Source organism: Amblyomma mixtum, chromosome 10 (genome assembly GCF_055824585.1).
Source record: "Amblyomma mixtum isolate Tamu chromosome 10, ASM5582458v1, whole genome shotgun sequence".
Lineage (NCBI taxonomy): Eukaryota > Metazoa > Arthropoda > Arachnida > Ixodida > Ixodidae > Amblyomma > Amblyomma mixtum.
The window spans coordinates 121,723,276-121,867,454 of NC_143021.1; the positions used below are offsets into that span (position 1 = coordinate 121,723,276).

The 144,179-nt window shown below is 47.8% G+C and overlaps 1 protein-coding gene and 1 long non-coding RNA gene across 2 annotated transcripts; both read left to right on the top strand.

Moving 5' to 3' along the window:
* Positions 1 to 17,331: 17,331 nt before the first annotated feature.
* On the top strand, positions 17,332 to 106,923 carry LOC149326812 (iris-like). Its single transcript, XM_089563272.1, has 6 exons — positions 17,332 to 17,492; positions 34,395 to 34,617; positions 38,847 to 39,120; positions 50,379 to 50,658; positions 59,926 to 60,100; positions 104,247 to 106,923. Exons 1-6 carry the CDS (start codon positions 17,332 to 17,334, stop codon positions 104,565 to 104,567), a joined length of 1,434 nt encoding a protein of 477 aa, XP_089419398.1. The 3' UTR covers positions 104,568 to 106,923.
* LOC149326813 (uncharacterized) lies at positions 93,347 to 97,220 on the top strand. Its single transcript, XR_016286251.1, has 3 exons — positions 93,347 to 93,574; positions 94,381 to 94,561; positions 96,242 to 97,220. It is a non-coding gene; the product is annotated as an uncharacterized LOC149326813 (long non-coding RNA).
* Positions 106,924 to 144,179: the final 37,256 nt, after the last annotated feature.

Consider the following 144,179-nt stretch of genomic DNA (forward strand, 5'->3'; position numbering starts at 1 on the left):
GCTCGTAGGACGCCAACCAGTCGTCGACGTCCTGGTCGTCCGTACCGCTAAATGGGGAAGGGTCGCGCTGTCGTTGGACCCCGGAACAGAGGACGGTGGCAGGGGTGGCCGGCGACGACTGCGTCGAACTGTTTGGCATTGTTGGCGGTGCAAGTAGCGTTCCGCTCCTGAGTTCCAGGTTGAGCACCGGTACGGGGATCGAAGCACCTCCACCAAGTGTACAGGTGCGTCTTCGAAGCACAGGTCGGAGGCCATTGATCAAAGACGCGTCACGGCAGGCACACACCCAGGAGTCACACCGATGATGATGATGATGTCCTCGGGCTGAATGGCACATACCCACGGCGGGGGATTGGCCAAAACCACACCGAAACTTCGTTCTCCTCTTCGTCCCACCGCGTGAACGGCTGCCGGTCGTTCCCATTACAACTTTTAATATTAAGCAGTAATGATGCCTTAAACCCCACTCAGCACGGCTTTAGGAAGGGATTCTCTACCACTACACAACTGATAATAGCCATTCATAATTTCAGTGCAGCTTTAGACAAGTCAGGCCAAATTGATGTTCTATTTCTAGATTTCGCCAAAGCCTTTGACAAGGTGCCGCATAACAAGCTTCTTTTAAAACTGAAACTCATTGGTGTATCACCTCCGCTCATTGCTTGGATTGCAGCTTATCTACAAAACAGAACGCAGTTTGTGGAGATTGGCGGTAGTTGTTCTTCCCCACTACCTGTAACCTCTGCGGTCCCTCAGAGAAGTGTGCTCGGTCCCCTACTTTTTTTTAATTTCTGTAAATGATTTAGTTTCAGGTGTTAATCCAGCTGTCAAGATTGTTCTGTTTGCCGATGACTGCATGATATACATTCCCGTATCTTGCGTTTCTGACCAGGAACATTTAGATAATGCTCTTCTTAGTGTCGTTTCTTGGAGTGAAAAATGGGGCATGGAAATCAATACTCAAAAGACTGTGCTCTTGCGGATAACAAGGAAGAAAAATCCGTTTTCCTTCTACTGTCGCATTAATGGCGTTTCAGTTAAAGAAGTGCCAAGGTATAAGTATCTTCGTATTGTACTAAACTCCCAACTAAAATGGAATGACCATAAAGACCACATTAAATCCTCAGCTTTACGTAAACTTTGTTTTCTTCGCCATTAAATTCAGGACGCACCGACCAACTGCAAACTATTAGCCTACAATATGCTTATAAGACCAAAACTCGAATATGCTGCCATCGTTTGGGACCCCCATTAAAAAAAAAGACAAGAGAATTAGAAAAAATACAGAGGCGCGCAGTACGTTTTATATTTAATAAGTACAATAGATCTGATTCATGATGAAGTTAGCGCCAAAAACAAGGACCAAAATAGGAGAGAAGACACAACACAAAGCGCTCCTGTTGTGTCTTCTCTATTACTTTTGCCCTCGTTTTTGGCGATATTTTCACCATGAGTCAGATTCAACTCGCTTACAGCAATGTTAATGTTCTTGAATAATCCAAAAAGGTTCAAGGCAGGTCCCCGTTCATGGCAGCAAATGATATTATACCTCTACACGTCAGACGCAGGATAGCCCGCCTATCCTTCCTTCACCAACTAATTCATGGAAAACTACGCATCTCTCCAGCCCCAAATGTGCAGTTTTCCGAAACGCGCAGAATTCGTCGTCATCATAATCACACTTTAGCACCATGCTTCGCGCATATTAACGCTTTTAAATTTTCTTTTTTCCCCGAGAACTATTAACGAATAGAACGCCCTGCTTCTACACGTGATATCGGCTGTTAATTTTGACAACGCACTTTGTGAGCTATTTTAGGTTGTATATGTGCTGCAATAGACAATTTTAATATTCTATGTTTTACGATGCAGCAGTATTTAGTGAATGTATTTTTCTGCCCTCTCTGCCTGGACCAAAATCAGTGTCTGCAGTATTGTGAAAATAAAATAAAATAAATGTGTCTGATGTTCTGGGCCTTGTGGAGTGAAAAAAATAATTACGAACGGTTTAGTTTTCGCCTGATCACGAAATGTCCCGCGCTAGCATGGTTAACCCTGATTTTGTGTGGTACTATATGGTTGCTATGGTTTTCCTTCTTTTTTATTCTGGTTTGCTTTGATTTGCATCGCGTAAACCGAGGAAAAGCAAGCAAAACGTGGGTTTCGGGCTGCTCTTCCTGAACAATGAAAACATGGTCATTCACTAAAACACTAGAACACTGTATCCCACATATTAGGACCCAAATACATTGTGATGTTACAGAAAGAAAAAAACAGGAAATCATTACTGAAGAACTACATGGACCGCTAGGGCACACAACTCCTACTTGTGTCAAAATACAAATATAGCATATTGTTCTATACTTTCACAGCAAACAAACAGAAAAAAAAAACTTCGAACAGGTTGATGTGCGATACAAGCAAGGTAACAGGAGACCGCACTTCGAGAACAAGGAACTACATCGTGTGGAACCTTCATTTTTCTGTTATAAACACAGCAAGGCTCCTTGGACACGCTTTTTAAATCTTTCTGGGCCTATATTTTCTCGTAATAAACATTCAATGGGCGGAGAAGTCACAAGCAGATGCGGTATATGGTAATTTCGGGAATCCATAATTAGTTCGAGCTCTTCAAATTTCGGATTTTGTATGTCGAAAACAGTAGCCTACATTGTTCAGGTAAGTTTTCGCGAACTCCTATGTTTGTTTTCGCAAGCTTCTGAATCGGAATCGCTGACTTCTTTCTGTACAGTTGATCAACAGTGCTCAGGTTATGTTTACGACGTATTCAGCAGTGCTTACCGAAATGTTAATGTTTTTGAAAAACCCAAAAAGGTCTGTTTGGCACAAGCAGACCTTTGTTTTTTTAGTGTCAGTGGTAGAACACCATAAGAGTTAAGTGTAGTGCAAATGTAATTGAACAAATAAATAGTATATCGGCAGTTTTACGCTCATCGGGAGGACTTTTAGAAATTCAGTAATAATGCCAATAGAACGAACTATCTTGTTGTAGATGTAATATTTAATAATTTTCAACAGCGCATGCTACACACGGACGCAGGACGAGAAAAAACACACACACGAGCGCTAAACTGCAACTTTATTTGAGAAAGGCCCGAACCTGTACATATACATGTATACCCGCCAAGGAACCGCCCACCAGAGTAAAACTAGAATCACAGCACGTGTCAAGCCACAAGCAAAATAAAATGTTCAATAGTTAAGCATACAGTAGATAGGTAACGAAGACAGCAAAAAAGAAGAAAGATTACAAGAAGCAGCGAGAAGAACTTATTTCACCTGGCCTTTTTTCTGCGTAACAAACAGTGCGTAAAATTCGTTTTTAAAAGTGGTAAAAGCACAGTTCGCGATAATGAAGCATGAAGATGACCGATTTGATATACATGGGAGCCAACAACTAACACGGCTAAACAAGAAATAGTGGTGGCAAATGAGATGTAAAAGCGCTAATACGAAGACTAAAACGGAGACTAAAAGACAAAAAACAGAGGTGCAAAAAATAAGTTAATAAAAAGCAAAAGTAAAAACGAAGGAAGAACTATCGGAGAAAACCAGGTTAAAATCACATAAAACCAGACAGGAAATCTATCTCTTTGTTTGAAAGGGAAAGGAAAGGCGTAGTAACGCATTCTATCTTCAGGTTAGAAATCTTGGCTGCTTCTATTATTTCGCGAGTCAGGATGATTGTTCTTTCGAACACAGGGGTGCATTGTTCATTAGAACCTGGTTTGTTGCGTTTGCAATTCTTACAGTGCACTGGCAAGTTCCTGAGTGATGAACCAGATAGATCCCTTCGATGTTCCATTAATCTTTCATTAATACATCAGCCTGTTTGGCCGATGTACGCCTTCCTACACGAAAGTGGGATCGAGTAGACTACTCCCTCAGCACAGGTGACCAAGGGATCTCTGTGCCGCGTGGTACAACCGGTATTAATTTTTGTCGTTGCATTGATTCTCCGGCACAGTCTAGAAAGGCGCTGGGGGGCCCTGAAAACTACATCAGCACCCTACTTTTTTCTATTTTTTTAAGGTTATGCGATAATGTGTGCATATATGGAACAACGGCAACCTTTTTATTTCGCTGCCACACGTCAGCTGAAGCGTGGCGTTTTTGGACCAAACCACTATCATCGCCAAGTATAGAGATCACACCTCACGCCTGATATCGGAGGCCTTTCACATTCACGCATTAGGCAACTCATCTGTAAGCCAACCATCGGTGGCTCTATTCCCACAGAAGATCGCTTTTCTTAATCAGTGATGACATCCCGGACGTATACCTTGCCATGTTTGCACCGCATTTTTCTTCCCTTCTATGCTTTATATTGCCTCTTTCGCAATAAACCATTTGGTTGTTAGTTCAGCGCATGTGTCTGTCTCATCTTCCGTCCCGTCCGTCAGCGCTGTTTTGCCGTACCATTCAACATGATGGAAAGGTACTGCATGTCTGTAGCCTCGACCTTGGGCAGGGAATGGCTGGCGTATGCGATTTATTAATCCACTCCGTCAGTTTTCTGAACAAGGACAGCGCCTAGGGCAACGCTGCTTGCGTCGGTATGAATTTCAGTCTCGGAGTTCTCATAAAAGTGCGCGAGCATCGGTGGGGACTGTAAATGACGCTGAAGCTGATTGAAGGCTTCCACTTGCGGCGCTTCCCATTTAAATGGTACGTCTGCCTTTGTCAGGTGGGTCAGTGGCTCGGCGATGCGCGAAAAGTTCTTGACAAATTGTCGTTAATACGCGGACAGTCCGAGGAATCTGCGCACAGCTTTCTTATCGGCCGGCGGCGGAAACATTGCGATAGCAGCTGTTTTATGCGGGTCTGGGCGTACTCCCTCCTTGCTAACTATGAGGCCTAGAAACAGCAGCTCTTCGTAAGCAAAGAGGCATTTCTCTGCTTTGAAGGTTAGGCCGGACGACTTGATTGAGTCTAGTATACTGTTCGAAGCCTTTACAGGTGCTCTTCAAAGTTCGAGGCGAAGACAACGAAGTCATCTAAATATACTAGGGACATTTGCCACTTCAGGCTGCCAGTACTGTATCCATTACTCGATGAAATGTGGCTGGTGTGGAAAGAGACCAAATGGCATCACTTTGAACTCGAAGAGGCCATCTGGAGTGATGAATGCGGTCGTCTCGCGATCTATCTCGTCGACCTCTATTTGCCAGTAGCCGCTCTTGAGGTCCATCGATGAGAAATACTTAGCGTTGCAGAGCCGGTCCAGTGTGTCGTCGATCAGGGGGTAGACGTCCTTCTTTGTGACGTTGTTCAAGCTGCGGCAGTCGATGAAGAATCGTAGTGCACCGTCTTCCTTCCTCACTGGAACATCCGGGGCTCCCCAGGGACTCTCTGGCCTGCCACGAATGCCGCGAAACTTTGAAATGTTTGTTTTTTCAACCTTCAAAGCTTCCGGCACGCCGCACTATCGCTTTTTTTTGTGACGCAAGACGCGACGAGATTTATCTCGATTGATCGCATCCAGGTGGAGGCGATCCTACGTTGTTCCAGAATGTTCTAGTGACTTGCCAAGTTTTATCAAAATTCTGCTATCAGCTTTAAAAAGAGCATAAAGAGCATGGTCGAGAGCGGCGGGCATACTACCGCCGAGCACGTTTGTTGCTACGCCGCCGCCGAGTTATTCAGCTCTTTGCGGGCGCAAGTCAGCCCAAATAAAGAGTTTCGTTTAGAAGCCATTATCGCTGTTTTCCTGTTCGCCGAACTGCTGTCACCACTACGGGACATCTGGTGGAGGTGCTTACGTGCTGTTCTGCTATGCCCCCCCCCCCCCCCCCGATGGAACCTGGTGTACAGTCAACGCCCGTCGTGCTTTGCCAGCCCATTCATTTTTTATGGAGAACCACACGGAGATGTAGAAGACTGGCTAGACGTGTGCGACCATGGGGAAGCACTAAACGCCTGCGACGACAGCGCCAAGCACCGAAAGGTTATTTTGCACTGAACGGTCCTGCCAGAACGTAGTTTGAAAACTGCGAATCTTCCCTCACGACCTGGGCGACCTTCACAACCTGGGTACGTTCACAACGGTCGTACGGAAAGAAAGAGCGGAAGTCTTGCTGCAGTTACGAATTCAACACCCAAACAATGCCATGACTGCGTATGTGGAACAAATGACACGCCTTTTCAGGTACTCCAACCCTGACATGACTGAAGAAAAGAAGCTCAACTTTCTGATGTGTGGCGTAAAGCATCACCTGTTCGCCCGCCTGATTCGGAATTCTCCAAGAACCGTCGCCGAGTTTGTAGTCGAAGCTTCTACAGTAGAAAAGACTCTTGACATCCGGACCCGCCAGTTCAACAGATCCCTTCAAGTGCTGACGGCAAGGCTCCCTGATGATACCGCTGGAAGCGGGCATAAGCTGCGAGATCTAATACGCGAAATTGTTCCCAAAGAACTTCGCCGCCTCCTGCCATCCCCAACATAGCAGACGCAGCAGACTCAGGTGGCGTCGCTCAAAATCATCATCCGTCAAGACTGCACAAACAAACCCTATTGTTGTCGTTGTCGTCCTCAAAATTATGAGGCGGACCAACTGTGAGGAATTGGCCAAGACACAGGCGGCGACTGACAGATGCTCAAAATGTTAAAAAAATAAAGAAAAATACAAAGATTCAATGTAAATGTTTTGTTCTTCGTCATCTTGTCGCATTGTTCTTTGGATGCTGTCTTCTTCTTCAAGTTCTATGCATATGCACTAAAATCAGAAAACACCGCGATCACAATGACCTCTCAGTTTAACAGTGCCCTGTAATTTTTGTTTCCTGCTTTTGTTTTCATAGAGTTCAGAGCGTGGGGTCGATAATTTTTTCTCGTTTGTGAAGAAAGGAGTGACGGTAAGTAATTGTGTAAGGTACTGTTGAGCTTTTCAGTCGGTCTGTTTCCTTTCAGCCAGAAACTCCGTAGCCTTATTATCCTTACTAGGCGTGATAAATAACAAGTTAAATTCACGACGAGAGCGATTGGTTGTCGTGCTTTCGCGACAGGTCTAGTTTGTGGACGAATGAACAAATTAAGAGTATGTGCTGCCCATGTTTACAGCAGACTATAGTATCCTCGACTTAAAGCACTTCTTTTCTAGGAATTCCTTGTGAAACAGCGCAACGGCACAAGGCCAGAGGACAAGAAAGGACTATACACAGCGCTGACTAACAAAATGTTTATTCAGTAAGCCATGCTTATAAAGGCGCCAGCGACACTGAAATACAGAAAAATACAAAGAACTGTGAGATATATCCCTCCGACCAGGCACGTATTTATAGATAGATAGATAGATAGATCTTTATTTAGACAACAAGGTCTCGGATGCAGGGGCAAAAGGCAGATGCACTCTGCCTGACGGGGCCCAAGCACCCGACACAATGCTCACGACAAGCGGCAAAAGAAGCAAGAGCTTCATACACTCTCATTACAAAAAACAACACATAATTATACAAGGTAAAAGTAGGAGGAAGGTGCATACTTTTGCAATGACATAATTAAAGTAAATATTTACAAGACACATCACAACAAGAAAAACACGAGAATTCAAAGAGTTGACGGAAAAACAGGGACATCAAGAATTTTATTTATTCGGGCATTCGGGCGAGAAAGGAGGTAAGCTTTAGCTTTTCTATTGAATGACTTTTGGGAAACAGATTTCTGAATAATTTCTATGGCCTGTGTATGTTTATTTAGAAGACTGGGAATTAAATATGAAAGCATTTCGGTTCCATAGTTAGTCCTTACGAATGGTACTCTGTAACTGGCGTGCCTTAATTTATAAGGCGCGTCACTACTAGAGTTTAATTGAACATATTTAGTGGGATGATGTTTGAAATCGTTAAACACATAAGAAAGCAGTTTCAACTCAAATAATTCAATGACTTTTAGAATAGAATGCTTAGAGAAGTACAAACCTGTATGATCATTGTATGCAAGGTTTTCGACCTATCGTATTGCTTTTTTCTGTAATGTTATCAGCCTCGTGAGGTTAGTTCTCGTTGTAGATCCCCAAACAAGTAAACAATAATGAAGATGTGATTGAATTAGGGTATAATATAACTGCCACTTCAGCCATTTCGGAACAAGGTCTCGAAGTTTATATAATACACATAATGACCTTGATATGCTGGCATGAATCTTATTAATATGCAGGGTCCAACTCAAGTGTTCTTCAAAGATTATGCCTAAAAATTTGTAGGAAGAAACACGCTCAATTACGCTATTTTTGAATGTAAGATTTATTTCACTGTTATCAGGCTTGTTACGTGCCTTAAATACAATAAGCTTTGTTTTATTAACATTTAACTCTAGTTTATTTATATTCAACCATAAAGACAATTCTTGTAACCATGCATTTGCCTCAGCCTGAATATTACTAAGATGCATGCCAGAAAAAAAATACACTGGTATCATCTGCATATAAAATTATTGTGGGAGTTCGAGGGATGGCTATTATATCGTTGATATAAAGAATGAAAAATACTGGACCCAAAATAGACCCTTGTGGGACACCGCATATTAATTGACCAGGTTGTGATTGATGACCATTCAAACATGTATACTGAACGCGACCGGAAAGATAAGTACGGATCAAATTTAAGGCAACTCCTCGAATGCCGTAAAAAGGTAGCTTATAAAATAAAATATCATGTTTAACTGAATCAAATGCCTTCCTGAAATCTAAAAAAAGTCCAACTGTAAATTGTTTGTCATCCATATTAGAAAATATTTTTTCCTTTATACTAAGCAATGCCATTTCTGTTGATTTCTTCTCACGAAATCCGAACTGTTCGTTAACAAAAATTTGTCTGTCGTCAAAGAACTTACACAGTCTGATTTTGATCAAATATTCCAGCAGTTTAGAAAACAAAGGGAGTACAGATATAGGTCTGTAGTTGTTTATATTGTCATAAGGGCCACCTTTGTGTAAAACAACCACTCTGGCAATTTTCATACCATCTGGAAAAATACCTTGAACTAACGCGTTGTTACATATATGCTGCAAGGGCAAGCTAATTAGATCGGCAACAGCAATAATAGGCTCGGCCTTAATTTCATCTGCGCCTGCCGCAGTGGATTTATCTAGGCTTCTAAGAAATGTGAATACTTCATGTTCGCTGCAAGGATTCAAGAATATGGAACTGTAGCGCCCGGCGACGCTATAAAGCGCCGGCGCTGAGATCGGCGTTACAGCGCGCGCTAGAGGAAAATAAAGTCGGACAGCGCGTGCTCGTGGCGCACGCCCGGCACGGGCAGTCCGGAACTAGAAGCCTGCCACGCTGGTCGTCTCTCTCTTGTGTTCCGGTGTGACCCCGCTAATACCTCAACAGTGGTGACCCGGCGAACCGTGCCTTCTTTCCCAGCGGCGTTCCAGCATGGCGTACTGGCAGCACCCAAGTTTCGACCCGCCGCTCCAGGCGTTCCGGCCTGCAGGCGTCGGTGGGTGGTTCGCCCAACTGGAGGCTGCGATGTACCTGAACAGCATCACCATCCAGCCGTTCAAACACGAAGTCCTTTGCGACATCCTCCCACCCGACCTCCTGCGTCGGCTCACCTACTCTGCTTTCGGCGGCCGGCCATACGATGAGCTGCGTGCGGCCGTCTTGGCGTACTTCGGCGCCTACTACGTTCCGCCGCCGCTCTACGACGCAGCGGACCCGTTTTCGCCGCCGCCAGCCTCTGGCCCTGCACCGGCCTCGCTCGCGCCCACGCAGCCTTCATCAGAACCCGGCCCGCCTCAGCAGCCCCTCGCCGCCTCGCCGCCACTCCCGTCCAGCGTCTCCAGCCCGGCTGTCTCTCTCGACGCCACACCAGGTGGGATCCGCACGAGCTCCGCCTCGCGTCCTGCTCCCACTGCTATCCGACCCGCGTCTCTGGCTCTGCCTCCTTGCGCTTCAGTGGCCTTGTCGCCAGAGCCTCCTGCAGCCAAGGCCGACTCTGCGGCAGCAGCCGTGCCGAGGCTTCCGGCATCTCCATCTACCTCGTCACTACCGCCAACAGCTCTGCAGGCCTCTTCTGTGAGGTTGAAGCCGTCGCCCGCTGATGCTAACGAGCCCTCGACAACGACCAAGCCTGCTTGTCACACTCCCAGCCCCTCAGAAGGTCCGCAGAGCACTACTCGTCATCAGGAGCAGGATGAGAAAGCCAACCCGATGACAGCAGTAACAAGCACGGCGATCGCCTCCAGCCCCACTTTGCCTGAAACAGTTCCTGACCCAGTGTCAGCGCTTGCTCTCAAGCCCGACCATGCCCACACGCGCATCAGCACTGGCCAGTCGCTCCGGACGGCCACTCCCGCTTTACCCCAGCACCTGGAATTGAACCCACCAACTTCCTCCGTCATCACCACAGCTGTCACCGTTGTCTCGTCGGTCACGCCTGTGCCAACCCTAGTGGCCGGACCGCACTGCTCGCGCCCTACATCAGGGGCACCTGAGCCCTGTAAGCCAGCTATTTCCACCTATTTGGACGACTTGAAGCTGGCGTTACAGCAGCGCCACGACACCACGATAAAGACCACATCTGTCCACGGAGCCGTTTCGCCCACTCCAGCGCTTGTGACGACGTACGCGGCGCGCCAGATTCCCCCCGACACCAGCTCCAACGTCCCCACACCGCCGACACTTGTGTCCGCGGGCAGCACTACAGTCGGTGACGGCCCGACCATGGCCTCCCCTGCTCCCATGTCCGTTGTCAGCTCGGGACCCTGCATCCTTCGCCCCTTGCGCAGCAGCCAGGCTCGTCCACCTGAGCCGGCGCACTCCACCCGACTGCTCTTCCCGGCCCCTGACCTGAACTTACCGGACCTTGTAGCGACCCCGTGGGGACACTGTTACTCCAGCTGCCTGCTTGCCTGCCGTGGCTACTCCATCTCTGCCCCGTCGGCGCGTACATTTCGCCGTTCCGTCTAGGCGGGGGGCCCTGTAGCGCCCGGCGACGCTATAAAGCGCCGGCGCTGAGATCGGCGTTACAGCGCGCGCTAGAGGAAAATAAAGTCGGACAGCGCGTGCTCGTGGCGCACGCCCGGCACGGGCAGTCCGGAACTAGAAGCCTGCCACGCTGGTCGTCTCTCTCTTGTGCTCCGCTGCGACCCCCGCTAATACCTCAACAGAACTACCAATTGGAGAGGCAATATACTGAGCAATTTCATGATTTCTATCCTGCTTCTGAGATGATTCGCCAGAGGATAGGAAATGAGCATTAAACTTGTCTGCCAAAGCACCCAGGCAGCACAACAACATTGTCCGAACGTCGGGCAAGTGTTGGCAAAACTTGGCACGAACATCGGTCCTACACTGGCATTTGGGCCGAGCGCTACCACTTTACACATTGGCCCTACTTTCATCCCAGTTTTGGGCCAACGCTCGGCCGATCAAGCGGCCAACGTAGTCCCGATATTCGTTCTGCAGCATGGGCCAGCAAAGGTCTCATACTGGCATCCAACTTTCAAACATTGGTAGCCAACTTTCAAACATTGGTAGCCAGCTTTCGAATAATGGTTTCCAGCTTTCGAATAATGGTTTCCAGCTTTTGGAATAATGGCATTCAGCTTTCGAATAATGGTTTCCAGCTTTCGAATAATGGCATCCAGCTTTCAAACGCTGGCACATGCAGTTAACCCACTCGCCAATGACCGGCACTGTGGATGGATGTACATACACACCATTCTACCTAGCAAATATTCATAAATGAGGGTGCGAAAGAATTCCAGAAAAAAGACCCGTTTATTGCTTTGAGTTACAAGAATCACGCTTCTAGCGCACACAGGATGGTTTGCGCTACCACCAGCCACCGTGGGGAGTAAAGAAAGGGGGCCCAAGAGCATGGTGGCAGAGGCTGTGGGAAAACAATTTATTTTCAAGTTTGGTGCGTGCCGATCAGGTTGGACAAAGCATCTCGGCAAGCTGCTGCGGCACGGCTAAGGCATCCATAAAGCGCTCATCGGAGCTGTCCTCCAGTGAACTGATCAGTCATATCCGAAGTAATCGTTGCACTCCACTTGCAAGGGGGCTGCTGGACTGCATTCAAACAAATTCCTCGTCCAGTTCTTGCACGATGGCCTCACGAAGCGCCAAGCCTGCAAAGAGATGCATGATGTCATGGTAAGTTGAATTATGGCCATCACAGAACAAAAACAAAAATGATTAAATAACACCGAATTTTGTGAAACACAGTCATCGTGAAGACACTAGCAACATATTTTACAGGATAATTTTTAATTTATTCTTAAGAACCTGCACCACATTAGTTGCACAAAGTGGAATTTAATTTACTAAACTTCCCTTATACCAAATGGTTTAATTTAGTTTAATGCGTCGTGTCGCACTCCCAGTAAATATATTCAATGCGAGATAAGCAAATTAATGTGATATTGAAGAGATTAATGTATTACTTTGTTTTAATATCATAACTCGTATCTCTAAATTGCGAGCTAATTTTTTATTCCAGTAAATATGCACAGGTTGTAGCGTCTCTTCCACATGGACGTCAAAACAACATTTCTGATTAGTTTTATTTCATGGGGTTAAAAATGCGGCCTGCGATTTTTGACGAAATACGCTGAATGCAAGGAACTCCACCTTTGTTTTACCTTAGTTGCTTCGCATGCATGCTATAATTGGATTCGAAACTGCAACTTGAAAACCACACAAAAATACTAGTCTGATAGTCCAGAGTAATTCCCTTTTTCATTGCGAGAGAACTTGGGCAAAAGCTTTAACCAGTAATTGCGGATTTTCTATTGAGTCTGCAAGTGTAGAAGGCAAAAAGAAACACTACGGAAGTATTACACATATCCTTACCAACTAGTCTGCAGTGGAAAATTAATTAAGCGGTTCTGATTTCCGTCGTGCATAAGCGTTAAAGGACATATTCCCGAATGCATCCTATCTCAAGTCATATGAGTTCAAACCCGCTGTTAGCCAAAGTGGTGAATCTTTAGTGAGTTCATCTCACCAAGGAAGAAAAATTAAATTCTCACCATTCGGCCACAATTCCACTGCGCACGACGTCAAGCAAGCCATTTCGCAATGAGAGTGGGTACACAGAAGTCGTCCTCGTGCTTTTTGGCTCGCTCTCTTCTCCTGCCGAAAAAATAAAGGCGCATGTAGTCAAAGCAACATTTACTACAAAAACCACTTTAAATTCCAGACGTATATCAAGATAAAAGAGTTTTAGTACTTACAAATAAGATCTTGCAGGCGGTACGAACAGCGTCGGAGCTCTCCTAATATATGAGTGTGGCTTTTCGCGTGCACAGACTATGAACGGTGCTAGCTGGAGTGTGCATGCATTTTCGTCGCGTTGGTCGTGCACGTGGTTGAGCTCCGCCGTGCAGTCAAGAATGTCTTATTGTGATGAGTCGCGCGGTTCCAAGACGAGCTGTGGAGACGATGGTGTAGGGGGGGGGGGGGGGTTGGCTGGAGGGGAGAGAGTAATTTTCCTTTACACAGGTTTTGTGGTTCCGCGAAAAGTCTTCGAGCTGAAAGGTGGAGACAGGGAGGTGGAGGAACAGCGAAGCGCGTAGCTGCGCGCGAGGGAAAACAGCTTTGGGAAAGTGACAACCAAAAAGAAAAAAAGCGCTTCGCGGGGTGGGGTGTTAGCCCGCTACCTGGAAAAGGGCACGGCCGGGAGAACAGGTGGGGAGATATTGGACTTGAAGACTTGAGAGAGAGAGGGAGAGGCGAAAACACGTGAAAAGGGTTTGGAATTTTTGGAGAATGAGTCACATGGCCACAGGTAGTACAGAAAGCAATATCTACAAGAGAGAAGTGGATGGGAAACACGGAAGCGTCAAAGTATTGCTACAAAGCTGCAGCAAAAGCCTGAAAATTTGGAAGTGAAAAACTTGGAGCTTCAAGATGCATTTCGCCAAAACGACTTGAGACACTCGCGTATTTTGTGGGGCCGTATGATGTGGCTTTTGTTAGTTCAAGATAGCTTAAAATGTTACCACATAATAACAAAAATATCAAGCAAAAAAAATATCCAAGCGGAATGCGCGCTCTTTCATAGTTTCATGTACCGTACATGCGCCAAACAAGCTAGGTTAACATGCGCCTAACGCCAGTTGTCAGTGCATTTATTCAGTGGTCGTCGAAGAATCCTCAAATTGTTTGTTGGTGAGGAAGTTTCGCGCAAAAAAGCAAAAACAAACAAAGGCATGTTGAATTGTGGTTTGCAACTACTTTCGATGGTTTTCATCAATAAAGGTGATGTTCGAAAGAAAAAAAAACACGGGAGTAAATATGCAAAGACGTGAGCAAGAGCTATATAGCCCCCAATGCAAATTACGCAACAGAAGAATAAAATGGTCAAAAACAACAATTTCCAACATTACGATTTGCAGAAAAGGAAGGAAATAGCAAATCAGAAAACACGGGAAAGGCGCGATCACAGGGCACGACGTAGAGAAGCGTAGGAATCGCTTAGCACGTGTCCGCGTGCGTTTATGAAGCACCCGCCTAATATTTCACGAGCGCAACGCATAATTCGAAATTACGAGGCGACTGCTTCGTTTCTGGACGTTGCCAAAACTGAGCACAATTTCGGTTTAGCGAATGCACTTGCGCTAATCTATTACGTTTGTATCGCGATCTCCCTGAAGCAGACACCAGCTGCGCACTGCGGCAGTGAATTCCTAGAGCGAATAAAAAAAGTAATTTTTTTATTCCAAAAATTTAATCAAATGAAACTTATTTGATTTTTGTTGAAGGCACCTGTTGACAATTTTTGTTGAAGGTGTGTCGGGTGTAATCAGAACGTTAATTCTGATCAACAGGACTTCGCTCGCAATTCTCCTAAACGTATTATTGCTGCTCACTGCGCAACCAGAGTGCAGCTTTTCCAACGGAATCATGGGTAGCTTTGCTCACAAACTGCAAAAGTGTTCGGTTAAAATATAATAATAAATAAAACCAAATCTTTGAACTCGCATGTTTTAGCGCGTTCGAAAATTATGAACTGCCGATATGGTACTCGACAATAAAATTAATTTTGAACCCATTTTAATGGATGACACAATGTTTACCAACGTTTGCCAGTATACTTTGAACACTGGATAAGCGGTGGCAATCCTAGGCCAATATAGCCAGCTCCCGGAAATGGCATAGCTAATTCTGGCAGAGTGGAACAACACTGGCTAACATGGTCCATGATAGCCAGGATTCGATGATGGCACAGCCAGCAATGGCAAACAGTGGGGCAATCCTGGCTAACCTGGCCCATGATAGCCAGGATCAAATGACAGCTCAGCCAATACTGGTAAAGCGACGGACAACCAGGGCCATTGTTGGATGTGCTAAGGAGTGGCACAACCAATATCGGATGCTCACTGGCAACTCTGGGCCTAGTTAGGGCCACGCTTTGCCAGTGGATTTCCAATATTGGCCCGCCGTCGTGTGCTACCTGGGCAGCGCCACTGTATTCAACACCATTGAATGTTAATGTGCTGGGAATATGGGTTGTCGCCCTTCCCATGAGGTCGCTCAAACAATCCCATATTTTCTTAGGGCAATTGGAGACTGCTGAAAATTTATTCTGATAATACTGTTTCTTAGCTTTTTTAATATCAGAGCCTAACTTATTTCTAAGTTTTTTGTATTCCTTAAGTATGACTGGATCTTTTGATTGGATGAATTTGTCAAAAAGCCTGTCACGGGTTTGAATTCGTCGATATAACTCTCTCGTAACCCACGGCTTTCGAGACTTTTTGATAACACAAGGCTAACACGTGTGCAAAAATTCATGTTCTTTCTGCAAGATAGCAACAGAAGGGGTGCTCACACACCTCTCACCCAGCTTCAATATCTCAGACGCTTCGATAACTTCTCTTGTCAGCTGATCTTTGTGTCTATCAACAATCCTGCTTTTGTCATACAGAGGCTGGCACGAAGAATCACGACAGTGAACACCGATGTGGCGGGCAGCATTCTTGACATCATTTTTGTGCTCCCTCAGCATATCGTTCAAACAACGATCAGTTTGTCCAACATAGGAACCACCACAACTCAAAGGGATCGAATAAACCAGATTCTCTACGCACTTCACAAATTTAACCTCATGCTTTTTTGTGCAGACGGGTTCACCTTCATTTGACTTTTTGGGGCCATTTACACGCGCGCACAAACTTCTCAGTTTCACAGGAGCTGAATAAAATCATGTCTGGCCAACGTGCCCATCAGTTATTGTTGTACATTTTCTAGAAGTTTCTAGGAGGGACCTCACCGCACTTTTTGAAGAGAAAGCTTTACTACTCCCGTTCTTCAAGGCCATGTCGGTATGCAAAACTACCCTGGGAGGCAGCGAAGGCAAAATAGAAACAATAAAATAAAAATTAAAACATTGATACAATGAAATAAAAATTAAAATATATTATTTTTTTAGAAAACGAAAAATCAATATAGCAGGAAAGCACAAATGAAAAACAAACCAAATACAAAAGAAAAAGAAAAATAATGACCACAAAATAAAGAATATCATCATCAGCAGCAGCCTGACTGCGCCCACTGCAGTGTAACGCCTCACCCGTATCTCTCCACTCAACCCTGTCCTTTGCCAGCTGCGGCGAGCGTATCCCCTCGAAGTTCTTAATCTCATCCGCTCACCTAACTTTCTGCCGCCCCCTGCTACGCTTGCTTTCTCTTGGAATTCACTTCGATACCCTTAAGGACCAGCGGTTGTCTTGCCTTTACATTACATGCCCTGCCCAAGCTCAGTCATTTATCATTATTAGGACTAGGATATCATTAACCCGCGTTTGTTCCCTCACCAACTCTCTCCGCTTCCGCTCTCTTAACGTTGCACCTATCATTTTTCTTTCCATATCTCGCTGCATTGGCATTAACTATAGTACTTCAAAGGTTTTTTGACTCTGCATGAACTTAAGCTGAACCCTTTCTGTTTAGAATTGAAAAACCATGAAGTAAAACTAACAAAAATAAAACATAATTTAAAAAAAGTAAAGAATTGGGCTAAGGAATGTGTTTAAGAATTGTAGACAGAATTGCAGAAAGAATTGCAGAAATGCAGCCTTCGCTCTTAATTAAAGTTCCGTAGAATTGCGACGATCCTGCGTCAGTTTTGTCTTATGGGGCGATCGTTCGCGCGTAATCATGTTTCCGCATGTCTACGTGTCTGCCTGCCAGCCGGTAGTCGCCGTTTCGCGAAGGTATAAATATTAAATCTCTGTTGGAAGCAACATTGTAGCGCGCCTTAAAAGAAGGGCAAAGAAGAGGAGAAAGACGAACACAGCAGCCATCGAGCTCAGTGCAAGGCTCCCTGGAAGCAGCTTCTCGGTTGAAAGAAGCATGGGTCAGAACAAAAGCCGGCATAGCAGCGAGCGCAAACCGGCTGCCACACAGTCGGCGAGTCCCACACCGTCCGCCGCGGAGTCTAATGGTGGTTCCTCCGGCACAATGTCCTCGACCGCACAGGCCAAGGCAGACGCCAGCCAAACCGGCAGCGAACGGTGAGCAGCCGCATAGATACAAATGTCGCGCAGAAAATCTCTTACCGTCCGAGTAAGACGGAAACCAAAGCAGAAGCTGTACATGTCTAGCTGGTTGATGTTGAATATTGCCGCCAAGAATCTCTCATCGTGCTACTCTCTTTAACAGACTTCATGGTACCTGTTTACAAAGCGATAGGCGTGCGATAAGGGTCCGTAAAGGTGCTGTAAAGCAAGGACACAAAACAAAATAAGGCTTCATATACCTCCTGTTGAGGACTTCGTGCTAAACGCGCAGGGCTGATGCAATGCTCCATGTCTGCTTTCTGATTATGACAGTGCTTTGTCACTGGCATGCACGCGGCAGGCTGGCGGGCATTACGTCTTCCGCGGGGATGTTGTCTTTCAAGAGTTCACGCAAATCTCGCCGTCACTGTGCTTCCAGCAACGAAAAAGTTTCTCCATATTACGTATACTCCGTGTCACAAGATGTATGCAGCACTACGGAAGGCAGAGCTCTCTCGTCCAATTAGGGCTGTAAGAAAACAATAACAGTTCCTCACATAGCTGAGCAGTGTAGGACTAGAAATCAAACAATAAGAGCAGCAATTCAAAACGTAGTTTTGACTGGTAGTTTTAAACGGTAGAGTGTGTTTCAGTAACTGGTGAAATTAACCGACAAAGCCCGTATGGACGCAACTCTACGGAAGGTTACCACGAGGTAGTGATGCGTCGCCATTTTCCAACATGGCGTCGGCCGAGTCGGTTGCATCGACTGTGTGCCCGACACCGACAGTGCGCTGTTCCCGAAGCAGGCGAAGCAGTTGGCTTTAAATCTTCTTGAAGCATTTTGCGTTGAGTGCGGGGGAGTTCAATTACTAATGCACTCATTAAGGCGGCAAAACTCCCCCAGGTGAGAGATCTTTTGTCGCGTAGCGAAATTGGCAGATTTCGCACACCACTTCTTCACCAATAGCCGTGCACCGCAATGTTTTCTCCTCTCTGCCTTATGAGAGTTGCTGTTTCCTACAGTTCATTTTGCACGACGTTGTGCAGAAGCTCTATGAAGGGCCTCACAACCCGTCACGGTTAACAGAGCACTTTTTTGAAAGGCACATTAAAGAACCACAGGTGGTCGAAATTTCCGGAGCCCTGCACTACGGCGTCTCTCATAGCCTCAGTCGCTTTGGGACGTTAAACCCCATAAACCAAACCAAACCAGATTTTTTTTGCAAGAAATGTTGTGCAGCTCAAGCGTGGGTCGAATATTTTAACGCGATAGCGTTATGACTCCCTTTCTGCAGAAAATCCAGCGTCGTCGGCATTGTGAGGGAAAAATCCCCGGAGGAGCAACCAGGTGGGCAAGATAGGTCACGTGACCTTGTGGCATAATCACAACTTGTCCATCGGATTGTGAACAACCTGACCTCAGTGGCAGGTTGCAGTTAAATGAATGATTGGTCGCTTGCGAACAGCAACCAGGGTCGCACAAGCGCTACCGGTATCCGCAACTCAGAGCAGTGACGCATCGCTTAACCACTGCACCACTGCGCCAGGAGAGTTATGGTGACTGTCAGGGATCTATGAATGTGAAGTCGACAATGAACAATTCCACATATACGGGCATTAATTCATCCATTGCGCTATCATGTCCTACCTTTAAGGGGGGAGCTTGAGCATTCCGTCATATGCATAAACAAAGCACAGAAATCCGCAAGAAAGACCAAGCCGACACGTGGTATATGGGTTAGAGAGAGGTCGCTTAAGTTAACGCGTTCGACAGCACACCGCGTGCCAAAGGCCGATTGTCCGAGGGACAGACACCAAAGGGTGGCTGGCAGCGTGGAGGAGAGAGCGGAGCGCGTGGTGCCGACTGTGTTTTCGCCTTGGCCGGGGCATATTATTCTGAAGTCCTTTTCATAAGCCCCAACATATTTTTTGTGTGTTCCTCAAGCTAGCGACGGCGACGACTGCTGCTAGCCGTGAAGCACTGCTCGGCAGTCTGGTTCACACCGGCGTTTCCTGTTTATCGTATGCGTGCCCTGCGACGTAAGCAATGGTTGATCTCAGGTCACTGTTTTCAAAACTACGCTCTTTTACTATTTGCATTCGCTGAAACTTGTGAATTCCCTCTTCACACCCGTCCCGGCGCATTTGCAGACCGAACCCTGCGTACTCGCTAGGCCTAGTCATCGCGGAAGGTAATGTCATGATCGACAAAAATTAATTTCGGAAGCGGTTATCGCTGGTGAGTGTTCAAGTGTGCAGATGTGAAATATATGTTTTGGTTATTTGTAGAAGCGCCATAATATACACGCGCCAATGTATTCACAACGTCTCCTCATATGCGTGTTTTCGCTTAGCCGCCGACGTGCCGAGGACATGAAGGCTTATTAGGATCTAGGTAGCGTGGTCGGGCCGGAGAAGGGACGAGGTATGCGGGAGACGGGGTGACGAAGATAAAACAAGGAAAAGGAGAACTTTATACAGGAATATTTGCATTATTTACAAAAGAGAGCAACTGAGACGGACAATTAGTGTAAGAGAGAACTTCTTCACCAACGGGAGTGCACTCGAGTCCACAAAATAACACCCGTTAAATAGCGCACGGATTCCCCAGATCCCTATCCGGGGAAATAGTTCGAAGAATGACGTCCAATCAGACGGACAGTTGTGGAGACTGTTCATACCACCCACGGCAAGGGCGGTGCTGGCTGTCCCGCTCCCTCGCAGCTCGGGCGATGGGAAAGGGTAGATGCTGTGTGATCTGGAAATGAACCTCCCGCAGTCTGCCAACAGGTGAACGACCTTCCTCGTGCACATGTTTGACGCCTCCCGGCCGGATGTCCAAAACACGAGACGTCGAGGACACAGGCGTCTTTCCCTTAGCACATCAGCACTTTGTCGGTCGACCCGCTGGTCGACTCGGCCACCTCACGCCGCCACCACGTCGCCGCTGTTTCTGCCGCTGCTGCCGTCTTTGCCAGCCCCCGCCGCATCTTCGGCCTTCGCCGGTCAGGGTCCGCTGCCTTAATCCGCTTAGGCAGGAGGGGAGCGCGAGCTGCCTTAATCCACCCGGGCAGGAAGGGGGGCGGGGGGCATCCCAAACACAACAGGCTGGCGGTCCGGCGATCGGATCCCTCGGTGTTGGTGGCCTAAAAACCTTGTCCCACTACAATCATATTATAGTGCATTAGATAGCTCACTATAATCAGATGCTGCTGTTGACCGTGATAGTGTCTTTGTCGGACTAGTTTGTCCGCGATGACCGCCGCCGTCGTCGTCGTTGACCACTGAAAACGAACCGAGGCTTTCGAATGTGTTGGGAAAGTGTCGTGTAGCACTGCGGGAGTCCGTCGAGCCCAAGTGCCATTCCATGTCTCGAATGCCTTTCGACTCAGTTGTCATTTGATCTTACCCGTGTAGCACAAGTATAACGCGCCATCGATTGTAACGCGCTCCCGTTTTTCAAGGTAAAAAAAAAGTTCAATGACTTGGTCTTCAACGCGCACTAAACTTTCGTGCTTCAGCAAAGAATCTTTTGTACTGAAAGCTCCGTTCTCCGAGCTGCAACTTTCAATTTCATGGACATTGCCGTTTAACCTTGAGCCAGGCTTCCCATGCGTGACGTCACACCACGTGAATAGCCACAGCTTTAGCCACGGAAGAAAGAAAAATAAGGAGAGTCCCTGCCCACACAACACCCTGGGAGAAAAGTGTGGAGGAAATCACGTGTTTTTTCTCTATCGGGAGGCCATGTCTGGGCACAGCTTAGCAGTAGAACACGTTCCGGGTCAAGTTGGTGAAAGCTTGAGTAGATGAAGCGCACAAAAAAAAGCACACAAATAAAGAATAACACGAGACAGACGCTACTTGCAACTGTTTATTGAGTTCAGGCCCTGCTTATATAGTATAGCCATGAGGAAGCCGTGGCTGTAGGGGAGACAAAAAACATTGCAACAAACAACAGGCAAATGCCATATGCGAGGGCAAGGATACTAAAATGGGGGTACAAAAGTGAATGAACTGTTTCTAAACTTATCTGAAAGCAAACTTTCATTCTTATCAATGACAAGCGATGGGGTGCTAACGCTGGAACTCCCAATTTTTCTAATCCGGTGCGCTTCTAGCAATTAACGGGCACTCGTACCTTTGCTTCTACATAATATCTTTGTGTCTTGGAGCTTTTCCCCACAAATTTTCTGCTCTTCTTTTCCACAGTCTTTGCAATGATGCTGCAAATGTGACTCGGTACCATTTCCTAGCGAACGCTTATGCTCGATTAGACGTTTGGTTTGGTTTGGTTTCTGGGGTTTAACGTCCCAAAGCGACTAAGGCTATGAGAGACGCCGTAGTGGAGGGCTCCGGAAATTTCGACCACCTGGGGTTCTTTAACGTGCACTGACATCGCACAGTACACGGGCCTTTAGAATTTCTCCTCCAAAGAAATTCAAGCCGGCGCGGCCGGGATCGAACCCGCGTCTTTCGGGACAGCAGCCGAGCACCGTAACCGCTGAGCCACCGCGGCGGCCGATTAGACGTTCATTGATATAGAAGAGTGCGGTGAGGGGCTAGTTAGTACGACATTACATTATGAGAACAAAGAATAACTGTGCATAAAGGACGAGACAAGAGAGAAGAGAACCACACGGGGCAAACGCAGACTAACAACTGATTTATTTCACCAGCGCCTCCTTCATTCAACAACAAAGCACATGCTCACCAACCACGCAGACAAAAGCCACACTCATCTCATGAAACCAAGAAACTTCAACTCATTGCGGTAGAGGTGTACTGAAACATCGCTAACACATTTGTCATGCCCTAATCCCGCGATGTCCAAGATTTCGATAATTTCATGTTCTTTCTTATCCCTCGCTCGTCCGATAACCTTAGTCCTGTCGAAAAGCGGATTACAATCATTGTCATCATACAGATTGCAAGTATGCTTTCGTCTACTAGGATCAGCCGCATTGAACCTCAGCCAATTTTTCACTGTTAACAACCAAATTTCAACCTCTCTAAAGTCGCGATGAAGCGTGCCTCGCTACCGCCTTAATCTCCTTTCTTGCGGACGCCTGTTCGCCTTGGAAATTAAAATCTATTTAGTTTCACAGTATTCTTAATCAAGCACCTGATGGCTTTAACTCCGTCCGCGTTGGGCCTTTCTGCCTTGCCTGCTGCATTCGCCAAGCACGCGCACAAGTTTCAGGAACGCCAAACGCACGTGAGACGTCCCTAATCGCCTCTTGTCTCCGTAGGCGAAGTCACTTTGTCTTTTCTCAGCTCATTCATTCGCGCCCTTGCCGGCATCCGCAGTGCAGACTTTGCCAGCGCGGCGAGGTGTTTGGCTGTGATAACATTACGGGAGCTACGGAGGCGACGCTTGTGCGGCGCGTCGGCCGCGTTTGAACTTATCGCGCGGGGCTGCCCGGCTGCGCCAAGAAAGCCTCTGCACACAGGGTGGCCTTCTTATTTTTTCCAGCCCGATTTTGGTGCATTTCTTTTCCAGTCCCGGAGTACTTGCTGACAGGTCTCGGCTTCCGCTCTGACAGGAAACAGCGTCATGGTCACATGACCTATTTGCCATAGGCTGCTTGCGAACTCGCCGCCAGAGCCGGCTGCCCCTCGGTTACCGTACCAGGACGCTGTCATCTGCTAGCAGACGACGCAAGCCATGGCCACCACGACGCCGAAGCAACGCCGAGCGCTCGATGATGATACTGAGCCGATCTGAAGGCCGTACTGTCAGCGTAGGTGCGTTACAGAACTCAGCTTTGGAGGTATGCTCGCCACTACTCCTTGCGGCAAAGTTCGCTCTTAGTAACGTAAGTCGTTGCGGATAGGCGCATGGACGAAAGCCTTCGCGAAAATTTTGACAACAAGCTGCTCCAGTAAACGAGTAGTTCACCTGCGAGGCTTTCAGGTAAGCGCGCAGACAGCATGTCGCAAAACAAGCGAACAAGAACCTCTTGACGACACGAGCAAACAATACGCGCTCGCAGCTCCGAACGCGCGTCCGTGTGGGGTAGATTTCAAGAAAATAGAATGAAGATGCAAGAATAAGAAGTCTGACGATGGCTCAGAGAGCAGCTTGGGAGCTCATGTGAAGGTTTAACGAACCATATCATCCACCAGGAACACGAAAAGTGCACAAAATGCACACAGAGTCTGACTCAATATGGCTGGCAGCGCGGCGCGCAGCTGTCGTCTGCTGCATTCCCCGTAGCCCCAAGTAGCCCGCGGACTGCCATATATGCGAAAAACGAACGCATTGCTATGGCGATGCAGGCAGCTTTCTGACTTGTGGGCGGAGCTTTCGGGCTGCCCGAGAAAAACGAATAACGGACTCGAGTCCGCAAGTAGTCCCGGACAGTCCGGGACTGAAAAACAAATGCGCCCATTTTCGGCGCGGCTTCGCAGCCCACGTTTCCATGTTGACTCAAGCCCAGGTCGGAGGCTTGCTGACGGGACACTTCAGATGCTTTCGAGGCCGACCGGTAGCAACGACTGCGGCGACCACGGTAGGCTATAATAATAATAAGAATTATAATAACAATAACAATAACCATAATAACTTTATTTGCCATCAAGACGTACATGATGTTGGGGGCCTGTAGTAAAAGCCGCTCTATGGCTGCTTTACAAAGCCTCAAGCCCCCACTCTGGCGATGGCATAGCAGCAGCAGTCAAATACAGCTCTAACATATACACCACTAAAATTATGCGACACTAACGTATACCATGCACGATTTTCAGCTCAGGAAACTCAGGAATACAGATAACCATGTGAGGGGAGACAAAGGTAGGCAGTAAAGTTGTGCCGGTGGTGTTGGTCCGGTGGTTTCCAGCAACTGGATGCACCGCTTGAAGGGCTTCTCGATGAAGTGACTTCCAGGCGAAGCGATTTAGAGAGAAACGATGAACTTTTATACAGGCTATTTACAGATTGGTACAAGATTCAGTACGGCCAAACTATCGCGGCCGGCCTAGCCGACCGCCTGCACAGAGGCGAGGGACACCACGTCCCAACAGTCGAACTGGCGCGCCTTGCACCAGCTCTCAACGGCCGCTACTACGCGCTCGGCCCGACCGAGCGCCTGACAGCTACGAGTAGCTAGAGCCAAAAGCCCTCGGGCGCGGGTCTCTTCACGAGTTCACCCCGATCCCGCGCCCCTTTCCACACGCAAAAATAAACAGTGCTACAGCTTCCCGCCTGACATCAGTTTTAACGAATAAGAAAGCTCAGAACTGATGTCAGGGTTTTTCCCTCACCCCGAAATTCCTCCCTACGTGGTTGCGCAATTCTCCGCCAAGTGGACCGGATGCGCGCTAGACGTGTGGGGCCAACGGACACTTTCAGTTCCTAACCGAACTGGCCTAGTATACCGCACGTCGCGTAACGCGACGAAACCGAGACCGTTCTCGCTTGTTTATGGCCTGCGGCTTCTCCCCCCGGGAGACAGGATTCCGGGAAGATGGGGGACAGGAGCCCAAGGTCGATGTCGGCAGAGAGCCCCGCCATCTGGAGTGGCAAGGGAAAACGCAAGAACGAACGGGGAGACCAACCGAAGAGCATGGGCGTTCGAGCCGCTCCTCCCCTTCCAACGGCACGCACTAAAACAAAACAAAACGAAACAAAACGGGACGCGCAGCCTATATAGCCACTGCCCTCTCGCGGAATGTTCGTAACACATGTACAAAAAGAGGCGGCAGCGTGCCGAACCCTACACCTTCCCCCCAAGACTCGGCTAATCTGTTAAGAGATAAGCCGAGGCAACAAACAACAAAAAGGGTTCGGCAAGTATAGCAGTTCAGTACATCGGCACGAGTAAGCTGCAGGAGCCTGTGGGCCAGCATGCCGCGGCCTTTCGTCACACACTTCACAGATACATGCTAGAGAGTCCACTAAACAAACACACACAGAAAACTACCACTTTCGCTGGGTTGGATCAGGGTGTGTCTCTTAAGTCCAACGGGTCAGTGTGCACTGTTCCCTGATCCAGTTTCCCAGCGGTCACTGCGGGACGTCAGCCAGTGTACTATTCCAACAAGCGTTGGGGATCCTAGACAAGGCATCCGCGTTACCGTGGTCGACTCCCCTGCGATGCTCAACGTTAACATCGTAGCGCTGGAGCGCCAGAGCCCAGCGCGTAAGCTTTGCACTCTGGGGCACGCTGCTTGTAAGAAATGAGAGCGGATTGTGGTCAGTGATGACAGTCACGGCGGCGGCAAACACCCACGTCTCAAACGTTTTTAGTGCCCAGATTACCCCGAATGCCTCCCTTTCGATTGCAGACCCTCGCATTTGCGAGGGTGTAAATTTGTGACTGGCGAAGGCTATCGGCGTCTCAGTGCCGTTGTCAGAAAGCTGCGCCAAACAGGCACCAGCTGCTACTGCCGACGCGTCTGTGAAAAGCAGATACGGCTTTCGTGGGTCCAGAATGGTCAGTGAAACCGCCTCGCACAGAGCTTTCCTTAGGGCATTCAAACATTTCGTAACAGGCAAAAGCAGTTAAGGATGGAGTGGCCCCGGCCAACGCGGTCGACGATTTCAGCGGTGTCCTCCCGGGTCGAACACCCGCACTTGCCGCCTACGACCGAACATCCCTGCGGCACAGGCAGTGCACGCAGAGACGATATTTTCCTTTCGCAGCGCTGTTTTTGCTTCAATTGTGACACCGGCCGTCAGCGCACTCAGGCCGCGGGTTGTCACTCTAGACGCACTTTTGTGCGCTGAGGGCCCTCTCACGCATGGCATTCTCAGCTTAAAGTGTGCCGGTGTTCCTTTGTTCTGGCCACTGTGACTGACGCATTCCCTGTAACCACTACTGCACTTCCTTTCACCTGGAAATCGCTCTGCCGCCTTATTGTCTTTACCTGCATTAGCTGTCTCAGAATCAGCTCTCAGCAGCTGCGACACGGGTTCCTCGTGCGCCCCCGCTGCTACTGAGGTCGTTGTTTGAACCACGTCATCGCTGCAACACACCTGATGCACTGTTTCTACGTCGGTGGGCAACAAGAGTTCCCACGGGACACCAGCGCTTATCCAGTCACCCGTGTCCTCATGCTCATGCGGTTCAGCGCAAATGTCTTCCACGCCCTCACGCGCGTCGGCTATCTGGCCACTTTCGAGGACATCTTGCATGTCACCCTGCACGCTCTCGGGGCTCATCTCAGTACAGGCAGGTCGGGATTGCTGTTTTCTTTCAACCTGAATGTCCGACTCAGCTACATCCGGCAACTCTGCGTCAACACTCTCTGAAGTACATGACGGGACGCGCCATTCCACTCGCACGCTCTCAATATCAACCGGCTTCATGCCGTCGCGTCCAGCCCGCTCATCTGCAGCATTGCTCTGCGCCTTACTGACATCTCTATCTAAAGGGGATGATCGGCTCCGAGTCCGCTCTAGCTCATCACTGGCAGCCATCCGCTGGGGTAGGCTTTCGCATTCGAACGCCAAGACTGGCTCGGCGCCTGCGTCTGGCCCTGATTCATCTGGCCTGTCTTCACCTGGCGGCGACAGAGTCCAAACCGCCTGCGCGAGACCCCCGCTGTCCGTTTTGCGCGAGTTGTGCAGCCGTTTCCATGCGTCTGCGGAGATTAGACAGTCGGCGTGCGTGAGCTTGTCGGTGAGCGCACACGTCACCGGTGTCGCATCGTCCACATTTTCGATTAAGGAAGCACCGCGATACAACATCAACGGAACAACTGCCAGTTTCGCCTCTACCTTTTTCTCCGAAAGCGGAGACGAGATCGATTGTTCCATGTGAGGATACAAACTCCTCAGGTACAAGACTTTCGCGCACTACGGTGATATCTGCGCCGGTGACCACGATGGCGCTGATAACTGCTTCCCGACAGCTGATTTTAACGTCCCTGAGCGTTGGACGCGTGGTTTCCAAGGCATGAGTAGACACGCGTGCCGTCAGCTTATCCTCGCGCGGCCGATTCTCTCGTTTGTGAGCTGGGTTCTCACGATCAAATGGGCAGTTCGCGACCACGTGCCTCCAGCTTCCGCACCGGAAACAGCCACCCGAACGCGATGCCTTTTTCCTTTCTGCTCCAGGCCTGTCTGCGGCTATTCTGTCTCCTCGTTCTGCCTCAGGCCTCTGAGCAGGTGGGGCCTCAGTCCTCAGTTTTGGGTGGTTGTCAAAACCCTTAAAGCTGTCGGCTTTCCGCTGTGCGCTTCCTTTCCCAGCGGCTTCCTCGTATGCCTGTAGTAATGCGGCTAACTCATCCGCGTTCAGCCATTTCTCACCCTCGCGGAGCTTGACATATTTGAGTGCTTCTCCTGATAGCCCCTCCTTGAGCTGATCGGCGACCAGTAGCTTAAGTAGTCCGTGAAAAGACGACACACCTCGAGACCTTAAATAAAAATTTAAGTAGCTCTGGACGCGTGTGACAAAACCCTTCCAAGTTTCTTCACGTCGCTTGGTGGCCCCAGAGAACCGCCTTCGGTACTCTGCGGCTGAAAGTTTTATCTCTTCTAGGACTACCGTCTTCAACTTATCGTAGTCCCTGTGCTGTTCTGCGGTGAACCGAGCCGATAAGTAGGTCACCCGTTCGGCCAGCACTGGGAACACAAGCTGCGCCCAGTGTTCCTTCGGAACGTTGTAAGCCCTGAGCGAGCATTCCACTGATTCGAACCAGACGGGCACTTCACCGTCTGCAGGCAATTTGGGGAACGCGCCGGCGAGTAGCTTAGCGTACTGTCTCAACCGTTCGTCTTCGGAAGGCGCAGCACTCTGGCTTCGAGCACGAATGATTTGCATTTCAAGCTCTAAGGCTTTTACCTTTTTTTCGTACAATTCCAGCTCTTTATCAATGATCTGGCTACGCCGTGGCCTCGACACCTCATTACTGCCCTTGTCACCACCGTCCCCACTGTCACCACTGTCACTATCGCTGTTCATTGTGGATGCCTTGTCGGGGTTAAGATGCCCAAATCGGGTTATCATTAACTACGCCCGCCGTAGTCAAACAGTGACCGCCAAGAAAAAGGAACCAGGGAAATCACTCAAAGCTGCTCGCAGTGTCCTATTTTCGGGCAAGAATGGAGTCGACCTCTTAAGGTGCCGATTGAAGCCGCTAGCTGCTGCCGTTGCTCGGGGATGCCACTTGGCGTCCGCTGGAGGTCGTGTCCGCTTTAATTTCCCAATTGCCGCCGTTGCTCAGGGATGCCACCCTGTGTCCGCTGAAGGCCTTGTCTTCGGCGTTTCACGCCCGATGCTCCTCGCACCTTCGTACCCTTAGCCTGTCGTCCACTCGGTATCTCGCCTTGGATACCGAACTTCGTCCTCTCCTGGGGGCCGCTGCAGTACACCAGTACTGTCGACTGCGCCAGTAAAGTTTGTGGGAATCCTGGCTTTCCGCCGTCGCCTTTGCGCGGCTCTGCCGGCCTCCCGCGTTGTTTCTTCTCTTTCCCTTGCTCCCGCCTCAGGCGGTGGAGAGGCGGCTGGGTGACTAATCACTGTCATTTAGCCACAGCTCCGCCCCGGCTCCCCAAGGGCCTTTGCCATTGGCGCCTTTTGGCGGGAATTTGGGACCCGCTTTGGGCGGCCGCGCGCTGCGCGACCGTCCGAGCGGGGCCCGGAGAGAGAGATCCCTCCGAGACAGCGTAAGGTGCGTACGTTACTCTTTGTCCGTGCCGGCTTTGCCGCTCGGACCAGTGCTTACTCGAGCTCGCCCGCACGTGTCCTCTGACCTGCAGCGGCTCGAGCCTGTCCAGTGGGGTCCAGCGACCTCTGACAGGCGTACCTTGCGTTGAATGCCCACTCTCTCTCGCAACCGGCCCAACGGTCGACACGAGAGAGAGATCACAGCACTGCCGCGGGGACATTCTCCTGCAGCGGCGTGCTAGCGGCGCACATTGCTCGAGTCGCTTCGTGCGCGCAGCGGAGCCTTGCTCCTCGCGCGCCCCTGGGACGGGGTGACTATTGAGTGCGTGTGTACCTGCTGAAGGACGACGTGAATAAACGTCTCCTTTGTGAACTTGGAGGCTTATTTCTTTGCGGCGAATCGCTCTCCTCCCAGCGGAGGTTGAGTGCACCGCATCGGTGTCCCAGTGTGTGTGTGGTGACGGCTGATCGGGGCCCTTGGCTCGCGCGAAGCTCGAACCCGCGGTGGGTGGTGGCCTGTGTCCACGTAGAAACCCACAAGTTGTGCCGGTGGTGTTGGTCCGGTGGTTTCCAGCAACTGGATGCACCGCTTGAAGGGCTTCTCGATGAAGTGACTTCCAGGCGAAGCGATTCAGAGAGAAACGATGAACTTTTATACAGGCTATTTACAGATGGGTACAAGATTCAGTACGGCCAAACTATCGCGGCCGGCCTAGCCGACCGACTGCACAGAGGCGAGGGACACCACGTCCCAACAGTCGAACTGGCGCGCCTTGCACCAGCTCTCAACGGCCGCTACTCCGCGCTCGGCCCGACCGAGCGCCTGACAGCTACGAGTAGCTAGAGCCAAAAGCCCTCGGGCGCGGGTCTCTTCACGAGTTCACCCCGATCCGCGCCCCTTTCCACACGCAAAAATAAACAGTGCTACAGCTTCCCGCCTGACATCAGTTTTAACGAATAAGAAAGCTCAGAACTGCCCTGCTGAAAAAAAGTTATATGATGCAATAACCTCATAGATCATTCATCATAGAATATCATACAATCTGTATGATATATCATACAATTCGTATGATATATCATACAGATTGTATGATATGTCATACATATTGTATGATATTCTTTGATGAATGATCTATGAGGTTATTGCATCATAGAACTTTTTTTCAGCAGGGTGATGTCAGGGTTTTTCCCTCACCCCGAAATTCCTCCCTACGTGGTTGCGCAATCCTCTGCCAAGTGGACCGGATGCGCGCTAGACGTGTGGGGCCAACGGACACTTTCAGCTCCTAACCGAGCTGGCCTAGTATACCGCACGTCGCGTAACGCGACGAAACCGAGACCGTTCTCGCTTGTTTATGGCCGGCGGCTTTTCCCCCCGGGAGACAGGATTCCGGGAAGATGGAGGACAGGAGCCCAAGGTCGATGTCGGCAGAGAGCCTCGCCATCTGGAGTGGCAAGGAAAAACGCAAGAACGAACGGGGAGACCAACCGAAGAGCATGGGCGTTCGAGCCGCTCCTCCCCTTCCAACGGCACGCACTAAAACAAAACAAAACGAAACAAAACGGGACGCGCAGCCTAAGCCACTGCCCTCTCGCGTAATGTTCGTAACACATGTACAAAAAGAGGCGGCAGCGTGCCGAACCCTACATAGGCGATATCGATATAATATCGGTGCGCAAGAACTGCTATCCTCTGATGCACATGGCGATAGGGTGTTGCTGGCGTTGTTACATTCTCATACTCTATCTAAAACGCTTTCAACTTTCAGGCGATATCTTTCCGGGAAAAAGGGGTGGTGAGAATCGACTAAATGCTCCAAGTTTCCTGGAGTCAGTGCCCATTCTGTCCTGTCTGCATGCGTGCTCGTCGGAAAATAAGTACTGCTGAGTTACTTCTCCAGCAATAATGCGACACCTACTAGCTCTTCAAGGTATTCTTGGATAAGATAGTCTTGGCACCATGACTGAAGGCTCTCACATTCCCATATCAAGCGCGTGGTGTCGGCTCGGACATCTGGTGAACAGGGAACACAGATTAGGATGTTAAGATTTTGAAGGTCGCTTTTTTCTTCGGTAGCGCTGAAGCACGCAAGTAGTCTTGGCAATACGGCTGTCCCTTTGCAAATCCACCGCACAGCGGCCGAACCAGAGCGGCTCTGCACTGCAGAATAGGGTAGGCCTCTTCCGGGAGCCTGCTACAGGAAAAGGCACGGCGCTGGGCTGTGCGATGGTCTGGGTTCATCGAAGTCTGTCTTGTCTGCGACATCGTCGTTGTATACACAGGTAAGTAGAAAACCAGCGGAAAGGACGTGTTCACAACGGGCAGAAGTACACAGGACAACGCTGTGTACTGTGTGTACTGTGTACTGTGTGTAGGCCAGCGTAGTCCTGTGTACTTCTCCTTGTGAACACGTCCTTTCCGCTGGTTTTCTACTTACCATGCACCAACTGGCCCAACAAGCTACGCTTCTTGAATGTATACATAGGCTTACAGCTTTGGTTCGAGTGAAGGGGACAGTAGAGAACAGGTGCCCCTGCGCTGCTTTATTTTTCATTTATTGGTACCTCACAGGCCCCGAAGAGCATTGGGTGATGGGGACGGGGGGCATATCAAAAAAGGGTTATGCAAATATAATAATCCGCAATAACAGTACTACCGACGTGGTACAAGGCAAATACACGAAAGGAACTCGAAGTTGATACAAAACGGAGTTAAAATAACGTTAAACAAAAAGATAGAAAATAAAAAGCTAAGCACGAATATGCGAAAATATATGCAATCCCGTTGGGGGGTTGTCGAAGGGTTCATCGGATAAGTGATCTCGTTTTATTGAATGGTTTTGCGGGAGATATGAATCGCTCGGCCATCCGTCTACGGCTGCAACGAACCGCGTTTTGGTACTCAGTGAAGCTGCGTGCGTCCCATTTCTGTGGTGAAACGTGTACAAGGGCATAGAGAATTGCTCTGAGCTCCGTTTCGTGTGTTGACGGGGTTCCTGGCAGAAAACAGTCGTTCGTGTGTGTGTCTCTGTGCAGTGCCATGCGAAAGGGTATTTCTTGTCGGTTGAGGCCGCGTCAGTGTACAAAATAAATACTCCGAAGGGTAACCTTCCAAAGGGTAAACTTGTGAAATTCTTGCTTCTTGTTTTCCACTGACATAAGCGCCAGATCAATGTCTGATCGACCATTATCGCCTCATCTGAGTGAGAGCATTAATCGAAAATCGAAATTGAGACTTTGCAGATGGGACCCAAGACGGTGGAGGAGGCTTCTTCTATGGAGGGTGCTGTCAAAATTTCGGTTTCGCTCTACCCGGCCGCGGCGGCCGCGTCTCGATGGAGGCGAAACACAAAGGCGCCCGTGTGCTGTGCGTTGTCAGTGCTATGCGGTACAAATTATTCTGGAGCCTTCGACTACGGCACCTATATTCCCCTTCCTTCCTTCCTTCCTTCCTTCCTTCCTTCCTTCCTTCCTTCTTTCCTTCCTTCCTTCCTTCCTTCCTTCCTTCCTTCCTTCCTTCCTTAATTCCTTCCTTCCTTCCTTTACGGCGCGGTACTTGTGTCCACCGAGATGTGAGACAATTACTGCGCCATTTCCTTACCTCAGAAACCGATTTTCAATTTCCATATATCTGGGCTAGCTTCGATAGCTTTATAGCTCCAAGCGGAATTTAAACCACCGCCAGCGCTAACAAAGGAGCTTCATTTCTAGATGCCTTAGACAGCTCCGCCATCACTACATCTCATACACCCAACATTACACTCCGACACCTGTCCCTGCTGCCAGGCCTGCCCTACACTCTTCCACATTTCGTGGGGATGTGGGGCCAAACCGAACACTCCACACATTGCAAACACGTTGTTTGAGCGTTGTGAGGCGCTGCTGAGCAGCGATAACCTCGCACAACTCGCCTTCATTTTAATTAAGTTTTCCTCCTCCTCCTCCTGTCCCACAGCGTCTCGTGCTAAGTGTTCTAACCCGTCGTAGTCTTCATCTTTCTTCGGTTAGCTTCACGCTTCGAAATCCCAGATTGCACCAGTGCTGAGCTGCTGACAGCAGCGCACCATCGTAGATTTATTTAAACCATTCGTACCGCGCTTTCAATTGTGTTTAGAACCGACCGTCAAGATGAAGAGGCAACAAAAATGGAGGCGTATTAGTTACACGGGCACAGCTCCTATCGTATTATTTAGATATATTAAGGTCCACCTGCACGCTGGGAAATTTCCAGTACCTTAATTACTAGAAGTTTGAGCCTTCTTAGGGCTACGAGAAAAAAGGGTAATGTTAATTCATCCCTGAACTGGCTGGCCTACGCGAAGCATCCTTAATTTCCCAATAAACACACTGCAATGCAGCAGAAGGCGAAGACACAGAAATTGATACGAACACCTCGAGCGCTAACTTATTTCGGTCTTCTCAAGAAGTATATTTACACGCCAGAACATGACATGTTACGAGAAGTGTGAGCAGGTTCAATGTCTTAGAAACGCGAGCTCCTTTGGGCCATAATTATGGCATTAATTTTGCTGATGTCAAACTTCGTGAAGTCTGCCGGCCTAATTATGTTTTTAGACAATGGACAAAAATCGTCCAAGTTGATCGAGTGAAGAAACTGCAACAATATTTAAGTTGCGTTGCACTGCAAGCGCCAAAAATTTAAATTGGGGCAATTTTATGTGAAAGTCGTGAACACGTTCCGAGCATGAAACAAGTATTGTTGCAACACTACGCCAGGTTTTCGCCTCGTCGCGTAGCCGGTGGCCAGTAGGCACGAAGGGTCAGCAGCCGTTGCCTAGCAATCGTTTCAGCTGAACTCCGCCGCAGGGGCCGCACCGCTGCCGCGCGCGTTGTCGCTCGCTCCCACCAGATGCGTGCTCTCCGCAGAGGTAGAGGGTGAGGGGGTGGCTCTTCGCGGGGGTACATGCGCGCTTCGCCTCGGTGGAATCTTGTCGTTATGGAGAGCGCTAACGAGAAGCAACGGCGACAGGATCACGCTAGAAAGAGACCACGCGCTCGAGAGACATCAGAAGAACGCGCTGCACGACTCGAAAAGCGTCGCAGCTAGCGCAACTGACCAGGCTTATCCAGACCTAAACCACGTTTTCCTTTCTTCTTCTTTGCTTCCACATAACTGCTTCGTAAAAAATGACGAGCACAAAGGAAGAAACACCTACGACATGGACAATCGCTGCTTTGACCGTGTCGTCTGTCCTTTGCAGCGTTTGTCCTTTCTTCTTCACTGTACATCAGCATGCAGATTCACTGCAATCGCACTGAAGGCCAACTGTCGTTGCAGGGGTTCTCCGGACGCGGATTCGGAGTTACACGTGGCCATATCTCGCGGCCTGCTCCAGCTGGGCATCGACCTGATGCGCGAGCTGCGGCGCTCGGCATCCGACTCCAACGTGGTGCTCTCTCCGTACGCCGTGGCAAGCGACCTTGAAGAGCTCCTTGTGGGCGCCCGGGGGGACACGGCCGCCCAAATCGGCGCCGCCCTGCGCCTGCCCCCCGGACAAAGGGTAAGCGGCGCTTGCTCCACAGGGGCCTCGCTCGGGGATATCACTTCGGCTAACTCTTAACGCGACAGCGTTAAGGCTCCCGCTCGGTGGAAAATCCGGCGTCGTCGCCGGCGTCGGTGGCATTTTTGTCGTCGTCGTTGTGAGCAAAAAGCCCCAGTCAAGCAACCTATGTGGGTCACATTGGTCACCTAACCTTGCCATTGCGTTTGATAGCTCCTTTCCCATGTTTTGCTGAATAGGCTGTCTGATTTGAACGGCGGTGTTTGAAAGGGAATGTAGCACATGCGGCAGCACGTCGGACTACATGAGAAGCCTGATTTGCGGATACGCCCAGTGTGTAAGAGCGCCTTTCGGGTGAACACACATCAATTTAAAACGATAGGTTAGAAGTGATGTAGCATAATTTCATGTAGTCCAAGTTTCCGCCTTAATGAATATAATTTGTCGCACTCTTCTTTAAGGCACTTGCAAGATTTAAACGAATGTGCACCTCCATAGCAAAGTGGAGTTCTGGGCCGGTTGGTTATTCATGACTTGCAGGTGGGCTAAGACCACCTGCAAATCATGAACGCGCATGAGTGCTCGGGAGACCCTCGACCCGCGGAGAGGACTCCCATAGGCACTTGTCCTGCTGTTTTAAAAATCCGCTGCTTTGAAAGACGATGCGTATTTTCAGTCTTTTCTAGAACGTACTTGCTTATCCTTCACGGCGGAATGACATCGTAAAGCAACTGTGAAATCACAAAATTGCTTTGAGAACTTTGCTTATATGTATTATTATGGATGCTAACCTCACTTTGCACCCCAAGTCGACTCATTTGGGGACAGCAACCCCATCGCATCCTGCTTGCTGAATACTACATCAGTGTTAGTCTATTGATATTTTATTATCCCTCAAGCCAACGTTTTTGTTCAGACTCAACCATCATCAATAGACTAAACACTCTGTGACAAATGGCCTGTCCTACTCTTCCTTTAATAAACTATCTCCTGTGGCCGCTACCGGCTCCTTATCGTCGCAAACTTTCTAACCTACACAGCACATGTGTTTGCATCACTACATTTATATCTTGCGTGTCTTACAGCACTGTGGTGTAGATTATGGAAAATCTAGTAAGCAGCCATTACGAAATTAGGCATGTTCAATCTCATCTCCCCAGCTGACTTCAAGGTGGCGACTCCTCCTGCGCCTGCCATCGTTTGGAATCAAACCTGTTAGCGTAAGCGACCACCGGTTATCTTCCATTTCCGACTCCCCGCGGGATCTACGCCGACCTTTCTTAGGAATACACTCCGTTGCCCCCATGGACCGCCGGTTATCTTCCATTCCTGACTCACACCTGAATACCGCTACGCCGGCCTTTCTTTAGAATTTACTCCATTACACTGAGAGAATACCGGTTACCTTGCTTTTCAGACTAACAGCCGGCCGGTGCTTACTTTCGAATCCCCTCCCATTACGCTCAGGGACCATCGGTTATCTTACTTTCCTCACTCCTAGCCGGCCGCTGCTACGCCAGCCATCCTTTCGAACCGCCTCCGTTGCCGTGGGGGACCACCGGGTATCTTGCATTCCAGACCCCTAGCCGGGTACTGAAATGCCGGCCTCCCTTTATAACCCACTCCATTACACTTAGGGACAACTGACTGTCTTGCATTTCTGACTCATTGCCGGCCGCTGCTACACCGGCCTTCCTTTGGAATCCCCTCCGTTGCCGTGATTGACCATCGGTTATCTTCCATTCCTGACTCCCAGCTCGATACCACTACGCTGGCCTCCCTTTAGAATCCACTGCGTTATACCGAGGGACCACCGGTTATCTTGCATTTCTCACTCCCAGTCAGCCACTCCTATGCTAGTCTTCCTTTGGAATTCATTCAGTTGCCCTGAGAGGCCACCGAATCCCTTTCATTCCTGACTCCCACCTGGATACTGCTACGCCGGCATTCCTTAATAATCCGCTCGGTTACACTGATGGTCCTCCGGTTATATTGCTTTTCTGGCTCACAGCCGGCCTCTGCTACAGCGGCCTTTCTTTGGATTCCCCCCGTTGCCCTGAGGGACCACCAGTTATCTTCCATTCGTGACTCCCACCCCGATACTGCTACGCCAGACTTCCTTTGGAATCCTCTTTTACACTGAGGGACCACCGGTTATCTTGCTTTTCTCACTCCCAGCCAGCCGCTACTACGCTGGTCTTTCTTTGGAATACACTCCGTTAGACTGAGGGACCACCGCTGTTATCTTGCTTTTCTGACTCCGCCGCGGGCGCTGTTACCATGGCCTTTCTTTGGAATGCACTCCGTTTTTGAAAACGCTTGTCTGAATACCGACCTGGATGGCAGACCCATGCATCAGTGCCTTTGACTTGTACGTAAAAAAGGATCAGCAGAAACGGCCACCACCATGAAAGGTTAGTGGAGGTTCTCTGGGATTCTTACTACTACAGCTAACATTCAATGACGATGGCCATTTTTGAGTAGTGTTTAGCTGAAAGAAAGAAAAGAACACTGAGCCTCACCGGTGCGCACGAAGAATGAGAAGAGGAATTTCAGTCAATGTTTTAGAAATGCAGTGCGAAATTTTCGTTGAAAAACAGCTCTTTCATTAGTTCGAATCTTCGGAATCCGCAAAGTTTCCTAGAGCCTTTTTCAAAGGTGTGGTTCAATTGCTGTTTTAGATAATAAAAAAGCATCATACCAAGCTGTTTTGCGCTATAGCTGCTCACCGGAGTAAATTCGCTCTTAGCCGCTAAGCTCAGGTCTAATATATTTTTCTTTATCTCCGCCTGTCGTATAGTTTGAATGATATTCGTTGCGCTGTGCCTGATATGTTAGCATTTAGTAAGGCATGAAGTTAGGCTAGTTGCCTCTTGGAACACTTTGTGTCTTCCTGTTCGTGCCTCTTTTTGTTGTCCTGTCTTTGCGCAGTTTTATTATGACTGATGTTAGCCTTACTCGGGGTCATCTTTGCTTCATTGAAGCACCGGTGACAGTCCAGTTGTCGTATGAGCGCCTTGTTCTTCCTCGTCTTTCCTCTTTCTGAGTGTTTTGAATTTCTTTGGAGGAGAAATTCTAGAGGCCCGTGTGCTGTGCGATGTCAGTGCACGTCAAAGAACCCCAGGTGGTGGAAATTTCCGGAGCCCTCCACTACGGCGTCTCTCATAGCCTTACTCGCTTTGGGACGTTAAACCCCATAAACCAACCAACCAACCAACCTATCAAGTTAAATGTCGGGGGGTTTCATTGTTGTTTTATCCTCCGCCCTCAAATTTTTTTTTCGAAATCACCAGCGCAGTCGACAATACATCCCCTATCAGCAAATTACTGTCACAAATATTTTGAAAAATGGCCCTGAAATAAAAATGGGGCTTAAAATTGACGCTGTGGAGGCCGAACTATTAGCGTTGTAGTTACATACACTCCGCCCCAAAGATTTCGTTTCATTGTCAATATATCTCTCCAATTGCGGTGTTCAACAGTCATTGGCTTTTTTATTCTTTGCCTTCCCGAAGTTTCAGCTCTAAGCATGTGGTCATTGTTTTTGCAGCAGTATAATTTTCAGATAATTCTTGTGTGTTATTTTGTCCTGCCTGTCACGTGCTGTAGCTTGTCTCATTTTTTCGCTGCTGCGCCAAGAGCTTCTTGTAGAAAAAGCAGAAGAACAGCGACATTCAAGTAGACGGTACTTACATCTTGGGGCCTTCTTTGTTATTTCACGCAGGTAACTAGAGTTAAGGGTCAAACTCGCGGTAATGAATAGTGACAGGTGGGGTGATTCCAATTCAAGTGTTTTGAAACATGGGTAGGGTGCGGTGTGGGACGGGTTGTAGTGCAGGCGTGCGCCACGCACTGCCTCCTTCTGTTGCCCATCCATCCATGTGAGGCGGGCGTCGAACGTGACAGGCGCAGTGAAGGAAACGGGCGAGTCGAGCCTGGTACCCTGCACCTCGCTTTCCCTCTCTCTATGACGTGTGTGATCCCAGAGGCCCCATTTCCTCATAGAACTCCTTAGTGTTAGGCCGCCCAGCCTGGAAACGTGGCCTTTGCACCTTTAGCTCTAATTTACAAGCAGCGCAGCCCTAACTGCTTGTCGCTGCGAAATCAATAGCTTATGAGATGACGTGCTGAGGCCTCAAATGTATGGCGTTGCGGATACCTAGGTTTTGCAGATCTGCGAAGTCAGCGTTGGCCAGAGGAAAACAACTTCGCACGAAAATGCGCCGCAGGTGACCGTCTACTTCGCTGACCGAGATCGCGACATCCCCAACCGGCGGCGCAGCGACCCGCAGCAGCGCTTCGACATGGGCTACGTGAACAACGTGCACCACGACCACAGACTGGACGCCATGGACGCCCAGTACCGTGGCGTGGAGGAGAGCCTGCGTCTGGAGCGCTTCGGCTGGGACTTCGCCAACGCCGCCGACAAGAGCTGCGAGGAGATCGACCAGTACGCGTGCCTCTACACCCGCGCTTTCGAGCCCGGCGAGATCATGCCTAAAGGTGAGCGGGAACGAGCCCGGGGAGAAACTGCAGTTAAGACCGCAACAGATGATAAGTGTTAGCTGGGTACGTTTGCGCAACTTGATTGCAAAGGAGTGTCCTGAAAGGACGAACCATGTTGCCACGTCTCATTGCAGTGTCCGTTCGTTCGCGCTCAAGGCCGCAGGAAAGGGTTATTACTTTTGTTCGTGACGCGGGAAGCGACCGGAGTAATCTCGATTGATCACAGCCATGAAGAGCTGCATCTACGTTTTTCCAGATTATTGTAGATGATCTAGACCTGTTATCTCGAAGTTTCCTTGAGGGCTTTAAATTGAGCGATGCCGCAAGCGGCGGGCATTCGTAGTTCGACGACTGACGAGCACGGTTTCTGCTTGCGCCGCCGCCGCGTGATTCAGTTCTTTTGCGGGCAAAAGTCAGACCAAATAAAGAGCTTCGTTTGCAAGTCTTGTTGCTGTCTGCCTGACCGCGTCACTTCAACGTGCAATATGAACCAGGGTGTACAAGACGAGCGCTGCACTATTCGTCCTCTTCACCCCCGCAGCTGTCGTTCGTACCATCATGTCGGTTCTGTACGATGGACGGGAAGATACCCTGTCATTTACGTGGCCTTGCGTGCGTCTAATATTTTTTACCGCGTGAGCAGTATACGCGGGCTGTGCGATTACTCCACCTCCCAGAGCCACACACAGCGGTCCAGAGTGGATCGCAGTGAATTTGGACAACACCCTCCAGACCTACAGACATCTTCTGCCTGCCAGTTTCCATTCACCAGACGCACACGCGCCAGCGGAGCCAGAAATCAACGGGGAAATCTAATTCAAAGACGCCGCAGGAAGGCACATGTCCAACTTGATCCAGTAGAGTTAATTGCTGGGCTAGTTGGTATTCTCGAATTAAGCTCATAGCATTCAGCGTAAAGGCACAACTCAGAAGAAAGGAAGGGAGAAGAAGGACGGGAAGGAAGACAAACACAGCACTGCGTTCGCTTCCTTCCTGTCCTTCTCTTTTTCTTTCTTTGGCGTTTGTGCCCTTGCTCTGAATGTTATGACCTTAAAGGGACCCTTGAATGGTTTCTGCAATCATATTCTATTGCAACAGCTCTTTACTGCGAGTATTCTAGTCCGATTCAAAAATCTGTGCGTGGAACAAATAAGTTACAAAGAATTTTTAAAACTTGCCACTCAAATCCGATTCAGGCGACACCAAAATGCGCTTTTTAGGCGCCCCTGTCCAGTGACGTAAACTGGGCAGCCTGGGCCATGGACTGGGCGACCCTTATCATTGGCTCTGCCCACTGACGTCATGCGCAATTTTTGCAATAATTCATCCGCAACTTAGCACTGATGTTCCTTGAAATACTGTTTTATTGATTGGTTATTTTTTAAAACACACGTATACAGAGGTAAAAATCCAGCGCATTTGATGAAAGTAACGTAGTACATCCGGTGGAGAAAGAAATCCGTCTGCTCACAAAAGCACGTGTTCTTGCCAAATCTTTGCGCCCGCCTTTGCGAGCTTCCTAGCTGCGCCGACGAGTCGCTGCTGTCGTCACTGTCGTCGTCCTGTGGGTCTTGGTATGGCGCGTACTGATAGGGCTCGAAGCCCATCTCAGCGGTGGCTGCACGCAGCCGCGCTTCGAGCTCCGGATCCATGCCGTTCGAGCAGCTAGGCTAAAGCAGGGGACACATATGCGAAAACTTGGCCGGCGCGCCGCGGCGATCGTCGCTTGCAAACTGCCGCCCCACTGTAAGCAGGGACACATGGAGAGGTAAGCATCGCTGCGCCGCTGAACCCAAGCTCCGCCCACAAAAGGTGTCGCACTTCGCCGCCGTGCAGCAGTGCCTGAGCGCTGCTTGGGATGATGTACAAATATTACAAGAAAAGACAAAATCACCTTGCTATCAGAAAGTCTGGCAGCTATACTCGAGCAGCGACAAAGCATGCCTGCTTATGTTGCGAGCTTTCGGCAACGGCACCGCTCGCGGGCTCTGCGAGCGACGAGCTCTGCGGCGGTCGCTAGGCCTATAGCCTGTTTGGCAGAGAAGCCGCAGCGGCCGGCACTTCGGAAGTCGCCTGTGCTATAATAAAAGACCTACACTTCACATCGCTTTGCTGTCAACAGCACCATCTCATAATAAAATAATAATACAGTCCATTTCCGCGAAGCTTTCAGCAGCGGAGCTAGCGGGCGCCAGGCGAGCCGGACTCCAAACCCCGGGCCAGCGGCAGCTGGGAGGCAGTTGTGGCACGAAGTTTGCTCGTATCATAGTTGTTACCTCTACCAGCAGCTCAGTATTGGTTAGCGATCCTCAAAAATGACACATTTTTCACATTTCTTATCCCAGGGTTTATTATTTATGTCAAGAACACTCTTTAGCACGTTTTTATGGCGCCGGCAGACGGGATCCAGGCTGGCCGGCTGGCCGGCATGCTCGGCGTACATGACGTTCGCACAAGAAAGCACAAAGCAGCCATGGTACCAGACAGGATCCTTCCTAAATTCGAGCAAAGACAAAATGCCTGCGCAAAAGTGGATATTTCGGCAACGACACCGCCTGCGGCAACGCCGGGCGATGAACTGCGCGCTGGTCCCAGGCTGCCTTAGTCGTCTCTAGGCCTAACTGGTTTCGCATCGAAACTGCAGCTGACGGCGCTTCGGAAGTCGCCTGCGGTATAGTAAAAGTCCTACTCTTCACATCGCTTTACTGCGAACTCGTCCCATAATAGAAGATATGTTAGATTTTCACGACGCCTTCAGCAACGGAGCTAGTAGACGGCAGGCGAACCGCACCAAGTAGCAGCAGCAGCAAAGCGGCTATGGGTTGAAATTTGCTTGCATCGCAGTCATCACTTTTACCAGCAACCTAGGTATTGGCCAAAGATCGTAAGAAATTATGCATTTTTGACATGCATGTATCCCTGTGGTTGCTATGAACGTGAACAAACAGTACTAGCGCGTTTATCAGTCGCTGGCGGCCGGCATCAAGGCTGGCAGGCCGGCCCTGCGTGGCTTGGTCCCGAGCGCCCTGAGGAGCGCGCTGTACGCCATCATGACGCTTCCGCTCTCCGCACTCGCATTGGCTCTCGCTTTCCGTCATTGCGTTTGCCGCTCGCGGCTCGTTGTTGTTGGACGCAGGCGACGAGCTGCGATCGGACGTTGCGACGCCGTACGCAACGGCGCGCCGCAGTGAATCACACTCATTTTTCGCACATGTGTCCCCGCTTTTAAGGACAGGAGGCTACGCGATAGCAGCTGAACGACAAACTCACGCGCAGGAAAATGGCTGCCACCACCAGAATTAAACAAGACGAGCGCCATTGCTTGATGTATTCATGGGCGGAGCATCACCCTGTCTTTTTTTTTTCGTAGCGATTGATTGTAAAACATTTATTGCGTCGATAGCAGGTTGCAGCAGACACGCGCTAGATGGCCGCTAGCCCATGGCTAGCGGCGACCTCGTTGGCCCGCTCGATTGCCCGCACTTGGATCTTGGGGTCCGAGCTGACCAGCACGGCCTCCCACCGCTCGGGAGAAGGGAGCTGTATCAACTCCGCCGGAGGCGGATCATCTGCGCAATTCCACAGAATGTGGTCGTAGGTGGCCCTTTCACCACATTTATGGCAGTTTGGATCGTACTGGCCAGGGTACATGAGGGCAAGCAATGCCGGATTCAGAAGGGAGCATGTTTGCAGTCGGCGCCAGGTAACTTCCTGCGCTTTTGTTAACAATTTGTGGGGAGGGGGATATGCGCGCCTCGCCAGCCTCAAGTGATGGGTGATGTCATGAAATGAGATCAGCCCGTCCTTCGTGAAATTCGGCTCGTAGGCCGCGCTCACTGCCCGGTCGACGAAACATCGGGCTTGCGCGTGAGCCTCCTCGTCCCCCGGATTAGACGAGTGAGCCGCGACCCAGATCAATTCAACTTCTCTAATCGGAAAGGGATGTTTCGAAGGATGCGGAGTGAGGTAGATGTGATACGGCCCCTCGCGAAATTGCGAATGGCGAGCCTCGCGTGTATGAGTTGGTTGTAGTAGGTGGGGGAGAGGAGGAACATCATTTTTAATCGGCGAAATCTTTGATGTTGATGAAGTCCGCGTAACAGTTTTGTTGTGCAGAGACAAGTGATGGAATACCGGTCTCTCGTGCGCTTTTGCTAACCTTGGCAAATAGCTTTTCAGGGTCCCTTTAATCCATCTTTCTCGCACAAATGTTTTTAAAGTTGGGAAACTGCAAGATACTGGTACGGAAATATTGAACGGAATAATCGATATGTTTGATATTGTACCAAAACCTTTCGTTTAAAGTGTTTTCGTCGATCGCAGCGAACAGTTGACTGCCATAGAAAATCAATGGGGAACGCTCGATAGCAAAAACGTGTATACAAAAAATAATTCAAGACAGCCGACGGGTGATCTGTGGCTACAATGATTGTTAGAGTTAAATCTGCCATGATATTACCCATTGCGTTCATAAAAGGTCTCCCGCTAGAAACTGCTTTTGCCCAGAATTTTTGGGTATGAGTGAATGCAAAAGGAAAAATGGGCAGCCTATTTGTTTATTTATTTATCATACCCTCAGGGTAATGTGTACATTTCTGAATAGAAGGCAGTTAAAAAATTAAAGTAGAATGAAGCACATAAGATACTGGAATAGCAAACAATTGAGGCGGAGAACAAGAACTCCAACAATGAACAATAATGTTATTATTAATGACAATTGGTAGTGAACCAAAACAGCGCAATAAATCAATTAACGAAGAAAATGCAGAAGCAATAATTAGGTAATAAGAGTGTCACGACTTTTTAAATGGAAAGAAATCACTTACGATTGCTAATGATGCTGGTAGTGAATTCCATTCTTCGCAGCTGCGCGGAAAATACGACTCGAACAGGTTTCTGTCTTGAAGTGAGGCACTGCGACCTTTAATTGGGTTTTTAGGGCCATAAGAAACGGTGCTGCTTGAATCGATCGGGAGCGAAGTTGCGGATTATGATAGAACATCCAAAGGTGCAGGGAAACGCGGGTGTGCTTTAGGCTTGCAGCTACTAGCATGAAGTTTGAGATTTTTTTGGTTTGGGGGACGCTAGCTTAACGATAGCACAGAGCCTAAGTAAAACAAGCCACACGATCCTGCACAGTTTCCAGCATCTGCTCTAATGTGACCTATCCAGAGTCTTATACAGATGAAGGTTACTCCATTTGTGGTCACACGTAGGTGGTATACTAGGCGCTTTAGCGACCGCTTTCAAAAATTTTCAAAAATAGGCTTTTGGGGATAAAAATATGGCTTTTGCGGCATAGTATTACCAGTGTTCGCAGACACCAGAAAAACACTAAGTTGTCTTAAGTAGCAAGCAGGTTAACTAATTTTTAATAATTAACTTTTTGACTAGTAGAGTTAGGCGCCTAATTTCACCTGTAGTTCGTAATAGCGATATCAGTTTTATAATTTCGAAAACGCGATTAACCTCGCCGCTGTGGCTCGACAAAATTTGGCTACGTCGTGCAAAAATGCACGCACTTTCGAAAGTGTGCAGGCAAAGCAACCCGTCCAGCACACGTAACTGGTCGAAGAAGCCAAATTTTGCCAAGCCACAGCGCCAAGGATGGTCCCGTTTTCGAAATTCTGAAAACTGATATAGCTATTAGTAAGGACCGGCTGCAAGTCTGAAATTGCAACCAAGCGCCTAACTCTAACAGTTAAAAAGTTAATTATTAAAAATTAGTTAACGAGATTACTACTTAAGACGATACATCGTTTTTCTGGTGTCCGCCAACAGCCCAACACTGGTAACACTGTGCCGCAAAAGCCGTATTTTTTTCCCGAAAAAGCCTATGTATGAATTTTTTTGAACTTCTTCGTTGAAACACCCGGTATGCGTTAAAAATGTTTTCTGTTAAAATAGAGTTTCTTCGAAAGTAACCCAGTGTTTTCTTTGTTTGAGATTATTTACGTTCTTTATGTAATTCCGAGGACTGAGTGTTGGTTATACAAACGCTGAACTACCAGAACGATGTTGTGAAGGTGTAGGTTGCGCAACTACGGGACGAACCATGGATATACTGCCACTACAATCATTACTTGAATACAGGACTGTCTTGACAATACACACATGCCTTAAATACAATAATTACCTGTTGTACTCATCGCTTTTCTGTATCCCACCACTATGCACTCGCAACGCCACTCATAGAAATTTTCTTCTTCCGAAAACGAAAAATGTCTATGGAGAAAGAAGGATGGCCCATGTTGGTATTAATCTGTCGAACAAGCTTCCAATTGAACTCAAACATTGTAAAACTTTTCCTGAGTCATTGAAAAAATATTATAAACAATGACTGAAGCAAGCGTTTTTTCTTTTCATGTATTTTTGTGTGTTTGTATGTATTTGTAAAAGAGCCTTGGTGTTCTGAATATTGTTGCTCTATGTACCCATTTATGTATTTCTAATTTCATGAGCTTTTATATGTATGTAATTAATTTTTGTTATGCCTGCAATTTTCTACTTTGAAACTGAATTGCATGGATTCCAACTAGCTTTTAGCTAGGGATCCAGATGTCTCCACAAGCATGCCTTGTATGAATGTTGACAAATAAAATTGAATCAATCAATCAATCAATCAACCACGAAGAAAAGACATGGAGACACACACAAGCGCACTAACAACTGTACTTCTTCTTGGGAACGCATACTTATACACCTGGCCACGCATGCTCAAACGCAATCTTTAACAACAATAGTCATGCCAAGGACTGTTAACGCAGAACGATGTTACACTTTCAAAGGTGTGACTACGAAGAATATGTGATCACGGAGGGATGATGATGAAGGTATCGTCTCTGACGTGATATGTAGTACAAGGTAGCTGTAGCAGGTTACAGACTGAAAATTGGTATTAATAGGATAGTAAACAGCTGGACATGACCCAGTGGATGACAGACGCAGAAATATTTCACGCATAGAGTCATGGCTGAGAAACCAATCGCAGCAACAATAATAGCTTTAAAAGAACCTACAATATATTAAATTTCTGGTCATTAGGGATCTCCCTCTGTGCAACACAGTCATCTCCGAGCAGAAAAATTTAAGAAATACTGGAGTAAGTCATTATAATCTAGATTAAGGATAGAAGGTGGCCCAAAATCGAGCTATTAGGTACTTCTGAGTGGATTGAGCTCATACATAAAGTATAAATGTTTTGGGCTGCAGCCTGAGAATGACACTGTAAGCGCTGTAGTCACGTTGGAATTGGAAATTTATTTGTTTTATTTTCACTACTGCAGGCCGTAGCAGGTGGGCGTACACGGCTTGCACACTCAGTCTAAAGCTAAACACAATTTACATGGCGCCAAGAACATGATCAGAACAGAGTAATGAATAAGAAACTGCCAGTCCATGGCGAAGAGGCGTAAACATGCACTAAACTCAGTGCATGCAAAGAGGATAAGGCGAGTAACGATACTAACAATACAAAGAAATGGAGCCGCCCCGGTGGCTCAGTGGTTATGGTGCTCGGCTGCTGACCCGAAAGACGCGGATTCGATCCCGGCCGCGGCGGTTGAATTCCTTTGGAGAAGAAATTCTAGAGGCCCGTGTGCTGTGCGATGTCAGTGCACGTTAAAAAACCCCAGGTGGTCGAAATTTCCGGAGCCCTCCACTACGTCGTCTCCCATAGCCTGAGTCAATTTGGGACGTTAAACCCCGTAAACCAAACGAAACCAATACAAAGAAATCAGCTTTTGTACAGACGTACAGAAGGATGACGCGAAAGTCCGTGAACTGGTGGTAAATTTAATGTTAACCCTTCCAGAAAAGTTTTTTTACTGTTAATTTAAATACTGTGGGTCAATGTTGAGACATTTTTTTTGAAGTTTTGTCGTTATTTTATTACGGAAACGTAGAGGCCGCTTTGATATTTTCTGAAAATTAGCCCATATGCTTCATCATTGAAACTTAGTTGATTTTTGTTGAGTTGAGGTCTTTTTGTTCATATTTGATGCTGATTGATGCCCGAGATCATTATTTCATGGGAGACGTACAACAAAATCAGGCATTACAAGTGCCATAGACAGAAGATGGGGCTCCTCGAACACCACATGGAACAGCCATACACACAACAAAATCATGTTTACACTCGCGTACATTGAATTATGCAGTCTTTTGATAAAATCAATTTGCGAATAAATGCATGAAACGCTTCCAGTGATGTGCAGTGAACCATGTTTTTAGGTAGCTGGTTCCACAGAGGTATGACGTGCGGAAAGAAGGAATTTGCATCGGCATATGATTTCTTGTACGTTAAAAGTGTGATCACCATGTTCTGATACAAAATGTGGCAGGCGAATATAGAGATGTTTATCAATCCCAGTTTCGTCGAAATAGATGCGGTAGGACATTCCCCATTTATAGCGCAGGCCCCGAGTAGTAAGAAGTTCCAACCAATAGATTCCTTCATTGCTGGAAGGATGTGTTGAAAACTGTAGCCGTTGGCGACAAAGCGGACTGCGCGGTTCTCTGCGCCCGTTCTAAGAAATCTAATAATCCCACACCGGGCTGGAATATTAAAAAAAATGGGTCTGATGTGTGTGAGGTACTGCAGTTATTTTACATTTTCTGGGGCTTTGTGGAAATTCCGCCTGAAGAAATTTAGTTTGCCGAGATATATCTCACGTTGGCTGCCTGATCTAATAAATAACCGGCCAATACTCGCCAACGTATACCGACAAATATCGGCTGTCAATAGTCCTGCCTATGAGGGCATAATGTAGACATGCGCATAGCAGCTTACATCTGTGTTATTCAACATAGCATGCGACGCAGACAACCGCCGTGCTCGAGGTGCAGAGTAACAATGGTCTTTATTGGGCAGCAACCCAGCTGGCTGGCTTGCACAGCATGGTTTCCAATCTTGAGGACCCCGGTTGCCAGATCCGATACGCATTGTTAAGAGTGGACAACGTGGTCCTGGGAGCCGGGTGTGACTCATCGCAAAGCAAGGGATATGACGAGGCCTGGCGCCGGCGGCAGAAGCATAGACGACGACGGACGGGGTTGTTGCTCTCCAAATCACCGAACCTCCGAACCGATCGAAGGACGCTGTCTCCCACGGGCCTGGGAGAAATTACTGTCAGACGAGTGTCGTCGTTAGGCAAAGATGCGGCGAGAACTTGCGACAGCAGCAGCAACGCTGGAAGCAGAGATGCACATGAAGCACGGCGGAAGCAGCGGTATACGTTGGCCGAGTCGGCCTTCGGGTCACCGAACGGGATGATGCTACGCAAGGTCACGCTGAGCGAGGCTGCTAATTGAAAGACGCTGTGTCGAAGGGGTCTCGTGCTTCGGCCATCCGGCGGGGGAGTTCGAGAAGGTTCAACCACCTGCGAGAAGACTGCGGGATTCTGCTTTCCCACGGAGGCAACGCACAGAAAACTTGCGGCAGTGGTCAAGGTGACGCATCTGTGTTTGATGACTGTCTTCCCCTTCTCATCCCCCGAGCTGTGAGAGAGCGAGAGAGCTTCAGCACCGCCCCGTGCCGTGGGTGGTACCGCCAGCGTCATCAATGGCCCATCCGATTGGACAACGTTATTCGAACTAAGTTCCCCAAGTCAGGGATCTGGGGAACGCGAACCGTATTTAACGGGATGTTGTTGTGTGATCGGAGCATGCATTCGAGTCGATTCTCATCTGTAAATATGTAGAATAAACCCTTCTGTACAGTTTCCTCGATAACGCAGTCCGACATCGTCATTCGGAGCCGGTACCTGCGAGGCTAAACGAGTTAGTCATCTCCAGGACCCCTCCGTCTTCAACTCTGGTTCCAGCGGTGGGATAGAAGCCCCATCTTTAACACTGGTTCCAGCGGTGGGATAGAGGCCCGTTCCTAACAGCATTTAATATCGTTAAGCCATTAGAAATGACAGGTCCATATATACAACTGTTCGCCATACGTATAACGGAGTGCCTCTGAACGGAGTACCTCTGAGTACCTCTGAACGGAGTGGTTTACAGGGGGATAAAAGGGCAAGCAATACAAGAAAAACACAACTTTTGCTCTTGCTTCCGCTTATATTCTCGACCTACGGTTATATGCGTACTGCATTTCTCTTTTTTCTTTTAACATTCCATCTTGCACAAGGCGCCTCCACACTGCATTTCTGCATCGGTAGGCCTCAGCGGTACAAAAATTAGAATTTTTCTAGAATCCACACAGCACTCGTTTCGTATTCAATAGAAGCCTTTGCATTCTATTGCGGATCTTCATGATTCCGTCGCTGGCAAAACGCGAATTTTCCACTTGAGCATAAAGCTTGGATCATGCCATTGGGGGTAAAAGGGTGCACCATATCAGCCGGCATATCACGGAATCCACAATATTGTCTTATATTATGCAGAATGATGAGCAAATAACACTTCTATTAATGTCGCTTCTCCAAGTTGGCAGCACTACTCCCACTAGCGAATTCACAGATGCTCTGCCATTGGTTTTCAGACATTATAGCAATACTCCTGTCGCCTGTCTCTACGGTCTCCTAATGAAACCAGCAGAATTCGCGCTTGTTTCATTACGAGATCGTAGAGAGAGAGAGAGCTCGCGCTATGTTCCCTTGGCACTCCGCTCTGGAGTTCCTATAGGAGCGGAACGGAAATCCGCTCAGCTAAAAGTCTCTATTGTAAAGAAATAAATAAAGAAACAAACAACCATTGTTATTACGCGTAGTACCACGTGCCTTTTACGCATTTTACAGGAATAACCCCCCCCCCCCCCCCCGCTTCTTCCCAGACTATGGTGATCACAAGCCAAATTCTGTACTGAAACTAGCAGCCGTTACTAGCATTTGGAGCGTTGACGAAGTTCAGTTTCCTGTAGCATGATATGCGAGTCGGCCCTGCTGATTGCCAAGTGAGGTTTTTACGGCTTTGTTCTGCGGGGTTTTCTCATCAAGGGTCTTCATTTTGCAGCCTGCAACATCATGTCGATGTTGCTTACCTAGTGTTGGCAGTCCGACCTAAATGACAAGGCATTGTTGATCAACGTATACCGAGACATATCATGATGGCTGCCGAACAGAAATAACCAAACATTATTTGCTAATGGTTATTCTTCAGCACATATGAAATTTTATTTTCCCACTGCTGCAGGCTATATAGTAGCTTTTCGAGCCAGCCTATAGCTAAGCAACCGCAGGACACGTAATAAGGATGCATACCACTCGAAAATAATCAGGAATCGCTACCAATTGAGCCATTCGCAGGCTGCATCATGCCGTCGTGCCAGGTGTGCCTGGTGAGCGCGGTCGACTTCCGGGGCTCGTGGCGGTACACGTTCGACGAACAGACAGCCACCCTGAAGACCTTCCACGCGTCCGACGGCAGTGCCTCGGACGTGGTCATGCTCCACCAGACGGGCCACTTCCCCATGGCCAGCTGCGGACACCTAAGGGCCACCGCCCTGCAGCTGCCCTACCAGCAGCCGCACTGCTGCGGGTCTGCCACCGAGATCCCCACGCCTGCCGATGGCGCCTTGACTCCCGCGTACGATTCCGCTCTCTTTGAAACGCGTTTTTTTTGGCCCCGCGCAGTGGCTCAGTGGTTACGGCGCTGGCTGCTGACCTGAAAGACGCGGGTTCGATCCCGGCCGCGGCGGCCGAATTTCGATGGAGGCGAAATTGTAGAGGCCCGTGTGCTGTGCGATGTCAGTGCAAGTTAAAGAACCCCAGGTGCTCGAAATTTCCGGAGCCCTTCACTACGGCGTCCCTCATAGACTGAGTCGCTTTGGGACATTAAATCCCCACAAAACACAAAACGTGTTTTGTCTATAAATTGATTTATTTAATTTCACAATACTGCCCGCCTTTTTCTCGGCCCAAGGAAGAGCTGGATGCAAAGGTACAAAATTTCTGGCAGCGTGAAAAGAGCGAGAACGACTAAGAAACCAAGAGGTGACAGGACAAGGGAGCGCTGGTTCTTCAGTGTCTTTGTCCTGGCGGCTCTAAGTTTTTTTCGCGTTCCTCTTTTTTTTCGTGGTGCTTAAGGTTTCAAAAACGAATATCTCAATCGCCCATGCCAAGATATGACTCGGTAATGCCAAGATATGAATCAACACAGACTGTTTCGAATAAGGAAATATGTTGCAACGCGGTACGCGCACACAAAACTCTAAAAATAACCGCGTTAAGGCCATACGTGTATCTTGTTTTAAATTTCCTGGCGTCAAATATGTAATTACAGAGTGTATTTTGCGTTAAATAGTCCTCCAAGTCCATACTTAGCCACACTAGTCCCTCCAATATTTTTGGCATGAAATGTCGGTGAACATAGCCTTTTTACGCGTTTTCACTGGCTTAGATTATGAAAGAATTCTGCGGGAAAGATCTGCAAAAATACAGTATTTGTTAGGAAATTGTTGATTATGTAAAGTGACAAGCGGTCTTATCAGCGTGGTGTGAAATGAATGTTCATTTGTTTCATCTCTGGTCGGTTATTATCCTGGCATTTCGAAGAGCGCTATGAACGGCAGCGGAAAAGGATAACACGTGACGGAATAGTGAGAAAAAAGGGTCTATGGAAATGTCGCCAAGCTTGGGACACATTTCCTCTCTCGAATCTTCTTTTTTGGTGACAAGGTCTTGTCAAGAAACTATCGCTTGCAGTTGTCTAGCTTGAGGGACTGCCAAATCGGGATTATTGTCGGCGCGAAACCACATGCTCCAACATTAATGAACTGAATCTCTGCTGAATGCAGCAAGAAAGCATATGTTTATTGCGCATTAGCAATGTTGCCTATTAAATTCCCCTTCATTGCGGCAATGTGTACACAGGGCAAACTGGCCGTTTGTTAAACGAGTGCCTGCGCGAGCACCGCAAAAACATTTAAGGCGGGGGTTCCCACAGTTTAGCAGATAATTGCGTTTCGCACAGACGCCAAACACTGTAAACACTGTAGAAGTTTCCTAAATTACGAGGGTTGGAGGTGAAGAATGTCTCACCGTTCCATCCATAACTCTGCCAAGAAACGAAGTCTCCTGTAATTGGCGGCAGCGCGGCGTGCGGGAATATGGAATGCGTTTATGTCTTTTGCTTAAATTCTAAGTTGTTATTTTGGAAGGTTGCTCTCTTCCAAGCTTTTGCGACTGCTGTGGAAGCGCTTAGTAACACCCTTCCTAATTTCAGCAATGCTTTACTACCTTAAAGGACTCTGTGCGCACCAAATAAGGCGCTGAATTTAAGCTAGCGCTCGTGAAACCGTACAAGATAGCGCAAAAAGGCTTCTGAGAACATCGAAGAAACACAGTACGGGAGCTGTTTTTTGTTGTTTGTTTGCTTTTGTACCGAACTGCGAACATGGCAGGGTGAGCTCCGTCCAGGCATTTCAGGTTGTCACACAGATTGTGCCCGACGTGCAGGTGCCATGGGCCTTTCTCTGAAACTACGGTTCAGAGAGGGCATTCTGATTTTGTCTTACCTCTGAAAAATACTTCTAGCCACCAGGCTTCTTAGCCTCGTCACACTCGTCATTGAACGATTCAAGTGGCACTACGTTAGCAGGAGAAGTGCGGCCGACTTCTTTTTAGCTGCGCGAAACTGCACGGGTTTGAAAATCATGTTAAAAGCAGCCATTACCTTTTGATTAAGAGTGTCCATTGGAATTACAACAAACCCTCCTTCTTTGTCTCACTGCAAAATGATCAGATTGTTCTGTTTTATGCCCCTGTTCTGTGTTTTCCAGACTCCTTCGGCCCCGTATGTTCTTATAGGGGTGAGAATTAGGTTCTCAGCCGACAAAAGTTTCTTCCCCAGTTCTGCACGCTTTTAATGCTTTTTCACCCACGGGGACCACGGACTCAGAGGACGCGTCCGCAACACTGCATTCTTCGTTGCAACTGAGAGCAGCAGCCTCGTCCAATTCGAAAAAAAACGATTAGCTCTTTCAGTTCCCCGAGACATCGGGGAACTCAAAGGTGGGAATCGGCAATGACCAGAGTAAAATCACAGTACTGTACTGATGGGCGACTTCAATGCGAAGGTAGGCAAGAAGCAGGCTGGAGACCAGGCGGTAGGTGACTACGGCATAGGTTCTAGGAATAGCAGGAGAGAGTAATTAGTAGAGTTCGCAGATAGAAATCATGTACGAATAATGAATACCTTCTTCCGCAAACGAGCAAAGCAAACAGGATGTGGACGTGGAAGAGCCCCAGTGGGGAGACTACAAATGAAATAGACTTCATACTGTGCGCTCACCCAGGCATCGTAGAAGGTCCGTTGTAGCGACCTCAGAATGCTAAGGTCTCGTCTAAGCTTAGATTTGAAGGCAAACAGCGCAACGACGCAGACAGAGTAGAAGAAAACACAGGACAAGCGCTGACTCACAACTGAAATTTATTCAAGGAAAGCAGTACATTTTATAGAAAAAGTGGCCAACTTATCAGCTAGTGCACAGACAAAACCCATGTTTCTACGTGGCATCGGGGTATGCAACCTCACTGTCATATAATGAAATAGATGGCTTACTGACGCATAACCTTGTTTTTTTCTCTTCATGCGATATGCTTCCATAATCTCACGTGCTAAACGGGACGGGTGTTTGTAGAGGATATCACAGTAAGCTAGGCAATGAAGGAAAACAAGATTGGCAGTCTCTGACATGGTCAACTAGATTATTAGATTTGTTAGCTTCCAGATTATTTGCATGCTCTTTCAAAGGTGTATTGATGCAACGCCCTGTCTGCCCTATATATATTTGTCCGCATGGCATTGGGATTTTGTATACTACTTCTTCTGCGCATGGCGCATACATTGTTTCGTGCGTAACCCCACAAGTTGTTTCAGATTCTTTTCGTTGCTCAGCCTTTTTTTGCAAAACAGCAAAAACCATTTTAAGTTTCTGGGGTGCGGAAAAAACAACCCCTACGCCATACCTTTTTGCCGCATTTTTAAGATTATGTGACAGGCGATGTACATAAGGGAGAATGGCAAACTTTTTTCTTTCCTTCTCTTTTCCCGGACTAGGCACCAAATATGGATTCTTAAGCTTTTGGCTACCTTGTTACAGCCCAATAACATAACACCATCCGGGTATCCAGCTTCCTTTAACATTTTAACTTGTTCGTTGAAGATATTGGTCGCCATATGGATACAAGATTTTGATAATGATGACAAAAGAGATGAGACCACAATTCCTGTTTTAACTGTTTTGGAATGATGCGATTTATAATTTAACAGCGGTTTTCCCATCCTTCGACGATATTCCCAACAGACGTGTCCCGTCTCAATCTTCAAACTCATATCTAAAAATTATAGCTTGCTAACCACCGTGACCTCAGTGGTGAACTCTAGACCTAAAGTATTTTCTTTAAATACTTTTAGTACATCAGTCATGCGCCTAGAAAAGTTAGTTTTTTTACAAAAATTAGATTTGAAGAGGGAACGGAGGAAACTAATGAAGCGGAAGGCTATTAACAAGTTAGCGTTAAGAAGGAAAGTAGAGGAATTCAGGATTTTGGCTGCAGAACAGATTTTCCGCTTTAAGGGAAGAAGACGACCGTAATGTTCAAACAATGAACGATCGTCTCACAGATATCATTACGGAGAGCGCCTTTGAAGTAGGCGGTAGGATGGTTCGACAGGATACCGGGAAGCTATCTCAGTAGACTAAAGATCTGATTAAGAAACGCCAAAGCATTAGGACGTCTTACTCCATAGATCGAACAGAACTAGCAGAGCTATCAAAGTTAATAAACAAGCGCAAGGCAGCCGACATCAGGAAGTTCAACATGGAGAAAATCGAGCATGCTCTGAAGAGTGGATGTAGCCTCAAAACAGTAAAGAGAAAACGAGGCATAGGTAAAAACCAGATGTATGCGCTAAAAGACAAACAGGGCACTCTCATCAGCAATATGGATAAGACCAGCCGAAGAATTCTACACAAATATATGCAGTAGCAAATGTAATCAGAACGTTTTTGAGACAAGCAGCAGAGCACAGCAATGGGACATCCCGCCAGTAACGAAAGAGGAAGTAAGATAGCCTTAGGAGCAATGCAAAAGGGGAAAGCACCTGGTGAGGATCAGGTAAATGCAGATTTGTTGAAGGACGGAGGAGAGATTGTGTGAGGAAAACTAGCCACCCTGTATACGAAATGCCTTGTGACTACTAGCGTACCATGTGCTAAAACAATGTAAGATAATATTATAGAACGATAATATCATATTAATTTTTAAGGAAGGAGACGTCAAGGACTTGAAGAATTACAGACCGATCAGTTCACTTTCCGTTTCCTACAAGGTATTTATTAAGGTAATTGATAATATTGTCTGGACAACCTTAGACTTCTATCAACCAAATGATCGGGCAGGCTTTCGTAAAGGATGCTCGACAATAGACCATATTCACGCTATCAATCAGGTGGTAGAGAAATGCGCACGATTTCACCAACTCCTGTATACAGCCTTCATTGGCTACGAAAAAGCATTTAACTCACTGCAAATCTCAGCTGTCATGCAGGCATTGCGGAATCAGGGTGTAGAAGAGCGTTATGTGCAATTTTTTCAAGGTATTTATACCGATTGCACATCTACCATAGTCCTCCATAAATCCGCAATAAAATTCTATTAAGGAAATGTCTCAGGCAGAGAAACACGATCTCGCCAATGCTATTCACCGCCTGTTTACAGGAGGTATTCCGGGGCGTGAAATGGGAACAGTTGAGGATAGGAGTTAATGGAGGAAGTCTAACTAATCTCCGATTCGCTGATGACATTGCATTGCTAAGTCACTGAGGATATGAGCTGCAAAGCATGGCCAATGAGTTAGACAGCCAGGGCAGAACGGTGGGGCTAAAAATTAACATGAAGAAATCCAAAGCAATATTCAACAGTCTAGCAAGGGAACTGCAGTTTGCAATTGGTGGCGAGGGGCTGGAAGTAGTAAGAGAATACGTCTACTTAAGGCAGGTAGTGACCGCTGACCCGAATCATGAGAGGGAAATAACTTGAAGAATAAAAATGGGGTGGAGCACATATGGCAGGTTCTCTCATATCATTATTATGTCGTGCAGAGCCTGCGTATTAAATGTATGCCACGGAATCGTACTTTTTTTAGATGTTTTAAAGGAAGTGTTGTTGACCTGTCGGTAACCGCGGTGTATGAATGAACGTATATATGTATGGATTACTCTTGTTTCCCCTTTTTTTCTGTACTTCCGCCTACAATAATGCCCGTTGGGCGCTGTAGGTACTGCAAATAAATAAATAAATAAATGGCAGTTTAACAATATCCCTCAAGAGAAAAGTATACAACAACTGTATCTTACCGGTACTCACCTATGGGGCAGAAACGTGGAGGCTAACAAAGAGGGTTCAGCTTAAGTTGAGGACAACGTAGCGAGCTAGGAAAAGAAAAGTGATGGGTGTAACGTTAGGAGATCGGAAGTGGGCGGAGTGGGTGAGGGAACAAACGCGGGTAAATGACATCCTAGTCGGAATCAAGAGGAAGAACTGGGCTTGGGCAGGGCATGCAATTCGAAGGCAAGATAACCGCTGGTCCTTAAGAGTAACGGAGTGGATTCCAAGAGAAGGCAAGCGTAGCAGGGGGCGGCAAAAAGTTAGGTGGACGGATGAGATTAAGAGGTTTGCGTGGATATGGTGGCCGCAACTGGCAAATGACAGGGTTAATTGGAGAGGCATGGGAGAGGCCTTTCTTTGCCTTGCAGTGGGCGTAGTCAGGCTGATGATGGTGATGATGAGACACTGGGCCCTCTCCGGACTGAAGTAAGAATACGGGCCCCTCTTGGCATATCCGTTTAAACCAAGTATCTTCGAGTGTTGTTGCAGAGGTAAGTCAGCAGACGCGAACTTTTGTGACGGCAGTACACTCGCCAGTGAAAGGTTTTGAGGTCAACACACTTGCTCGCGCATCCGTAGCTCTGTAATGGTTTCCAAGTCGTGTTCGGGGCAACACAACTGCTCGTACAACAGGGCTCAGTGAGAACGAGGCAGCGTTATTGCAGGATAGTCTGAATTAAAGACTGATGGGCCCGGTGGTTTGTGCGGCCAGCTTTAATACGCCGGCTCATCACAAGGGCAAAGGGCACGCGGAGAGAGCGTGGACGAAGCGAGTGGTCGTGCTGCTTAATAACATGCGCGAAGAACATACCTCTTTAATTAACGTGGTTCGGAATGAAGTTTAGAACCAGGAAGATAGCAGTCACGTGCTCTGCCCTTTCGAGCCGAGTATCGATACTCTTGATGACGAGGCTCTGCATCCGGCTGAATGGCTTGAGCCATGGCACACTTACGTGAAGGCCGGAAGGCCTCCGGTTGTGCGTCTTGTTCCAGGCCCGGCTCTAGTAAAGCACGACTGCCGTCTTTCGTTTGGTTTGGTTTTATGGGGTTTAACGTCCCAAAGCGACTAAGACTATGAGAGACGCCGTGTGGAGGGCTCCGGAAATTTCCACCACCTGGGGTTCTTTAACGTGCACTGACACCGCATAGTACACGGGCCTCTTGAATTTCTCCTCCAAAGAAATTCAACCGCCGCGACCGGGATCGAACCCGCGTCTTTCGGGTCAGCAGCCGAGCACCATAACCACTGAGCCACCGCGGCGGCTGACTGCCGTCTTCGACAGGTTTACGCATGAGCACTTCTGCACACGAGAAGCGGCACAGGAACGATGTGGTTCTTGTTACGAATCGAATTGTCACGATCTGCCTTTCGCCACCGCTTGAAACTTATCGCCAACTCATCCTTGGTCCCAGTGATTCTATCCACTGTTGCGGAAATAAACGCGCCCCGTAAAATGCTTCTTTCAGCTAAACGGGCTCATTGTTCGAGCTCAAATTTCGCATTGAAATGGCATTTGGTCGGCAGAATTGTTTAATACCACGTTTGCTTGGGGTACTTACCTGATTCGAACAGAATAAGTAGGATATTCACATCGTCTGTGGCGACGACGAAGGAAATTAAGCTGCTCTGTCAGCTATCGCACCGGTGGCGCCATCTCGTTTGTTGGTCGTGAACAATCAGCAAAAGAGGGGGTTTCGGGGGGTTTGAAGACGCTCTTTCAACTGGGTTTTTAATGCTCACAGAAAACTTAACTTGGCAAAACTATGTTTTCAGCAAGCTAAGTTTTCTGTGCGAGCTCGAAAGCGAGCGCATGCGCATGCAAGAGAGGTCTCGAGAACAGGCCTATTTTGCGCTAGATGGCGCTGACCCGCGTGTTTCGAGAAAACTCGCGCCAGTACAAAACTTAAAACGAAGACGTGTTGACTGACTGTTGCGCAAGAAAGGACTTCAAAACTAACGAGTAAGTACTCAGGAACCAAAGAAGGAGAAGAGTTTCGAACGACCCGTGAGAAATAAAGACGGTGTGAACTGGATAAATTCAAACAAAAAAGCAGGCTCTGGGCCTATGTAGAACATAAAAACCCGTATCGCGAAGGAATGCTACTTTCATAACCCTAGAGGAAGCGAGTGAAACAAATTTAACCAAGAAAATGCTATGTGTGTAGTGTGTGGTAAACCCGTAGAGACAATTCAAATGATTTTACTTAAAGTGGCCGGATCCATTCAGATATCGATACAAGCAGAGTTACTCTGAGGCGCCAGGGTTATTTCAATGGTTCGGGGCAGGCGTTAACCAAAAGCTATTGGAAGATTTGTGGCTCAAAAATCAGGACGGTGACGTGATGATAAAACATGAGGAATAAAAATTGGCCGAACGAAAAAGTCAGCAGGTTCTCGATTTAAAGAAAACGGCGAATTTAGGGATCATAATATAATGTTTGACAAATTGGTTTATAGAAATGTAGAGAAAACAATACCGAGCACGATGACATCTGCCGCCACACCGTTGCAAAGGATGTGCTGCTAATATCCAGCCGACCGGAGCTGTGGTCCATTTTATTTTGACCGCGACTGTACAAGCTGCGCAATGTGGACACTGGTGCGCCGGACGGGCATCTTGTGTCAGGGGCTGAGACAGCAGCAATATACTTCCCTGTCAAGTGTCTCGCTTCAGTGTAACTTCCTCTGATGCTGCATGCAAAGGTTCTCGGTCCCGTTTACTGTGCTCTTGGTAATCGTAGAACCGCCCTCTTTGGGAGTTCGTGCTCCATTTGACCACCACTGTGCACCTCGTGAGAGAGTAGCCAGGCTGGCTAGTTGGTATCATGCGCCACACACGATAAAAATGAGAAGAGGAACACGCGCGTCAACATAGACAATATCGTTACTCAGTTCAAAACGTTCGCGAACGACGCAGCGAACAAGAACGAACTCAAAGAGGAGAGGCTCGATGGCGCTGACTTAGAGCCGGTCTCATCTTTTGAAACGCGGCCTCCGGCTCGCTGATGTTCTTGTCCTCTTCCTGGTTCCGCTTTGTATCTCGCCGGGATACAAAACTGGTTCCACGCCGACTGGACCTGGTCGGGGAATACTATTCCGGACTTCTTCACTTCATTAAACAGGATAGTTTTGCCAGTTGGATGCACATTAAAGTGTGTCCCGTCTGTTTCTCTCTCTCTCTCTGTGGGCTGTTTTATTCACTCTAGCTAATATGTCGTAGCCAGTGTCCTTCACTTTATCGCCACTCTTGCACACAGCATTCACAACGAGCACTCTTTCGCCAAAGTTTTCGGCTGCGCCTTTCCAAATAACTATGGTTTGGGAGACAGCCGATTAGGGTAGGCTTCCATAGCCCAGAAAACATGTTGAAGTCGCCCTGGAAGGAGCCGAATGCGCCTACCTTCATTCGGACAGTGATAACACTGTCCTCCTTCCTCTCAATCTGTTCTGAATCTGCAGCTCAGCGACGCACCACGGCTCTGCATTCTCGCTGGTGATCCTGCTTCCCGACGAAATGGAGGGGCTGGCCGTCATGGAAGAGAAGCTGGACGCAGTGAGCGCGCTGCGCTGCTTCGGCCTACTCAAGCCCGTGGGCACGGTGCGGGTCAGTCTGCCTCTGTTTAAGGTGAAGCAGGTGTGTGTGTGTGTGTGCCCGCTCCTTTTTCCGATGCTCAAAGTGTGTTTCAAAGCGATAGCTGAAGGCCACCTATTTATTTCACGAGAAAAGCACATACATTTATAGCTTCAGGCTGCGCCCACGTTTTCACTCCACGTGCCTTATCGCAGCCGTGACTTGTCGCCTCGCCCTATCAATATTGCGCAGGAAATCGTACTCCGCCGCATACAGCGTAAGTGTCACTCACGAACAAGGCTGCCTTTTTCCTTGTGAAAGGCTTCCAATGAAAGCCTCGCCTGCTTGATCCCCGGTGAATCTGATGCCGCGAAAGCTTATAATTTATTTATTGATAAATTTGCAGTTTTACGTCACAACCACTTGATTAAAAAAACAGTACACATCATGAAAATATACGAACCTTTATTCTGCGGAGAATAAAGAAAAGGGGAACCATTCATTCAAACTTCGTAAAAGCTCATGAGCCCTCTGATCTAACACTATTTCGTCTATGGGGTTTAACGTCCCAAAGCGACTAAGGCTATGAGAGACGCCGTAGTGGAGGGCTCCGGAAATTTCGATCACCTGGGGTTCTTTAACGTGCACTGACATCGCACAGTACACGGGCCTCTAGAATTTCTCCTCCAAAGAAATTCAACCGCCGCGGCCGGGATCGAACCCGCGTCTTTCGGGTCAGCAGCCGAGCACCATAACCACTGAGACACCGCGGCGGCCTAACACTATTTATTTAGGGTTTCCCAAAACGAGTTGAATAAGAACTTTAAGAACACGAACATTTATTTTTCGCTTTTTTCCTCATGCACTGGAAACACTGATAACCTCTGGAATAGAATAAAGAAACTTGCTGCAAAAAATTCCTAAATCAGACCCAGTAGAAATATTGTGATTTTTTTGGTAGGGCTGGAGATGCTTGTTACATTAAATCATTATTTTCTTCACAGAGAACTGGAATTAACAACGCCGTGAGCAAGAAAGAAAAAAACGGTACCAATAGAAAAGATGTGCTTAAATGGCAGTTTTTTGAAAGGCTGCACATGCTGGATACATTTATTGAATCTTTTGCTCACAGAGAACATGAATTAACACTACCTGTAAGTGGCTACAAAAGAACACTGCCCCTCGCTTTACCTGTCACAAGAAAAAGCTGAATGCAGTAACCCTGAGAACCAATTAAGCAATGGAAAAATTATTATTTACGCTTCCTGAATTGTTAAATGATAACAATGAAACCGATACTGCCCTGCATGTAATTTTTTCATTTATTTCATTCATTGTACCCCTCAGGGCCAGAGGCATTGCAGAGGGGCAGTGGCAAAACACAAGAGTAAGGTTAAAAAATACAGCACCAAGACAGATTTGAATAACACCTGAGTATACGATGCTAGCTACAGCTTCGTGGAACATGTCTTAATTATTGATGTTGGCAATACCTATGGGAAGGTGATTCCAGTCACGCGAGTTACGCCGCAAGAATGACTGGGAAAAATATTTGGTATTAGAAGAAACTAAACCGACTTTATGATTATGGTCAGTATGATGGGATACATAAAATGGCTGTGGAATAAGGCGATCGCGCAGTACAGGATGATGGTACAACTTGTGAAATAAAGCGATACGAGAGACTTTTCGACGAAGTGACAGCGATGGAAGAGAAAGGCTAGACTTCATAGTAGTTATGCTTGCAGTGCGATTGTAATTAGTGAGGATGAAACGCCCAGAGTTACTCTGAACCGTCTCAACAGCAGTAATATGACTGCCATAAGAACAGTCCCAGACTGATGATGCATACTCCAGTTTGGAACGAATTAGTATTTTATACAACAAAAGTTTCGCAGAAGAAGGAACGTTGAAAAAATGGCGACGTAAGTAACCTAGCATGCGGTTAGCGTTGTTAATTATGTGCTCGAGATGAAGGGACCAGCATAGGTTTTAAGTGATATGAACGCCAAGGTATTTATATGATGTTACCGAGGGTATGAAAGTTAACAAGAGATGGAAGATTGTTGATGTAGATTAAGAATAAAAGAGGCCCAAGGACTGAGCCTTGGGGAACGCCTGATTGCACTCCTGTAAAACCGGAATTAAAACCATTGGTGGTTACTAACTGTGAGCTATTAAGAAAAAAGCATTCAATCCATTTCAGCAGATTAGGGTCAATATTAAGGTTGTTTAGTTTCAATAATAGCAGTCTGTGACATACCTTGTCGAAAGCTTTACTAAAATCTAAGAAATACAGTCAGATATTGGTGATTGGTCAAGGATAGAGTGTAATGCATGTGTAAAACATATTATTTGAGTCTCGCATGAATAAGATTTCCGAAAACTATGTTGTGCTGATGAGAAGAAGGCGTTCGATTCCAGAAAATTAACAAGATTTCTAAAAATTTTATGTTCGAACATTTTACAGCATGTACTAGTTAGGGAGATGGGACGATAGTTGAGGGGAGATGTTTTGTTGCCCGACATGTACTGTACACTGGGATCACCTTCCCAATTTTCGACTGTTTCGGTAGGATAGATTGGTCATAAGATTGTTGGAAAACTTTTGTTAGCATAACAGAAACATAGGCTGAAGTGTTTTTCAAACATTTGGCATTAATAAGATCACAACCTGGAGCAGAATGAAGACTGAGATTATCGATAAGTTTAATAACACCAAAAGTATCAAATAAAATGGGCGACAGGGGTTAATAGTGATGATTATATGTTTCAGGTATGTGTGCATCAGATGTAATAAAAAAGTTCTCAGCAAATGAACTGTTAAGAACAGTAGCAACAAGGTTTGAAGGAATGGGATCACCAGAAGAGTCGATTAGGACAATATTTTCATCAGTCGTGGGATTAATAACGCGCCAGAATTTTTTTATATTAGTTGTGAGCATGGACGGAAGGATCTGCGAATGAAAGTCTTTCTTTGCGTCTTTAATTGCCTGCACGTATGCTTCGGATGCAGCCGAGTACGAAGCCCAACGTTCTGTTGTGGGGAAAAACTTAGCGATGCGATAAAGTCGCTTCTTTTTATTAGATAAGCGCTTGATATGATTGCTATACCAGGGAGCGTTAGTGTGGTTGACGATGGTGCGTTGAGGAATGAACTGTTCAGTGAGCTGATTCACTTTGGCCGAAAACGTTTTCCAGTTGGTTTCAACAGTACGATTGCCAAAGCTATCAAGAAAAATGTCAATAAAAAAACATAGTTCAGTGTTTATTGCCTGAAAATTCGCTCGCTGATAATCGCGTATCACTGTTACCTTTTTGTGAGATATTGGACAGGTTAAGTTAATGGAAAAGTTGAGAAGAGCGTGATTGCTAAGGCCAGGCAGATAGGTTATAGGTGAAACTATTTCGCGTCGACTAGTATGGATTAAGTCTAATGTATTGGCAACATTAGCTGTTAGTCTTGTTGCTTGCGTGCACATTTGCTGTAATGAGAAAACTGAGCATACATCCAAAAATTCACTGGCTAGAGGCGAGTATTGTGACAAAATGGGAATGTCGGAGCTCCATGTGATGTTGGGAAAATTAAAATCACCGAGTAGAAATATCGGAGATGCGGGAAAACGTGTAGTAATAGAATTAATCACATCGTGAAGCTCATTGCAGAAGGTAGGGGAGGAAGATGGTGGGCGATAGCAAGCTCCTATTGTGGCTTTCTGGTGATTAAGTGTTATTGCTGCTCATACGATTTCTAAGTCAGTCTGAACATGTACACATGATGAAGTGATATCGTTTGAAATCGCCAACAGCACGCCTCCACCTCTCTGTTTTCCATGATCACAACGAAAGAATGAAAAACGATGAGCGTTAAGAAAGATATCAGAATCACGGACATGCGCGGTTAGCCAGGTTTCTGTTAAAACAATAACTTTTTGCAGAACACATGTCGATAGCAGACGATAGCGAGTGATATTTGTTAAGGACACTTCTGATGTTAGTGAAAAGAAGCGATACAAAGGCTTTACGTACCCGACCACTACCCCTCACCTGTGCCTAGGATGTGCTGGGTTCGCAGTCAGCTGCGGTGGAAACAGAGCCTGCCCTGCGTGTCGGAATGTTAACGATAGCGTCCGTGGCCGAGTCGTTCATGTAGCAGTTATCGCTAATATGCAACTTGTTGTAGCGCAGTTTGTGTTTTGGGGCTCCAGGTTGGCTTTTAGCGAATTCAAGAAGCTTTTTACGAGCAACTCTTGTTGCAGCTGAAAAGTCTTCAGTAAGTGTGATTTTCGAGTCCTTCAAACTATTACGCGTGGCGAGAATGGCCTCTTTTGTTTCCCAATTTAAAAATTTACCAATGACGGGACGACATTTATTCGGCCTGAAAACTCCCAGGCGATGTCCAGACATGAAATACGGCGGCTTCACTCCTAAACCTCTATCGTAATGTATTTGACTTGTAGTCTTGTCATGTGCATATTATATTGTTTACCTGCACTCTATATCTACTGTATGATTTCTTTTGTTGTATACTCTTGCAGTTCATTTTGTTTTTATTTTTTGTTTGTAAATATTGCTGCGTGTGTTGAAATGTTTAGGGGAAGTTTATCAGTTTGCTCTCGCCCCATATTTTAGCCGTCCCGGTTAGCTAAGCTGGTGGAGCGACTGCTCCGGTGAAGCGTTAGTCCCGCTTTTGATTCCCGGACCAGGCCTGATTTTCTTTCACTGTGAAGTTTCTAAGAAAGCTTAATGGCTTTCCCATGTAGTCGTAAAGCTGCGCTTGGGTGCGCGCCAATAAATAATTACTCCCTTACTACATTACTGTGTGTTAGAAAACGAAGTAATGTATACATGCATGTGTTTTCCTTTCGTGCTGTTTCCACCTTGAAGAGGGGGCTATGGGCGTTTCTAACGTTTCTCGAAAGAAGCTTTTACCCACAGCCTTATTTTGATTCTAATGGCAATAGAAGATTATTATGACAAAGCATCTGGTTTGCCCTACATCTAAGCAGAGTATTCTTACAGCCGTGTACTACCTTTGCGTTCTGCGAGGCTTTCTTACCTTTTAGAAACTCTAGCATTTGCGGTGCACATGGCCTACCGATCTGAGCAGTACACATATGGTACGTGACATTTCTCTAGTTTCAGCCTCCTTTTATAACGTGCTGATTCATGAGGACTCTTCCCGCATTGCATGCAAACTGCGAGAGATACGCCTTCACAGGCAAAGACGACAAGCTAGACTTCATAAATCATCGTCCAATCACTTTTCTCCCCCTATTCCCAAAACGGCTAGAAAAAATTATTAAAATAGAATTATTCCCATTTTCACAATACTTTGAGCTTATACTGAAAGACAAATACGGTTTTTTGAAAAAAAAGTAAGTTTACAGAGCTGGCGCTTCTTCATCAAGACGAGAACCTGTTACAAAATATTGAACAGTCAGGAGGCATACACCGTCATTTATGTCCATTGAAGTGCGCATAAAGCTGTCACGACTGAGCACTCCCTTTAAAACTTATCATAGAAAAGAAGATCGAAAGAGAGCGCTGCTCATCCCACCTACCGCACTGATCATTCGCATAAAGTCGGCGTCCCAATTTCGCGCACTCCTGCTCAATTGCCTTATTTCTTCTCTTAGGCGTCATCAGAGTGGAACCGCCTGCTGGTAGCTTCACTTCCTAATAACAGCTTTGAAGAATTCGAAAGGTGTGGTTTGGTTTGGTTTATGGGGTTGGCTCATGGGGTTTAACGTCCCAAAGCGACTCACGCTATGAGAGACAACGTAGTGAAAGGCTCCGGAAATTTCGACCACCTGGGGTTCTTTAACGTCTAGAACACTCTTCATTCTGTATTCTTTTTGTTTTCTTCATTGTTATTCAACATTTATTTTCTCATAGAACCCTGAGTTGGACATTATACAAGAGGGGAGAAGCTAGAAAGTATATTTGCGGTCATATTCACGGTGATAATTTTATACAATGAAAAGAAAAAAAAAGGCATGGGAACTTTATACATTTCTGTGGAACCGTGCGTCATAAAGAATGCGAAAACCAAACAGACGTCAAGAACGCCAATGCGATTCATGCCCGCAAACGTTTACAGAATATTCAAAACCGAGCTTACACAAACAATACACGCAAGATAGTATGAAGCACAGAGCACAAAGGTAATACATGAATGACATGTAAGAGAGTAACATAGGAAAATTTGTTTCAGACTGGAGTCAAGCAGGAAAAGAAATTGAAAAACTTAGTACTGTTCTTCAGTTTAATTGAGTAAAATTAATTTATATTAACTGCCTAAAGTTCTAGTTGCCGCGTTTATGGACAGTGGATTCGGGAATCGAATTCTATTACCGCCAAGGGCAAGAATGACTAATGGAATTCCATTCATAGCCAATGGGAAGAATTACTAATTGAATGTGTTTTTGAAGCCAGTTGTACGCTGTGGGGATACACATGAATCCCCTGCCCCATTGTAACGGCCGCGCGTAATTATCACGCGATGCTATGCGCGCGCCGTTCGGAAGGTTTGCGAGGGAGGGCACTCACGCCGCCCCCGCTTCCTTTCTCGCCCCGCCGCGACGCCGCTGCAGGGACTTTCCCTCTTTCTCCTTTCACAACGGAGAGACCTCCTCTCCACAGCCCGGGAAGAAGGCGCGATTCTCCCGAGGCTCGCTCGTCTTCTGGCGGGAGCCGTGCACACGCACGGATCGGAGATCTGCCACGGAGACCGCTGCCCTTATCGCCCGGCCACCGTGTGTGACTTGACCGCCGCGGGCCGTGAGCGAGGAACCACGCGAGGTGAGCGGAACCTGCTTCCCCCACATTTTTGCGTGCGTTCTGCCCTTTGTGTTTTCCACCCCCGTACGCGAGCGGAACATCCTCGCTCGTTACGGCGGTTGTATTGTTGCTGCTGCATTGTATTGCTCGGGAGCAATAAACGCTCCTCCGAGTAGCATACTCGTGTTTGTCCCCTCTGGCCCGAACCCGCCGTGGTTGCGACTCACCGCACCGCGGGTTGGGGGTCACAGCTCTGACTGCTAGGGCTGGCACGCTGGTGCTAGAGAGCGACAACTGCTTCTAGCCCTTTGAGCGTTACTACAAGAATAGACCCCCATATTCTTGGCGCCCAACGTGGGGCCAGTGGTGTGACAAACCGAGTGTCTTTGTGAGCGACTGCCGACACACAGACTAGCCATGGCGGCGAGCGGGATTGACATCCAGTCCCTGCTGTGGTTGTCCAATACGGCTTCTCAGCAGCAACATCCTGGTCACGGCACTCACTTGGCTGAGACGCCTAGGCGAGCCGTCCGGACGCCTAGCGCGATGGGCGCTACTCCTCCAGCGTTACGACTTTACCGTGCGCTACAGGAGGGGCAAGAACAACGTGGTGGCGGACGCACTTTCGCGCGCGCCCGTTGACGGCTTGGGAAGTAACAACACTGCCCATTCCGCCGCGCCCGACAGCCAGAGCAGCGCGACTGCCGCGCAGCTCACACAACGCCCCGAGGGAAGGGACACCCCGCCTTCCCAGGGCGAAAGCGTAAACCACTTTGAAGGCATCAGTTCAGTGGTGAGCGTTTTCAGCAGAAGGGAGCTATTGGAGGCACAGCGGGAGGGTCCATTTTGTCGAAAAGTGTTCGACGGGCTCAGGGAGCCGGGCGGCGCGGCCGCGGCGCACATGGAGGCAACTGGTATTGTTGTCCGTGCGGGGCGCTCTAACACAGCTGGTAATGCTGTGAGCGCGATGGATTCCTATCTGCTCGACTCCGATGGCATCCTGCTGAGATATATCCCCTCCGAGAAGGATACACACGAGTCCTTCAAGGTGGTGATTCCACGCGCGCTGAGAGGAGCACTTTTACGCTACTTTCATGACACGTGCATCGCTGGGCATGCGAGTGGCCCTAAGACTTACCTCAAGTTGTGCCGCCTCGCTACCTGGCCTGGCATGAAGCGGGATGCGATACGCTACGCCCGCTCGTGCGACGTGTGCCAGAGGGAACGAGTGGCCTGTGGAGAACACCCTCCCCCGCCAGCAGGCAGCCGCACCGAGACGCAAGGCTCGACAACATAGCCCGGCACCTCGTTACAACTTGCGCTCACGGCAGAAACAACTCTGACCAACGCGCAGGGAGTAATTTCTCCTGCTTAATATGGACGGAACACCCCTTCCATATTTCGCACCACGGCTTCCGGAGCAAGCACACGCTTTCTCGTCGGAAAAGACCGAGAGGGGTTAGACTAGCTCAAAGGAAAAAAAAAGTGTAAATCGTTAAAGTAACTAGAAAGAAAAGATAGCCTTGCAGCCGCAGGCCAGCCTTCACAGCGTGCCCGTAGGAGAGCCAGCGGACGCCGCAACGACCGGTGCAGCTTCGAACACCGAGAGCCAGGCCGTTTGGAAGGCGGCCGCATTCCGGAGCCAAGAGCCCGCTGTCGCCACCAAGTTGCGCAGAAGACGAACAGCTTCCGGTCGGCCGCGGGACGAGCGAACGAGAATTCGGGGAAGCCGGGGCCTGTGTCTACCATGGCGAAAACTGCAGCAGAGAGGCCGCCTTGGAGTCCCCCTGTCCCCGCGGCAGCGGCTTCGCCCGCAAGAGAAGCTTGGTGCCCCGCTGGGCCCGCCTCGCAAGTCCTCTGCGGCAGAGGGAAAATGGGTTGGCGCGCCTTTGTCACCCCCCAACGAGAGGAAAAGAGGGCGAGCCAAGAGCGAGCGGTTCAACCATCTGCGTGGAGGCCTGCCGTACGCTGTGCAACGGGACGACACGGTGCGTAATTGCCCTGAGCCTGCCTGCCGCCCGCGCGTCCTGGCAAAGCTGCCCTGGCCGACTCACGGGACCTGCGGTCATCGACCCCCTTCAATCCTGGGCTCCACGGTCGTCCATGGCGGCCGTCTACACTGCCTTCCTGCCCTGGCGTCCACGGCCTTCGGCGACGGCACTGATGGGGGTCTATTCTTGTAGTAACGCTCAAAGGGCTAGAAGCAGTTGTCGCTCTCTAGCACCAGCGTGCCAGCCCTAGTAGTCAGAGCTGTGACCCCCAACCCGCGGTGCGGTGAGTCGCAACCACGGCGGGTTCGGGCCAGAGGGGACAAACACGAGTATGCTACTCGGAGGAGCGTTTATTGCTCCCGAGCAATACAATGCAGCAGCAACAATACAACCGCCGTAACGAGCGAGGATGTTCCGCTCGCGTACGGGGGTGGAAAACACAAAGGGCAGAACGAACGCAAAAATGTGGGGGAAGTAGGTTCCGCTCACCTCGCGTGGTTCCTCACTCACGGCCCGCGGCGGTCAAGTCACACACGGTGGCCGGGCGATAAGGGCAGCGGTCTCCGTGGCAGATCTCCGATCCGTGCGTGTGCACGGCTCCCGCCAGAAGACGAGCGAGCCTCGGGAGAATCGCGCCTTCTTCCCGGGCTGTGGAGAGGAGGTCTCTCCGTTGTGAAAGGAGAAAGAGGGAAAGTCCCTGCAGCGGCGTCGCGGCGGGGCGAGAAAGGAAGCGGGGGCGGCGTGAGTGCCCTCCCTCGCAAACCTTCCGAACGGCGCGCGCATAGCATCGCGTGATAATTACGCGCGGCCGTTACAATGGGGCAGGGGATTCATGTGTATCCCCACATCCCCCCCTCCTTAAAACTGCCCTACGGCCAAGAAGAGACCGCGTTCACAAAAAGGATATACCGAGTGGGGCCGGCGAAACGCCGTTTAACTTTAACAAAAAAACCAATTAACAAAAGTCGGCTCACAGCCACTGGCGCCGTCGTCGAAGGCCATGGTCACTGGCGCCGAGAGGGGCTCCCTAGTCCGCCATCAAATGTTCGAAATCCATTAAAGGGTCTGCCGACGACGCGGTCGATGCCGAAGAAGGTGTCCAGGCCGGCGCAGTCGGGGACAGCTGGGACGGGCTTGGCCCCGAAGACGAGGGTTGAATGGGAACGCCGCAGCCGGTAGCCTCCTCCGTAACCCCGCCGCCGTCCAAATTAACGAGCAGCGACGCCGACGGCTCCGGACCGGCGCGCGCCACGGTCAGCAGCCACTGTGCATAGGCCGGGTCCTGGCGGACTCGCCGGATTACTTCCTTCACGGCCGCAGTCAATTGCGGCGCCGGTGCCGTTACCTGCGCAGCGGATTCCCTCTGGTGCCGGTCGATACGACCTCTGTGCAGCTTGGACTTGGAATGGGAGTCCGCCAGCAGCAGACCACCGCATACGCAAAACACGGAGCCGGGCGCCGGAGGCAGTGAGGCACCGTTGGCACGAAGGTCCTCGTCATCCACGGTGCGTCCCTGAAAACGGGCCAGCAGACGATCAGTTTTCTTTCCCTTGTGGGTCCGCTCCTGCCGCTTCCATGGTGCCGCAGAAAAGTATGAAACCGGCTCCTCAGTGCCGCTGTGGTACGTCCAGGTTGCCACCGAACGCTTCTCCGGAGACTTCACCACCTCCGCCGTGCCCGGTTGTGCGGTGGGCCCCGAACCCGTAGATGTAGTGGCCCCGGGGCGTGCGGGTTGGTGCTTGAAATAATTGCCGTGCTGCTTCTTGCCTGCTGGTCCACTGGTATTAGGGCTCGGATGCCGTGGGTGCGGCCGCCTCTTTTGGCTCTCTGAGTCTGCATGACCTTTTTCCTTTCGATGATGCGGAACCAGGGAAATTGACTGCGAATAGTTCGGTGTTCCGATCACGAGTGCAGATCCCCCAGGCTTGCAGGCCGCGCCCTTTCCCCTTGTCGGACCCGTACTCTCTCTCTTCTGACACTTGATTTACTAGAGCAGACTGTCGCGATGGCCCACTGGACCCTCTCACTTGGTCGAACCGCCTGGGGTAGGCTCACCTCCTTTCCATCCCTGCGACCTTCGGCCCAGAACTCCCGCGCAACAGAGGCCATGTTCCGCTGCCGCCTCCCCCTGTCTCCAGGACCCGCGATGGCCCGCGCAGCGGGGTGTCGGAGCGCTCTTGCGGGTGAAGCCGTAGCCGGGGAGTCCGGGGCTCTCAGGCGGCCTCTCCGCCGCCGTTTTCGCTGTGTTAGACAAAGGCGCCGGTTTCCCCGAATTCCCGCTCGCTCGTCCCGCGGCCGACCGGAAGCTGTTTTTCTTCTGCGCAACTTGGTGGCGACAGCGGGCTCTTGGCTCCGGAATGCGGCCGCCTTCCAAACGGCCTGGCTCTCGGTGTTAGAAGCAGCAACGGTCGTTGCGGCGTCCGCTGGCTCTCCTCCGGGCACGCTGTGAAGGCTGGCCTGCGGCTGCAAAGCTGTCTTTTCTTTTTAGTTACTTTTAACGCTTTACACACATTTTTTTTTTCAGTTAGTCTAACCCCGCTCGGTCTTTTCCGAAGAGAAAGCGTGTGCTTGCTCCGGAATCCACGGTGCGAAATATGGAAGGGGTGTTCCGTCCATATTAAGCAGGAGAAATTACTCCCTGCGCGTTGGTCAGAGTTGTTTCTGCCGTGGGCGCAAGTTGTAACGAGGCGCCGGGCTCTGTTGTCGAGCCTCGCGTCTCGGTGCGGCTGCCTGCTGGCGGGGGAGGGTGTTCTCCACAGGCCACTCGTTCCCTCTGTCAAAGTAGGGTTTGAGATCACAGACATGCACTGGCCCGCCGGTCGGTCTTAGCGTCAAGTCCGCCAGCCTGTAGACGAGAGAGGAAAGTTTCTCCCGAACTACATATGGTCCCGTCCATTTCGGCGCCAGAGAAGCAGAAAACCGCTTACTGGCATCGCTCAGAACGTGACTGCGCCTCAACACCAGGTCACCCGGTTTGTAGTGAACTTCCCGGTGAGAGCGGTCATACTGCGCTTTCTGCTGGGCCCGAGCAGTGCTCAGATTCCGGCGTGCTTTGTCCAAAGCCTCCGTCATCCTCGCGCGCAGCCCGGTCGCATAGTCGGCGCGTGCCGACCAAGCATTCGGGGTGTTGCTGCGAACCTGTAGAGTAAGTTCTAACGGGTTCGGCAGCTCCCTGCCAAGGTTGAGAGCGGCAGGTGTGTACCCAGTCGAGCGGTTCACGGTCGACCTGAGAGCAAACCCAATCTCGGGGAGACAGGTGTCCCAGTCGATGTGCGTCTCCGCAAATGCAACGAGCATGTGCTTGATGTTGCGGTTCACGCGTTCCGTGGGATTCGCCTGGGCGTGGTACATGGTTGTTCTCCTGTGCTTAATGCCAAGGGCCGCACAGGAGTCCACGAAAAGTTTGGCAGTGAAGTACGATGCATTGTCCGTTATCAGCTGCCCGGGGTAGCCGAATCGTGTGAACACCTCGATCAGCTTCCCCATGATTACGCGTGCCGTCAGCTTTCGAAGTGGGAACAGTTCCACCCATTTGCTGAAATGGTCTGTGACAACGAGCAGATATTGGTTTCCACTCGGAGTCCTGGGGTAAGGTCCCATGACGTCACAAGCCGCAATTTGCCAAGGACCCTGGCTATTGATCGGCTGCATGAGCCCAGGTGGGCGTCCACCACGTGGCTTGACGCTTTGGCACACGTCGCACGAGCGGGCGTATCGTATCGCATCCCGCTTCATGCCAGGCCAGGTAGCGAGGCGGCACAACTTGAGGTAAGTCTTAGGGCCACTCGCATGCCCAGCGATGCACGTGTCGTGAAAGTAGCGTAAAAGTGCTCCTCTCAGCGTGCGTGGAATCACCACCTTGAAGGACTCGTGTGTATCCTTCTCGGAGGGGATATATCTCAGCAGGATGCCATCGCAGTCGAGCAGATAGGAATCCATCGCGCTCACAGCATTACCAGCTGTGTTCGAGCGCCCCGCACGGACAACAATACCAGTTGCCTCCATGTGCGCCGCGGCCGCGCCGCCCGGCTCCCTGAGCCCGTCGAACACTTTTCGACAAAATGGATCCTCCCGCTGTGCCTCCAACAGCTCCCTTCTGCTGAAAACGCTCACCACTGAACTGATGCCTTCAAAGTGGTTTACGCTTTCGCCCTGGGAAGGCGGGGTGTCCCTTCCCTCGGGGCGTTGTGTGAGCTGCGCGGCAGTCGCACTGCTCTGGCTGTCGGGCGCGGCGGAATGGGCAGTGTTGTTACTTCCCAAGCCGTCAACGGGCGCGCGCGAAAGTGCGTCCGCCACCACGTTGTTCTTGCCCCTCCTGTAGCGCACGGTAAAGTCGTAACGCTGGAGGAGTAGCGCCCATCGCGCTAGGCGTCCGGACGGCTCGCCTAGGCGTCTCAGCCAAGTGAGTGCCATGTGATCAGTCTCAATCACGAAAGCGACTCCATCGGCATAGTAGTCGAACTTCCGCAGAGCGAAGATAATCGCGAGACATTCTTTTTCTGTCACGGAATAGTTTCTCTCTGCGGGAGTTAATGAGCGGCTGGCGAACGCCACCGGTCTCAGGCTACCTCCGTGCTCTTGAAGCAGGACTGCTCCTAAGCCCAGGTCACAAGCGTCCGTGTGGATCACAAATTCCCTGTTCAGGTCAGGCAGCCTTAGCTCTGTGGTTTCCGCGAGCGCGCAAGTGAGATGGCGTATTGCCGCCTCTTGCTCGGGTCCCCAATGCCACTTCACACCTTTCCTTAACAGCGCTGTTAAGGGGGCTTGCAGAGCTGCGCAATCTGGGATAAACTGTCGATAAAAGTTCATCAGCCCCAGAAAGCGTCTTAGTCCGCCTATGTCTGCCGGCGACGGGAACTGCAAAATAGCCCGCAGCTTGTCTTCGCACGGCAGAAGGCGTCCTTTGTCTAGCGTAAACCCCAACAGTGTTATTCGGGTCTCCGCTATCTGGGTCTTGTTCGGGTTCAGAGTGATTCCCGCCGACCTCAGCCTTTCCAGTACATCCCTGAGATGGCGTAAGTGCTCATCAAAGGTTTCCGAATACACGACAATGTCATCCAGGTAAGCAAGAGCGTGGTGCCACCTTGCATCGCCTAGGACACGGTCCATCAGACGCTGGTACGTCGCGGGCGCGCCGACCAGGCCGAACGGCATTCGGGTAAACTGGAAAAGTCCCCTGTGACAAGTGAAGGCAGTTTTCTCTCGATCACTGGGGTTCATCTCCACCTGAAAGTATCCTCTGCTAGCATCGAGCGTAGTGAAGTACTTCGCTCCACCAACATTGGACACTATCGAGGGAATGCTCGGAAGTGGGTATGCGTCCTTCCGTGTCACCTCGTTCAGGCGTCGATAGTCCACACAAAGGCGGGTTGTTCCATCCTTTTTGGGCACCAGCACCACTGGAAACCCCCAGGGGCTGTTTGATCGTTCCACAACGCCTGTATCGAGAAGCTCGTCCAGTGCGTTATCGAGCGCTTTCCTCTTAGCCAAGCTGACTGGCCGAGGATTGCACTTCCATGGAACAGCGTCGCCTGTCTCAATTTTGTGCCTAACCAGCGTAGTGCAGCCAGGCCGCTCCGTGAATACGGCGTCGTACTCGTTTAGGAGCAGAGACAAACGCGCTTTTTCCTCCCCCGACAAGCTGTCTGAGTTGTCCAGCAGCGGGTGGGGAGGCCTGCATGCCGCCGCGGCACAGAGTGCAACCGCAGGGGGGACAGGGGGTCGCGCGGGAGGGGAGGGGTTCCCTTCCGCGCTTTTCCTCTCGACGCGGTCGACAGGCTGGTAGTTCAGCCGGGCCGAAGGCGTTTCGAGGCTCTTTTTCGGGCGATCGTTGCGTACGTCTGCGCGCGAAGCATCGGAAAGCGAATGTGCTTTCGACGCTTTTTGGGGTTGAACGAAAGGTTTCAGGGTGCCACATGCTCGCTCCCTATATCCTCCGTTGCAGACGTCAATAACAATGCCCGTCTTGGCGAGGAAGTCTCTACCAAGAATAATTGGAACCGATAGGCCGGGGAGGTGAGCGAAGCGCTGGCGCCTCACTCTTTTCTCCCACCGCACCACAAGCCGCGCGGCACCGCTCGCGTGTGCAGTGCCGCTGGCTAATCGGAACGTGAGGTTGCTCGCTCGCAGTCGGAGTCCGTTCCGACGGAGATGCTCACATACCTCGTCGCCAAACAGGGATGCGCTCGCTCCTGTGTCTAGCAATGCCATGAACTTACGTTGTGCCACTGTAAGCTCAATAAGCGGTACTGGCGTGTCGCTGGGTGGTTCCAAACGACAAGCCAGCGGGGCTAGGAGTTCGTGTGACTCACTGAGCACCGCTGTTGACGCCGCCGCCGGTTGCGAAGCGTTGCTCACCGGCGGCTGCGTTCGTTTCCCGAAAGCGCGTGCTCTCGGTTCACGGGCGACTGCACTCCCGGGCGTAGTGCCCTCGTTGGTTGCACCGGTAGCAGAGGGCATTCGGCCGTTGCCGGGCGGGGCAGTTGTCGCCTCGCGCCGGCTGACCGTTCCTCCCTGCCGGGCGAACCGTCGCAGATGCCCTTTGGTCTAGCGTCCTCGGGTCGGTATGTCGGTCCCGATTCTGCATACCTTGGCCACGCGCAGCGTGTGCTGACCGCATAGCATACGTGTACGGGTCGAGAGCTCGGTCTGACAGTTCCCAACCGTTTCTCAGTTGCCCGTCACTGAATGCAACCAATTCGGCTCCCCGGGAACGGTTTCGAAAAGTGTCTCCGTTCCAGGCGCATCGCGGCTCAAGTGCCTGCGACGCTGGCGGGGGTGGCCGATACGCGCGGGAGGCGAGTATGTCCGCCTGTATGCGCTTGGCTGCCGAGGCGAGTTCGTCCAAGTCCCTGAACGGTACGCCTCGTAGGTAGGCTGCGAAGGTAGGGTGCGCTTGTCGCGTGACACGCTCTACCTTCTCGCCGTTCGAAGCTGAGGGGTCTGCAAAACGATAGAGTTCGTCCATCGCCCCCACGTTGGGCGCCAAGAATATGGGGGTCTATTCTTGTAGTAACGCTCAAAGGGCTAGAAGCAGTTGTCGCTCTCTAGCACCAGCGTGCCAGCCCTAGCAGTCAGAGCTGTGACCCCCAACCCGCGGTGCGGTGAGTCGCAACCACGGCGGGTTCGGGCCAGAGGGGACAAACACGAGTATGCTACTCGGAGGAGCGTTTATTGCTCCTGAGCAATACAATGCAGCAGCAACAATACAACCGCCGTAACGAGCGAGGGTGTTCCGCTCGCGCACGGGGGTGAAAAACACAAAGGGCAGAACGCACGCAAAAATGTGGGGGAAGAAGGTTCCGCTCACCTCGCGTGGTTCCTCGCTCACGGCCCGCGGCGGTCAAGTCACACACGGTGGCCGGGCGATAAGGGCAGCGGTCTCCGTGGCAGATCTCTGATCCGTGCGTGTGCACGGCTCCCGCCAGAAGACGAGCGAGCCTCGGGAGAATCGCGTCTCCTCCCGGGCTGTGGAGAGGAGGTCTCTCCGTTGTAAGAGGGGAAAGAGGGAAAGTCTCCGCGGCGGGGAGCGAAAGGAAGCGGGGGTGGCGAGAGTGCCCTCCCTCGCAAAACCTCCCGAACGGCGCGCGCAAAGCATCGCGTGATAATTACGCGCGGCCGTTACAATGGGGCAGGGGATTCATGTGTATCCCCACAACGCTACAAAGTTAGAAAAGTTCAAAGCCGACGCGATGTCGTGTGGGTGGTATCAGAAGGCAGATTCAAAGGTTAGGGCGATAATAATGCAGATTATGAAATAAACCTAACCGCGATGTCTTTCTCCGATGAGCTAATGAGTCGAGATCAATGGATTTTATGGCTGGCTGTCTAATGATGTGAGCCGCCCGAATCTGGAATCTTCCAAGTAATTCAGTTACGCGATGCTTGCAAGGACTTTATCATACTGCGCAGCTAAACATAAGTTTGGGTCTAACGTATACTTTAGAGGCGAGTTTTCTGCTCTAACTGGGAAAGAAAGCGTCTAAGGAAACAAAGGGTTTTGTATGCGCTAGCGAAAAGAGTCGTGATGTGTTCAGATCAGTTCAGTTTGTCCGTGGTAACAACACCTAGATATCGGTATGATTCACACATGAAATGGCCATGCAGTCTAATATCAATAATCTAAGGTGGAATGCGAAGACAAGATAACTGCAGGTGCTTAAGGGTAACGGAGTGGATTCAACGGAGTGGATTCCAAGAGAAGGCAAGCATAGCAGGGGGCGGCAGAAAGTTACGTGGGCGGATGAGATTAAGAATACTGCGGGGTATACAGTGGCCTCAACTATAAAAAGTCAAGGTTAGTGGGGGAGACATGACAGATGACTCTGCCCTGCAGTGGGCGTAGTCAGGCTGATCATGATGAAATACTTTCAGAACCGTTGCATCCTCTTGAATTTCGACACATTCAGTTCCATCAACAAGTGCACCACGTTTTCTATTTTACTGAGGTCTTTTTGCAGGAGTGACTGGTCAGGTGTAGCGCTAATGCGAAGATAGAGTGGACAATCATCAGTGAAGAAATGAAGTGTGAATGAAATGTCTGTAGGGAGGTCTTTGGTAAAAACTAAAAATGAAAGCGGTCCTAAGACACACCCTTGTGGTACACATGAAATAGGATTCGAGATTTTGGAGCCACGGTTTCCAATAGCAGTCAACCGAGGATGGCCTGTGAGGAAGCAGGAAAATCATGGCAGCATTAAGGGATATAGGGAGAGAGACGATACTTTAGCAATCACACGTTGGTGTGAAACCGTTGAAAAAGGCTTTAGAGAAATCAAGATAGATGATATCAGTCGGAAATGAAGAATTCAGGTTGAGGTATAGATCCATAGTAAATTCGTACAGCTGGGTATCACACCAAAAGCCAGAGCAAAATCCATGCTGCTTGGCAAAAAAGAAGTCCAACAGCACTACCCGCTCATCGTCGTCGTCGCGAAAACCATGCTTTCGTACTGACTTTAATGTAATAAACATTCGCTGTCATTTTTTGTCCAGGCGAAAAACGACTTCTGAGCTTAAAACATTTTCCAGCATTTTACAAGCTACATGTTAATGAAGTTGGGCGACAGTTTGATGGATCAGAACGAACGCCTGCTTTGGAAACCGGGACAGCCTTGCTTGATTCCCAGTCATTTGGGATTGAGCTACTTGAAATTGGCTGGCTGAAACTTACATGCAATATCTGGCTAGAAATTTCATTAGTGCCTTATAGAAACATGGCAAGTATTACTAGCGCTAGACGACTTTTCAGGTTGTCAATAAGTATACAAAATTGCCGCTGGGATGGATGGGTACATTAAGGACCGGTTCTCGAGCAAAAACTGAGCAGAAGTATGTATCATAGCATGCGCACAACTATCAGCAGCGACGCGCGAGCCCTCTTGGTCATGGAAAATATTATTTTGTAGCGAGTTACGGTTTGGGATCAGGATCTTCCAATATTTATGACTTTAAACAAATCATTGTTGAATTTTTTTTTCCTGCGCCTCAAAAGATTTCTATAGTTCCGGAGGCATTCCAAGTACTTGCCCTTTTTTGAATCAGAGGCTGAATTTTGGCTGCCCTGAAATGTTCTTTTTTGTTTGTTTAACATCTATCGAATAGCGTCAGAAAATCAACATCTCCGCGAATGTAGAGATTAGGCACAAGGATTCCACGAGGGATACTATTTCCTACCATGAGCGATACCGTGATCGTATTTACTGAACTGACCAAGAAACTCTTCCATGTACAGTCGGCTTTGTTACAATCTCGAAAATAATTTAATGATAACTTGCGGGAAGGGATGACAAAGGACAAATTAGAAAATACCAGCTTGGGATCACTAAGTCCGGTAATGCACGAAAAAGACTCGGGATTCTAGGCAAATACAAGATCAAGGATGTTGTTATCACGCGTTGGCGTTTTAACAGACTTAACCAGATGGAAAGTAAGAATTTATTTGAGAAGTATTTTTTTACTTACGAGAAGATGCTGACAACTGCTCCCAGTTGGTGTAGGGGTTTCAGAAAAAAACACATTCTTGTTGTTCTATAAAAATAATTTACTCATTATTGTTGTTAGTTATAATGTAATCGGTTTTTATTATAGTAGCTTTTGTGGCTGTTTCTGAATAATATTAACCTTGTAATATCCCGTTGTACAGTTTTATTTTTCACCCTAAAAGTTAAATTCGTTGTTCATACTTTGCATAACACTGAGCAGTTTTTATTCCGTTAACTCTTGATCCTGCTCAGGATTTTAATCTACACTTGTTAGTGATTACTCTAAATAACCTGCTGTGCATAGTTCATATGATCTCTATGTAACTGCCCGCTCCCCTTTCTAATGTCATTTTTCGAAAGCGCTGAAACAACACAAACAAAGAAGGAACGTTTGTCCGTGTTGTTTGTGCGCTTTCGAAAAATGCCAAACGTGCACCAACTAGCCCAATCCGCCACTCTTCGTTTCTAATGACCTGTGGGCCATGAAGGAATTTGATTTTATGGTTTATGGAGTTTTAACGTCCCAAAGCGACTAAGGCTATGAGAGACGCCGTAGTGGAGGGCTCCGGAAATTTCGACCACCTGGGGTTCTTTAACGTCCACTGACATCGCACAGTACACGGGCCTCTAGAATTTCTCCTCCAAAGAAATTCCAGCCGCCGCGGCCGGGATCGAACCCACGTCTTTCGGGTCAGTAGCCGAGCACCATAGCCACTGAGCCACCGCGGCGGCCTTTGAAGGAATTTGAGATAAATAAATAAATGTGACGTTGTTTTGAGAAACAGCTCTTTTCGCTTCTGGCTGCTTATTACTCGTGAACTATTTTAAACGATAACCGTCCAAAGCTGTCGATAGAGTTTGTGTTCACATGTTTTCTCTTTTCGTGGCACAGACACAACATTTCGACCGCTACCAAACAAATGATTTCTTCGGTGGTAGGTGCCGTCTAGCAATTTTTGTTTGCAGGCGCTGCGTGGTTTAGAATTTAGTATGATTTCAAGTCTTGTCCCCCATCGAGTGATGTCAAGGTGCGCTTGCCCAATTATTGAAGCCTAAGCATTACTTGCCTCATGCACGTGTACACAAAGCGTCGACCACACTTTCTGTGCCCAAGGTAATTCCGGTAAGCCCGGGAAAGTTCAGAGGAGCGCCGCGCAAGCTGCAGCCGAAGGGAGGAAACTCGCGGGTAAGCTCGGGTAGTAACTACGGTAAGTTGCGCGAGGAGTTGCTCAGGAAAAGCAACGTGGGGCGCACAATCACAACTGGTGGCTGTGGCGGGAACAGCCACTTGTCAGTGCAGCGGCGCATCGCTTAACCGCTGCGCCACTGCGCTGGTAGTGGTATGACGACTTGCCGCCATCTATACATGAATGTTAAATAGAGGACGAGCAATTCTGCATATGTATGGACATTAACCCACGAGGTTCAGAATGGTCTGCCGTTTGGTGGCCAACGCGAACTGAATTACCCAAACGCACAGAATACCACAGACCTAATGAACCACAAACACGCCAACGAAAAATTCAAGGGGGGCGCTTTGTTGGCCTAAAATGCGGTGAGGCGAAAGTCTTAAGCGGGGCGTTGCGGCTTGCGTCACTCATGTGTGGTTAAGATGTTAAGCTTCACCTCTAAGGGTGGAACCCAACGCTACCAGGGAGTCCACAGAACGCCGTCGCCCGTTCGGCTGTACGCCTTGCTCGTCGGTAAATTGGTTTTTTAAGAAAGGAAACGTATCTGTTTCGCATATCTCGGTGGACATCTGAACCTCGCCGTAAAGGAAGGGAGGAAGATCGGAGTGAACGAAGACGCTGTATTAGCTAGACGCGCATTTGTTCATTCCAAACCATATAGCTTGCACAGCAAGTCGTTCGAATGGGCTTGTTGGAAAAGACTCATGGTGACACACAGCGCAAAAAGACGAGGAGGTCCTGCGTCTGTCTTACTCTGTTTCCTCGATTTGTTGCGCTGCGTGTCACTTTGAGCTGGCATGGCGGAGTGGTCAGCGTGCTCGCCTGGCACGCCGGAGACCCTGGTTCGATTCCCCAACTCTATCAATTTTCTACTCAGTTTTATTTATTTATTTACTTTCCTTGGAGCATAACTATACGATCCCTTTAATTGGTTGCATGGTAACTAGCCAAACTACAATTGGCCCCGTTTGAAATTCGCGCAGTGTGACGTCACGACCATTTTGACTAATGGAAAAGCGTGACATTTCTGTCGACCACTCCTGCTTACAACTGTGAGGCATTAAAGGCTTCCACCTTAAAACAGGAGCAGTGCAAAATGCTGTCTCATTCAGAGCACGTAAGAAGACTTATGACAGAGAAAGGCGGGCTAGTTGGTGACTAGCATTAGAAAGCATCTAGAAACAGCACTTTGTCTTGTTGGTTTCTTCTTCGTCCATTGTATTTTTTCGCGGTTTCTAGATGTTTTCTAATAGGAGACTTAAGTGCCACCGGTAGCGTTTTTTGTGACCCCACCGCACAAAATGTTGTTCATAGAAGTCTGCTGGCCAGCAACGCCGACGTCGTCAGTGTGGCGGTAGTCAAGGTTGGCCGGTCGACCGTGACGTCAAAGTCCCTAAGCGCTGGCGCGGACGTAGACCGGTGCCGCCCATAAAAAGTCGTTTCTGGTTAGTTAATAAGCCATAAACATTTCTTGCCACATTGAACGAAAACCCATCTCTCGATGGTACTCATGAAAGATGACGTCCTCATGCAGTCTGGCAAGTGGTCGTTAAATTATGGTTGGTCGCGAAAGTTGCTCGGGACAAACTGGACAGCACAAATGGCACCACCTGGCATTCCAGTGCAGTGGCACACAGCTTAAATGTCGCACCACTGCACTAGGAATGGTGTGGGGACTCCGAGAGACCTATGAATGTTAAGTAGAGAAACACCAATTGTGCATATTTGGGCAATTTCGCATATTTAGGCTTTCGTGTCACTCCCTTAAACAGGAGCGCGGGCCGCGGTACGCCGCCGACTGCCTTCACGAAGATCGCGCGCAGGTCAGAAGGGGTGCGGCGGCGCCGGCGGCTACGTAGAGTCACGTAGAAGTAGAATTCCTAGCCGCGTGGCATCAGGTTGCATCATGCCGCAGCGCACGGCGACTGCATTCACGACGTGAGTGGGCGGGCTTACGCCTTACCACACGTCAGCCCCCAAAGCGTCTCTGTCGAATTTTTAACCCTGCGCTCTCTTGGTTAAAGCTAATTTTCATGATTACCAAGCCCGTAGGCCTCTTTAAAGAAAAAAAAGAGACGGTCAAAAACTTTGTGTCTGCAGACCTTTAATATCGAGCCTCTGTCCCCGTCGTGAAACGTCTGAAACCCAGTGGCGACTACACACTCAGAGCATCGCACTGCTTTTTCGAGTAATATTTATTGGAAAGCAGATTGATACTCTTTAAAAAATGTCCTATTTAGCATCCACACCATCACTGTTTTCCGCATATGTACTGCGAAGTTCATACTGAAATGGGTTCGGTGAGATTGAGGTATCGGGTTGCATGAGTCACGAATCTGCATTTGAGGTTCAGAAAGCTTTCAGTCTACTATAAGAAGGAGGGAACAAATAGACTGGCTGCCACGAATTTGATGCAAAATTTATGGTTACCAAATATTGCTATAACTTTACCCCAATTCACGAAGCGCTAAGATAAAGGAAGATAACTCATTTACAATATATAACTATTAGCATGTGTGGTAGTGCTGGTAGCGGGTTTTGTTTTTGAAAACTCAAGAAGGAATTAAATGATGGATGCCGAACGCGGATAATATTTCCCGATTTGATTGAAGATGATGAACGTAATGTTGAAATAATGACGATGGTCTCAAAGATACTATTACGGAGTGCGCCGTAGAAGTAGGTGGTAAGTGGGTTCGACAGAATACCGGGAAGCTATCTCAGGAGACTAAAGATCTGTATAAAAAACGGCAAAGCATAATGGCGTCTAACTCCATCGAACAAAACTAGTAGAGCTGTCGAAGTCAATAAATAAGCGAAAGGTAGCTGACATCACGAAGTTTAACAAGGAGAAAATCGAGCATGCTCTAAAGAGCGGAGGCAGCCTAAAAGCATTGAAGAGGAAACTAGGCACAGGTAAAATCCAGATGTATGCGATAAGAGGCGGAGACGGCATGTGATTAGCAACATGGATAAGATATTTAAAGTAGACGAGGAGTTTTACACAAATCTATACAGTAGCGATTGTAATCAGAATGTTACTGAGAGAGGCAGGAGTGCACAGCACTGGGATATCTCACCAGTAACGAAGCAGGAAGTAAAGGAAGCCTTAGGAGCAATGCAAAGGGTGAAAGCAGCTGGTGAGGATCAGATAACAGCAGATTTGATGAAAGATAGAGGAGAGATAGTGCTCGAAAAACTAGCAACCCTGTATACGCAATGCCTTCTGACCTCGAGCGTACCAAGAGATTGGAAATACGCTGCCACTATCTTAATCCATAAGAAAGGAGACGTCAAGGACTTCAAGAATTACAGACCGATCAGCTTATTTTCTGTTGTCTACAAGGTATTTACTAAGGTAATCGCTAATAGGGTCAAGGCAACCTTAGACTTTAATCAACCAAATGATCAGGTAGGCTTTCGTAAAGGATACTCGACAATACACCAGTTTTACGCTATCAAGCAGGCGATAGAGAAATGAGCAGAATATAACCAATCCCTGAATATAGCGTTCATTGATTAGAAGAAAGCATTCGACTCAGCCGCCGCGGTGGCTCAGTGGTTATGGTGCTCGGCTGCTGACCCGAAAGACGCGGGTTCGATCCCGGCCGCGGGGGTTGAATTTCTTTGGAGGAGAAATTCTAGAGGCCCGTGTACTGTGCGATGTCAGTGCACGTTAAAGAACCCCAGGTGGTCGAAATTTCCGGAGCCCTCCACTACGGCGTCTCTCATGGCCTTAGTTGCTTTGGGACGTTAAACCCCATAAAATCAAAACCAAACCATTCGACTCAGTAGAAACCTCAGCAGTCATGCAGGCATTGCGGAATCAGGGTGTAGAAGAGTGTTATGTGAAAATATTGGAAGATATCTATATCTATTTTAAAGCTACCATAGTTCTCCATAAAGTCAGCCATAAAATTCCAATAAAGAAAGATGTCAGGCAGGGTCACACGGTCAAGCCTATGCTAGTCACTGCTTGTTTACACGAGGTATTCCGGGGCCTGGAATGGGAACAGTTGGGAATAAGAGTTAATGGAGAATACCTGAGTAATTTGCGATTCGCTAATGACATTGCCTTGCTAAGTCACTCAGGACATGAACTGCGAATCATAATCAATTAGTTACGCAGGCAAAGCAGAACGGTGGGGTAAAAATTTAACACGCAGAAAACCAACGGTGTAGCAAGAGAACAGCAGTTCGAAATTGGCGCGAGGCGCTGGAAGTAGTAATAGAATAAGTCTGTTTAGGGCAGGTAGGGACAGCGGGTCCGGATCATGAAAGGGAAATAACTAGAACAATAAGAATGGGGTGGAGCACATATGGAAGGTTCTAAATGGCAGTTTACCAATATCCCTCCAGGTAAAAGTATACAACAGCTGTATCCTACAGGTACTCAAGTATGGGGCAGAAACGTGGAGGCTAACAAAGAGGGTTCAGCTTTAATTAGGGCAACGCAGCGAGCTATGGAAAGAAAAATGATAGGTGCAACGTTAAGACATCGGAACCGGGCGGAGTTGGTGAAAGAACAAAAGCGCGTTAATGACATCCTAGTCGCAATCAAGAGAAAGAAATGGGCTTGGGCAGGGCATGCCTCTTATAGTAGCCTCATGAACGAACAGTGGAATACAGTTAAACGCTGTGATTCTGCTGATGCTGCCTACGAAGCGTTTATTTGTATATTCAAGCGCATTTACAATGAACATTTTCCTGGAAAACGCTTCAACAAAAAGTGCACTAAAGGCCGTAAGGCATGGATCAGCCACGAATCTCTGAAAAGAATACAGCATAAAGTCAAACCGTACAAAAAAGTTTTGAAAACGAATTCGATTGCAGACCTGACTAAATACAAGAGCCGACCCTCATGCAGAAAGGCTGAAACCCGTCAGGAGCATGACGAGAGCTGCGTGCCAGGACTCATGTCAGGAGAAAACACTGGTTCGTCAGCGTATGAAGAAGTTAAGGCGCTGGACGACAGTGGAGAACAGAACGTTCCGGATGACATAGACATCATTCCATCTAAGGGAGATGAGCACGTATGTGCACTCAGAGACGCTGAATAGGAAGAGCACAGCTTTGGGGAACTTAGTAAAGGCGACAAAGACAGGCCTAAACTAGGCAGCGGGCGTGAATTGGCTGACAATCACAGTGATATTGTCAGAGAGCAAGAACCTACGCGAAAGAAGCAGCATGTGCTTGCACATGATAAAATGAAAGGAATGCACAAGAAAGAGCGCTCCAACCGGATGGAAAGGAGCCGCCATTTCAGGAAAGAGGTGTCTCAGAAAGATGGAAGGGAGGCATAAGAAAGAGTGGTGCCACCGGAAAGAGAGAAAGGGCGAGCGCACGAAAAGGACTTGCCGCCATCGGAAGCATCAGATTCACCGGCACATGGACAGCAGCAAAGTCAGTCACTTCCACAGCCTTGAAACTAGAGTCTTTGGGCGTTAATGATCTTATTCTGGAAGTGCGTTATACACATGGTAGAGACTTGGCTGAAAAATTCAACAAATTCTTTAAGGACGTTGCCAGTCAGGCGCAGCACGCCATAACCACAGCATGCGACATTAAGAGAAATAGTCACACCATATATTTAGAACCTCCGGATGAATTTGAAGTGCGAGATATATTGTCATGTTCTAGTGACGGAAATCCAGCAGTCAGGAAAACAGCAACAAGCCTTGCAAACGAAGCTCTTTATTTGGGCTGACTTGCGCCCGCAAAAGAACTGAATCACTCGCGGCGGCATAAGCAACAAACGTGCTCTTCAGTCGTCGAACTACGAATGCCCGCTGCTCGCGGCATCGTTCAATTTAAAGCCGGCAAGGAAACTTCGAGATAACAGGTCGAGATAATCTAGAGTAATCTAGAAACACGTAGATGCGGTTGTTCATGGCTGTGAACAATCGAGATTAGTCCGGCCGCTTCTCGCGTCACGAAGTAAAATGATAACACCCCTGTTCTGCGGCCTTGCGCGACCGAACGGACGCTACAATGGTACGTGGCATTACCCCCCTCCCAAAGAAGCATCGTCTCGATGCTTTAAAATGAAAATAAACACGGAGAATGTAAACTTCGAGTCCTTTAGCGTTGATAATATGGCTTCAGGCGTACGACATGTACGACTTCCGGGCGTGTGCGGCGTCCCTGAGATGCCGTCGTGCCGTCTGGGATGACTTCATAGTCGAGGTCACCGATGCGACGGAGCACCCTGTACGGGCCAGAGTAGCGTCGAAACAACTTTTAACTCAATCCACGGCGGCGAACTGGCGTCCGTATCCAAACACGATCATCTGGCTTGTAATGCGTGTCTCGTCGGCGCAGATTGTAGCGTCGGGCGTCGGTGTGCTGCTGGTCTTGAATGCGAAGCCGCGCAAGTCTTCGGGCTTCCTCGGCGCGATGAAGGTAGGCGGCGACGTCGAGGTTGTCTTCGTCGGAAACGTGCGGGAGCATTGCGTCGAGTGTTGTCGTGGGCTTCCTGCCGTCTACCAGATGGAATGGGGTAAACCTGGTTGTCTCCTGGACGGCAGTACTATAGGCGAAGATCACGTAGGGCAGAATGGAGTCCCACGTCTTCTGTTCGGCGTCGATGTACATGGAGAGCATGTCTGCGATGGTCTTGTTCAGACGCTCTGTGAGTCCGTTGGTTTGTGGATGAGAGGCAGTAGTCCGCCGATGGCTTGTCTGGCTGTAGTTTAAAATGGCTTGCGTCAGCTCCGCTGTAAATGCCGTTCCTCTGTCTGTGATGCGCACTTCGGGGGCGCCGTGTCGCAGGAGAATTTTTTCGACAAAAAATTTTGCAACCTCTGTTGCGGTACCACTTGGGAACGCTTTTACTTCGGCGTAGCGGGTCATGTAGTCCGTGGCCACGATGATCCACTTGTTGCCTGATGAAGAAGTCGGAAAGGGGCCGAGGAGGTCCATACCCATTTGCTGAAAGGGCTTAGTTGGCGGTGGTATGGGGTTCAGGAGTCCGGATGGTCTAGTCAGAGGCGTTTTGAGTCTCTGACGCTCACGGCACGTTTTGACGTAATGGGAAACGTCGGTAGCTAGCGGCGGCCAATAGTACTTCTCCTGTATACGGTGCAACGTGCGAGCAATCCCGAGATGCGCTGCAGTCGGCTCATCATGACATGCCTGCGTAAATTCTTGCCTGGGATTTTTGGGCACGAAAAGAAGATGCACTGTCCAGTTGGGCGCGAAGTTCTTCAGGAGGACATTATTGTGAAAGACTAAGGACGACAGTTGGCGCTTGAACCCTCCGGGAGGCGATGCGGTCTTACCTTTCAGATAATCAACTAGGCTTTGCAACTCAGGATCCGAACGCTGCTGCTGCGCGAAACTGCTGGCGCTTAACGGTCCTAGGAAAGCGTCGCCGTCTTCCTCTTCCGGTGCTGCGTCGACGGGGGCTCGCGGCAAGCAGTCTGCGTCGGAATGCTTGCGGCCAGATTTGTAGACCACAGTTATGTCGAATTCTTGAAGGCGCAGGCTCCAACGAGCAAGGCGGCCGGAGGGATCTTTCAAATTGGCTAGCCAGCACAGAGCATGGTGATCGCTCACAACCTTGAATGGTCGTCCGTACAGGTAGGGGCGAAATTTCGACGTGGCCCAAATAATGGCGAGACATTCTTTCTCGGTGGTCGAATAGTTGGCCTCGGCTTTCGACAGTGAACGGCTAGCGTACGCGATAACTTTCTCCTGTCTTCCATTTTTCTGAACGAGGACCTCTCCTAAGCCCACACTGCTTGCATCGGTATGAATTTCGGTTTCGGCGTTTTCATCAAAATGCCTGAGCACAGGAGGGGACTGTAAGCGGCGCTTCAGCTCTTTGAAAGCTTCTGCTTGCGGCGTTACCCATTTAAAATGCACGTCAGCCTTGGTAACTTGGGTCAAAGGGTCAGCGTTGCGCGAAAAGTTCTTCACGAATCGCCGGTAATAAGCGCACAATCCAAGGAATCTGCGTACAGCTTTCTTGTCATTAGGCTGTGGCAACTCTGCGATCGCAGCCGTCTTCTGAGGGTCTGGGCGAACTCCATCCTTGCTTACGACGTGACCAAGGAACAGGAGCTCCTCGTAGGCGAAGTGGCACTTCTCTGGTTTCAGTGTTAGTCCTGAAGACTTGATTGGTTCGTTCCAGCGCTATCTGAAGCCTTCTGAGATGGTCTTCAAAGCTTGAGGAGAAGACAACAACGTCATCTAAGTAGACTAGACAAATTTGCCACTTTAAGCCTGCGAGCACCGCATCCATTACTCGCTGGAACGTAGATGGGGCAGAGCAGAGGCCGAATGGCATCACCTTGAACTCGAAGAGTCCGTCTGGGGTGACGAACGCAGTCTTCTCGCGATGTCTTTCGTCGACTTCAATGTGCCAGTAGCCGCTCTTCAGGTCCATCGATGAGAAGTACTTAGCGTTGCACAGCCGGTCCAATGTATCGTCGGTGTGGGGGAGGGGGTAGACATCCTTCTTCGTAATGCTGTTCAGGCGGCGGTAATCGACTTAAAAGCGAAGGGTGCCGTTTTTCTTTTTCACTAGGACGATTGGTGCTGCCCAGGGGCTCCTCGATGGCTGGATGACGTCGTCACGAAGCATTTCCTCAACTTGCTTGCGGATAGCTTGGCGTTCTAGCGGCGATACGCGGTAGGGGCTCTGTCGCAGTGGTCGGGCGTGTTCGTTTGTGACAATGCGGTGCTTAGCAAGCGGTGTTCGTCGCACATTCGATGCTGATGAGAAGCAATCGCTGTACTTTTGAAGACTGTGTATTTGGTCTTGTCTGCTCCGTGGTAATGCTCGGTTGACATCAAACGTTCGTTGATGGCCTTGGTCAGATGGTACTACGGGATGGTCGGGTAGGGCAAATATATCTCTGATGTCTGCCACCTAGTCGAGGAAAGCGTCTCATGACGGAGTAGTAAGCTCCGGTGTCCACCAAGGCAGTAACCGCGTGATCGTCAACCATAACTTCAAGGTCACTTGTTCGCGTTTTCGTATTGGACGTTGTCTTCGGTGTACGATCTCGGCTTCGTCGGGCAGTGAGACTGTGGTGGGCGTATTCCGACGTTACTTCTCTGGGAGGTGGAATAAGGTTCAAGTATGGCCGCGTCGTCGTCGTCGTCGCTGTTGTCGTCGTAGTTGAGGCATGGTCTTGCGTTTTCGTCGACGGAGGATCTTTGTTCTTGCGCTCAGAAGCAACCTCACCTCCAGAGGCTGCTTTATTCAGTTTAACCTTCGGGGGCTGGGGGAGCGTCCACGCATCGCGTAAACTCGGCTAGGAGATACAAAGCGCGGTGAAGATGGCGACGGGGAACGTGATAGGCGGCTTGGCGATCAGCATCCTTCCCGACGCACAAACTCCTCGATTTCGGCTGGTCGGTAGCCGGGTCGGGGTCGTGGAGCGTCGTAAGAGAACCCTCGGATGCCTAGTCTTCTGTATGGACAGTGCCGGAGGACGTGACCGGCTTCGCCGCAGTGGAAGCATAGAGGGCGGCGCTGGTCGGGTGTTCTCCACTCGTCGCATTTCCTCGGCCCTGTGCGACGCTCGTGGGGCGGTCGGGTTGGGGCGATAGGGCGGCGGTCCAGCGCAGCTGGCTGAGGGCGATAGGGGCTTGGGTCCCGTCGTCGAGGTGCGGGACGGCGCACTGCTGAGGCGTAATTCATGGCTGGAGGCTCCAGAGGCGGCGTGGTGGTCGGTGTCACACCCAACGCCTGTTGCACCTCGTCCCGGATGACGTCTGTGAGCGAAGTGAGCTGCGGCTACGTTCCTGTTGGCAGCAATCGTCGGAGCTCCTCTTGCACAATTTCGCGTATAACCTCCCACAGGTTGTCTATGTTAGCGGTGTCCATGCAGCTTGCTGACAAAAAGCGCTGCTGGCGGTCATACTGGCGGGCTCTGGCATCAAGTGTTTTTTCCATGGTGGATGCCTCTTCGACGAATTGCGCTACGGTTTTGCCCTTACAAAAATGGATATCAACTTTCTTTAGAATTTGTATTAACATTCTATTGACTCTAGTAACCTTGTAGTAACTTTTACATTCTATCAACAATTGTTCATACAACGTTGGTAGAAGTTACTTCTTTGTATGTACTCCTGTCAATAGAAAGTTACTAGAAAATAATTTTTACATTCTATGTACCTTTGTCAATACAAAGTTGGTAGACTGTTACTTCTTTGTATTTACTCCTGTCAATAGAAAGTTACTAGAAAATCTGGGTGCAGTTTGACACGTTGAGAGAAGTAAATGAACAAACTGCATGGTGTTCGAGGTGATTAACACTATCTTGTTCGCATAATCGTGACGACATCTTACCTGATTACATGGTGGAATCTGTTGCAGCTAGTCAACAATTTCACTATATAGAAAAGCGACCAACATTATTCGCAGCAAATGCGTTTGGAATGTAATCAGGATATGGGAAAACGTTTTAAAACAGAAGATATATTCCATTTTAATACTTTATGTTCTTTACGGACTGCTGTGAGCAGAAATACTCTAGAAAGTGACAAAACATTTTTGGTCATGCGAATAGATGCCTCAAGTCATGTACTGTAGGCGAACACTTCAAAGCTATTAAAACAACCTTGAACACGAAACAAACATTACACTCACATTCCCTTAGCCGAACATATTCTATTAACATTCGTTGATAGGAAGTTCATACAATTTCCTTACTGCTTTCTATGTACTGCTGTCAGTAGAAACATACTAGACACCGACAGAACGTTTTATAATGAGAATAAATGCCTAAATTAATTAAGTACTCTAGCCTAACATGTCAATGCAACTAAAGCAACCTTGAACACGAAACAAACATTTGCAGTCACATTTTCTTAGGGCATATTTTATCAACATTTGTTGATAGAAAGTTCATACAATTTTCTTACTGCTTATATACTGCTGTCAATAGAAATATACTACGAACCGAGAATGCATTTTGGTGATGCGAATAAACAAATAAAAGCCTAAAATAATCAAGTACTGTAGCCGACAACTTCAAAGCGGAAACTTAACTAACCTTGAAGACGAAACAAAAATTTGCAATCACATTCCCATAGCCGAGCACGCTGTGGATTTTTAGAAATTTCAGTTCAATTTTCTCAATACTAGCTTTACTGCTTTCGCATTTTCGAGTGCGGGGAAAAGGGCAAAGTTCATAACAGAACATTTATCCCGAAATTCAGAAACCTGCCTTGAATTGAAGACATTTAGTGACAATTTTTGATTGTATGAAGTCTACGAAAAAGTTACCAGTAAACGAAATAATTTTGGTACGAAGTGAATGAATTCATAGAGTACTCAAGTATTATTGCCTCGCACTTCAAGGAAATTAAAAGAACTTTAAGAAAAAATAGGAGCTAGTGACATATTGTGTTACATAAGCGCAATGATGACTTCGTTACAGCGAATCAGTTTCGCTGATGGCTCATTCTACACGAAAACAATGCTTTCTACTGCGTATTCGTCCTTAAATTCTGTACTCAGGCAGTCATTAAACAGATTTAACATTTCAGAACTAACGAAGAATTTCAGCAGAGCTGTACAACAACTCTGCCAATTCGAAACACGTTGGTGTTGCTATTGTTGTAATTCTTGAAAGGTCATATTTTAACTTGCAGTTGAACAGTGATGTACCGTACGACGGTGCTAAAACACACTAGCATTAAGAGCGTTTCGCTCTGAGGTTTCAGAGGGATTATTGTTGCGAGCTACAAAAAAATTCAAGTTTAGCATTGCACCGATGTGTTTCCACACTCATTGAATGACACGTTCTCGCTAGCCCAAATGGCGCCCAAATTATATCAACAGCTTCCTCAACCTGCACCGCAAGCACACTTTCCCTGCACACTGCCCGCCATGCAAAAGTGCCCGGTACACTTTATGCCACTCCACGTGGGAGCGCCCAATTTAAACCCTCGCACTACCCTCCTCCTCGAGCGACCAGCAATGGCTGATCGCACGGGACTGAAAAACCCCGCGCGAAAAGGGCCGCACCGCTTCGCGCTCTGAGTAAATTCTGTGTAACGTGTGCAGGCTTACAGCTTCGTGAACTCAAGTTGCTTCGTTCCTCAGCGACTGTACATGCGAAATTTCAGGCAAGGCAATATTAATTTTTATTCATGTTCGGCGGCCGATACTATAAAGAGAAGTGTAGAGAAACAAAACAGGTAACAGCGGCCCGCTGTACTCAACTGCGGTAACAAGGGCTTTGCATGAGGAAGGTGCACGGCAATTGGAGCACTATAAGCCCTCATTCTTGACTTGTTACATTTTTCACTAGTACTGAGCCACAGAGGAGCTTCCAGTATGGAAAAAGCTAGGGTGAGAGCAGCCCCCACTTTGAGCACCGCTAAAGCACAGGCGCAGTGCCTCTTCCGCATCTTCACTTGCATCTCCTTCAACGCAAACACGGTACAAAGCTGTGGCGAGGGAAAACGTGGTGATAGCTGTATTTTCTATCTTCCCGTAATGCAATGACTAAGGAATCCTGGAATAAAGTGTTGGGTTTTAAAGTAGTCATACGGAGTAGACGCGCGAAAGCATGTGTTCATTCTTCGCCTTTTCTTACTGCCATCAGCGGACGTGAGGCCGAGCCGAGGACCGCGTAAGGCAGAGGCAAAAAGCAATCAAGGAAGCACACAAAAAGACTACGGTAGCGCGACTGTCGGCGGGGCTCGCTCGAGCAAAGAGCGTGCAAGGTGTCCAATGACGTGATATAAACACACACAAAACAGAGGCGATGCTGCAGCGCAGCCTTGAAAGTTTCGCGCGTCACGCTAGAGCGGCTTGCGAACGCTCGTGTTCCCTAGGTACACACACGTACACTAAATCGCATGAGCCAAGCTGTGTAGAGTACGCTAAGCCACACAATATGCGAAAATAAAAACCGAAACCAGTAGCGTTTGGCAACATCATCATCATTCCTTATTCTGCGACGCAGTTACGGGGAGCTGAGTTATAGCCTTAGAACTAGGCAGACAGTGCAGCCGTGCTAGCCGTGCAGCTGCTGCGGCTTTCCTGGCCCCAGATGCGTCGCCTGTAGCTGCCCGGCATGCTGCCCGGTTTTCCAAGCTTTCGTTCGCAGCGCCGGCAGATACAGATGGTTGTGAGTAGTCGCATTTTTTCACCTCAATCATTCCAATTTGCTGACTTTGTAATTGAAACAAAATATTTTGTCGTTTAATGCAACAAGTTTGTGGCATAAAGGGCTTTATCAATTATTTTTTTTAACGCGTGTAAAGTTAGGCGACATTAGCGCCACCTTTCCGTTCGCTGGCGGCGGATTGCGAGTCTCATGTTGGCCGCGCGCTACACTCTATTTTTAGGACGCTGAAACGACTCTTTGTTGACGGGTTGCGGCGGTTGTGATGTTGTGGGTGCGTTTCTTCAGTTTGTTTGTGTTAAATGTGCGGCCTCGTTAGTGTTGTGGTAGTGTGACTGAACTCGGAAGGTGACAGATTGCTCCAGTGCTGCGGAAGACGTTCTTACGCGCACGCAGTGCTCAAAAACTGCTCTGACGTACTGCACGCAACCACGCCGAGAGCGGCCGGCGCCCGATGCCCGATAGAAGAAACGGCTTGCCGTGAACGTTGACAAATGTAAGTACAGAACTGGAAAATGACTTCTGCGATGTGTCGGGGGTATGATTGAGGGCTTCGAATGCATTTGGGTTGGTCTTCACTTCTTGTTCGCAGTGAGGTGCAAAATGCGGGCACCACGCGATCGTTTGCAAAGAGAAGGTGTTCTGACACGCTCGCTTGCCAACTATGCAACTTTTAACCCGCCGCCTCACGCTCTTTGCGTCAGCTCCTCGGCGCAGGAGTTATGTGATACAATTTGGTGGCACGCCGAGAACTATGGGGTGCTGCTTGATTCGTTATTCCGACTGAACAGGAGCAGCGCGTGAAAAGGAGACCATAAGAACGAAAAGTGCTTGTAGCGGCGTGCGTCTTTTGATTCTGCTGCCTGAGTGTTTACTGGATAAGGAGCATTGCCCGTTCTACGTCGCAGTCACATCAAGTGCTGTGTTTCTTGATAGTTCTGGTCAACGAAACGACGATTAAAAATAGCAGAACCATTCCATTGCAGTGCAGCTGAGGTAATCGCACAATGGAAGGTTTGTTGTCATTTTATTTTTTTACGTTCACTACATTTATGTCATTCCCCCATTTTCAGTCTGAAGCGATAAAAGTATGACGTGATTCGCGAATAATAGCTTTAAGAAAAGTATGACAAGCTTTGTAAACCATTTTTTTGCTAACTATTGGAGGCATAGGTAATTAATCATTAGCCTCCACTCATGAACACATTGGACTGCACAGCTAGAGTTTGTAATGGGATGTGCCTTCTGTGATGTTTATGAAAGCATGGCTCTAATGCAACCTTTCTTCAAATGCACCCGCAGTCAAGCCCTGTACAGCTGCTCCACCGGTATCATCACGCTACTTTTGCACCAGCTTTCATCTGTCATCGAGCCAATGCTACCTCAACCAGAGGCAAATGACATCAAGACCTGCTGGTTCAGCCTATCAGCCATTGACACTGGATATCAAGCATGTGCCACTTGTAAAAGGATAGGTAGACAAGTGGGTATATTTTCGTTGTCTTTTTTAGCCTGCCAAAAATCTGGTCCAGGCTCCCTCTCTCTTTCGTTTTTTTTTTCTTTTAAAAGAGGACCAAGAGAAAGGGAAAAGATGTTGCGGGCATCATGAAAGCACTCCCCTAGTCAAGTGCATTGTGTTATAGTGTGAAATGCTTTTTATAGTTTTTTCCCTCATGCCTCTCGTGCTTGGAAATCTTGACCACAGTATAGACCAAATTAAAACAATTATCTGCTTCATGACCTTTATACAGCAGTCTAAAAGCAGCAAATAAATTTTATAGGTTTACTTCAGCAGTACCTACCTCTTACAAGGTATGGCATGTTTGAAGTGAACCAGTGATGTGATAGGCATGGCCTAACGGGCAATGTATAATTGAATATTGGCGTTCAAGTGGAGCACTCTGCTTTAAAAGCATATTTGTGGCTAGCATCAATAATTGATACCTTACCAGGTTATCCTTGCATTACATGAAACCCTGTAAAGCTTATATTTTAGCTGTACAGAAGAAAGGTGCTTATTCGATGTCATGAGCATTGCTGAGGTTTTCTTTCACACTCCCTTTGTCACAACTGACTGCACTGTACAGTCGAAATGCATTTGGAATTGAGTATTGGTGCATTGTTATTTTTATTCATGCCGACGTTCAGTTACTGATTGCATTACACTAGCTGAGCCTAAGTCAACAAATATTGCTGTGACCTTAATTAACAAGACCCCTGGCTTTACTTGAACCGATGCATTTGATGTTGCCTTTCTCCCGTGCCATCAAGGTTTGTAATAAGCTGTGTAAATAACTTAATTTACTTTCTCGAGGTATTTATTGCTGCAATTAGTGACAGGTAATTTCCTAAAGAACAACCTAAGTGCACATTTTTATCTTCTTTGGAACACTTGTTTGCTTGTTTCCCTTGTATTCTTAACTTAAACAGATATGAGCAGGCCTCAGCACTGGAGGGATGTGCTGCGGGACAAATAAAAAACTACCAGTCCAGCTGCTCCCTTAGGGGCACGTTTCTGAGGCTTTTATCGCTTGTAGTTCTATGCAGCTTTACTTACAAGTATTGTATCTGACGCAGTGTGTGCCTTAATATTTTGATTCATTTGCTTTAGAGTGTGCCACTCTTGCCCTGACGAACTTGCTCACCTTTGTACTCTTTGTTCACACATTTTCCCCTAACACCTGGTATAGCTCCAAATGATACATTATCTACAGGAACATGTGCATTATATTGCAATGTCTTTGTGCCATCACTTTTGAAAACAAAAGCTGCCTGAATTTTTGTGCAGAGAAATCAGAAACACAAAATAATTTTCATATTTGATGGCCTGCATGTTATCTTCATATGACTGGAATGGCTAAATATCTCTTCGTGGTAGCCTAATTAGGTGTAACACGTTAATGTCAGTTCCTGTGAATATCATTCAGTCTTCGAATGTGGGGGCAGAATTGAACACAACAGCATGTTATAGCTTTTTCTTGTTCAAGGACGCATTACATTTAGTTCTAGTCTTGTGACTGCTGCTTATGCTATTACTCAGCAGCCTTATCAAACTCACTCGGAGTGCTGCATTTTAGTGCACATTTAACTGATTGTTGCTTCTCCGTGTTTGATTCTATTAGAAGTTACTATAACTGTATACTTTGAATGTTTTCTTGTGCAGTTCTCTTGCTGCTGCATTCTGCCATGGAGGAGCCTACCTGTTCGTGCACACGTCTCATCACTAGGACGCTACCTCTTCCGCTGGCGATGCAGACAAGTAACAGGGTTAATTGGAGAGGCATGGGAGAGGCCTTTGCCCTGCAGTGGGCATAGTCAGGCTGATGATGATGATTAACAACAAGCAGGCTGCCTGATATTGAGGACAAGTGTCAGGATAGTGCACCAACAAAGTCGCTTAAACATTTCTGTGCTGATGCATTTTTATTAAAATCAGCTCATAGCATAATATCTACATCCATGGGGACATTTAGCATATGTTTGGCATCTGTTTGACTTTTAATTCGCTAGTGTTTGCAGCCTTTAATGTTGGTCTTAAGACAGTGTAAGCATTGTTTCACTGTGTGGGATTTTTTAGCTGTTTTGGAGAGGTGTGTGTGTGTATGCATGCACAGTTTTTTTCCACGGGTTTGTTATGTGGCTCATGGAACTTTCATGTTACAGAAGAAGTTATTTCATTTCTGTGTTGTACAGGAAAGTGAGCAGTATTTATATGCACCAGGTGTTTCAGGGAAGAATAAGTAGTTTTCAAAAATATGGCTTTTGCTGCATAATATTACCAGTGTTAGCTGACACCAGAAAGCCGGTGAGGTGTATTTAGTAAGCTGGTTAACTAATTTCTGATAATTAACTTTTTAACTAACACAGGTTTGCAACTGGTTGCAGTTAGAGACTTTTAGCCAGTTGTTCGTAGTAGCCATATCAGTTTCTGGAATGTACAAAACATGATTACTTTCGCTGCTGTGGCTCGACAAAATTTGGCTGCATCGTGCGAAAATACATGCGCTTTTGAAAGCACACAGGGAAAGAAACCCCTCCAGTGCATGTAACTGCTACAAATCTCTAATGGCAACTAGACGCCTAACTCTGATAGTGAAGGAATCATACTCTTAGCGGTAAGAAACACACACAACACCAAGACACACACACACAGGACACCCGCTAGACTTCAACTATCTTTACTGAACACTTGTACGACATAAATATGTATCACTGAGCACACGCAGGTGCCTCGTCATCCGCAACAGGTCTAACTACGCCCTGCCTTCTCCTCCAAGGCATACGGTTGCGCCGATAAACAATCTTTTTTTCTGCCAACGCCAGGGAGGGAGTGCTTACACATGTCACCCGCCTCTTGAATACGAAAGAGTTCGATAATTTCTCTTTCTTTTTTCTCGGCTCCCAGGCCTTTCGTATTCAAGAGGCGGGTGACGTGTGTAAGCACTCCCTCTCTGGCAATGGCAGAAAAAGGGATTGTTTATCGGCGCAACCGTATGCCTTGGAGGAGAGGGGAGGGCGTAGTTAGACCTGATGCCGATGACGAGGCACCTGCGTGTGCTCAGTGATACATATTTATGTCGTACAAGTGTCCAGTAAAGATAGTTGAAGTCTAGCGGGTGTCCTGTGTGTGTGTGTCTTGGTGTTGTGTGTGTTCTTACCGCTAAGAGTATGATTCCTTCAAGCCGTTACCAACTAGCCCAACTTAATGTTTTAACGAAGTTTCTGATAGTGAAAAGGTTCATTAATAAAAATTAGCTAACCAGCTTACTATGTAAGACTTCACAAGTTTTCTGGTGCCTGCCAACACTGGTAATACTATGCTGAAAAAGCCATACATTCATCTCAAAATACCTGTTTTTTGAAAATTACTTAGTCTTCCCTGAAACACCTCATATATATGTAAGAAAAACCTAACGGGATTTAATTGACGACGTTTTGGTTGGAGGGCCAGCCGTTTTCAAGTGTACTACAGCATTTGAAGCACACAGCTTTTGTTTCGAATGCTATACTATACTCGAAAAAGGCTGGTCCTGCAGCCGAAACATCGTGAATTAAAACCTGTTATGTTTTTCAATTGCTGTGTGTCAGTCATTGTTACTCAGAGGGAACTGAGGGGAAGTGTGCCGAAGGCAATATCCTGTTCCTCTATTGTTCTCCATAAAATATTTTGATGCATCATGCATGTGTTGTAGCGCGTATGTACACTTGTGCACAATAAATGTAATAATTTGCATTTTGCTTCTATTATTCTTTAAGCAGTCCAGGATAGTGTTCACAAAATGATTTTGAAGTGATAAAACTATGTTGGTAAAAGTGTTGTACTGTGTAGTTAACATACAATTTTCCAAAAGTTGATGTAGGAATTATTCTTTCTTCGTACTTGAGTCTTTTGAATAACGGTGGCCAATTGTCGGAAGACCGTTGATAGGGTGTTGGTAGACATTGTCGGTATGTGGTTGATAAGAAGTGTAAAGACTATGTACTTGAGTCTTTTGGATAACGGTGGCCAATTGTCGGAAGACCGTCAATAGGGTGTTGGTAGACATTGTCGGTACGTGGTTGATAAGAAGTGTAGACTTTCTATGTACTTGAGTCTTTTGGATAACGGTGGCCAATTGTCGGAAGACCGTTAATAGGGTGTTGGTAGACATTGTCGGTAAGGGGTCAGTAGGAAGTGTATAAAAACTCGATAAGGGGATGATAGGAAGTATAAAGACTTTCTATGTACTTGAGTATTTTGGATATCGGTGGCCAATTGTCGGAAGACGGTTGATAGGTTGTTACTACAATGTACAAAGGCGTTTAAAAGACTTTCTATTCAATGTTGATAGGTTCTATTAACAATTGTCGAAAGACTTTCTAAAGAATGTTACTAAAAATTTTTGTAAGGGTGGGTGGGTTCCGTACGAGGCCCGCAAACAGTTGTTCTTTAACTCCTCGCACAAGCAACTTCACCTTCTCTTCTTCCTTCATGTTTGCGTCGGCCCGCCGGAAGAGACGCTTCATATCCTCAGTGTAGACTACAACGGTCTCGTTTGGGTGTTGTATGCGAGACTGAAGGAGCTGCTGCGCTCTCTCCTTTCGCACGACGTTTGTGAAGGTCTTGAGAAGCTTCTCCTTGAAGGTTTTTCAGTTCGTCAGGCTAGCTTCCTCATTCTCAAACCAGATTCTTGGTGGTCCCTCCAAGGTGAAGAAGACGTACCTAAGTTTAGTGGCATCGTCCCAGTTGTTGAAGATAGCCACACGGTCGAACTGTTCCAGCCATTCTTCCGGGTCGGTGCCAGGCGTAGTGTCGAAGGTTGGTGACGCCCTGGGCTGCTGAAAAATTATTGGAGTAGTCGTCTGGCGCAAGCTCATGGTGGACGTTGCTAGTGGATTTCGCTTCCGGGTAGGGTCCGGCAGAGTATCGAACTCAGGTGCGTCACCTAGCAGACGTCGGCTTGCGCGGTGGACTGGACTCAGGTCCTGCGGTGAATGACTCAGAGGGCTGGCGTCACGACTTGTAGGGGGTGTCCGGAACATGGAAGGTTACCCAGCACCTCCACCAGATGTCACGTTCTGGTGACGGCAATCCAGCAGTCAGAAAAACAGCAACAAGCCTTGCAAACGAAGCTCTTTATTTGGGCTGACTTGCGCCCGCAAAAGAACTGAATCACTCTGCGGCGGCGTAAGCAATAAACGTGTTCGTGAGTCGTAAAACTACCAATGCCCGCTGCTCGCGGCATCGCTCAATTTAAAGCCGGCAAGGAAACTTCGAGATAACAGGTCGAGATCATCTAGAGTAATCTAGAAACACGTAGATGTGGTTGTTCATGGCTGTGAACAATCGAGATTATTCCGGCCGCTTCTTGCGTCAGGAACAAAAATGATAACACCCCTTTTCTGCGGCCTTGCGCGAACGAACGGACGCTACAATGATACGTGGCAATATATACATCTTTAAACAATACCAAAGCACGGAATATCGATGATATTCGAAAAGAACTGGTAAAATATGTGCTCGATGCAATTGCCCCGCTGCTTGCTCATATCTAAAACCTTGCGTTATCAACGGGCTGCTTTCCTAAGCAGATGGAAGTTTCCAAAGTTGTTTTATTTAAAAGTGGCGACAGAAATGATTTACGAAATAGCAGGCCAATTTCCGTTTCCCCTATTTTTTCGAAAGGTCTGCAAAAAATAATTTATTAAAAGTATCCAATTTTGTCAGAAGTTTCATGTTATCAGCCCGTCACAGTATGAATTCCTCTACGGCACGTCCACTGAAACAGCTCTGCTGACGCAGAAGAAAATTATTCTCAAAGCGTTTGAACTTAAGCTATTTTGCATAGGGTTTGGTTTGGTTTGTGGGGTTTAACGTCCCAAAGCGACTGAGGCTATGAGAGACGCCGTAGTGAAGGGCTCCGGAAATTTCGACCACCTGGGGTTCTTTAACGTGCACTGACATCGCACAGTACACGGGCCTCTAGAATTTCTCCTCCAAAGAAATTCCAGCCGCCGCGGCCGGGATCGAACCCGCGTCTTTCGGGTCAGCAGCCGAGCACCATAACCGCTGAGCCACCGCGGCGGCTATTTTGCATAGGGATTTACGTTGATTTTTCAAAGGCTTTTGACCAGCTCAATCACGAAACTCTGTTCAAAAAGCTGGAATTGTACGGAATTCGTGGGACATCCTTACTTCTGCTTAAATCGTGTCCAGTGCGTTAGCAATGGAAACGCTACATCCTCCTTGGAGGATATTTCTACAGGTGTACCCCAAGGAAGTATTCTGGGGCCACTGCTTTTCATTTTGTATATTAATGGCATTACGTCTATAAACAATGACCCTAAATTTGTTATCTATGCAGACGATACTACGTTAATATTTCAAGGTAGTGACATGCAGTCTCTGGTACACACAGTTAATGACACCCTGTTAGCATTAAATAAATGGAGTGAACTAAACTCACTACTTATTAATACCTCCAGAACAAAAGCTGTCTTTTTTCATCCACGGCAACGTGTGATGCCAACAAACTATGAATTATACCTTGGAAATTGCCGAATAACAGTTGTTGAGACAATACGAACTTTAGGTGTTTACTTTAACGCAAACATGTCATGGGATGACCACTTTGAACATGCCGAAGTACAACTTTCAAAAAGTGCCGGGATACTCGCTAGATTTCGCGATTTTCTTCCTATTTCTATTAGGATTTTGATCTATAACGGCTTGTTTCTTTCTTATCTTAATTACTGTTTTTTTGGTATGGGGAAATTCTACTCAGAATAATGTTACCAGAGTATACCTTTTGCAAAAAAGGTCAATCCGTTATATTGCAAACATGAATTATTGTTCTCATACTAAAGACTATTTAAACATTACAATATTGTTCCTATACATAATTTATATGACTACTGTTGATGTGTTATGTACAACAAATGTGTCAATAATAACTAGCACGTGTTTCTGCAGCTAGCTGATCTTAAGGCCAATGTACCAACTTACACACTTCGGCACCAAGAATTCTGGCACGTTCCAAGTTCTAGAACTCAATTCGGTTTCCAGATGTTGTGTTCCACTATGCCACGACTTCTAAATACCTTTTGTATCAGCAACGTACAATTGGAAAAATGCAGCTTGCGTTCCATCGAAACCGGGTTCCTCTCATAACTTGTCAATGTAAATGAATGGTGGAAGAGCGATCTGTACCACGTGTATATTTTTGTTTTCTAATAGTATTTCATCTACAAAATTAAGAGAGTGTGAATTGGTATGTGATTACTTTGTGCGCTGTTTCGCTGTATGCCATGTACAGGGGGGCGCCGGAGCATTCAAGCGAAAAATTTTTCACTTTTTGCCGGTGCCTACCCACATCTTTTTGGTGCAAATAAAACAGAATGAATGAATGAATGAATGAATGAATGAATGAATGAATGAATGAATGAATGAATGCTAAAGGAAGATAACCGCTGGTCCCTAAGGGTAACGGAGTGGATTCTAAGAGAAGGCAAGCGTAGCAGGGGGCGGTAGAAAGTTAGGTGGGCGGGTGAGATTAAGAAGTCTGCGGGGATACGGTGGCCACAACTGGCAAAGAAGGACAGGGTTAAATGGAGAGACATGGGAGAGAGGCCCTGCAGTGGTCGTAGTCAGGCTAATGATGATGATGGTGCGAATTGGTGTGCGATTGCAGTCGCACATCACATTCACCCAGATGAACAAAGTGAAGTCATACAAATCGCACGCAGGGGCCTGGTACTGCTCCGCACCGTGCACACGGGGTCGCTGCGAAGCTTTGTGCGCATAAAACACACTGTACTCAGGTCGTCCGCGTGTCGTTCTTCTTAGAGTTAACCAGTAAGCGCGCGGCTCACTGCTCACTAGCAGCCAAGGTAGCAGCCAAGAGCACAAAACTGCATTGCATGTGCCCACACCCATAGGTTTACACTTTACTGGCGAGGCCCCGGCCTGGTTTGGTCGACGCAGCGCAACTCACACTGACATGGCAGGAGTCGCAGCGCGAACCAAGACGACGGACAAAGAATGCACACGAGCGCCAATGGTGGCACAACCGTGCAACGTGCGCGGCGTGTTTGTGTGCAAGACATGCTGCTTGAGAAAGACGCGCTCCATGTACTACATGTCGTCTCGAGAGATGAGTGCCACCCGATGTGTGCGTAGTTTCTTGCAACTCAGACCACTCCACGCAATTCATTGTATTATTAATGCGAAAGCATTTCTAGGCTATGTCGACGGGGTGGTGTCACCGAAACGTGTCCGGAAAACGTGTCAGCAGCAGTTGAGATGTTTTCAGAAGGGGTAGCATCAAACAAGTTGTTATATTCGTGATGTGAGAATGCAGCGCAAAATTATGTGAATAGGATTGCTAATTAATTGTTAATTAATTACAGCCAAAAATGTCGAAAAAAGTCAAAATAGCACGGTCGTCGATAAAGTGAGTGGGCAGGAAAAGAGCCGTGGACGGAAAATAGTGAAAAAATGGGCAAAACAGTGGAAATAAAGCTTGAAATGAATTGAAATATATTTGATGAGTGATAATTAATCGAATAAAAAGTTTTATTGAGATAGAACAGTCAATTAATTTCCAGCAAAAACCATTGGACGGTTGTATAGGCTGGACGGGGTATAGTAAGTGACAGGAAAGCAACCACGGTGCCAAGTTTGAAAAACCAAATTAGTTGGTTGAGATATAAGATATAATCAGAGTTTATTTAAAGCATAAGATAATTATTCTAATTCGTTATTTAAATTAATTACTAAAGAAAAATAAATGAATAAAGAGAAGCCACGAGTGCCGAGGAGTCATCAAAACTTTCGCATTCTCTCAATGCGGGTCGCCGCAGTGATCTCTAATTTTTATGACATCATCACCCTCCATTCGATCCCACTCTCCTTTTGCTTTCCCCCTTCCCCAGTGTTGAGTAGCAGGCCAGGGTCACCCTACCACCGGCCGACCTTTCCACCTTTCATTTCATTAAATTACTTTCCCGTTATCTCTATCCTTGTCCGTCGCCTTGATTTGCACTACCCCTCATGCTATCGATCGCCGTTACCGGCTTGAACAGCTACGGCAATATATGAATTATTTATCGGTCGATATCATCTTACCGCAAAATAAGAAAATCTTCAATATACTGGCAGAACCAACAATAAGAACTGCTCCTTACTCAGAATAAATGAATCATGGCACATACCCCGCACTCTTAATAGGTAATTATGGCAAACGAATGCTTCGATATCGTGTATTCCGCGCATGTCGAACAAGAACTTCAAAAATTCACCACACTGATCTCATATAGCACACAGTTTGGAACACAGCGCAACCTTATTTCATTTGATGCTTGCATTTCGCTGTTTTTTATGTTTATTGCGAAGTTTTCTTTTGGAACTAACTCGCTATTTGACTGTGCCCACCAGCGTCAATGATGTTCAAATCTTCAGTAAAACACGTATTGGGAAAGTTGGTAACACTGTGAGTGCAGCGTTCATCCGTGTTTTGAGTGTTCGTTCTCTGTGTGTGGGTGTGTGCCTCTTCGCTGCAGGGATGATTCAAGATGTTGAAATAGAAGCTTTTCTTTGATTTGATCACACTAGAAGCAACAGGAGATGCGAAGCCTGTGATTTGCGCTGCTTTCTTGATGATCAAGCACCCGCTCTCACCTGCCTGTAGGTGGTCGAGTTGGGCCCGGCCCTGTCCGCACTCGGAGTGCGCGACGTATTCACGGACCGCGCCGAGCTGTGGGGATCCACCGGGGGTCAGAAGCGGGTCTCGGCGATTCGCCACGCCGCTGCCTTCGAGACGGCGCAGGCGGGCGGCCGCCACCGGTCCCGGCCAAAGGGGGCCGCCCTGGTCCAATGCCTCGCCTCCCTGGTCAGAGTGCCACACGCCCGACCCGACTTCGTCGTCGACAGGCCGTTCCTATTCTTCGTGATCTGCTCAAAGCCGGAGACGCTCATGCTGATCGGCTCTGTGCGCAAGGTCACCTGGTGACATCCAGCACTGCGCCGCTATTTATGCAGTATTTATTTATTTATTCCTACCACGACATATTGTAGCTGCAAAGGACGTTGATGAGTTTAGGACACAGTTGTCATTACAATACGGTTTACCATAGCCTGAGTTGGTTCACTTCGTTTTGAATATTGTGCATTTAGCTCTGTTCCTTTTTTTTCGCATGCACTCTGTTTAATTGATAGCCTTCTGCCATCGTACCCGTTCGATGTTTCTACGAATGGTGATGTTCTAGTACATATCTTTGGGTTTACTTGCTACGTTTTTCAACTGTTTTTGTGAATTTATTTGTTTCGGTGTTGGTATTCCTAATTATTGTATTGTTTCGCTTTTTTTGAATCCTGTATTTTCTTGCAGCTAGTTTTCTGTTTGCGATCATGCGTATCATTTTTTGTAGGCATGCCTATGTATGCGTTACCCCGCTTTTTTGTGACAGTTTCATTTCATATCTATGTACCACTCCCCTCAATAATGCCCTGTGGGCCATGAAGGTATAAGAAATAAATAAATAAATAAATACTGCCAGCCTTAGTAGCTTACAAGGATAGACGTGCAGGCTAGTTGCTGAACCATGATTCCTTGAAAAAGCGCGAAAGAAAAGGAGACAGATAGGATAGAAACACACAGCGCTGACTTACAACTAAATTTATTCATGAAAAATACACGTATATATTATACACATGGCAAGATGCGCGAGAGGCAGCAAACTGTTGAATGCACAAGAAAGTTGAAAAACCTAATTACGTGTCGCGCGCTTTGCCAAGTACGCCCGTTCTTCATAGAGTAATATAGAAGTAAAGAGCGGACACTCCCGTAGGCCCCAGCGGCCGACTTTTGTGCACAGCGCACCTAGCGGACCCGGTGAAACGCACTGGCCTCAGAGATGATAGCCATAAACAGGAATCTTGGAGGCTCTACTTTCATTGCGTCTTGTGCGTTCTCCACTCTCGCGGAGGAGGCGGTGTCACATTGCCCAGCTGAGCAGCCGGCCACCAGCGTGACGATTACGGAGCACGCAACGATTATCCAGGTTTCGACGTGCAACGCTCGTCAAAAGCGTTTGGCTTTGATCGCTTGCCTGGACGCCGCGGCGAACACGTCACCCACAAGCCGCAAAGGCGTTATGCCACGCATCGCGTGCGCTTGGCAAGCGGCAGTGAACCTACTACGTGCATTCTGTCAGGGTGACAATGAGCGCATCAGTCACTCCGCAGAAGGAAGCCAAGACATGCCAAGACCATACTCTTTTTCTTTTTTTATTTGCACGTTCAGTGCCATCTGGCGGAAACGGGGAAGCGCCGAACTCGGCCGTGAAAGGGCCCGAGTGTCCGCTCTTTACTTTTATGTTACTCTATGCGTTCTTTTCCAGATAGCGCAAGAGATCTGATCTCGCTTCGGCGAGCGCGGCTTCGGCCGCTTATCTGATTTTTTCAGCAGCGTCCGCTCCGGCGGACGCAGTTGTTGCTGCGACGCGCGTCTTTTCTTGCCTTTTTCTCTTTCCTCTGATCTCTTACCTCTCCTCTATCTGCACGTTGGCAGCGGTGGTGGCTTGGCTAGAGCGAGTAGCAGGCCCGTGCAATTTCCTTTTCATCCTTCTCTCAGTCACAACAACAACAACACATAGCGCAAGAGAAGGGGCGCTGACGCTAAGGTAACCCAGAGCTGACATCCTTTGGGCCTCAATTATTTCCCTCGTGGGTCGGTCTTTGCTTCTTCTGAAAGTTCGGCATTCATCACAGATCGGTTTACACACTTCCTGATTTTCTTTTGTGCATTCAGAGCAGTGAAGCGGCAGGTTGCGGTCTTCGAAGGTAGCCAAATCATTTTTATGGTTTTATGTTTACGCTTTAGTAGGCTCAGGCAGGAGGGGCAATACAATAAGATGCAAGGCAAAGTAACATTTAGCACAGAAACTAAAAGATAAACAAAACAAATACAACCCATGCATGATTTAAAAAAAATAGGCAAATTGAACACGTCTCGTCAGAACTGGAAGTATAGCATACAAAAGTCGTTATAAAAAACTGCCAATGCTCTCAGTGCTTAACAGTACAGTCAAAGTTAGCTGGTTCCACTCAGTTATTGTTGGGGGAAAATAAGAATACTTATACAAGTTGGTTCTGGCACGATAAGGTGTTAAGGGTGGGCGTGACGATGTCTCGTTAATTGCGTGACTAGTGCTTTTATGTAAGGGTCCGGGCTCATTGATAACTGGTTATTTTTCAACAAAAAGAGAAATTTTAGTCGCAGAAGCTTTCTTCGAGTTTCCAGTGTCTGTATGCCATTAATATTTATTGAAGTTGTAGGGTAGTCGGTAGCGCGGAATTTGGAAAAAATAAAACGAACTGCTTTCCGTTTAATAATTTCTAACGAATGGATGTTAGTTTTAAGGATCCCAAACATTTGGAACCTCACTTCGCTCTAGGGGAGGAAGCATCAGTTCGTGGGCTCTAGGAGTTGGTCTCAGCTTTGACACGCCATGAGAGGATTCGCTCTTTTCGTATCTAGTGATGCTCCTCCAGGTGATTTTGCATCTTCTACAAAAGCGCTCGACCATCGCAAAGACTTCGTTTTCGGTGAAGCACTTTTCCCTCAAAGAAAAATAAAACAAATTCATATATTTTACACCGTATGAATGGCTCTTTCAGTGTAACACTTTACAGGAAGTGCCTGTACTCGTATTTCACACGTTTTTCATTTTTTAGTACGGGCATGGGGGCCAACATCTTTTTCGTCCTCTACGTACAAAAAAGTTGTCTTAAACTTAAATTTTGGTTTGAAGAAGACAGCGCGGAAAGGCGAAGAGTAAGATATATAAGAAAACAAGAAAACTGCTGTCTTCAACCTTGTTGCCTTGAAGCTTGTGACGACTCGAGCACCATTGGCGCCAAGCGCCTAATATCGGCCTTGACCTTCAGTAGTTTGCTGATTTTACCAGCAAAACACAAGCACAAGCAAGCACGAGTGAACTTAGAATAACGGCGAATTCGCTCCTATGTGTAGACGAGCATTGGCTGTCATGTGCAGCAAGGAAGAGTTTGGGTTTGGAGGAATTGCTGGTTGACAAACTATAGTCGGCACAGCTCAAGGGAAAGAGGAGCTTCAAACCTGGTGCGAAAAGCTTCGCCTGAAAACTTGCGCTGACGTTGGACCGACCTAAATAAGGTTTAGTATAAACACAACTGACAGCGCTGTGTGTGTCTCGTGTACTTTTTGTCCCTGTGTAGCTTGCGCTGTTCTGCCTTACAACAGACAAGCTGAATAATTCTCTAGCGAGTGATAGGCTCTCTAACACAAGTGAAAAAACAACGGTTATTTGAGCAAAATTTTTGAATGGGCTAGTCGGTGACAGGGACAGCAGAGAAGACACTGCATATACTTTCCTTAAGTTTATTTGAAGCTCGACATTTCTACAATGTGTCCAGAGTTCGACATTCAGGACTTTAAAAATAAATACAAAGAGCACTACACAAAAGTACTTTCTGCACACGGGATTGCGGCAGGTTGGACGCTCACTGTGAAGCTAAGTCTCATCATAATGTCAGTAATAAACTAAATGCTAAAAATTAGCTTTTTATTCACTGCAGGTAGCATGCATGTCTATTTAAGAGCTGAGAGGTAGTGGAGCTTCGTGTGTATTCTATTTTGTAAACTTTCAGTAACGCGCCCGTGTGCTAAGATACGCAGGTTTAAAGTTTCAGCCCTCACCGTCTAATTACGCATGTGAGAAGAGCCCGGCACTCAGCGTGGTGCTCCTCTCTGGTATGATGCAGCTGCTGCCTATAGCGCTCCACCTGACAGAAATGTGGAGCGACAGGCGACGATGACTACTTTTCGTTCTTGACCATCGAAACCGAAGAATGACTGTGCGGGTGGCGTGAAGCGAGCTGTGCTTCTTTGAGCGAGAGCGTTGTTGGGTGAGTCGGTCAGACATTTCAGCAAAGGATACTTAGCATAGTGGTGTTCTGGGCCAGTTGGTAAAGCATGTTTAAGGGAGGCGCAGCGCGAAAAAAAGACAGGGACGAGAGAGACACAAGACACAGGACCAGCGCTAACTTACAACTGAAAAATATGAAGCGAATTTCCGAGCTCGAGGAACCAAACGCGCATGCCCAGCAACAACTGATTAGATGAAGCGGAAAGATAAACCTGACCTAACACGACTAGAACACGACCTAATCACCATGACGAGAGCTGGACAGCCCCGTGGCAAACCTACGAGCGGTGACGCGAAAGCGACTACTTAAAATTTAGAAAGATGGATTCATTTCGAAGCAGAACTACCGACGCTTCACTAACTTTGTTAACAAACTACTAAGTTTGTTGAGTGCAAAGTAGGTGTTGTGTACGAGATTTCTTTAAGCTGTGGCCGTGTTTATATAGGGAAAAGCGGTCGTTGCCTCATTGATCGCCTAAGAGAACATGCTAGGTCCATCAGATCAGACAGAAGTAAGAATCTGCCTAAGCATTGCTCTAGTTGCGGTTGTCAGCCGCTTTTCGGGAAAACTAAAGTACTTGGTCGCTCTAAAGAACAGCTAGCAAAGGAGTTTCTTGAGGCTTCATTCAGTCATAACCTGGGAAGAGAAGTGCATCAGTTAAACGTCGGTAGTTCTGCTTCGAAAGGAATCCATCTTTCTAAATTTTATGTAGTCGCTTTCGCGTCACCGCTCGTAGGTTTGGCACGGGGCTGTCCAGTTCTCGTCATGGTGATTAGGTCGTGTTCTAGTCGTGCTAGGTCAGGTATATCTTTCCGCTTCATCTAATCAGTTGTTGCTGGGCATGCGCGTTTGGTTCCTCGAGCTCGGAAATTCGCTTCATATTTTTCAGTTGTAAGTTAGCGCTGGTCCTGTGTCTTGTGTCTCTCTCGTCCCTGTCTTTTTTTCGCGCTGCGCCTCCCTTAAAAAAGGGTACTGAGCACGCACAGGGAAGGACGAGAAGTTCAACTCAACCAGCGCAGCACAACAACAACACTTAAGCCTTGCGTGTGTGCGCGCACTAGCCTGTGCTGACGCTTTTTTCAGCGATTCGTATTAGAGTGGATAATAAGACGTGGCGCCGCTTTAGACTTGGCATGCAGTCAAGCGCAGGTGTACCGCACAGCTGGTTAAAAGCGAAAAGTAATCACCGTCGTGTGTCGCTCCACAGCTGCGTCGCACCAGGAGCTTTTTGCCGAGCGCCACGGCCGCGCATGCGTAATAAGACGGATTGGCCTGAAATTTTAGACACGCATATCTCAGGACACAGGCGCGTCAGTAAAATTGTAGAAAGCAGTATGGTGAACAACTACCACTATCTGTAAGTTATCAATATAAGCATGCTTGCTGACTGCAGTCAATAAAAAGTTCAATACTACGTTTAGTTAATTACTGATATTGCGATGATAATTATCCTCGCAGTTTAAGGCCGCCTGGCCGCGTATCCAATGTACAAAGACAACTTTTGTGCAGTGCTCTTTGTACTAAGAGATAATCCTCACCCTGACTACGACCACTGCAAAGCAAAGGTCAACGGCCAAAAAAAGATACTTAAAGTCTAACTTAGGACACCCTGTTATAGACGCTCGTCTCAGATGATACACTGCAAGCTTGCGGAAGGTGTACACGCTTGCGTAACAAAGCACAACTGTCTCTTTAGGAGTTGCAACGCTAAGGAAGACGCCGCTCCCTGGTGGACCAGCAAAGCGGCTGCGGTAGAGCCACAGGTAGAGAGGGTAAAGTGCAAGCTTCAACAACAGCTTGGTCAGTTGGAAGCAGAAAATGACTGACACCGCCATCGGAAGCCACATTGGCGATCATTCCAGCGCCAGCCACATGGATGGGGCTTTCACTGGCATGGACAGCGATAAGCAAGTAAGTCAGACAGTGAGGAAGAGATATACGCACATGAGTCAGCTAGGAAGTCAAGTGGCGATGGAGAGAAGGGGACAAACAAAGCTTAAGATTGAGATCGCAGTTACTGATAAGAGACATCAACATCCGGAAGTTAGGAGGGAGGGAGAGTGTACCCTAGTGCTTATCGCTGGTGGCTCAAACCTGAAGAGGTGCATAAGAACTATAATGGAGCGTGTAAAGGGTGATAGGCGGGTAGCAGTCGGAGTATTCTCAGGAAGGACAATGGGTGAAGTACTGACAGAGACAAAAACTGAACTTTCTCAGAATGTGGCAGGGCGTAACTTGGCAATGGTAGCGGTGGAGCTAGATCATGTCCTGAATGGTGACGCCACACAAGCAATGAAGAGATTAGCTGAGGGAGTTGGCGTCATAAGGGCGATAGCACAGCAGTGCAGATCGGTGTGTGCGCAGTGCTGGAGGTGCAAGGAAAGAACGGAGAGGTTGCCAACCTAGCACAGCAAGTTGAATCTGTTTATCTTGATTGCGGGGTAGCGGTATGTATATATATATGTATTTCTGAAATAAACGCCAGTTGATAGTCAGCGTTATGAGTTCTGTTCTCGCTCCGTCCTGTGCTACCGTTGTGCCCAACATGATCGTAAACCAACACGCCCAGTTCTGCACTCTTCTAAGGTTGCCATCAACGTTGTGAATATTAATCGAGAGATAAGGAAGATAAGCCTGGAGAAAGGCTTTGAAGTGGCAGACATAAACAGGGAAGTGCACACAGCAGGCTTTCGCATAGGGTTTGCACGAGGTGGCATCCATTTCAGTCGAAGGGTAGGAGCAGAGATCGGCTGGAGCCTGGCAGGCCGAGCGGTAGCTTTTTTAGGGAATCAGGGCGGCTCAGGGCGTAGGTGTAGGTAGAAACTAAGTAGAAAGTCTAACATTGGTGGCCGTTCCCAACAAAATGGCCACTGGGAGTCCCAGGAAGTAAACAACTAAAATGAAATTTAACACTAGTACCAGTTACATGAATATGCAAGAGGGTAGAAAGAGAGCGAAATGACAAGAAATAGAACAGCAGTTAAAGGACGAAGAAGTAGTTGTTTATGCTCTATGAGAGACACATCTCAGGGATCCAGAAAATCTACCGTTATTCGATGGCTATGTCTGGGAAGGCTGCATTAGAACAACAATGGAGAAGAAGGGAGGAGGAGTAGGTGTCCTGATACATCAGGGAACAAACTGGCAAAGATTGTTTCCTGATGTAAACAAGGGGCAAATCACGTGGGAATTCCGTAAATGACCATTGACTATTTCGTAATGTCGCAGGACATCTCTAGGAACCTCGCAATAGTGGAAACAGACGAAGAGGGGAAGTACAGCCTGGGAAGTGGTCATAAACGTATTAGTCTGCAGTTGGGAGCCCTAGTCAAAAGAGAAATGCAGACAATTCAAAAAGAGAACGCAAAATTAAGCGACGGACAAACAGCGCTTTTAGCAGCCGACATAGAGGAAGCTGTCGAGAAACGCCCCATGGAAAAGTGGGATTATAATCAGAACTACTCATCAGTACAAAAATGTAACAAGTAAAAGAAGTGAACCGCAGGAGAGGATTGGGGGACTATGGAAATTAAGTAGGCCATCCAACATCCATCAGTGGCTTCAAGGGAGCACAGAGAAGCAATGAGGGCGCACTTATCTGAATTAGTAATGGGCCAAAAATGGGAATCGTATCGAGAAAAGAAGCAGCAAGTTCGGATCCTCGTCCAGGCTAAAATAAAGCAGTCTGATCCCCGGCTGGCTGAAGTTCGCGATGCAACTAAAGGGGGATAAAGAAGATTCTTGAACCACAGAAGCTGGCTGGATAAAATGAATCAAAGAAAGCACGAACATATTCAACATGCTCAGGGAAAATGTTTATAGACAGGGAACAGACGCGAGTTAATAACGTCCTAGTTGAAATGAAGAGGAGGAAGTGGGCTTGGGCAGGGCATGTAATGCGAAGGCAAGATGGTCCTCAAGGGTAACGGAGTGTATTCCAAGAGGAGGCAAGCGTAGCAGGAGGCGGCAGAAAGTCAGGTGGGTGGAGTATACAGAAGTTGTCGCGTGGAGGCGGCTGCAAACTAATATTAAGGCTGAGATCTGGGCGAGTTGGTATGCATTCATACTGGTGAACAGCGCAAAAAGTCTTGTTGTTGTCCCGCCTTTTTTGCGCTGTTCACCAGTATGAATGCAAACTAATAGATTTATGAAGCCGGTATGAGCGTACCAGGTGTACCCAGAGCTGAGGTCGCATGAAAGATGCACACAATGTTGGTCAAGAGTGCCCAAATTCTCTCGGGGCAGGCGAATATACTGATAGGAGAGAAGCCTGGGAGACCGTGCTAAGAAGCCCGGACCGTGACATTCAGGGCACCATCATCCATCTGGCAGAAGAGGCCGCTACCGGTCAGGGACCGCCAGCCAGCCTCTAACCGCGGACGCTCAACTCCCGATCTCCCAGGCCTGCGTGCTGTGGGCGGGGAGCATTGTCTTTCCTGGTGGGAATAAAAGCTTTTCAATCAATCAATCAAAAAGTAAATAAATCAATCAAGGCGTCATTGAGCAGGGCTCCGGAATATTAAAGATGTTCTTGTATCCTTACGTGTGGACATGCGAAAGATTTTCGGGGTCTATTACCTCCTGTGTATTTTTAATAATGTAATTCGGTATTTTAAAGGCCGATAACTTGTTATTAAGAAGCTATGTGATACGGAATCAAAGAATGTTTTAAAGTCTGAAAATATGCAGTCCACTTGACTAACACTGTTTATTGATTCGACAATATCGTGCGTAAATTCTATCAATTGTGGGCAAAGGCTCTGTTGAATTTATTTTTTCCGGAGCTAGGCTCGTTAAGGCTTTTTTAAATGGGGCACATGCTTTTTTAGCCCCTTTCTCTCCCTTATAAATGGAACTTATGTGGAACACGTTCATATTGCTTGAACAGCCAACACGTAGTTATTTCTCGAAAGCGTTTTGTGGAGCACAGGTTCCAGTTATTTCATGGCGAGTTCCAGATAGAAATGGGTCACTGCTTGCGTGATGAAAAGGCGGCGAGCTCCACGGTTAGAGGCTTCTTTCTTCTTCCGCCGTTGGCCACGTGTCAAGAAGGCGCGCGATAACTGGGAGCCAATGGCCTCTCAGCTCGCGGCGACGCCTTGCGTAACTTCGCTCAATGTTTTTGCACTTCGATCCTCTAAAGTTCTCATAAAGTGTTGTGCCCAGGCATACGAACTCGCGGACTGCGTTAAAATTGAAGTTCATTGCTGCTCTGCGGATACATACCCCAGCGCCGTCGGCCGCAAGCCTCGCTTCGAGACCGGCTTTCATCATGGCCCCGCCGGCTTCCTCGTTGACCGGTAGCCATCTTGGTATTAGTCTTCCCGCCGCCACTTCTGTGCGAAAGCCGTGGGATGACTGAAGCCTCCTGGCGAGTCACGTGACTCGATTTGCAGGGGCTGTAAAAACAGCAGTGAAGAGTGCTGAAGGTTGGGGATGTAATCATGGCATCATTGCACGTAGTGGCAGCGGCAGCAACGGCCTGTGACCGACTGTACATAATCCTTTCAAACCGTGTTTTACAGCTGCTTGGCGGTGTGGCCCGACAACACTGCATGACCTGCATCTTTGCCTGTATCCCGATTGGCCCGTCCGGAGCAACGTCATCAGTGACAGCACATGGACAACTATAAGAAGCGGTTGACGCACCGAGCTTCGCATCATTGCACGTAGTGGCAGCGGCAGCAACGGCCTGTGACCGACTGTACATAATCCTTTCAAACCGTGTTTTACAGCTTGGTGCTATTTTTCTTTTTTTTGCTTAGATAGAAATAAGCTCTAAACGACTAAGTAGTTGCGAAATTTTTTCTGCTGCCGCTGCTGCTGCTGTGTTTTCTGTTTGCTGTGTTGCGGTGTTTTCCTAGACGCTATGCCTTGTGACGTATGCCTGGCTTGCCAGCAGACTATTTCGAAGGAATCTACGGCTATCAAATGTTCTGAGTGTTCATTCTCTTATCATGCTGGCAACTGCTTAGGAGTGGGGGAAGCAGCAGTGAAATCCAAGCCGGATATAGGAAAGTCGTGGCTCTGCCCGACATGTAAAGCTTCTAAACTAAGGGGGGACCCAAGCTCTGCAAAGGGTAAACCTGAACAAGATGCTGATATTGCGGCTAGACTAATCGTGATGAATCAGAACATCACCGCCCTACTCCCACTTCTTGAGAAAATTGATGATCTCATGTCAGTCAAAGAAACTGTCGAAAGCATTGAGACAAGCATCAGCTTTTTGTCTGATAAGTACGATAAGGTTATCAAAATGGTTGATTCACAAAAAAAGGACATTGACGACCTCAAAGAGAGAGTGGAAAAAATCGAAACACAAACAACGACTGAAGAAATCAAAGAACTTAAACTGCAACTAAACGACCTGGACCAATATAACCGCCGACAGAACCTTGAAATTCACGGCCTCAAGCAGACTGATGATGAGAATTTGTTGAGCAAGTTGAACGACATTGCACGAGAGTTGAACATTGAAGAAGTCACACCCAGGGACATAGAAGCCGTACATAGGCTGCCGTCCAAACCCCCGAAGACACCCATTGTCCTTGTGCGGTTTGCTTCACGCGCCGTAAAAGAACAATGTTCCGAACGAAAAGCACTTCTCCGAACAAAACTTCCCGACCTCAGTTTTTTTGACAACATGACTTCACAAAACCGGAAACTGCTGTGGCTGGCTAAGATGAGGGCAAAGGAACGTTCGTACCAGTTTGCTTGGCAAAAAAACGGCAGGATCCTTGTCAGGAAAAAGCAAGGTGACGCGGCCATCCACATAAAGTCAGAAGATGACATCACGCAAATCGCTTGATCGCTTGAATAAGTCACATGTCTAGAGAAGCGCCTATCATCATGGCTGAACAGTCTTGTAACTGCTTTTATCATGACACAAACTCTTTCAACAAATTTATAAAAGAGCAACCACGGAGGAAATCTATATCTCTATTCCATGTTAACACCCGAAGTTTGCAAAATAAGCGTATCGATGTTGGTACATATTTGGACGCACTGAATCACAATTTTTCCATACTAGCCTTCACGGAAACTTGCTTCGAAAACGCACAGGATGCTGTGCACTTCGACAACTATAACTGCGAAACACTGTGTCGTCAGCGGCAAAGGGGTGGCGGCGTGGCACTTTATATCAGCAGAGATATTATGTACACTGTTATTCCAGAATATACACTTATCACAGAAGACTACGAATGTCTAACAGTTGTAAGTTATGCTTTTGCAGTAGCTGTTATTTACCGTCCACCTTCAGGGTCTGTTTCCGCATTCTTAAGCTTCTTTGAAGAACTCGGCGAATACCTGCTCTCATTACATATTCCATTCGTCATGCCAGGCGATTTCAACATAAACATGCTTTCTTTCGACAATTCTTGCAATGCTTTCCTCGCGACGATGCATTCGATAGGACTTGTTAATGTGATTGGTATCCCAACACGCGCAACACCAGACAGCGAGACGTTAATTGATCTATGCCCTACAAACTGTTTAGAGGACACCGTGTGCTGTGGAGTGTTTTCAGTGAACATTAGTGACCACATGCCATTTTTTTGTTTTTTACCTATCATCCAAAGACATAGCGGACCCCAAACTGAAACATCGCGCAGATTTATCAGCGATAATGGCATTGCGGAATTCCGTAACCTTCTATCAGAAACAACATGGTATGACGTCTTGAGCACCGACGACCCGAACGATGCGTATAACTCATTCATTCGTACAGTAAAAGAATTATATAATATTGCTTTCCCTCTCAAGCAAATAAAAAGAAATAAGAAAGGGAGAAAACCATGGATTACAGATGAATACATCAATAGACTGAACTATAGAAATAACCTGTTCCACTCATTTATTGCGACTAAAGATAGCTCTAAATTCCTAGAATTCAAAAAGGTTAGGAATAAGTTAAACGCTGACTTAAAGAAAGCCCGTACATCGTACTACATGAACAAGTTTACAGCAGCTTATACCAGTCCGAAAGAAACATGGGCACTTATGCGCTCTCTTGTCTGTAAAAATCAAGATTTTGTTCCCCAGCAAATAGTCATTGATGGCAAAACCTGTTCAGGTCCTTCACTGGCAGATAAATTTAATGATCATTTTCTAGCATCTGGTGCGTCACAGAGCACGCAGAGCTGTTCATCTAGGAGTTACATAACTAAGATAGAAACCAGTTCCATATTCTTGTCTCCAACCACGCCAAGTGAAATCGAAACAGTCATCAAAAGCCTCAAAGATACTTGCGCATGTGGTCATGACGATATTGCAGTCCGTCCGGTGAAAGGATCATGCGACATTTTGAGCGTACCACTTTGTCATATCTGCAACTGCATAATGCGTCATGCGTCATTCCCTGATGAAATGAAGATCGCCCGAGTGTGCGCAATACATAAGAGCGGGGCAAAGAACAATCTTGGTAACTATCGCCCGATATCCGTGCTTCCAGTTTTCGCGAAGGTGGCGGAAAAAATAATCAACACTAGAATCGGCAGTTTTTTGTCCTCTAAGGGTATAATTTCAAAACAACAGTATGGTTTCCAAAAAGGGACATCCGTTGAATCAGCACTACTGAGTATTAAGGAAAAAATAATAACAAACATAGAGAGACAGCTATATACTCTTGGTATATTCCTAGATTTCAGGAAGGCATTTGACTCCATTAAACACAATATATTGTTTAGTAAGCTTTACGACTATGGAATCCGCGGCAAAGCTCTTGATTTGATAAAAAGTTATTTATACAATCGCCTCCAGTTCCTCAGTATTCATAACAGCAGATCAACAGCACAGATAATTAAATATGGCGTACCCCAAGGCTCCATCTTAGGTCCTCTCCTATTTCTCTTATATATTAATGACATTGTATCAATACCCCAAACCCCCGAAATAGTGTTGTATGCTGATGATACTAATGTGTTTTTCCATGACAATTGTCTAATCACCCTAATGAAGAATGCCAATACATGGCTCGAAGAATTATCGACGTGGTTGCAGCATAGCCAGTTAAGACTCAATACAGACAAAACGAACTTCATTATCTTTCGGGCTAAAAATAAGGCGATTGACACTAAACTTAAACTAGTCTTCGAGGGGCAAACATTAAACCGTGTTAGCGCTCAAAAATTTCTGGGTGTACATTTCCATGAAAACTTGAACTGGACACACCACATAAACTATTTGACTATGGACCTCGCGAAAACTATTGGAATGCTAAATAGATTTAAGTTTATGCTCCCAGCGTGGTTCAAACGCCAGCTTTATTACACCATGATTAATTCAAGATTGCAATACTGCATACTAGTTTGGGGCACCACTACCACTGGTAATTTGGAACGTCTTCATATTCTTCAAAAGAAATGCATCCGATTCATAGAAAATGCAGCGTTGCGAGAACACACAGCTCCACTGTTCGTAAAAAATGAAATACTTGCAATTACAAGTATATTTCGACAGCGCTTGGCACTCAACATATTCACTCAAATAAAAAGCAACCTAAATTCATTTCTTGGGAAGTACCGACGTCAAGAATGCGGCTATAACTTTAGGGCAAATTCATTTGCTAAGAAAAAAGTCAGAACTTCCTATGGTACACAATCGTTAGACTACCAGATTCCTGTCCTTTTAAATTTGTTTCCAGAGCTTATTGACATCGCAGTGAATGTACAGTCACCGTATACTTATGAAGCACGGATAAAAAAAGTACTCCTGGTAGAAAAAAAAAGATCTGTCTCCTTGTTATCTCATTTAGGTTTGTGTTTCGTTTGTATTGCTGTGTTCATTGTTAGATTATTGAAATATGTCGATACAAATGTTGCTTCTTCATGCTTTTGACACTGTAATAATTTTTCTGGTTAGGTGCTAATCTTTTGTTGAGATAAATATTTATGCAACTGTGGTTCTTACCTTTTGACACAATAACTAACAGGTTGTTACGTAAGCTTTTTTTTTTGAAGAAAAATTCTCTTGTTTTCTGTAGTACTTACGGTTTTAATTTCATATAATGCTTGTTCACAATGCTTCTGTTTTCTGCACGTAATGAATGGTGTAACATACTTTTTTTCAACGGCTTTTGTAGCATAGAGAGTGCAATGTATCTCGCCAGGAGGCGAGGCCTTGTCAGGCGTAGATGAAACGCCTTTTGCCTCGTCTTCCTTGGTAGAATCATCCTCTTTTAAACTCTCTTGCTCATGATGTGTACTTGCTTTCTACCAGAAATAAAGTGAATATGAATTTTAATTTGAATACCCTGACATGGTACACGTTTAAATATGTCATGGACTACCCGAAACTTGACCTAGAACTGACCTTGGCCAAAATCGACGAAACTTTAAGGGTTGGATCCTGACAAGTAGTAGGCATATTCCAAATGTGGCCCATGCTCAAATACAGCACGGATCGCCGAAGCTTGACCTTGAAGTGAAATTGAATGTTGGGTTGCTGAGATGTAGCATGGCGCGTCCCCAATGCCGTCCATGCCGAAATATGGCACGCACCATCAAAAAGTTTTCCTTGGAATAACCCTGGCCGAACTTGACTGCAGGTGAATGTCGGTGTGCTCGGGTGAGAGACAGGCTGGACCTAATCTCAGGATGCAATTGGCCAAGCTTCAAAAATGATGTTGGCCCACCCCCAAAATTTGTGTGGCTCACCCCCCAAAATCTGAAAATTGAGTTGGCCTACCTTAGGAAAGTAAAGCAAGTAAAGTAAAATAAGTAATTAAAGTAAGTAAAGTAAAAGTGCTCTATTTTTTGTTAGCAATATATGTTTGAGAGCGGTCAGCTTGAGCAAAAAGCTGCAGAATCAGCTTGACAAGTCCTGAACATCGTGAAAAAAAAAATAAATGGCAGCGATGGCGTAGAGGGAGAGCATCCGCCTCGCGTGCAAGAGAACCGGGGCTCGAATCCCGGTCCCTCGTAATTCTCCACCAGATTAAAAAAAAAACTCCGCGTGTCGATAGAATTGCATAACCAGGCCTTGAGTGCGGCTTGATATGGGTGACCAGAACCGACAACGCACTTCCTCACCAGAACAGAATTTGGCCACAACCTTCTATGAACAAACCAATCAACCCTCGGCCTCAGACACCGCGGATGCGGAGCAACTGACCAAGGCGGCGGTGAGGCTTGTGACGCAGCGGAGGGTGCTAAGAATCACTGGCTCCGGACAGGCCGCCATTGAAACTGAACCTGGCAAAGTTTAACGCCAGAACCTTATCCAGTGGGGCTAGCTCAGCAGCGCTGTTTCAGTAATTAGCCGGTATTAAATGGGATGTCATAGGACTGAGTGAAGTTAGGAGGACAGATGAGGCGTCATCATCATCATCATCATCAGCCTGACTACACCCACTGCAGGGCAAAGGCCTCTCCCATGTCTCTCCAATTAACCCTGTCCTTTGTCAGTTGCCGCCACTGTATCCCCGCAAACTTCTTAATCTCATCCGCCCACCTAACTTTCTGCCGTCCCCTGCTACGTTTGCTTTCTCTTGGAATCCACTCCGTTACCCTTAAGGACCAGCGGTTATCTTGCCTTCGCATTACATGCCCTGTCCAAGCCCATTTCTTCTTCTTGATTTCAACTAAGATGTCATTAACCCGCGTTTGTTCCCTCACCCACTCCGCCCTCTTCCGATCTCTTAACGTTACACCTATCATTTTCCTTTCCATAGCTCGCTGCGTTGTTCTTAACTTAAGCTGAACCCTCTTTGTTAGCCTCCACGTTTCTGCCCCATAGGTGAGTACCGGTAGGATACAGCGGTAGGATACAGCGATGCAGAGATGAGGCGTATGCAGTATTAAAGGGCGGGCTCGTACTGTGCTGTCGTGGATTACCAGATAGGCGAGAACTAGGCGTGGGATGCCTCATAAATCAAGGTATAGCTGGCAACATCGAGGAGTTTTATAATATTAAAGAGAGAGTGGCAGCTATCGTAATTAGGCTTAATAAGAGGTACAGGCTGAAGGTGGTGCAGGCCTACGGCATCAAGACATGTTGACCAGATAGTTGAAAGCTTCTATAAGGATGTGGAATCGGCAATGACGAACGTAAAATCACAGTACACTGTACTGATGGGCGACTTCAATGCGAAGGTAGACAAAAGGCAGGCTGGAGACGAGGCGGTAGGTGACTATGGCACAGGTTCTAGGAATAGCAGGAGAGAGTTATCGGTAGAGTTCGCAGATAGAAATAATTTACGGATTATGAATTTCTTCTTCAGCAAACAAGCAAAGAGGAAGTGAACGTGTAATAGCCCCAAAATTGAGACTAAAAATGAAACAGACTTCATACTGTGCGCTCACCCTGGCATCGTAAGGATGTGGAGGTCCTCGGAAAGGTCCGCTGTAACGACCACAGAATGGTAAGATCCGTATTATCTTAGATTTGAAGAGGGAAAGGAGGTTACTAATGAAGCGGAAGGCTATTAACGAGTTATCGTTAAGGGGAAAAGTAGAGGAATTCAAGATGTCGTTGCAGAAATTATTTTCCGCTTTAAGTGAAGAAGACGACCGTAGTGTTGAAACAATGAATTATAATCTCACACCTATCGTTACGGAGTGCACCGCAGAAGCAGGCGGTAGGATGGCTTGACAGGATACCGGCAAGTTATTTCAGGCGAAAAGATCTGTTTAAGAAACGCCAAAGCATGAGTACGTCTAACTCCACAGACAGAATAAACTAGCGTAGTTATCGAAGTTGATTAATAAGCGCCAGGTAGCCGACATAAGGAAATTTAACATGGAGAAAATCGAGCATTCTCTAAAGAACGGGGGTAGCCTAAAAGTAGTGAAGAGAAAAATAGGCATAGGTAAAAAGCAAGTGTATGCGCTAAGCGATAAAAAGGGCAGTGTCATTACCAATATGGATAAGATATTTAAAGTAGCCGAAGCGTTATACACAAATCTATAGACGCTTTACAGCGCTGCATCATGGGGGCTGCCATCCTTGATCACGTGATCACGCCGCCCTTAGACGCCTCCTGACCGCTCGGCGCGCATCTCGTCGCGACGGCTGCTGCGTCTGATGGTTTGCCTCCGACAGGCAGTGTTTCAGCTGATACGGTTGTAAAGGAGTAAAAACACCGCGCTGTGGTTTGTCTGAAGCTTCGAAGGACATGTGAGAACCCTAATTTGATTTAAGGATTTGCTTAAAGTTTTGTTTTGTTTTTATCCAAAATGACAAACTTTAATGCTTCTGAGACAGCGCAGATCGTTGACGTATTTTATACACGCATGCCGACACCGCTCTAAAACGCTCACATGCACATCGTACGCATTTGTTTACAACCTGTTAATGGTGCTTAGGAAACCTAAATTATCTTCTGCTTGTGTGTTAAACACAGGCAGGAATAACTAGACACGCCAATGTTAACTAATCATGTAATCAATACCATGCATCAAGCAGCCTTCACAAGTTGGCGTGCAGTTGTTTCGCAGGATTCCGCGATATAATTGTCATAACGTGCGCATGGCAACGTGTTAATACTACACAGATTTCCCAATCATCATGTGAGCCTCACATATAAAATTGTGATACACTCCATGCTCGATATGCGGACATGAAAATGATCGAGGTCTCGTCGGTTGTAAGTAATCACCCGGAGCCACCTTTAGAGACTGTCTCGAGTGGACCGCGAGGAAATGACCACCACCCAGCTCAGCACCCGTTACGCAAATGCTTTATTCCAGGTATGGTCCACGAAAACCGCTCTACTTGGAGCGAAGTTCAACAGTAGCGCCAAGACGGCGTGTAATACACGGACTGACGGTAAGTGCTGTCCGGCTCGCACGGCTTTGCACTGCACGATATACAGTAGCGGTATGTATGAGCGCAAGTCGTCCTTCTCCGTTCCTAATTCGGCCTTGGGCGCTCTTTTTACGAAAGGCCACACACCTCAACTTTCGGGCAATGGGGACCCAGCGCACTGCACATCAACTGAAAGCCCGAGGTGACGGTTTCGGTGGCGGAGCAGCTTGTTCATGCGGCTATGTTGTGCACTTACCGCCGCAAGTTTTCGAATATCGAAACCTTTCTTTTTATATCGGCTATCTAGCGCTGGAGCCCATGCTTTTTGCGTTTGTCCGTTCGGAAAGGGTGGATGGCGAACGGGCGTAAACGGGCTGTACAACTGCAGTTCGGATCCGTGAAGCTCGCAAACGATCGTATCCCGCAATCCACAGCACAGCCCGTACTTTCTCTGCCTTTGTACATCTTCGTAGGAAGAACACATTCGGCAGCCACCCGCGATATTTCCACTGCTGCGTCGAGGCCATGGAGGTCCAGGCCAGGCATAGAGTTAATACAACCAACTCTAGAGGGAAAGCTGCCCACTGAGCCCATGCGTTCCAGTGGGCAACGCATGAACGCCGCCATCACACAACGGTTTGTGTGTGTTGCCAGCTGTTTTGACACTTTCTAAATCTGGACAAAGAACGGAGTTGGAACCTGGCAACGTAGTCCGTGGGAAGATGGCGGTATGCCGAGTAGCTCTCGACTGCTCTAAACTGCTGTAAACAACGAGAAAATCGTCGCGTTTGGATCATTTTCAATGGTATGCAGTGTCGCATAGCGACTGTAATTTCATATAGGTGGCTTGTGACTTCTGAATTGTTGTTTGAAGGCAAGTACCGCGATTGTGACGCGCTGGAGTGTATACCGTCTGTAGAGCGCACGGGATTTCGCATGTCCTCTGTTGTCGAGTGCAAATACACGTCGAAAATTTGCTTTGACCTCAAAAGGACGAACACAATTCGCAAAGGAAACGAATGCCCAAGGTAAATGGATCAACTTCTCTGCCTAGTTTGTTTTGAATGTTCAGCGTTTTGTTATATTAAATGTCGAAGGTTTGTTAGAGTACCGCGGGCCTCTCGAATTTGTTTTTTATCGTTCTCCTTCGCCGAGAAAGACGGTGCCGTGTCTTTTCTGGCGCGAGACGAGCTCATAATGAGATTTTTCGTACGCAGCAGCGCTCAGAGCTTCATCACGAACGAGTGAAACAAGGTGGAGGCAGAAATGCATGAAACGGCATGTACCGCTCGAGGAACTTTCGGTTCATGTCCAGCATAGTGCGCATTAAATTGTGGGTGCTTGGTTGGTTGTTGTGGTGGGTTTTTGTTATTATCTGTTTTTGTGTTGTTTTTTAGGTTTATGACTGCTTTTGCTTCTAATGTATGACACTGCTTTTTTGCTGAGATATTTTTTTATTCCTGTTTGGTTTCAAAACCCATTTATGAGAAGCTAGTGTCGCAAGTACTTTATACGCACGGGATAAGAAGGGTCCTGCGATTACATGTATGCTGACTTGTGTTTATGCCGATTTCCTGCCACTGGCTGTGTTCGGAGCAATAATGCGCGGTCAGATGCTTGAGCTGAGGATCATAAGTGTGCCTCTTTTCCGTAAAATAAACAGTTGGTAGACTGCGCGTCCTTCTTCTTGTGCCGTTGTCGTTGCGCGGCCGTTTATTTCAACAGTGTTACCTTAATTACCGCATGCATTCGTGATGAAAAACGTATTAAAGCGCATTTAAGCAAGAACACCTGCATCCTTTAAAAGTAGCGCCAATGTGTTCTCTGTCAAGCAGATTGAGGCCTCTCTGCCTAGTTTGTTTTGAATGTTCAGCGTTTTGTTATATTAAATGTCGAAGGTTTGTTAGAGTACCGCGGGCCTCTCGCATTTGTTTTTTATCGTTCTCCTTCGCCGAGAAAGACGGTGCCGTGTCTTTTCTGGCGCGAGACGAGCTCATAATGAGATTTTTCGTACGCAGCAGCGCTCAGAGCTTCATCACGAACGAGTGAAACAAGGTGGAGGCAGAAATGCATGAAACGGCATGTACCGCTCGAGGAACTTTCGGTTCATGTCCAGCATAGTGCGCATTAAATTGTGGGTGCTTGGTTGGTTGTTGTGGTGGGTTTTTGTTATTATCTGTTTTTGTGTTGTTTTTTAGGTTTATGACTGCTTTTGCTTCTAATGTATGACACTGCTTTTTTGCTGAGATATTTTTTTATTCCTGTTTGGTTTCAAAACCCATTTATGAGAAGCTAGTGTCGCAAGTACTTTATACGCACGGGATAAGAAGGGTCCTGCGATTACATGTATGCTGACTTGTGTTCATGCCGATTTCCTGCCACTGGCTGTGTTCGGAGCAATAATGCGCGGTCAGATGCTTGAGCTGAGGATCATAAGTGTGCCTCTTTTCCGTAAAATAAACAGTTGGTAGACTGCGCGTCCTTCTTCTTGTGCCGTTGTCGTAGCGCGGCCGTTTATTTCAACAGTGTTACCTTAATTACCGCATGCATTCGTGATGAAAAACGTATTAAAGCGCATTTAAGCAAGAACACCTGCATCTTTTAAAAGTAGCGCCAATGTGTTCTCTGTCAAGCAGATTGAGGCAATGGCGTTAAGAAAGTAGAATGCCGTGAAAGAGTAAACGGCTGCAAGGTTCATTCGCTTGGTGTCATCCGGCTTTGAAGAGAGTTCCAAGAGCGGGAGATTTTCATTCACACGATTTACAGTACACAGTGGTCGTGAAATGTGCATATGTATCTCTTCCCACGTTTACTCACAAATGATGCAAAGTGCCCGATCCTTTTGGAGCTTTGAATTTCTTTGGAGGAAAAATTCTAGAGGCTCATGTACTGTGCGATGTCAGTGCACGTTAAAGAACCCCAGGTGGTCGAAATTTCCGGAGCCCTCCACTACGGCGTCTCTCATAGCCTTAGTCGCTTTGGGAGGTTAAACCCCATAAACCAAGCAACCTTTTGCCATGCATCAACGCACGAACGTGGGATCGCGGTGAACGAGAGCGCGAGTGACTCCTTGTATGCAGCGCCTTGAATTAAGTGCCTTGAAATCAGGTTCGAAAGCAGAAGTTTGAAACCGAAATTCCGAGAGCGTTTACTCATTTTACTCGTGAACATGTTCACAATCATCCGATATTAAAAGAAATGACCACAATCAGTATGCTAAAGATTACACAATGTGTTTAAAACATTGAAAATACGCGTAAGAGTGACATATAATTATTTGCTCTGCCGCAGTTTTCCGAATTCAAGCTCAAACTTCACCCATCCTTGACTTTGAGAGAAAAAACTGTGCTGGCCACAATAGTGTGTTGTAAGAAGGCTTCCAAGATGGCGACTTATATGCGTGGACCGCTTTGCGAGCTCAGCTTTACCCACCTGAGGCCAGGTGTACACGCCGGCGGCTTACGCTGCTCGTAAAGGCGCCGTGATCTGAGCGCACGCGTGGCGCCATCTGGTCTCAAACGCAAGAACTGCGTGCTGTAAACGGTGTATAGGGTAGCGAATGTAATCAGAACGTTAGTGAGAGAGGCAGTCGAGCACTGCAATGGGATAACCCGCCAGGAGGAAGTGAAGATAGGCTTAGGAGCAGTGCAAAAGGGGAAAGCTGCTGTTGAGGATCAGATAACAGCAGATTTGTGTAAGGATGGAGGAGAGGTTGGGCTAGAAAAACTAGCCACCCTGTATACGAACTTCCTTGCGACCTCGAGCGTAACAGGAGCTTGCAAGAACGGTAACATTATCTTAATTCATAAGAAAGGAGACGTCAAGCACTTGAAGAAATACAGACCAATCAGTTTACTCCCCGTTGCCCGCAAGGTATTTACTAAGGTAATCGCTAACAGAGACAGGACAACCTTAGACTTCAGTCAACGAAATGATCAGGCAGGCTTTCGTAAAGGATACTGGACAACAGACCATATTCACGCTATCAATCAGGTGGTAGAAAAATGCGTAGAATGTAACCAACTCCTATATATATCCTTAATTGATCTCCAGAAAGCATTTGACTAAGTGGAAACCTCGGCTGTCATGCTGGCATTGAGGAATCCGGGTGTAGAAGGGTGTTATGTGAAAATATTGGAAGATATTTATAATTATTGTACAGATACCATAGTCCTCCATAAAGTCAGAAATAAAATTGGAATAAGGAAGGGTGTCAGACAGGGAGATATAATCTCGCCAATGCTATTCACCATCTATTTACAGGACGTATTCCGGGGCCTGAAATGGGAACAGCTGGGGATAAGAGTTAATGCCAAATATCTAAGTAATCTGCGATTCGCTGATGACATTGCCTTGCTAAGTCATTGAGCACATGGGCTGCAAAGCATGATCAATGATTTAGACAGGCTGAGCAGAACGGTGGGGCTAAAAATTAACGTGCAGAAATGTATAGTAATATTCTACAGCCTAGCAAGGGAACTGCAGCTTGCAATTGGTAGCGAGGTGCTGAAAGTAGTTAGAAAATATGTCTGTTTAGGTAGGGCAGGTGGTGACCGCTGACCCCGATCAAGAGAGGGAAATAACTAGGAGAATAAGACTGGGGTGGAGCGCTTACGGCAGGTTCTCTCAAATAATGAATGACAGTTTGCCAATATGATCATGATCAAGGGAGGGATTTAACTAGAAGAATAAGACTGGAGTGGAGCGCATATGGCAGGTTCTCTCAGATCATTAATGCAGTTTGCCAATATCCCTTAAGGGAAAGGTATATAGCAGCTGTATATTACCGGTACTCACCTATGGGGCAGAAACGTGGAGGCTTAGAAAGAGGGTTCAGCTTAAGTTGAGGACAACGCAGCGAGCTATGGAAAGAAAACTTGTAGGTGTAACGTTAAGAGATTGGAAGCGGGCGGAGTGAATAAGGGATCAAACGCGGGTTAAATATATCTTACTCGAAATCAAGTGGAAGTAATGGGCTTGGTCAGGGCATATAATGCGAAGGCAAGATAACCGTTGTTCCTTAAGGGTAACGGAGTGGATTCCAAGAGATGGCAAGCGTAGCAGCCGGCGGCAGAAAGTTAGGTGGGCGGATGAGATTAAGAAATTTGCGCGGATACGGCGGCCGCAACTGCCCAAGGACAGGGTTGATTAGAGAGACATGGGAGAGGCCTTTGCCCTGCAATGGGCGTTCTCAGGCTGATGATGATGATGATGCCTTCGGAACTGACTTGGGACAATGCCAAAATATGCTTCGTGCACTCCCGAAAATTTGTGTGGCCCCCGTAACTTGAGTGCTTTACGGGGGCCACCGTGCTTTCGCACAATATTGAGTGTGCTAAAACGCACGCCTATTTTTGTATCTGTTCGTGGAAAGCTGCTCACAACTTGTGGCGACCTTATCTACTGTTCCCCTATGGTTGGCTTCCCCGTGATACACCTCCGCTACCATAATTAGATTAACTAACAATGGAGGGAGTAGGCGGCGCAGCGCCTCGAGCGTCATGGACGGCGTGTTTGCTGCGCGCGCGAGGGAGACGGCCCTCTTCGGCTCGGCAGGAGGGTGCGCTCTACGCCGATGGGGCGAAGCCTCGTGGGTAGGAACGTTCTCCCGCGTATCTTCCCGTTCGCCCGCGGAGTATCCCCTGCTCTTGCGTGGGCGAACATTCCCTCATAACCTTGCTGGGGAGCCAAACGTCCTCGATTCCTTGGCGCATTTTCCTGCTAGCTGGCGTTTTTTTCTTGTTGTAGCAATAAATACTGTTTTTGTCAGCTAGTGTGTCGTTCCTTTGTCCCCCCAGAGCAAGGCCCGCTGTGGGTGGCGTGCGCTCTGTCGTGCTCACGATCACGGGTTGGGGTCCGGCAGTATGGAAGTGCCTCAGCCGCGGTTAAAGGGGCAAAAAAGTGTTTATCGCCCCTGCTTAAAACCCCCACAAACTTCGTATTATGGAAAACAAGGAGGGAGTTTCTTTCCTGATGAACGTTAAGTGCATTTGGAGTGTACTCCACCGAAAATTGATCGACTTTCGCTTGGAACGACGTGCTTTACCACAACGGTTGTTTTATTTTGTTTTCGAGTCTGAGCATTCATTGTTTTAAGGTTTGCTCGGTTGTTAAAAAACTGGATATGCCGACGACTTTCTGAACTGAATGGCCTCTTTCTGAGAGGAAAATTTCCTTCGAGGTCCGACTTCGGTCAAATCTTACTGCTATCATGGGCAATGCTTTAAGAAAAAAAAATGCGAAAAACTTTCGCGGTCACTCTTTTATGGGGAATATATATACAACCGACAATAACAAGGCTGTTCCATGTTTACGTAAGTATTCCTTAAGCGTAGAAATCTGGGCTAGTTGGTTGCTAGTACTGTTGTGAGACATTCCAGCGGCTAAAAAGACACGGACGGAGGTAGACGAGACAGGACAAATGCCGGACTTCAACTTAGGTTTATTCCACAAACAGGTATTATGCACAAAGGGGGGCGCAAAGACAAGTAATCCGTGACAAGGTAAAAACCCATTATTCAACAAATACACAAGGCACCAGTGCCATGCTACTCATGTTTGCCACATCGGAACACCTTCTATTTATCGCCTACCTGGCTGAATCAACCCGTTTGCCTTTAGGTAATGTATTTCTTTTTTTTGCGTATAGCGCCACAGAAGGGCTGTGACGCAGTTTTCTTTGTCATTGATAATACTGAACGCTTTTAACATTTCTCGGCTCTTTTGAGTCTTAAACTTACGCATCACAGTTGTTGTGTCTAAAAACGCCCTGCATGCTGGTTTATGTGAGCAACGGCGAGTGTGGTCAGCTAGGTGACCTCCGCCAGATAACGAATGAGCTGTCGGGCGATGCTCTAGCAAGCGTTCTAGCAAGGTTTTTATCTTGTCACGGAATACTTCTCTTTGCGCCAACCTTTTTATATAATACCTGTTTTTGGAATAAACCTCAGTTGGAGTCCGGCGTTCGTCCTCTCTCGTCTACCTTCGTCCGTGTCGTTTTAGCCGCTGGAATATCTCACAATAGTAACTATTCTCTTCGTAGTGGTGAGCTGAGTCCTCTGCCCTGGCGCTGTCCCTACTAGAGCACTGCACGGGCCTCAATCTGAGGCCCGAGCCCGGCCCGGGCCCGATACCTGAAGCCCGAGCCCGGCCCAGGCCCGCGGCTTCAAGCCCGGGCCCGGCCCAGGCCCGCTAAATTATCGCTCTAGCGAGCCCGGCCCGGCCCGTGCATCCTCGAGTGAAGCCCAGCCCGGGCCCGGCCCGGCCCGTTTCACAGTTACGCTTGAGATATACTGCTCACTTTGAGCAAGTAGACTGCTACTAGACCGATAAGAAACTGGCCGACAAAGGTTCTGAAAACAGTTTGGTTTGCAGAAAGTTGGTTCTTTTTAACCCAGAGAGAGAGAGAGAGAGAGAGAAATGGACAGAAAGGCAGGGAGGTTAACCAGGCGATGCCCAGTTGGCTACCCTACACTTGAGGAGGGGAACAAAGGGGAAAAAAGGAAAAAGAGCGGCAATGAAATGAGTTTTCTAAGTGTCCAGCGACCATCATGTCACAGAGACAGAGGCCGCGCACTGAAAACTTAAATTATGGACGGGAATACAACCCCGAGTCCCTTAAGAATTTCTGGAGTGCTTTCACCGCTTTCCTTTGCGTGGAAGGTTGTGTCCAAGGCCCCAGAACGTTGGACTCTGTTAAAGGACGCGAGTCCAAGCGGTACAGAGTAGCAATTAGGAAAGCGCGCTCTCACTCAAAACGAGGGCAGTCACAAAGGAGGTGTCCGATCGTTTCATCACAACCGCACTGGTCACACGCTGGAGAGTCTGCCATTGAGATGAGATGGGAATAGGCGTTTGTGAACGCCACTGCCAGCCACAGGCGGCACAACAGCTTAGTATCACCGCGGGGGAGGCCGAATGGTATATGATGTTGAAGCAAGAGGTTGAAGTGGTGCGAGCGAGGTGTCCAACCTCCAGGGGCAGACCACGACGCTACAGCCAGGTTTCGGGCGATCAGTTGAAGGTGCCTTGCTGCGTCAGCTCTTGTCAATGGTATGCGTACACTGTTTGTTGTATCGTGAGCCGATCGAGCAGCATCGTCAGCTAAGGCGTTATCAACAATGCCGCTATGGCCTGGTACCCATTGGAAGGTGATTTTATGATCTTGTTCGATTGCCTGGTGGTGTAGATATCGTATCTCCGCTACAAGTTGCTCGTGGTCATGGAAGTGATTAAGAGTAGTGCTCGCGATGCCCGTCTTTTGGACAGTGATCTCGTGTTGGTGCGCAAAGATAAACTAGGAAGTTTCGAGAGCCAAATAAAAAGTGCTAGATACGCGCGTAACAGCCTACTTTGCATTCCCCCATGATTTTAATCAATTATATTTTGCCGCCCGGAAGTATAAACATTAAAGCTGCCTAGCAAGCAGTGGGATGCCAATTTTAGTGAACGCGATCTCACAGGTTGAACTTATAGCCGAACTGGTCGCCTTTCATCAGAAACGAAATGCTAAAAGACTTGAGTATTTCACGGTGTGTGTTTTGAAGATTATAAGCGTCGTAAACTAATATGTTCGTCCCGAATGCATTTCTAATAGTGTATAGGTATGTTTTGGGATGACGAACGATCAGTGGCCAATTACGACCGGTTGAATTTTACTGGTGGAGCAGAAGATAACGCGCGAACCACGTGATAACTTACAGGGCAAAACACTTGTCATGACAACCAGGCTGAAGAAGCGAGGAGGGATAGATGTGGTTATGAGACGAGATTTACTAACTGTCGCGAGCTTTTGTGGCTATTTCATTTACGAGACGTTCCGGTCAGCTGATCAAAATGAAAACCAAATGCGCTTTACATTGTGAATTTTCTCACACGAGAAAAATATAGCGATAACATAAACGCTGTGTTCTTGGGGCTTAAGGGCCGAAGGGGAGTCAGGCTGTGAGAGAAACCGAAGCAGAGGGCTCCGGATCATTTCGACCATCTGTGTTTCTTCAACGAGTAGTGACTAAGCCACCGCGGCGTGGAAATAAGGAAATAAATAAGTCAAGTAGTAAACCTTAGTTTTTTTTTTCTCAGCGCGTACTATAACTATAGTGTTGCTGCTCAAATGCCACAGTTGTGTACTTCACTCTGCAATAGTGAATGAATAGTCGGACACCAGCTGTTTCTGTACGGACCCAAGCCAGACTCGGGTCCGCCGCTTTAAGCCCGAGCCCGGCCCGGGCCCGCAACCTCAGGCCCGGGCCCGGCCCAGGCCCGGCAAAACAAATCATGTCCTTGCCCGGCCCGAGCCCGTGCAGTGCACTAGTCCCTACCCTCGTGGTCGTGCCTGGGCATGTTAGTGCGGATTCGTCTTACGCGCAGGGCATAGCGCCACTCCTGCGCGAGTCTTATTCTCTCTTCGGTTAGAGCCGTGTGTCGTACAGTATTGTTCATCTTTATCGCGAAGACTTTTCAAAATGTTCTCGCCTGAACAGCTGGCCCATTTGAGGTGTAACTGCGCACATTGCTTGCGTGTTCTGGTAACATTAGTCTCCGAACAAGTTTAACAACAGTACCTACGTGATTCAGCCGCGCAAGATGAAAACCCGTAATCATCTGCGTCGAGAACGAGAAACCTTAAGCCGGCAGCGCCGGGTTGCTGCCGAGGGGCAGCGCTGACGCCATCTCTTGTCTGCAGAGGAAAGCGCCACAACGCGAAAGGCGCCAAGACGAGCGTTGCTAGATGCGCTGGTCCTTTGATGGCGGCACCGTCGCGCCTCGCGGAAACCCGGCATTGGCGGCTTTCGGTTCCTCATCGGTGGAAACGGTTACAAGTTTGCATCATGCGTGGCTGGACCATGTCAGTGCCGTTGCCAAACTTACCGCGAGACAAAAGTTACCGCAACACGCAACCTCAATGCGCAGTTTCCTCGCGAAACAATCGAGTGGATGAGGAAGGCACATTTTTACAACTCTTCACGATAAAGATGCGCAATACTGCATGTGTAGTCGTGCTAAAGCAGGGGACACATGTGCGAAAACTTCGCCGGCGGGCCAAACCGATCGCCGCTCGCGAACTGCCGCCCCAATGCAAGCAGGCACACACGTAGCGACAGAAACCGCTGCGCCACTCTACCCAAGCTCCGCCCACAACCAGTGTCACACTTCACCACTGCGCAGCAGTGCCTGCGCGCTGCTTGGCTTCGTGTACAAATCTCGCAAAAAAAAAGACAACATCGTCTTGTTATCAGGAAAGACTGCCAGCTATACTCGAGCAGCGACCGAGCATGCCTGCTTATGTTGCGAGCTTTCGGGCACTGCGCCGCCCGCGGGCGCTCCGGGCGATGAGCTGTGCTGCTGCCTGGCTGCCGTGGTCGTCGCTAAGCCTGGCTTGTTTAGCATCGATGCCGCAGCTGAGGGCGCTTCGGGACTGGCCAGAGCTAAAATAAAGGCGCTACACCGGGCACCCCTTTACTGTCAGCCCGTCCCATAACAAAAGATAAATTCGGTTTCCGCGACGCCTTCAGCAACGGAGCTAGCAGACGGCAGGCGAACTGCACCAGGCAGCAGCCGCACCAAAGCGGCTGTGGTATGAAATTTGCTTGTATCGAAGTCAACACTCATACCAACAACTCGTTATTGGCGACCGATCTTCAGAAATGATGCATTTTTGACATTGATCTGTACCGGGACTAGCTATGAACGTAAACAAACAATACGAGCGCGTTTTTCAGACGCCGTCGGCAGGGCATCAAGGCTGGCAGCCTGGCCATTGGCCTCGGCTTCGAGGAGCGCGCCTTGCGTCATCATGACGCTACCGCTCTCGGCGCTCGCATTGGCTGCCGCTTCCCGTCGGTGCGTTTGCCGCGAGCGCCCGCCGTTGACATCTAGCATGTTGGACGCTGGCGACGAGCTGCGACGTGACGTTGCGACTGCGTTCGCAACGGCGCGCCGCAGTGAATCGCGCTCGCTTTCCGCACATGTGCCCCCGCCTTAATAGACTGTTTTAGCAGACCGAATTGACGGTCCGCTCCGCTTACCTTTACCCGCTCAGGCTAACCGGAGCGGTGACCAAGTATTTGTATTTTATCTGACCGGAGATAGCGGCGAGCTGCACACACGGTGCCCAGTGTGAACACGCCTTTTCAGGTTTTTTCTGTCTTGCTGACGGCAATACCCCAGCAGCAAGTCGACTCGGTCTCGCACTGCACGCCGTAGCGTGAGCTGCCGCCGCACCGCTGCTACTACGTTGCCCAACACAAGTTTCCACAAGCCGGCGTTCGCAAACGAATTTACCGCAACAACCTCGCGCAAGGGGCACAAGTCCTCATGAATCGTAAACCGCTTTCGCGGTTTACTATTCGCCGAGACTGCACGACCTTGCGAAGTTGTAGCGGCAAATGTGTCAGCGACTGCTGAACTGGCGGCAGACGTGTTGGAAATCCGAATGCGCCGCGGTCGTGCGAGACCAGAATGCTTTGCGCGAGGCCCGCTTGTGACGCCCCTCAGCGCTCCGTTTGGCCGCCACGTAGCGGAACGGAGGTGACGGTCCGCTCCCGCGCTCCCGTCTAAACGGGTTCGCGCATGCGCAGTATCGCTCCCGCTTGCCGGCTGAGCGGAGCGGGTGCGCAGAGTCGCTCAGCTAAAACTCTCTAATAGCCGACGTCCCGACGGCGTCTGCGATAATCGCGTGTACTGACTTATGAGGTGAGCTTCTCTCAGTTTCCCGAAGGAGTTCGTCATACCCAGACCTTGTAGTCTCAGGTTCGACGGCAGGTCGAGGGCCTTCTTCGCCATTTTACGCGTGATCACCTCGAAGATGTTTTCGTCGTGCTTCTTAAAGCGGAGATGGGGGGTCGAGTAGCGGAATCTGCTCGTCACAAAGGCAGTGCCCAGCCGCACGGCGTCTTTGCTTCTCAGTCCCCCTTTCTTTTTGGAGACTCTGTGGACCATTCGGCCTACCTGATATCCCACCTTCTTTAGCTTTTCGAGCGTGGTCGTCGCCATCTTACGCTAGTGGATGAAAAGACTTAAGACTCCGATTTCTTCTCGTTCGAGTGTTGGTTCCAAACCGAGTAGCAATTTCATCTTGTTCGTGCATTTTTTCGAGCGGTGAATGCGCACGAAATCGGATTTTTGCGGAGACCAATGCAGGCAGCATTTTCTCGCGCGCATTTTGTCGAAATAACTAACTTTGTTCGACCCTCAGCGTTATCGCGTTTTCGAAGTTTCTAAACAACTGATACGGCTTTTACTAATGACCGGATACCAATCTCTAATTGCAATCAGGTGTCTAACTGCAGGAAATAAAAAAGGTAATTATCAGAAATTCGTTAAGCGCCTAAATAGTGGATATTATTCCCCCGTTTTTTGATATCGGCCAACGAACGTACTCTTTAGGCCACAGAGGCTGCGTTTTTTACCTCTAAAAGCCTATTTTAAAAATATTGATTCATCGTCGCTGAAACACCTGGTATTTACGAAATGCTCTATACGCACTGTAGCATTTCTTGTCTGTAGTGTAACCAGCCTAATAAAAAAATTAATATGCAAATTCGCAATGTAATTTGCGAATTTCATCTAGCTGGCTGTCTGCGTTCGACCAAATCGTACGTGTACTCAATGCCCCAGAGTCTACATAAAAAAAAATAATGCCAGTTCAGCAGTACCTTAATTGTATTGAGCGAGTGGTGTTTTGCTCCTTGTGACTATTTCGGGATATGCTGATGTGAACACAATTTGTGTTCTCTCACATGCTATAAGAAGAGAGCTACCACACGGACCAGGTACTGCACCGGATTCTGCCTGAAATTTTGCGCAGCTGAGTGTTGATAAACGGGGACTCAGAGGCACAATTCTGCGAGGAACTGAGCCCACATGGCTGACTGAGTTGCATTGCTTCATGTATCTGAGCAGATTTCTAAGACGGAGGATACTATACATAGTCCAAGGCATCATTGCCTGGCAATGTTGTTAGCATGCGCGAGTCGAACTAGGCGAGTCGAATGCGACACACACACACATACAACACTGTTTGCCGTGTTTTTGTGTCCAGTCGCACTAAGAACAATGGCCCTAATCGTGGCATTCTCGTAGAGCATCCCCCTGGTATCCAGTTACACACCGGTTTTTGAATGTGCACAAGATTTCTCCAAGCCTGGTGCTTGGCTCATCTGGGCAAAAATGCTCTCAAAAGGGCCTTTGGTCACCTCCGCCTCCCTCGATGGAAAATCTAGCCTCGAGGTACCGAAATCCACATTGTGCTGTAAAGCCCATTGTGGCCATGTTTTATGACTGCTGCTGATGCTGCTGTGTGCCAGCGCTTCACCGTTCGACGAGAGTTGTGCGTTCTCTCGAAAGTACTGCAAGCGACGGTGTGAGCATCTCGCTGGAGGGCCAGGCGTCGTCGCACCTTGGAGCTGAGAAGAGCTGGACCCTGACACTGCGGTCACCACCTTCTCTGTTGGTGAGGAGGAGCTGCTTAGACCTCACGAAGGATTTTTTTTATTATTATAATCATTATTATTAATTATTATTATTACTATTATTTATAACGTTACGTTTGTCTCGCGGCATTAAATGCCGATTAGTGACTCCACGAACATTGCCTATTACGCGCTGGAGTCGTGCACTTGAACCGTAAGTCGCTAGGCGCAGCGGTTTGATCGGTGGCGATATCGAGGTCTTCCTTGAGTGACACAAAGGTACACAGCAAACAACACAGCTCGCGGAAAAGGAGAGGCCGTTCCACTATGTCGTGCGTGCGCCCACTGACAGCACATCGAGGCTTTGCTCGCGTTCGAGCTGCGAGCGCGTACGGGACTTTGCTTGGCCCGCGAGGTGCCGCAGCCGGGTTTACGGAGAGTCTCCGAGGCGCACACTACTGAAGAAGGTCTGGGCGCTAGGCAGGGGGCACTGGTACACATATTTACTGATGGGTGTCTGCCGGTTTGTATGTGCCTGAGCACAATTACAGTGGCCAGGAAACGCCCCACTTGCTAATTTAAGCAAGATTTTTGGCATGTTTAAAATCACTTTGGCTCCTTCACAGTACGATGTTTGTGCCCATGTTGCGAAGTAACTTTAAGTGAATACATAGTTTAAGTATTCACCTTAAGTGAATACTTTATGCGCTCTTTTGGTCACTATATTTAACACATGATGGCGGTGCGAGAGAGCTGTTCGCGAACACGTGGCTGTTTTTTTCCTTTATTTGGCCAAGAGAAATCGACAGTAGTGAGCATACAGCTGTTATTGTTTGTACTTGAGCCTTTTAGAAGATATCGTTTCGCATACTTACATTTCGGTCACGAAAGGCACGCAATACAAAAGGGAGCTGCATGACGTAGCACAAATAGGTCCTCGAGAATAAGGAATGATTTAATTTCTTACACGTTATGTGAACACAAACAGAGAGAGAGAGAGAGAAAAGTGGACGAGGAAAGGCAAGGAGGTTAGTCAAAAGAATGCTCCGGCTGGCTACCCTGTACGGGAGAAGAGGGATCAGGGGGCGTAAAGGGATAAGAGGAAGTAGAGCGATGAGGTCCGTATCAAGCGCGACAAGAAATGACACACGCACTGAAAGTCACAGCCTGCACACTTTGAGGGCTGCCGAGCGTTGCGACCTGAGTCGAGCATATCGACAGTCCTCCATCACTAACACGAGGCCGTGAGACAGCGCAGACGTTCCACAGGGAAGAAATGCTGCTTGCTGTTGTGGCTGATAATGTGGATGGTACTGCTACTAAGACTCCCGATTTCATCTCGGAATTGTGCCAGCTACTGGAGAGCAGCAAGCACTGGATTGAGCACATAGAGTATCTGCAATGCATTCTGTGCAGCTGGCAAGCAGCACACGCATGGTATTCACAAATTTCATTCAGCACTGCAATTACTTGGTCGTCTGCGACTGGGGCCGGTTCCTACATACTGCCCGCTTAGCAGTAGGCTTAGCACACTGGCTGACTGTACTATCAGAATGAAATGAAATGCGAACAAGACAACTGAACCACGGACTGCAAAATAAGCTGCTCTTAGCCAGGGGAAGCTGAATACTAGCTCCTGCTTTTTTAATTTAGAAGGCTCGAAGACTCTTCTTTAGAAGTGCTATTCGACCGCGCTTGTATTTCCAATAGAGGAGCTAATACATTGGTGCTTTTGTGCTGCCACCTCAGTTTTCTTGTTTGCGTTTCATTCGTTCCTGATAGTACCATCATTGATGGTGTGCAGCGCTTCGGGAGCGATGGCCAAGCCGCTTGCCTGGCCCGGTCTTGGACCGGAGTTGCGCTTGATTAGCCGTCGGCTAGGGAATTTGGTTGCGCAATACCTGTTTGGGCTCTGCTCGTGTGCCTAGCTCAAGCAGGGCTGGCCAATCCTGCGAAAACTGTCCCTGCCTCTCCAGTCGTATAAAAACAAATACATTTCGGTGCAAAAAGAGACCCTGTTTATTCTTGGCACCACCTGTGTGCTTTGACTGTCCCTTCTGCAACTCATGCAGCTCATGAACATTTTAGCGTTCTGATTTGTGCAGTTGTTGATATATTTGTTGATATTAGCATGCAAAGATTTTGCACTGTTTCGACATAAGGGCTCATCTCACTGTCATAAGGTCTGCCCTTTATGCTTTGTTTGTTTTGCATTTAGGCCCGTCACCACTTAATAACTAAGGGTCCTAAAATCTGCCTGTTTAATCGCTTTTTTTAATAAAATGCGAAAAAAACTTGAATAGCTATGATAGATGGAAATTTGGTTTCGTAGAGGAGTGTGTTTTTGCGTTTCAGCAACAAAAACTTTGGCAGACGCAGCAATGTTTTTAGACAGGTGTTGCCTATTAAATAAATTATTCAAAGCATGTTTTTCCTAATTTTACCACATTTTTTCATGAGCGAAATTCTTCGTAACTTTAATAAGCCATACAATGCTAATTTATTTCATACGGTGATTCATCTAATTCCTGTAGTTCTTTCGTGTTTTCCGTTAGTGCTTCAGAAGCTGAGGGTGAAATTAAGCAAAAGTATATTGCTTCAGCAGCGGAGGGTGAAATTGAGCACAAGTCTATTTCCTCCCAACGTAAATCACATTGCACTCAATGCAAAATGCGAGCAGATGTACGGGTGCCCACAAAAGTTTTCGGAACAACAGAATTACAACAAAACATAATTTCTGAGCAGCTTAAGCATGCATCCAGGAACTGACGAAAGGACCCCATTCTTTCCTCCGCGAGTAGCACGACACAGTTTTTTTAATGCATGGCTGTTCCTGTACGGAGCGAGAAAATTCAAATATTTTGTGATTTCGTCGTTCCGAATGCTTTTTTGGGCACCTTGCGGTCATGTAAACAGTGCAGCTCCGGGTCGCAAAATAGCACCAGTATTTGAACACTGAGAGTGCTGAGAATATGAATGGCCGACCAATGTAATTCACGGAAATGTACGCTTCATGCAAAGGGCTCTTTTGATCGAAGCCTGAATAAGCCCTCGGGCAAGTGTCCACAGTGTCCAAAACACTCATTGTGAGGACGCTGAACAACCGGGGGAGTTGGGCGCCCCAGTCATATAGCGACGCAGAGCAGCGAAATCGTCACTTAGGTCGGTATTCACGAGCTAAATTGCATGTGAAACATCTGTTCCAGATACATCTATATGGGCTTTGTGTTCCACCTAAAACCTTCGCCATTTAACTGGGACCCTGATCCACATATATCCGTAGTTTTCCATCTCGAACGTCGGTTCCACTTATATAACTGGAACTTTTTTAAGTTGCACTTACATTCCAGTTACTAAATGTGATTTATGTGTAATTATTAAGAGTCTAGATTGGATGCTCAAATATGTTGCAGATTGTTGTGTTCAAGCGATAGGTCTGTAGTTGTTTCGTCTTTTGCATGTGGTTGTTTTGATTCTGCTGAAGCGTTTTATCCGTTTATTCATAAATTAATTTTATGTGAAGATCCTACATCCTAGAACATCCTAGCGTCTTCACTCTCACCGACAGCTAGCGCCACGGCCACCGCGGCGGCGCAAACTAGAGCTTTCGCGATCACCGGCGGCGCGGCGCACTCAGCGGGTCGCTCCAGCGGAAGATCGAGCAGCGATCGGGAGACCGAGCTGCCAGTTCCTATGCAGACAGATGTAGCAAAAGACGATGCGGATCCTTCAACTCAAAGCCTCTCTCAGAGTCGTTTTATGCTGCGCTAGTTACGAACTGGTCTTCAGCGTCTTTTAAGGTTTTGAATTTGAATCTTATTTCGGATTATCAAAAATCCTGGAGCCCAGAGCTAAAGGCAGATAAATTCTGCCTAACGGGGCCCCGAGCCCCAAGCAAAAAAAAGCATAAGCACAGATATAAGTTTACAGCAGCGACCCTGTGGGGCAATGTTTAAAAAGAAACATCAACACAAAATAGATAATGAATGCATCCACTGAAGCATGAGACACGCATTGCAGGAAACACTGCACAGCGATCAAAAGATTACATGAATCAAGAGGTGCTATGCCATATTTGGATTCTTCCCTTGGAAGTTCCTGCCTTCTACAGTCGAATCTGTGTCTTTCCACTATTCCGTTAGAGGTAGTTGATAAGTATCAGATTGGACTCAGCTGTGTGGCACTAATCTGGGGTGTCATCGCCCGCTGCGTTCCCTGTTTGCCATTGAGGCCGGCTGAGCAGCCTCTTTGAGTGATAAAATTTTAGTGATAAATAAGGAGTGATAAAAGAGTGATAAATAAGGATCGGAGTTATTGTTTCCCTGACAAATGGGAACACCCTAACATCACCTGGTACATCTTAATTTTTCGTCCCAATGCGGTCGTGGAATTTCTGGTCAGCTTTGTCTCGGCAGTAATGGCGAAAGTGGCTGAACGTTGAACATCGGTTTTGCCTGATCAGATATGTTTAGAGATATAGGACGTTGTTTCCTAGAAAAGAAGTTTAAAACCTTTGATGTTATTTATATTTCCAATAGTAAACAAGGGCGGTAAACTATCAAGCCTATCGCTTAACTTCACACAGGATGGGTTTCGTTAGCGCTTGTTGCGAATTCATTTGCAGTGAAGCTGCCATGGCTGCCTTCGCTGTCGGGAAAGCCGAAGAACCGCTGGGCGCCATGCTGTACGCTGAACTGTGCATTCTTTTTATTTTTACATTTCCCCTTGGAACTTATTTTGATCATGGCGCTTGGCTTCTTTTCACCTTTATTTTATTTACGGAAGAGACCCCGCACGGCGGCTATCTGGGGACGCCGGTCTCGACGCTTCCGATTACGACAACTTCGAGCAAACTTCACAATAGTTTGCTCTGCGCAAATGGAGGCGATGAAGGCAGAGGCGAGCTTTAATTGGCTCCTCAGTGCATGTCTTCTAGTAATGAATGACATGCTTTCCGCTTGCAAGGTTCTATTCATCAATTCGAAGCTTGGCCGCCCCGATCAGAAGAAAGTTTCAGACAACTGACTGAAATGGACGTGCCGGCGGCGACTGAAGAGAAATCCGGAATAGTTGAATCCTATTGGATATATTTTAATAAAATACTAGCGACGCAAGTCGTGCCGACGAGATACAGAGCTGGGTGAAACATTTTGCTGTGGCTGGGGAGGTAGACCTAAGCACGCGTTGCAATTCACGACCAACCGTCATCGTCGCCAATGTTGTGAGGGCCCCGAAACAGGGCAAATGAACTACGACGAGGCTCTTTAGTAGATCAGCGGAGAACGAGAAATTATATTGGACAGGCGCAGTTATTTATAACTCTGGGCCACATGACAATAAAAAGCCAACTAAGAAGGGCACATCCGCAAGAGACAATCATATACTCTGAAACTGAAACCAAAACCTACGATGCAGCAGTTGTGTTTTCCGACAACGCGCTGTTCATGAATGTCAATACTAAGCGTAACAATCAGATTCGTGCAGTGGGGCAGTCTAGGCTCATAGCTGATTAGACAACATTTTAATGGGTTAAAAGCTTCTCTTTTGTAAGAATTTGTTTCATGTCTATAGAGTGCTTAGTTTCAATCAATTCTTATTTTACGTTTGCGATGTCCCATGTCTTTGGCCCTCACATGCTGGGACGCTAGAACTGAATGAACTGACTCAATGGTATTTGCTATTGGAGAAGGTCTTTCAGAGGAAGTTAAGGATAACAACATGAAATTTCCACTGCATGTCCAAAAAGCGTATCTTATTTAATTCCTGGTATATCTAATTACCTTGATTTATTTAAAAATTTCAACGATTACTATATTTTCTAATTTCAGTCATTCTACTCTGTTACTTAGTTTTTTTCCCCCGCACGTATACCTCCTCGACATTCACCACCGTACCTTGGCCAATCCCCGCGCGTGGGTACGTGCCATGTTTACTGCGGAGAAGAAGAAGCGCTAGCCCTGTTCCTTCCCCTCTTTCCGTGTAAAGAAGAAGAAGAAGAGCACGGTAGAGTTCTTTTCAGTGGGTTGAGGACACGCCGGCAGCAGTGGAGTTCCATTTTGACCACATCTTCCCATCTCATGCGAAACAGATGCCCACAAACATTTTAAACGGCATTCTTTCTGGTCATACAGCGGAATTTCCCCATCATGTGGTGCTTTCTACTGACGCCTCCGTCAGCTGCCAAAAAGCTGCAGTTGGCATCTTTTCACAGGATTTGGCATGGAGCTATTCTGTCCGCATCCCAGATTATATCCCCATATTCTTTGCGGAAGTTTTGGCTCTTGGAATGGCCCTGCACAAAATTCCGTATCATGTATCTCACGGTATTATTCTGGCTGATTGTTTGTCAGTTTTAGTCTCCCTTGAAACTTCCCAAAAAGATTTTTTGTGCCGCTTCCTGCGAATTTTTGTCCCGTCCACTTAAAAGGAGGTCCGTTTTGTCTGTGTTCCTGGTCATGCAGGCATTCATTCCAACGAGGTGGCTGATTATTTAGCAAGGTCAGCTCTTGACGGGCCAGTAACGCATCCCGTCCCGAATTTCAGTCTGCTGGCGATCTCCAGGTTTCAGCGGTTCCAACACATATCAGCCAGGTTACGCGATCCCTTACTAAATACTACTGATTATCAGCACTTAGCGTATAAATGGAACGTCCGTTCGTGTAAAACCAGGCAGTGTGAGGTAGCAATGACGCGACTGCGGTGCAGGATTCCCAGTTTAAATTTATACCTATGCAGATGTGGGTGGTCTCCGACAAACCTTTGTGACTCATGCGGGGACGTTTAATCTGTGGACCATTCCCTGCTCTACTGTCCAAAGTTCGCACTTCAGAGAAAGAATTACCTGGAGGTCCCTCTCTCCAGGTTAGGGCTCCCGTTATCTCTGCCAGTGTTGTCATCGTTCGGAGCGAGCGCCAAAGGTTTTGCATTGAGTTCAATTTGTGGGAATCTCCATGATTACATAATTGCAACTGGTAGGTTGATTTGCTAACTCCTTTAAAAGTCTCGGAGTTTTTTTTCTTTTTTTCATAAATTATTATTCTCGTCAAAATGTTCTTTGTTATTTCACTTCAAATATTCTCCTGTCGTTTTTCATGAATAAATTTTTCAAAACTCACGTTTAGCTCTGATATTTTGTCGTAATCATATGAAAATGTCTTTATGTATAACACTATACCTTGGCCAATCCCCCCACGTGGATGTGTGCCATTATAGAGAGGTGAAGAAGAAGAAGAAGAAGGAGAAGTAGAGAAGCCATTGTACACGTCGAAGAAGCATGGGGCAAAGAAAAAGCCGTCCCAACGCCGACCCCACGCCTACGTTTACGCCTGCGGGGGGCCTCACTCCGACCACCGGGCCGTGCACTGGGCGCTCTTCACCCACGGCGAGCTTCACCACCGCGGCGCTGCAAGACGACGCCAGTCAAATAGCAACGCTATGGTGAGTGCCGAGCGATCCCTCTCAGCTGAGCCAACTCCACCGAGACGAAATGGCCAAAGGGTAGACATGACAGGCGCTGTTAGTTCTTTTTTTTTTCAGATTTGTTCCAAAACACATGCAATATATGCATAGTCTTTGTCAAGGCGCTGAAAGGCTGACACAAAAATCATTCAAAAAGTTATTCCTTCAATTAGGTGCATATCACTATGCGCATCTCAAAGTGAAGTACTGCTACATATGTTGTGAATGTGTAAGGCCTCAGTGATTTCGCACAATTAGTCACTGAGTCTTTAAGGAACCTTTGTGCCGCTATAACGAGGAGGGCAAGCAAGGTTGAGTTCAGGGGCATTTCCTGTAGTTTAAGGCGACGCGTGTGGTTGCAGCACTGTTCAATGAAGTGCACTGCTGCTTTCAGTTCCTGTCCTTTCTGGACCCTTTGCCTTTGGCAGCAGCGCTGTTTCCCTAAAAAAATCTCCCACCAACTTGCTCAGCTTTCCGTTTTAGTGGTAAAATAAAACATACACTCGCCAAAAGATGGTTTTTAAAAAACTTGACGTTTCGGGACCCCTACGGGTCCCTTGTTCACAATGAATGATGGACGGAATGGGCCGCTTCTTATATGCGCACTTGACAGCGCAGTGAGTGGGCGTAGCTATCCGGGAGATTACCCTTCGTCCTGTTAATGACATGATCCGTGGTCTGTATATAAAAAGATTCTAAAAGCAGTCGTGACGATGTGGGTTTCATGGTATCTAATATTGTGGCGTTCTCCCAGTCAATGGTGTGGTTCTTTTCTTTTGCATGCTCTGCCAGCGGGTTCGAAGTTGCGAAAGCATTGGAGCGGGAGCTTGGAAATGAGAAAGTAAAAGCGCAACCTCCTCCCCTCCTTAGGAACCGGCTCACCAGTGGGGGGCGCAGCTGTGCATAGCAACCGTGACGTCACACTGTAGAGGTAGAACGAGCGCGCGCGCGTCGGTGATGGCAGCTGCACCATCGCTCCTTCGCCAGACATCTCGTTGCAGTCGAGAGAGTGAGACTCGTGGCTCCGAAGCTGCCTA

What these genes read in the sequence shown, in the direction of transcription:
- LOC149326812 (XM_089563272.1), top strand. Translation starts at nt 17,332, where the DNA reads ATGGGTCAGAACAAAAGCCGGCATAGCAGCGAGCGCAAACCGGCTGCC. An exon ending in GCCTGCCCCCCGGACAAAGG is followed by an intron (nt 34,618 to 38,846) that starts GTAAGCGGCGCT and finishes AATGCGCCGCAG; the next exon opens with GTGACCGTCTACTTCGCTGA. An exon ending in CTCTGTTTAAGGTGAAGCAG is followed by an intron (nt 60,101 to 104,246) that starts GTGTGTGTGTGT and finishes ACCTGCCTGTAG; the next exon opens with GTGGTCGAGTTGGGCCCGGC.